Source organism: Pristis pectinata, chromosome 15 (assembly GCF_009764475.1).
Source record: "Pristis pectinata isolate sPriPec2 chromosome 15, sPriPec2.1.pri, whole genome shotgun sequence".
Lineage (NCBI taxonomy): Eukaryota > Metazoa > Chordata > Chondrichthyes > Rhinopristiformes > Pristidae > Pristis > Pristis pectinata.
In genome coordinates, this window is record NC_067419.1 from 17,457,783 (window position 1) to 17,583,059 (window position 125,277).

The 125,277-nt window shown below is 40.2% G+C and overlaps 1 protein-coding gene and 1 long non-coding RNA gene across 5 annotated transcripts; one reads left to right on the forward strand and one right to left on the reverse strand.

Annotated features, from left to right (window-relative positions):
• Positions 1-261: 261 nt before the first annotated feature.
• LOC127578242 (uncharacterized) lies at positions 262-29,535 on the forward strand. Of its 2 annotated transcripts, none has more exons than XR_007957498.1 (3): positions 262-385; positions 22,833-22,944; positions 28,206-29,535. It is a non-coding gene; the product is annotated as an uncharacterized LOC127578242 (long non-coding RNA). The 2 variants fall into 2 exon arrangements; XR_007957499.1 differs by having other exon boundaries at positions 288-385; positions 22,708-22,944.
• fbln1 (fibulin 1) lies at positions 3,478-109,834 on the reverse strand. Of its 3 annotated transcripts, none has more exons than XM_052030006.1 (17): positions 109,650-109,834; positions 95,563-95,671; positions 85,373-85,502; positions 82,313-82,508; positions 79,126-79,188; positions 74,765-74,866; positions 72,057-72,194; positions 70,419-70,556; positions 63,321-63,464; positions 60,021-60,149; positions 58,097-58,222; positions 54,730-54,849; positions 52,926-53,057; positions 40,181-40,304; positions 26,756-26,898; positions 24,221-24,300; positions 3,478-4,973 (listed from the first exon to the last, which is right to left on the reverse strand). In XM_052030006.1, exons 1-17 carry the CDS (start codon positions 109,708-109,710, stop codon positions 4,956-4,958), a joined length of 1,953 nt encoding a protein of 650 aa, XP_051885966.1. In that variant the 5' UTR covers positions 109,711-109,834; the 3' UTR covers positions 3,478-4,955. The 3 variants fall into 3 exon arrangements, with proteins under 3 accessions (XP_051885966.1, XP_051885964.1, XP_051885965.1); XM_052030004.1 differs by having other exon boundaries at positions 24,169-24,300; XM_052030005.1 differs by lacking the exons at positions 3,478-4,973; positions 24,221-24,300; positions 26,756-26,898 and adding an exon at positions 35,299-35,703.
• Positions 109,835-125,277: the final 15,443 nt, after the last annotated feature.

Consider the following 125,277-nt stretch of genomic DNA (forward strand, 5'->3'; position numbering starts at 1 on the left):
AGGACTGGATGGGGGTCAATTCTAATCAATGTTGTCATCTTGATTTTAATTGATAATAATCTGGTAAATGATAGTTTTAGTATTTATTTTTCATTGTTGGTAAGCTCTAATTTAATATTTTTGAGAGCAATTATCCTGCAGCTGTTGGTAGCCAAGACCAGTAGCTACAATATCAGTTCCATTCAGGCAGTAACTAGTTTGCACTGTCTGGCTCCAAGTGGAATTGCCGCACCCAGGAGAGAGCTCTGCACATGCATGCTTCCAGGTATGAAGAGGGCTCTGTTCCTGTCAATACACATCAACTATTCTGAGAGCAAGAGTTGGAGCTACACTTTTCACACTTTCAAGTGAACCCGACGGAAGATTAAAAGGCCCAAGAATTCAGGTAAGCTCCTTGAGCATTTTCAAAAATCACATTGTTCCGTTGTCACATTCGAGATTGCCTCAAACTTAACATGCTGCACTAAACTTTCCTCCAGGGGTTTCAACAGGGCAAGTAAAACACTGCACACATTTATACTCTGCAACACAAAATACGGTGGAGTGTGGAAAAAGCAGGGTGATAGTTGATTCTAGACTACATAAATCCAAGGGTGGAAGGTAGTCAAGAGGTGAGAATTGACAAAGGAATCCATGGGAAAAAATAACACAGAGAGATATGCAAAAAGAAATATATATAAGATGCCCAAAGATAAAGACAAGTCATAATAGAAATGCGATTACTGAACTATGAGGTAGTTGTGGCAGGGGTGGATGGGAATTCAAAGCATAATAATAAAAAAACAAAGAATGGAAATTAATTTAACATTCAGGGCTATAGAACAGTCAATTTAAACTCTTTTTGCATTGTGGTGACAGAATGGGAATTTCCTCAAAATGATGTCAATATTCTATGTTGGTGCCAGAAGCGTGGCGACACTTGCGGACTGCTCCCAGAACACCCTCTATGCAAAAAGAGACATTTCATAGTGTGCTTTGATATACATGTGACTAATAAAGATATCTTTTCTTATCTTACTGCCCCTCTTGATACTGGTGATGAAAGGTGCCTGTTGCTGGGTGTCCAAAGTGCTCTTCTGTTTCAGGCAATATACCTCTTTTAATACTTGCATTATTGGACCCTGATCTCTACTAGGCCTTGATCACCATTTCAGGTAAAAGAAAGGTCAAGTTGTGCAGCAACAGGCAACAATCAGTTTCATGGACAAGGGAACCAAGACATCCCTGATGAGCAGTGGTGCTTCTCTGAGGCTCTGCTGCCTCACGACTCCATCCTCGGTATCACATCACCACACTCCCACAAATCATCCAGTTGATGACTGCACTAGTCTGAGCATGGGGCCTTAATCTGATGCCTGTTTGATATCCTGTCGCTTGCGCAATATATTAAAATGAAGATAGGTACTCAAACACTTAGGTGCCAGTCAATCAGTCACCCAACCATCAAAATCAGCCTCCAATGTTCAGAATGGAATGTAATGTTCCTTTGTTTCAAAGAGGTGAAAGACAAGCCATGGAAACCATTACTTGATTAGAAATTGTTAATGCAAATCAATCCAACCAAACAACAAAAAGGTTGTTGCAGAACACTGGGTCGATGTAAAAGGGCTTTCTGGTTAATCAAGAGTGAGAAAAGGATTTACTTAAATGGAGAACTCTAGTTAACTCAAAATATTGGGAAAAACAGAGGATATGGAATCAGAGTTGGTGGGCATAATAGAAGGCTTCTCATGATTCAGTGAATCAAGTGAAGAAAGCAATGAAAGACATCGTTATTTTGAAATGAGCCCTTCCCCAAGCACCAATTTCTTAAGTCTTCTCTTACCGATTTACTTCAAAATGAAATACATCATGTTAAAAACATCTGGCTGACTGGGCAATTTTCTACTGGATCACAACCTACAGCAATGTAGAAATAAAAAGCAAGTGCTGGAAATACTCAGCAGATCAGGCAGCAGGCAGAAGAGAAACATAATTAATATTCAAGGCAATGGCTCTTCATTGGAGGTGGTGAAGTCAGAACTGCCATGCAAGATTTCTTGCTACCCTTTGCCCCTTTGACACCCTTTCTCCGCCATCCCTTCTGGCCATCCTTTCTACTTTCTGCACTTCACTCTCTTCACCTTCACTCCCCTCCTTCCCTCCCCCCCCCCCCAACTTCCCCCCCACCCCCAACCTGTTCTCATCCATCACAGAATGCTACCTTCAGCCAGGGTGTTATAGTAGAAAACATGTTGGTCTGCAGATCTTTCAAAACAGCTATGGATGCTCCTCTGGGGCAAATCAATAAATTTGCTTAAAGTCACTGCATTCAGCAGCCTCACTGGAAGTCCAATCCATTTCAGTTAGTGAAAGGAAATTATCATCAGCAAAATAAATACATTAAAACATTATGTGTAAAACAAATTAAATATAAAAGACAAAAGTTGGATTAACAGTTTAATTTTTTTGCACATAAGCATCAGGCTTTTTCTTTCAAAAGAACCGACAAGTCAATCTACACTGTCATTTTTTGACCTTTCCAAGCAACCTACAATATCATAACACAAGGATTCAGTCACACTAATTGCCACAGTTTCATTGCAAAATTTATACAAAGTCTTGCATTTCCTGTATTGCATGGACAATTTTTTGCAAATGTGAACATTCATCATCCATTAGGGTTGCATCCATGCCTGAAAATAGACAAACTTTTTTACATAGGAACTTTAGTTGGTCTATAACTGAATGTTACGTGGAATAACATCTAAAACCTCAGAAACCTTTGTTTTTCCTACTTAAATTGGAGTTAAACATATTGCAATGCTTACAATGTAATAATTGAGAAAGTGCATTCTATTGATATATAATACTAGATTAAAAGACATATGGAGAATTCATACTTAAACTGACTCACCTAACTGACAGGATTGAACAAGCATTGGAAAGATCAATCTTGTGCAACAGTGTTACAGTCATATAAACTAAACTGCATATCTTTTGCTCTTGTTCAGAGTTTGCACACAATGACATGCACATTAGTATAAATGTAGATGTAATTTCTTCTGTTTTTAACATAATTGCAAACAGCATGGGGTGGGATTTCATGTGTACTGGCCCCCGGAGATAGTAAAGCAAGAAGCTATTGCAAAAGATTAGGTACAAGTGAGTGATGTGTGTAATTACCTGCTTACTTCCACTAATTCCTTCTTGCTATTGCTCATTTTTGTTTTGGTGTTTGCTAACAAGACTGTTCATAATTTGGGTGTACTACTTTTTCCACCTGGTTATCCCTCTCTGTGTTCAAATGCATTTTGTCTCATTAAAATGGCTCCAACATCAGACTACAACACCTGACTAAAGAGGCATACACTTAAATTTCTTTGGAAACACAAGAGACTGCAGATGCTGGAATCAGGAGTAACAAACAAGTTAAGCAGCATCTGTGGAGGGAAAGGAATTATCGACAATTCCTTCCTCACACCACCCCCCCCCCCCCCCCCCCCCCCGCAGACGCTGCTTGACCCCTGAGTTCCTCCAGTAGATTGTTTGTTGCACATAAATTTCTTTTCACTTTTATGCTTCAAATTAAGCCGGAATTTTAGGACCAGCAAGAAGGAAGTTAACTTCTGTTCTGTTTTATTTGAATTCTTAAGCTGTTTTTAACATTTGTTTGTCCGTATACAGATGCCCAACTTACGAACATCTCTAATATGAACAAGCTCCCAAAATATGTTTGTTCCTATGAACGATAGAACTAGTTTCTTCTTTCTCTCCCCTTTCAGTAATTGTTCCTTCTTATCAGCCTTATGTGTTTTTTATACATTTCATTACATTACTGTGGAGGTATGGTTACCAAATCAAGTGATTTTTATGTATTTTCCAACTTATGGAGAAAAGCGATTTAAGGATGTCTGTAAAAACGGAACCCAGTCATTAATGCAGGATGGCCTGTATGTATTTTTCCATTTTTTTAAATGTATTTTAAGGGACTGGAATCAATCACAACTAAAAAACTGCAAATCTTCCATGATTACATGTTCATACTCAGGAAAGGTAATGTTTAGATGGCTAGAAATGTTAAATTTCATACTTGGAAATAAGACTATATGGTGAAATAAGACTATCTGATTGTTTACACGGATTTCTTCTGGATTTTGCTCACTTTTTATGTTCTGCTGTGTGCTAACAAGACTAGGAAATTTGGGTGTAAAATTAGTACACGATTCGGCATAATTTCAGGTATAACTTCCTCATAATGTCCCTGCAGGCATTTCCACCCTCATGTCCCTTCAAACTATTAGCACATTTGTTTTCAAAATATTCAGAGCATAAAGGGCCAATGAATATTGCTCACTGGTCTATTTAACCTAAAAATTAATTTGCTGAATTTTATTAGAACAACTTAAAACTGTTTTAGTGCAGTGCAAACTACTAAAAGAACACAGACAAATAAACATGTTGGTTGCAGACTAACAATCAAAGGCATTTCATGTTTGGGCGTCACATTGTTGTTTGGGTGCAGGAAAATAATATACCATTGCTCAGCTGTTCACCTGCTCCAGGTATCAAGGCTTTGCATTCTTATTGTTCTCTCCATGGCTCACTCCATAATGAACCCTAGCTGCTCTAAGTTTGTTGCTTGAAATATATATGATGCAGTAAGTGATTTTTTAAATCTTTTATTCTGAGAGGAAATGTGGATCTTTCATAAGCACGCAGCTTTGCTTTAAGCATCCTTCTCACACAGGTGTTGGTGTCTGGGGAGCAGAGGTGAAGTATAATATTTTTCCTGTAATATTCAGTGGTTAACCAATGTGGTTGCTGCAAATTAACTTTATGTGAACAAAGCTTCTAGAACCAATTTTCTGAGATATAAATGTAAACATAAACAATGTTGCGGTGAGATAGTTGCCCTGACATATAGTAGTCCATTTCCAGCTTTAAGGTGGAAGTGAAAGGTCCAACAATTGGCTTCACCATTCGAACGACACCTGGAGGGGAAAAGAGGGACAGATGAAACCAATGCAGTAACTCTACGTTGCTGGTTTGTCATTGCTACTGGCAACAGTATCAGAAATTCCCCTCAATACTTGTCCACCATCTACAAGACAGATTGTAGTCTTGTTTTATGGAATACTTATGATTCATCTGGATAACTACAGATAGAACAATATTTGAGAAGATTACCACTATCCTAGACGCACTCCTTGACTTAACGTAAATTCAGTTTCATCGCTGCCTCTGCATTTTACTGTACTGATAGAACAACATATCCACAGAACAACAAAATGTGTACAATTCCCGTGTCACTACTTGAGCATAATATCAACAAGGATATAACTTTCCTTAAGTTAACAGGCTGAACAATTTTCTCATTGGTAAAGTGCAAACAATTAATTCCAATTGTTAGTTGGCAGGCAAGATACATGAACAAATCTAATTGAAAGTGGTCTATCAGGAACAGCTTCCAATAAGAGGAGAATCTTTGATGACAATAGCTAGGTTACATATATTGCATATCCTTAGCTACTGTGAGAAGGCAACAGTACACTTTCTCCTTGGACTGTTGCAGTTGTTTTTTCATGATGAAGTTGGGTAAGGGTGATGAAGGAAATGCAAAATGTTGCCTAACCTGTTGAGGGTTTCTAGCACACTTTGTTTTTATTTCAGATTTCCAACAATTGTGGTGTTTTGATTCTCCATTTTTTATCAGACAGCATTATTTTTTTTAATCTACTTCCGTTTTTCCTATTTCTATTTCTATCACTTCCAGGCAGATCATGTGCAACAAATAAGTCATTACCAGCTTCTCTCAGCTGGCATCACTGTCATTTCTGTCATTCTGTTTCTTGGTCTCCACCCTCTCACAGGCAATTCCATGGTCCCATCCATCCTTTCCTCTTTTTTGCAATGTAATACTTACTTGAATTCAAAGTTTTCTCAATTCTCTAAGGCCACTATTGTGAAATTTTAATTGTTTCTCTCTTCACAGCTACTTGCTGACCTGCTGATTATTTTCAGCAGTTTGTGTTTTTATTTTAAGAAGTGGATTCGAGGCTAGGGACATGTTCGGCTCAGCTTTGTGGGCCGAAGGGCCTGAATTGTGCTGTAATTGTTCTATGTTCTATTCAATCTCACGCTCAGCCAAATAAATCAAATTAAATTATTGATTCAATGATTAAATCAAACAATTAATTCAATGATAACACCACTAACTACAAAAAGATTGCTTTACAACAGTAGGGATTTTTCAAGCTACCTGAATTCTATTTCGCTGATAATGCAGGATCATTCACCTTTTGATCTTCTGTTAGTTAGTAGCCATCATATCACAAAACAGCCTACCTTCTCCAATATATCTAATTTGGTGTTTCTAAAGTGGAGATGCAATATTTAATTTAAATGCTATTAACTAAATTCAGCTGTTAAATAAAGGGTTGTAGTTGACCTTGCAAAAGTCCTCCCTACTAGCAGCTGGGCACTGGCCTCCAAATTGGGAGAACTCTATGAACATTCCCATCCTCAATGATGGCAGAGACCAGCATATAACTGCAAGGAAATAGTTGAAGTTCATGCAGGCATATTCAGACACAGGTATCATGTGGATTTTCCACACAGCTTCCTGCTTGGATTCCCATTATGACAGCAATCTTCTCCAGCCATCTTGATTCAACTCATGTGATGTCAAAAGTGCACTAAGCACAGCAAAAACTATGGATCCCAATAACATCCAGGTGTACTGCTGAAGATTTGGACTCCAGAACAAACCACAGTTCAACCTTGCTGATGGAATCAGGGCTACAAGGCCATGGTTAAACAGAGTAGTACTTATATACTGTTGACATTTAATCGATGTTTAATGATGATAATATCATGAAATAACGTGTATGAAGAAAGATCACATGACAATGAAGGCTTCCTTGAGGTAATATGGAAACTCAGAAGCAAAAACCATTTCAGAGCATGTTCTGGAAACATTGGTGCAAATAAGGAGCAGGCCCATTGAAGAGCATCACAGAGCAGGTAGAGTGAGGAGACAAGGTGTCACCCCAAAGATCACAGAAAGATTAAGGGGCTGAAGATGAACAGAAATACAAATAATGCCATTGGTAATTTTTTTTCAGGGAAAGGTAGGAAGGAATTACATTAAAGGCATTCAAGTAGGCAGTAGTGTGCAAAAATCAGTACGACTTGATGATAATCTGTGAGTGCCCATCTGTGAAAGGTACCTGTGGACTATTGTGAACCAAATCACAGAAAAGAATAAGGGAAATGGATCCCAATAGGATTAACAAATTTATCTATTTAATAGCTGAAGCATGCAAAATCAGAAAGGTTCAGTCTTGCTCCGTGTAATCTATCATATTAGCACATCACAATCAAATTTAGCAAGAAAAAAAAACTACAGTTAATCTTGTTGTCCAGGTTTAGAGAGTGGAAGATTAGCTTAAAAAGGAATTATAACACAGTAAGTGGTGTTAGCTTCAGGAGAAATTGCTAGGAAATATCGCTAGAGACAATTCAAAAACAAAAGGAGAAAATATGCATGATTTTTTTAAAAAATCATCCTAATCTCTCATTAACATTGTCATGTCTGCCATTTCTGAATTAGAACCGGTCAATCTTCTATCATTGTATGTTTCTTGATCAACATAAGAAAGAAACACATGCAATTTAATTCTTGAAAATGAGAGAACAAGAATATCCAATAAATTTAGAGCCAATATTATTAAGTAGAATCGTGTATAATGTGGAAAAAATACAGGGAAGGCATGCTATTTTGCTGGGAATTTGAGGCTAAATTGAGTAGGAGAACTTCTGTGCAAATTCACCTTCATACAGTCTTGGCAGAATTACAAGACCTTGATTGGCCACAATAGGCAGTTTTAAACAACAAGACATTGAAACTGTAGATAAATTCCATAAACTTATCAGAATGTCAACTTGGATAGGATACTATAATAATATTATAAAAATGCCAAACCTAATTACAAGGGTTATTTCATATTTCTTTATGGCATAGAAGGAGACAGTTTGGCCCATCAGGTTAATGCTGGTTTTCGGAGCAATTCCAATCAATCCCATTCCCCCATCCATTTTCCTGTAGCCTATTGTCTCTCACATACTCATTAACATTCCTGTTTCTCCCACCAGCCTTCTCCTTTAGGAGCAATTTACAGTAGCCAATTAACTTAACAACTAGCACATCTTTGGGACGTAGGAGGAAACCAGATGGCTATTGGGAGAATGTGCAAACTCCACATAGAGGGCACTGGAGATCAGGATCAACCGGGGAAAGCTGAAGCTGTGAGACAGCTTCACAGCCGCAGAACCAGTGTGAGAAAGGAGATACTACATAAACTAACAGGCTACATAAACAGAAATGAAGTAAGAAATCTCAAGACAATTAATGACATAAAAACTGTAAACTATTTTATGAAGGAACAAAGGTTGGCAGAATGGGTAGATGATGACAAATGCAATTTAGTGTGATTATGTGTGAGGTAAAGCATTATGCAAGATACATGAAATAGGAGCATATATTAATAAAGTGAGGATTAAGTGTTCAGATGATAATTCTCTAAATGTGTAAGCATGTATTGTAACTAAGGCGATCAAAGTTATCCTTCCATACTACCAGACATGTTGCATATAAATTATGATTCCATGTTTTATCAGTGCTTCTTGTGAAGTTTGTCTTTATTTGTACAACAGTTTTTTCCCCTGGGCTGTCAGGCTCCTGAGTACCCTGGAAGCAATTTCAGACAAATGCCACGTCAAAAGCCCTGGTTTGCACAATGGCGAATAAGAACTTTGGCGGCTGCTGAACATGTTTATACATTTAGTGCAACACACTGAGTTCTGTATTTTCTTCGTCCAACTCGATTTTGCAATAACCCCACACTAATTTTGTATTCTGTATATACCGTTTTTTGCACTATTTGTACTTGCACAATTTTTTTTGTCTGTGTTTATTGTATGTCCTCTGTTCTATGTACGTCCTCTGTTGTGTGAGTCTGGGGGAAACGACATTTTGTTCCTCCATGTGTTTTTTTTGCATATGGGTGAATGACAATTAAGTATAACTTGAACTTGAAATATTTCCTAAATTATAACATCTCGCTTAGAAAAGGCATGAAAAGCAAAATGAAATGAAATTATAGAGAACACTAAATATTAATTCAGATATGATGGTAATGAATTCCTTTTTTTCCATTTACTGTAAGTGCTTTACTTTAAGTTAAAAGACAGCTCCAACTTTAAGTAACAATTAGAAATGGGGAAATCCATGGGAAAACATATTGTGGAAATAGCTGCAGTATTCATGCATTCCACAGCATGTGATAGGTTGTAGATTAAAGTCAATAACATATATTGAAAGAGTGGGTACTTCAAAGGGTGTACCCTCCAGTCTGAGACAGTATCCACTATTGTCCATTCACCTGGGCTGTAATTCTAAACTATTACAAAATTCATTTTTTTTTAAGGAGAGCAACTTAAGTACTTTTCTGCACTGTTCATTTAGGATGGCTACAAAATGATGATGGCCTCAAGGAAAAGATTACAGATGTTTCATTGTTAGTGTCTTTGGGGTTGAATTTTCATGATGCTTCTCCTAATGTCTGTAACAGATTCAATACAGTTCTCCGAGAAAATATATTGATAAAGGAAATAATGTGACTTTGTGTACGTGAATCTTCCAAGGACGCTTGGTGAGATTTCACATGAGATGCTTGTGGTAATTTTGAATTTTGGGGTATTGTAAAGTGGATTATATAGAACCAACCACTTTATTTGTCTCACTTTTCATTTCCACTGACATTTTCATGTTAGCGAATTTACACTTTTGAACAAAACCCAAACCTACACCCATTGTCAGAACGGCAGTTGGGACTATGAATCAGGAGCTTGCTAAAGGATGCAATACATTGAATAGCTGTCAATCGATGTTATTTTGAACTGGAGGGTGGTTAATAATTTGGCCAAAAAACTTTAATGTACGTAAATGGGTATGACGCATTCTTTAGATGATGGGCTCCCCACTGCAAATTTTAGGAGTGTCTAAGTCCAAGGCCTAGGGCACTATTAAAAAAGAATAGAAAATGTGCCATGTAGAAACAAAGTAAGAGGGGCCTGGCGCAGATTTAGGTCAGCAAGAATGATAAGAGGCAAGTGAAAGGGGTTCATCAGGAATGATCAGTTCCTAGAGAGGTAGACTGGATTCTTCATTAATGATCAGAACCAGGGAGTGAGTGGATGGAAGTTTTACCAATGACTGGAACCAGCGGTTGAGGGTGTATTTCACTGTGTGTTTCGATGTACATGTGACTAATAAAGATACCTTAAAGATCTCTTATCTGAGGGAATTTTCACCAATAATATGTTTGGGGTGGGGGGGAGGTGGATGTTCACCAATGATTTGTAATCTGTGGTTTCATAAACTGGGGCATAAAGTACAATACCAAGCTATATAAATCACAACCCATACATCTAATGGGTAAGCACAAAGAACTTCATGTCTGTTCTTCAGCTTGCAAAGATGGACTCAGCCCAATACATCACAGGCACACCCCTCCCCACCATTGGTAGTATCTACAGGAGGCACTGCCTCAAGAAGGCAACCTCCTTCATCAAAGGTCTCCACCATCCTGGCCATGCCATCTTCTCGCAGCTACCATTGGGCAAGAGGTACAGAAGCCTGAAGTCCCACACCACCAGGTTCAACTTCCTTTCAACTGTTCAGTTCTTGAACCAACTGGCACAACCCGAATCACCAGAGTTTAGCAATACTATGACCACTTTGATCACTTTGCACTAAAATTGACTTTTTTTTGTTCTATTTGTGTTCTTTCTTGTAAAAATTGTGTTTTATTTATGTTTAATTTATGTTCTCTTGTGGGTAATGCTTAAATGATGCTATGTGCCTGTGACACTGCTGCAAGTGGGTTTTTCATTGCACCTGGGCATACATGTACTTGTGCTTATGACAATAAGCTCCAATTGACTTTGATGTCGACACAATGGGGGTGGATATGGAAAAGATTCACCAAGCTGATATCCAAATGAAAGAATATTATTGTGATGAAAGTAGAGACAGTGGAGTTCTGATCACTAATAATGAAGTTTAAAATAAAATCTAATAGAAGCATTCAAGATTCTGAGATGCTTTCATAAGGCTACTCAAGAAAGACTCTTTCCATTGATCAATTCAGCTTGTAATCAGAGGACACAAGTATAAGATTATCATCAAAATGGTATAGAAAGAGGAAGAAATTTTATTTGTCCATGGGTTTGTCAAGATATCAAATCTAGTCAACAAAGAAATATTTTTCAAAGGAAATAGTAAAGATGTTTTAGAATTTTTTTTATAAAACAACTTTTTGTGGAATTATGTAACATCTGAAAGTACTGAGATCAAAAGCATTAGATGACTTGGCATATTAAGGAAAGCTGAATTTAAATCACAAAATGAAATGGCAGTGCCACCTACTGTTATAATGTGATACATACCACTGCACAAGAGCTGGGAACATTTTTCAAAAATCTCATTCCAACTATATGTATGTAGTTAGTCAATCAAAGCACATTTATTGATCGCCATTTCAAGTTACATTGAGTGTGTATATCAGCAGGGTATCCAAAAAGGAAACTCCAGTTATGCTGTGCTATTGATTATAAATTCATCCTCTCAGCTTTGCAATTGGAATAAAGTTCTTGACTCAGCTGATGCATATTGTGAATACAGAAGATGGTCCCATAGCTTTCATTTACAATCCAGACATTAGAATCTAAATACAATACACACCAAAATGAATTTTCCTTTCCAACTATCAATGTCCCTCCATGGAAATATGAGAGTTCTATCCTGTTGGAACTATGCCCACTTTGCAATGTGTCAAATAACTAAGTGGGAGCTAATTTGAAGAGTTTGTAGCGACTCACCGTCCGGTCAGGCAAACCGGCTCGGCAGTCGGGTCGCGCGGCGTCGGAGCGACGAGGCCCAAGATGGCGGCGGGCCTTGTCTTTCCCGAGCGACGGGGAGAACCCGCGTGCGGGAGAGATTTGATGACGTAGTACTTACGTCATTGCCAGTTACGTTGGGCGGGAACAGTCTCCCTTAAAAGGCCCGCGCAAGGCGGGAAAATAAACCAGTTCTTGTTTCACAACCCTTCAACTAGCGTCTTGTTTTATTTCGCGGTAGCAACTGCTACATTGGTGACCCCAACGGTCCAAACGGATTTTGGACCCGCGCAATGGACGACAACGCAGCAGCCAACGCAGTGGCCCTCAAGCTGCCCACCTTTTGGACACTTCGTCCCAGCATCTGGTTTGACCAGGCCAAAGTGCAATTCCACCTTCGGCAGATCACCTCCGACTCCACGAAGTACTACCATGTGGTTAGCTCTCTGGACCAAGAGACAGCCACCCAGGTCGGAGACTTCATCCAGTCGCCTCCGGAGGAAGATAAGTACCTGGCTTTCAAAGACCTTTTGATTCGGACCTTCGGCCTCTCCCGTCGTGAGCGCGCCGCCCGCCTGCTTCATCTGGACGGCCTGGGGGACAGATCCCCATCCACACTAATGAATGAGATGCTGGCATTGGCTGAGGGACACAAGCCATGCCTGATGTTCGAACAGGCCTTCCTCGAACAGCTCCCCGATGACATCCACCTGTTGTTAGCTGACGCCAACTTCAGCAACCCCCGTGAGGTAGCCACCCAGGCAGATGTCCTGTGGAAGGCCAAACGCGAGAGCGGTTCATCCATCGGCCAAATCACCAGGCCGCGAGCCCAACGCCCGCCTTGCCCAGTCCCAGCAACCGAGCAGCCACACCCCAGGAACACAGATGACGACACGGGTGACCAGCTGTGTTTCTACCATCAGAGGTGGGGTGCAGAGGCCCGTTGATGCCGCCCACCCTGCAAGTTTCAGGGAAATGCCAGGGCCAGCCGCCGCTGATGGCTACGGCGGCTGGCCGCCGACAGAGCCTCCTCTTCGTTCGGGACAAGAAATCTGGACAGCGTTTCCTCATTGATACTGGAGCGGAGGTCAGTATTTTGCCCCTGACCAGCCGCAACACTCGTAACAGGCCACCAGGTCCTGTACTCAATGCCGCCAACGGTACAACGATACGGTCTTTCGGTACCCGTACACTTCAATTACAATTCGGCGGCAGCCGTTTTACCTGGACCTTTACCCTTGCCACCGTCGCCTGACCACTCCTAGGAGCCGATTTCCTTCGGGCCCACAACCTGTTAGTCGACCTGTGAGGGAAGCGGTTAGTCCACTCTAGCACTTTCCAGACCTATCCCCTGGGAGAAATCAGCCTACCAGCCCCGCGCCTGGACTCCATTTTCCTTTCTGGCGACGATTTCACCAAGCTCCTAGCCGAATTCCCATTAATTTTGACACCTCCGTTTACAAATTCTAGGCCCAAACATGGGGTACGACACCACATCATTACTACAGCGCCACCCCTTCATGCCCGAGCACGACGATTACCTCCAGACAAGGTCTGCCTGGCAAAGGAAGAGTTCCATCACATGGAGGAGCTGGGGATTGTTCACAGGTCAGACAGCCCCTGGGCCTCACCCCTGCACATGGTCCCCAAAGCCACCAGAGGGTGGAGGCCCTGCGGCGACTACCACAGGCTGAATGACGCCACCACCCTGGACCACTATCCCATCCCTCACATCCAGGACTTCGCAGCGAACTTACACAGGGCCTGCATCTTTTCCAAAGTGGACCTCGTTAGGGGATACCACCAAATCCCGGTCCATCCAGATGACGTCCCCAAAACTGCGATTATCACCCCATTCGGCCTGTTCGAGTTCCTTCGAATGCCGTTCGGCCTTAAGAACGCCGCGCAGACCTTCCAACGGCTGATGGACGTGGTAGGCCGAGACCTGGACTTCGTGTTCATTTACTTAGATGACATACTGATCGCCAGCCGTAACCGCCAAGAACACCTTTCCCACCTCTGCCAGCTGTATTCCCGTCTCCACGATTTCAGCCTCACCATCAACCCGTCCAAGTGCCAATTCGGACTTGACTCTATCGATTTCCTCGGCCACAAAATCACCAGCGACGGGGCAACACCCCTGCCCGCCAAGGTGGATGCTATCCGCCATTTTGCCCGCCCCGACACGGTCAAAGGCCTACAGGAATTCCTTGGGATGGTCAACTTTTACCATCAGTTCATCCCTGCAGCAGCCCGTATCATGAGCCCTCTGTTCTCGCTGCTGGCTGGTAAGGGCAAGGACATCACCTGGAATGACGAGGCTGCGGCTGCCTTCGTTAAGGCCAAAGACGCCCTGGCAGACGCCATGATGCTTGTACACCCTAGGACAGACGTCCCAACCGCCCTCACAGTGGACGCGTCCAACACCGCGGTGGGTGGGGTACTGGAACAGCTAATCGAAGGCCGTTGGCAACCCTTGGCATTTTTTAGCAAACACCTTAGACCGCCCGAACTGAAATACAGCGCTTTTGATCGGGAACTTCTAGCACTGTATCTGGCGGTCCGGCATTTCCGATACTTTCTAGAAGGCAGGCCTTTCACCGCTTTCACCGATCATAAGCCTTTATCCTTTGCCTTCTTCAAAGTCTCCGATCCCCGGTCAGCTCGTCAGCAGAGACATTTATCCTACATTTCCGAATTCACAACAGATATCCAACATGTCTCTGGAAAGGATAATGTCGTTGCTGATGCACTTTCCAGACCGACCATCCACAACCTGTCCTTGGGTGTCGACTACACGGCCCTGGCTGACGCACAGCAAGCCGATGACGAGCTGCCCAGCTACAGAACCGCAGTCTCGGGCCTGCAGCTCCGAGATTTCTTGGTTGGTCCAGGTCAGCAGACCCTACTTTGCGACGTTGCGACTGGTCAGCCCCGCCCTATAGTCCCTGCAGCCTGGCGAAGATGTGTTTTCGACTCGGTACATGGATTGGCGCACCCGTCCATCAGATTAACTGTCCGACCGGTCGCCAGCAAGTTTGTCTGGCATGGCCTGCGCAAACAGGTCAGTGAGTGGGCCAGGACTTCTCTGCACTGCCAGACATCGAAAATCCAATGACACACCAAAGTCCCGCCACAGCAGTTCGAGCCTACCCGTAGGAGGTTCGATCACATACACGCCGACCTCGTGGGCCCTCTGCCGGTTTCAAGAGGAGCCCGGTACCTCCTTACCATCGTGGACCGGTTCACGAGGTGGCCAGAGGCAACCCCCCTGACTGACATCACGACTGATTCCTGCGCCCGGGCGCTGCTCACAACTTGGGTCTCACGTTTTGGTGTTCTGGCCCACATCACTTGAGACAGAGGCACCCAATTCACTTCCAGTCTCTGGGCTGCATTAGCGAACCTGCTAGGGATGCAGCTGCACACCACCACGGCCTACCATCCTCAATCAAACGGGTTGGTGGAACATTTTCACCGCCATCTGAAATCAGCCTTGATGGCCCGCCTGAAGGGTCCTAACTGGGTTGACGAGCTGCCTTGGGTCCTGCTCGGCATACGCACTGCCCCCAAAGAAGACCTCCGCGCTTCGTCAGCTGAGCTTGTGTACGGGGGCGCCCCTAGTTGTCCCAGGGGATTTCATACCTGCCCTTCGAGACCAAGGGGAACAACCCCCAGCAGTCCTACAAAGACTGCGCGAGAAGCTTGGCAACTTGGCCCCGATTCCCACCTCGCGACACAGTCAAGCCCCATCCTGCCAGCCCAAAGAACTACGAGACTGTAAGTTTGTTTTCATTCGCAGGGGCACACCTCGGGCACTGTTGCAACAACCATATGAGGGACCGTTCCGAGTCATAAGGAATAATGGATCCACCTTTATTTTGGACGTTGGGGGCAGGGAACAGGTTTTCATGACGGACCACCTCAAACTGGCCCATTTAGATCTGCAACAACCAGTCGAGGTTTCAACGCCGCGATGCAGAGGTTGACCCCCTAAGCGGCGGCTGGCACAGCCTGCAGACCTTGGGGACGGTATTGCTGGTTCTGGGGGGGGGTTGTGTAGCGACTAACCGTCCGGTCAGGCGAACCAGCTCGGCAGTCGGGTCGCATGGCGTCGGAGCGACGAGGCCCAAGATGGCGGTGGGCCTCGTCTTTCCCGAGCGAGGGGGAGAACCCGCGTGCGGGAAAGACTTCATGACGTGGTACTTACGTCATTGCCAGTTGCATTGGGCGGGAACAGTCTCCTTTAAAAGGCCCGCGCAAGGCGGGAAAATAAACCAGTTCTTGTTTGACAATCCTTCGACTAGCGTCTTGTTTTATTTCACGGTAGCAACCGCTACAAGTTCATAAAATTGAATCAGTAATCTTTCAGTCATTGGTTCACTACAGTCATAAGAAGTACTGCACAGGAACAGACCCCTTGGCCCACCAAGTCCAGGCCAACCTTTTTGCCCATCTACATTCATCCCTTTTGCATGCATTGGGCCCATATCCTTCCATGCTTTGCCTATTCAAGTACCTGTTTAATGTCTCTTAAAAGTAGTGATTGTATCTAATTCCACCACCTCCTTTGGCAGTGTTTTACAGATATCAAGCACACACTCTCTATAAAAGTAAAACTTTCCCCTCAGATTCTCGTTTAATCTCCTTCCTTGCACCTTGAATGTATACCCTCTTGTTTTCAATACCTTTACCTTGGGAAAAAGATTCTGATGATCCACCCTATGTATGCCTCCTATAATTTTATATGTCTCTTCAGGTCACCCCTCAGCCACCTTTGCTCCAGGAAAAACAAGCCCAGCCTATCCAATCTCTCCCCATAACTAAAGTGCTCCAATCCAGGTGACATCCTGGTGAATCCCCTCTGCATTCTATCCAAGGTGTGGAATTGCTACATACAATATTCAATTTCCATTGCACGCCACCTTCTATTGTACAGCGTTCCACTTAAAGCACATGCCACAATTTCAAAAACTCTTCTGTTTACAATACATACTTTCTTTAGGATAAGCACAATATTCTTTGCAATTTGGCGACAAATAATTTACTATACAGGTAACATGGAAGAAAAATATTGCAGATGCTGAAAACCTAAAATGGAAATAGGAAATACTGTAAATCACTTAAAGCACATGCCACAATTTCAAAAACTCTTCTGTTTACAATACATACTTTCTTTAGGATAAGCACAATATTCTTTGCAATTTGGCGACAAATAATTTACTATACAGGTAACATGGAAGAAAAATATTGCAGATGCTGAAAACCTAAAATGGAAATAGGAAATACTGTAAATAATCAACAACTGAAGCAGTGTTTGGAGAGAGTTACTGTAAATTGGCATGACCTCAAACACTAACTCTCTTCCTCTTTCCATGGATGATACCTGACTTACTTGCTGATATTTTCAGTATCTTCTGATTTTACAACACACATGATGTCCTACTTATAGGAAACACAATGTTCTGATTATGAAACAAAATATTATATTTAAAATGCCCACAATGTTCAATTTAAGGGACAAACAGACACTGATGCTGAAGAATTATCTCTGTGTTCTGTTTAAAATGTATATATCATAACAGTTGTACCACATGCTATTCAATAATCTTTTTATCGTGTGCATAATGTTTCTTTGGCACCATAAACGGTTTACTATTGACAACACATACAGGGATGTATTTCACATGATTACAACAGTCTCTGCTTTATTTACAGTAAACAAAATGTTCCAGTTAAGCTTATTGCAATGCACACAAGCTTCCATTTATAGCAATCCAGTGTTCTATCTACCACACGATACCCAATTTAAAGTGCACAATATGTTCTCTGTATAATACATGTGACAATCTAGTTACAGGAGATATAACATTCTTTATATAAGTAATCTTCTAGATGAAGCGAAACAAACAACACATGCACTATGTATTTTCAACTCACATAAAGTCCTTAGGAATGTAAAATTATTCTTTTTACTATACACATTAACTCAGCCCTGATATCATTCTAGCAAATTCCACTGCAACCTCACTTCCACTTCAAACCTTGACATTTTCCCAAAATGTGATGACCAAAAGTAAAAGAACTCTTCAGTTAAGAATTTGACAAGGTTTTATAAAGGTTTACCATTATCTCCTCGTTTTTGCACTCTGTCCCTCAGTCAATTTAAATATGCTTTTATAACGACCATCTGTTTGTCTTCACATCTTCAAAGATGTGGAAATTATAGCCGGATCATCTAAAAATAGCATGACAAACAAAGAACTAAATACTGAGAACTGTAGAAGCCTACTGCATAAAACCCTCCAATCATTAAAATTCCTGTCAACCTTTACTTTCTGCCACTGAGTTAAGTTTTAATCCAACTTGCCATTTTCCATTGTATCCCATATGTTTTTACTTTACTGAGCAATCTGCCATGTGGGGATTTTATCAAATGCCTTGCTGAAATCTACGTATACTACATCAAATGGCCTACCTCACCAACACTCCCAGCTAACTCCTCAGAAGTAAATTAAGTTGGACTCAACTATCCCTTAACTTTGAAAGAATTAATACATAGTTTACAACTAACATATATTCCTTTAAGGCAAATAAAACCAATAAGTTGTCCAGGAAAAGGTAGATAATGTTGCAAGCAAGCTAGTAAATTTGAGGCAAAATATCATAATTCAGCAAAGGAAGATCAAAGCACAGTTAAGGAAAGGGAAAGAAGAACATGAGAGTAGGTGAGCGGGAGACACAAAAACAAACTGGAAAACATTCTGGACCGCATTGAGAAAAAACTCCTTCACCTGGAGGGGAATGTATCTTTAGAATTCTCTGCACAAGAGGGTTGTGGCGATTCAGACACTAACAAAATAGATTGATAGATGTTTAAATATGAAGGGATATGAGGTTAGTGCAGGAAAGTGGCCCAGGAGATTAAAGGTCAGCCAAGATCTTATTGAATGGCAAAGCAGGTATGAAGAGTTGAATGGGTCTACTCCTGCTTCTTTCTATTTCAATCACAGATCCACACTGACAGTCCTTGATTAGCCTGGGCTTCACTAAGTGCAGATCTATGCCATTCCTCAGAATTTTTTTCATCAGACCACTCGTCTATCTCATTCTCCTTTTAAAAACAATTATCAGATCACCACCTTTCTAATCCTATGCTGCCATATCTGCAGCAAAGAGCTGTTTTCTCCCTCTCTACTTTTAAGATCCTGAGTTACATTTTATCCAGGCCTAATGATTTATCCATTTTTAGCTGTGGTAGATGGTAGACCCTTAATTTCTGTTTACCATTTCCAACACTTCATATTCCTAAACCTTAATGCCAATTCCTAATATCAATCTAACATTCAGGTTATTGTTTTAATCTCTAAAAGAACCTACTCTTTTCTTTCTAATCCTTTTTCCCTTCATATAGAACACCTTTGGGATTTTCTTGATTTTCCCAGCTAATAATTTTTCACGCATCTTCATTGCTTCCTTAATTTCCTTTGCATTTTCACTTCCTATTCCTTTTATACTCCTCCAAGCACTCAGCAATGCTGGACTTAGGTTATCTGTCACAAGCTCCCCTTTTTTGCTTTAACCTGCCATATATGTTCCTTGACATCCATCGTGGTCTAGCTTTTGCCTAACATTTGCCTATAAATTACCAAATTTCTGTTTCATCTCAGTATAATAGGACATTCCCTTTGGCAGAAACTTCTGCCTTGTGCACACAGCTCTGTGGCCTTAAGAAATCCATCTGCTCCCAAATAGTGGTGTTAAAACCTAGCTGTTGTTTCAATCTTGATGCCAGAGTGCATACTTAACTCACATAGATCTTATAAGCAAACCCTTCCTTCTTCAACAAGTGCTACATCCATAAGAATTTTATTAAGCTACAAGCACTGAGTGATGTGAGGGCGCCATACCAGAGAACCTGCACAATTCGTACACATTTCTCCTGCAAGTAGTAATTATCCAAAAGTTGCAGAGAGAGGGGAGAAATTCAGCCCATACTACAGCATTGAGGCTTTGAATCTTAGTGGAGGGGTTCTACGCCATTTTTCGATGAGGTTGGAGGGAAGGAAGATGTCCAGAGCAATAGTCAAACACACCTGGTAGGAGGTGGTTTTTGAGATGACCTCCAGGAATGGGACACTATTGCAACATGGAGGAACGTAGGCAGAAGTTACATGATCTCACTAGGTCTGGGAAGGTGAAAACGCTTATACTTGCTACTGAGATATGTAGCCTTCAGTTCACAATTCAGTGAAACTAGCAATGAATATCAGCAAAGACAGAAAATTGCAAATCAACACTGGAGCTCAGATGCTGGCAAGTTAAGATAAACTTGTACAGCAAATTGATTTGATAATATTTAGATTGCTGTACAGTTCTGGTTATCATATAATCAAATGGATTTTTAAAATTATGAAATGCTTTATCGGATAGATACAGAGAAAATTCTTCCACACATGATCAAGTCCAAAAGTAGGAGCCAAAAATGTAAGATTAATTATTAATAAATCAAAAAAGGTATTTGGGAGAAACTTCTTTATCCAAATAGCATAAAGCAAATAGACACATATGGTGAGATACAGTAAGCAAGAGATGGCTTCAGTGATTCCAAATGGCCTGTTTCTTTATTGTAAATTATTAAGACACACTGTTAAATGAAAGAGAAGGGAACCTGGTTGGTTAGTCCACGAGGCATTGTCCAAAAGTTAAAGCCTAGCCTTTCAAGAGAGAAGTTAGAGAACCCTGCCACACACGCAGGGTGTAGAAATTTGAAACCCTCAATAGCAAATGGCAATTGATGACAAGAATTGATGAGAAAACAATGATTTGTTTTAAAAATGGGAAATGGTTTCTTTTAACCAAGGATATTAAAGATTTGGGTCAAAATTGGAAATATGGAATGGGGAGACAGATCAGTCATGATCTATTGAATGGGACAACAGGCTAGAAGGATTTTTTAAAAATTCCTTTAATTCTTATATGCTTATAAGGTCTGTGTAAGCTGTCTGTAATGTGGGACAGCAATTCCAGGTGCAAATTATGCCTATGTTAATATTTTTATTGTAGCACTAATTTTGAATTTGAGAAAATCTTATGTCTAGCCCCACACTGTTGGGCAAGATACCCATGCTGAGTGGCATGGTAATGTGTGGGCGGCTCGGTAGTGTAGCGGTTAGCATAATGTTATTACAGTGCCAGCGACCTGGGTTCAGTTCCGGCCGCTGTCTGTAAGGAGTTTGTATGTCCTCCCCGTGTCTGCGTGGGTTTCCTCCGGGTGCTCCAGTTTCCTCCCACATTCCAAAGGTGTATGGGTTAGGAAGTTGTGGGCATGCTATGTTGGCGCCGAAAGAATGGTGACACTTGCGAGCTGCCCCCAGCATATTCTCAGTAATGCAAAAAGATGCATTTCACTGTGTGTTTCGATGTACATGTGACTAATAAATATCTATCTATCTACAGTATCTATCTTATTTCTAAAGTTTGAAAAACTTGGAGTGAAAGGTCCCAGTGACCTATGATTTTTGAAATCATAACATTTAGTGAAATAATTTACAGGTGAGTAGAATTCTAATCCTGTGTTGTGATTAAAGTGAATGTTCAACTTCTCCCACCCACAAGAAGGAACTGAAGGATTTTGTACTTCACAATAGGAACTTTTTATGCCCATTTTTAAGGAGGGCTAAAAGAATAAAAAGATTACATCCTGAAAAGCAGAAAACTTCCTGCACGATCAAAAGCAGAATGTATGGTTGGTCTTTGCTTATCAGAAGGTTGTTTGGATGGAGAATAGGAATCCAGCAGTATGATTGAATGGAACCTTGGTAAGTAGCAAGCCTAGGATTTGCAAACAAGCCTGAGGAACCAGTAACAATGCTGATTGTTGTAGCAATAAGTAACAAGGCCTGAGCAGCTGATAAGAATTTTTTAATGTTAGAACTAAAAACCATCCAAATATGGTAATATGTCACAGCAGACAAGCATCAGCTCACTCCGCAAGAATTCTTAGGAGAACCACTTAAGGCACTAGAATGACTTTTGTATATGACAGAAACTGTATTCTACCGAGAATAAGACTTGATCAATCCTACCATCTTCAGCTGAGCTCACTAAAAAAGATTATACAAGAAACTCTATTTTTGGTAAAAATGTTGCATTTGTATCTCAAGTAAAATTCTTTAAAGTTGTAAAAAAAAACTACAACATCTAACTTGGTTTTTCATATTATACGTAACATCCATCAAAGTCTCCCATCCTAATCCCTAGCGCACTGAACAGTGGACAATCTATCTCTTTGTAGCAAAAGAATGGGGTTTTTTAAAAAAAACTTAATAGCCTGGATTCTGCTAGTAAATGCCAGAAGTACAGCACTGAACGTCTGGCATTTACTCGCCTTAGTGCTGGTAAGTTTGAATTCCTTCACAAATGCCCAAGTCCTGATCTTTCTGGCTGGGCTCTGCTGACGAGTTCACAGCTGCATGCTGCTACTATACTGAAGCAGGGGCTTGCTGGTATTCCCCAGTTTGTAGCCAAGGTAATCTATTCCCAGATCCTGCGCCAGGTCAGACCATACATTGGAACGATGACTGTATGGTTACTAGAAGAAAGTTGAGAAGATTTTTTAAATTGTTTATGTTTTCTTTAATGTTTCTTAATTATTTGGAAGTGTTTTGAAGTACTTTTGGCTGGTTTTGTTAATTTTTTAAAAATCTTGTTAAAAATTTTACTGGATTAATTCATTTTTAATAATTTCTGGATGTCTTCTAGATTCAAAAATATTGATAAACCATGACAGCTTTGACAGACAGCAAATGTGAGAAAAGGACTGTCAAAGGCTTGCAGAGCATTTCATGGACTGCGCTTGTTCTGCCCTGTCTGTGTCATTGATCCAGGTCCCTGCTGCCACTCAGGGCCGTGTGGGAAATGTGAGCACCAACTATGGTCAGTAGCCCCAAATCAGGAAAATATGGGACAGTGAAGCACAAGTCAGCAGATGCATGGTTGGTAAGTAAAACATACAGAGCTGCCTCATTTGTTCACTCTGACTTCAGCAATGGAGCACCAGACAAGTGGCATTTGCACCATTTCTCAAGGGTTTCCACAGCTTTTCCCAAAGTACACTGGATGAGCAGGTGGAACTCAATGACATTTACAGTTTACACGTTCTTTGGTAATGCTTTCAATACCAGCTTTCAACTTACGGCTACAATGCATGTGTTCCTATTTATGATTTTGATATATTTATGGTATATACCCTAGTTTCTGTTCAGAATGCATTATTACACTCCATTCCTAGGAACACTGTCACTTGACTTACAATGTTCACCATCAACTTACTATGAAGAATCACTGTGGAACAATTACTGTGGAAATTCCAGACAATATTGTCCTATTTACAGATCTAACAGTCTTTTATTTAGAAAATATTCAAAGACATCCAATCAACATACAATGCACAAATATACTCAGTTTTGCAATTTGAAATAAATGATTGTTTCCAGCATAACTAATCTCTGATGTGTAACCAAAATGTGGAGGTTCTGTAGCTTAACATTTGATAAAATGTTGAGCAAACTAATAAGTGTTTCATCTGACAGCCAAACGCCACAGCTTCTAAACATCCCACCATGAATCAGAATGAAGTTACCACATGTCTGGCACTTTAATGCTGCATAAAGTACCTCATACTTTAATCCCAACTCCACTCTCTTTCACACATCATTCTGTGTCCAAACTCCATACACCTTATTTAACTCCAACCCCTCTCTGTCTCCACTGACTCCCCTCCTGATTTTTATTAGAGAGGTTCCTGCCTGAATCTTGAGCTCCTATGACACTTAAAGAAGAAGGCCAATTAAGGTGGCAGTGAGCAAGATTAGAGAGTAACTGGGGGTTCTCACTGACCAGTATGGGTTAAAGCTCACTCTGTTTGTGTAATGTATTTGATATTGGCTGTTTAATGATGATTGTGACTTCATGGCTATTACCTCATTGACCATAAGGCCACATGATTGACAGCTCTGAGCTACAGCAAGTATTTGTGGCGTTTGCAGAATGAATCTGGAGAGGCCCTAGGAATAAACAACAATGCTGTGAGGTATTCCTGCCCTCTGAGTCTGTTCTGTTTCTCTGAGTCATACTGAGAACCCAGAAACTACAGTTTGTTACAGTCCACAGGCTGATGACAATACAAACATAAACTTAAAAAAAAGGTAGGAACTAACTTACCAATTGTAATGGCAGTTTCATGTCGCTTGATAATGTCAAAAGAGTTACGTACGTTTCCTTCACTGATGCGGAATGTAATCTCTGACTGGATACTGGGATAAACTGGAGCTGCTGCTCGGAGAAATATGATCTCTGTGAAAAGGAAGTATCAGTGTCAATAACCCTCCTCCATGTTCCTGCAAATGTTAGGATTGATGAGACATAGTCACACTTTCTGCTTGTATCCTATTAAAATAAAAACCTGTATGGGTAATGAATAACTTCAGTGGCGGATTAGTTTATTTTAAATTGGGTATATTTAAAGCGGAGGGTGATAGGTTGTTGCTTAGTAAGGGCGTCAAAGGTTACAGAGAGAAGGCAGGAGGATGGTGTTGAGAGGGAAAAATAAATCAACCATGATCGAATGGCAGAGCAGACTCGACGGGCCGAATGGCCTAATTCTGCTCCTATGTCTTATGGTCTTATTGTGCTGGTCTTAGGGTCTTATTACCTAAAAATACAATGTTAGAGTATTGAGGCCGTACTGCAAAATCCTGAATTTCCTTTTTTTATTCCCCTGCCTTTCACTAATTTGCTAATTTTATCCTTCACCTGGAGCTACTGGCAGGTACACTGAAGAAAACTCTCAGCAAAACTTATCATTTTATTTTCTTTCTGTTCTGTGTAATAACTCCTTCATCCCACTTCATCCCACTAGGAGGAAACTGAACCAAAAATTATCGTGTGATGTAAGTTTATGGGTTTGGAAGCTCAAGTGATGCCCAATGCTCTGCCAAATACACAAATTTTTAACATTTTATTTATTTTAAATTAACATTTCCATTTTTATCTGCTTATACAGGTATGCAGGAAATCTTATTTAGAGTTTTGTTTTATTCTGGATAAATGCTTTCCATAGTGGAGTCCAGTGTAGAGTTGGCATGTCTGCAAGAAGGTTATGTCAGTCTTCAGGTTACAGCCAATGTAAACATACAAGCTGTTTGCTGCGTTGTAGTTTGTTATGTCCTTGCAGCAGATGGCAGAAGCTGGTATCTTCCCCTGCCCTGATCCAGACCCAGAAATGCTGGGAGACCACAATAGAAAGTGGATTTACCAAGGCCCACAGGAGTAGTTGGTCATATCAGGTTGGGTGTAGCTGTGAAATATCATCACTCTAGAAGGTCTCCTTTCATGCAGTATCATTAGAAGCATAACCTTCTGTAACTGGTGGACTTCTGTACAAATTAATGATCGCATTAATGCTCACATATCATTGTGAAACCATCTTCAGGCCTATGATACAGCTGCCACTGGGAGAGGCGCCTCCACTAACCCCGTGAGGTTTGTTACCTCATTCTGCAGATTTTAGATTGTGAGTGCAATTAGGAGGGCTCTGAGCTACCCTTGGGCAGCTCAGTCTGTTCCATGCCTCCATGTTTCTTCCAAAAATGTCACCTTGAAATTCTCCTGGTGGCATGAAAGGAAGGTGGGAGTTTGGGGGAGGGATGAAGAGCAAGAGGAGAAGAAAGATGAACAATGCAACAAGGATAATGCAAATCCCACTTCTAGCTGAAAACAAATGAATAAGAACTTTACAAGTTCTCAAGCAGTTATCTGAAAGTGTGTAAGCTTCTTAAAATTCCCAGCAGCATGCTGATCCACTGGATATTTACGTCTCTTCTGTCTACTGCTGAGGGTCAGGGTAGTAGCGAGACAAAAATTGCTACAGGTGAGACCACAGGTTGAGTGATATTACCTAAAAATACAACGTTAGAGTATTAAGGCTGTACTGCGAAATCCTGAATTTCCTTTTTTCATTCCCCTGCTTTTCACTCATTTGATAATTTTTTCCTTCACTTGGAGTTACTGGCAGGTACACTGAAGAAAACTCTCAGCAAAACTTATCATTTTATTTTCTTTCTGTTCCATGTAACAACTCCTTCTTTGCAGAGGGCAAAGATTTAAACTTCCTGTGCACTGAAAGCAGCAGTAGAAATCCGTGCAACAACACTCCCACGTTTCACTTTGTTTCTCCAATGTTCTATCTGTGTATCAGGACATACTTACCAATGCTGACAGGTGAGAGGGGAAATTCAAGAGTGATTCCCTCTGAAATTTTTTGTTCCAATCGAGAAAATATCTATCAATTGCTTGAGAAATAAAGGACTGCAGATGCTGGAATCTAGATGAAAAACAGGATGATGCTGGAGGAACTCAGTTCCTCCAGGATCATCATGTTTTTCATCTATCAATTGCTTGAATTACTTTGGAGACAAATGAGACTGCAGATGCTGGGATCTGGAGCAACAAACAATGTGCTGGAGGAACTTGGCAAATTGAGCAGCATCAGGACTGATGCAGGGTTTCGACCCAAAATACCGATAGTTCTTTTCACTCCACAGATGCTCCTCGACCTGCTGAATTCCTCTAGCAGATTGTTTGTGGCTTGAGTTACTATAGTAGTCTTGAGGTTTTCTTTCCCCTCTTATGTAATGAAGAAATAGTCTCTAGTTTATTTCCAGTAAATAGGTTAATTAACCCTGTATGCTTTAGCTGCCTTATTGGCAGAGCTTAACCTAGCCAAAAATAACTTAATTAAGATTCTCACCTATTGGTCCAGTGAACTCCCTGTAGGTTGGCAGAGAAATGACAGTATAGGAGACTGTGTTAACTGGGTCCAGTATGCAGGATGTATCACTTGGGCGGCAAGATTTTATGCATCGAACTGTCTCTGTCCTATCTAATCTTACCCTGTAAAATTAAAGAAACAATTAGTGGTGAAAAAAACTTAACCAGGATTCATATTAAATCGCTTTTGTAAAATTATTTCTGCAGAAGATACTTAATTGTAATTAATGTAAAGGAGGCTATGGTTGCATGTACTTATTCATGAATAAAATTAATTCTGTGTACAGAAATGTCAGAAGAAAAGTTCTGTGGAGAATAATGAAAAAACGTACACAGAGTAGAGCTGCTTTTTGGGATTAAAGGATTTGAAGAATGACTAAAGCACTTTCAAATCTGGACTGGCCCAGTTATGTCTCACGAAGAAAACCTGACCTGTTGCTGCATACTCAAACATGGAAACACTTTCCATCCCTAGTGCCAATGTTCGTCCCCCCAGAAAAATTTTTTTAAAAATAATGAGCTTAAATTCAGCCATGTTGATTGGGCAAAGACTGCAGGTCCTCAGTAAATAAGAAGACACTCATGAACACTACATTTTTAATCATATTGAAAGAGACAGCAAGAGTGTGGGGTTATAAACAGAAAGCTCCACATTAGTGCAATACACATGTCTGGTCTGAATTCAGGATTATGAAAAATGTTATTAGGCAGAATTGCACCTAACCTATCCCTATCAAATCCAGAAGTGCTCAGTTCCATACAAAACAGAAATAAATTTGGGTGGGGGAAATGGGCAGAGGCAGTCAATACAAACTGTATGTCCTATTAACTTGCACAAGCCACAGGAAGAGTTTCAATAACCTCAAAACAGTTGGCCAAGAGAAGGCTGTATTTCCAATGTAGATTCTATAGGAAAGATAGAGGAGTTACTCTTTCCTGCTATCTAAAATATCCAATCTATCTTATTAGCAGGATAAAAGAATACTTGTGCTATTCACAAAAAACCCTGAAATCAATAATGCATTATGTTAAGCAACAAACAATCTGCTGGAGGAAGTTAGCGGGTCAGACAGCATCTGGGGTGGGTTGGGGGTGGGGGGGAGGAATTGTCAACATTTCGGATCAAAACCATGAATCGGGATGGTCCTTTCCTCCCACAGATGTTGCTCAACCCACTGAGTTCCTCCAGCAGATAGTTTGTTGCTCCAGATTCCAACATCTGCAGTCTCTTGTGTCTCCATGCACTAGTTAACTTCATATATTCATCTAAACTCATTATCCTTGCATAAGTGGGTTGTGCTACAGTTGAAGGAAGGGTGTTTAAAGGAAAAAAAGCCTTGTTAGTACTGTTAAGATAACTAAATGAAGAGAAATGTAATTGTCACTGAGACTTCTCACCACCATTTCCTTCACTACATTTCCATTCGAAGAAAACAGGTGCATGTGACTGATAACAAAGAAACACAAATGGAGGAGGAAAAAAAAACCTCTCAAGTTTTTCTGCACATGAGAAGGAAAGGTTACAGTTCACTGGCAGGAAAGGCTGTGGAAAATGGCGGAAGAGGAGACAAAATTTTGAGAGGAGGCTGAAGAAGGCAGACCATAGGAGATCAGGGATGGTTTTGTTTTCATGTGGAACATAAAGGTTAACTATGTAATGAATTATTAATTTGTCTTGAATGGTAGTCCAAAATGGGCAAGAATTGTCAGCTATTTTTGTAATACACAAAATGTTTACTTTCATTAGAAAAGAATAAAGAGTGTAAGATATTCAGTATTTATCATTTTGCAGTTCTGTATAAGATAAATTTATACCCTACTGAGAAAATCACAAATTCCTTCAGAGACTCCTTGAAAAAAGTAATCAGTGCAGCAGCAGACACATAAAGCTGTCTAACTACAATTCAGTCTTCACTAATCCAGAAACATTCATATCGGGGGAGCTAGTTCACCAGAAGTGTTCTGTAGACTTGAAGCCTGTACTAGATCTAACTGGGGCACAGCTTCAATGTTAAGTGGCTCAACCTCCAAATTTGGTTCATTTCTAGCAGAAGTTACTTGATTTGCATGAACACTTTTTGAACAACAGATTTTGTCCCCAATTTCAAATACTTCTTGGTTCCACAAACCCCTATACGGTTCCTAAGTCCCAGTCGTGTGACCTTGATTCCCTAGGAACACAAACACACTCATTTTGCTTGAAGTTGTCTTCCTTCTGTTTAGTTTATGGTGATATTTTTGATTGAAGATACAAAACCACATTAATGACCTTAATGTCAAACTTGCATAGAGAATATAAATGTATGTAAAACAAAGGTAAACCAATGGATTCTATTTTCATTTTTAGAATACCATGGTTCATACTCATTGGTAATTTTAACAATGCAGTTCACGTAATCAATTGCAGAGGTTCACTCACAGAAAGCCAGACAGAGTGAGAAATAAAAAAAAGCACAGGGATAGATAATATAGGCTGCACTAATGACTGAGTATTCAAGAGTACATCACCAACAAAATTCAAGTAACGAACAACTGGAAAATCAGACTTATAATTTGTCATTAATGGATTTCAAATCAATCTTAGATTGCCAAGATAGCATCCAGGATGGATGGCCTATTTACTCCATTATAACGTGTTCAGGTGTAGGAATCAGTTATTCTAAAGGAATATACATCCAGTGACAATGTAGTTTATAAATTATGTGCTTCCAAGTCTAAGGGTCAGATTGTGCTCGGTCAGTATATCCGGACCAGGTATGCTTTCTACAATCCCCACACTCTCCTGTCAAAGCTGTCAGTGATTTTATCGGTTTATAAAGGTCCCGATATTCACCAACATTCACTTTTAAAAGTGAAATAAATTTAGAAATAAATATTAATCTTTTCAATAAGATAAATAAACACACAAAAACACTTAGAAATAACTTGAAACGTTAACAGAAAATTAAAAAGAACTCAGCCTTCTCTTTGCCTCCTAATCTGCAGCCCCAGAAGCCCAATTGAAAACAATGGCGTCTCTGATGCACATGCAAGATTTGACTTGGCACAATGGTGATCCCTAGGATTTTGGGCTCAAGTAGGATTTGCAGAGCCTGTGTGCAAATCTGGGACTTACTCCCTTTCAAATGGTTTGCTCCAGCAGTTCCTTTTGGAACTACCAGCCACAACCAGCAACATTTGGCCCAATGACTCCATAAGTATTCACCTGGTTGCAAACCTTTCCTGGCTTTCAGACTGGAGCTACTTCTCCATAAGAAGTTCAAAATAATCAGCATGGTATTGTGTAGGGAAACACTTGCACTTTAGACAAATTTCACAACCAACACAAAGGTGACTCACATTGCTGTTTTAATGTCAAAAACAGCATGGATTAATTTCTAGCCCACCTCCTGATTGCCTGCAAGAAAAAGATATGACTCAAACCTTGATTTTGATATCAATGTCTTGCTTCTTCCCTGCAATGTCTACCATTTTTGAAAGTTTTCCTTATCTCTTGGCAACTAAAAACCAGATGTAGTACAAAATGTGCAGTCCAACCATAGGTTTGAATAATGTGATAATGATTTTTTTCTGACTTGTATTCTAGCTTTGTCTTTGTAGATTGTCCAGTGAAGAATAGTAATCTAGACAGTCAGTCAACCGACACCTGCTCTTTCTTCCAGCTTCATTCCTGTTTTATGTTTCCTATTTGTGTGGTACTTTACAATCCTCTGCTAGGCTCTGCCAACTTGTATATCCTGTCTGACTCATTCTGTGATTTACTGCCTATCCTAGTTTAGGTACCATCTTATTTCACCAGTTTACATCAATTTTATTTTAATTAAGTTTAGTGTTAATTCAGTTTATGTTAACTTATGTTTGTCATGTTTGTACTGCTGCAAAAAGCTCGTTTTCATGCCATCTATATCCTGTGTATGTACGCCTATGACAATAAACTTGAACTTGATCTTTTCTGAAACCTAGTCACTGACATATTGGACATGGTGATGGTCCCAACCCAAACTCAGATACTTCATTGGTGTTCCTTCTCACATCCCCCATATCTCACACTGACCTTTGGTATCAGAGGCCTGCAAACTTAATTGTGAGGTAAACTATTGGCCACCATTTTAAAATTCTGATTCATGTCTTCAACGCTGCAAGCCTGCATCCCTCCAAGATCTCTGAAATGTTTACTCTGTCTAAAACAAGCCTCTTGTGCATCCCTAATTTCAATTACTTCACCGCTAACAGTCATGCTTACAGCTGCCAAGACCCCTTTGGAATTTAACCCCTAAACCTCTTGTCCTCACTACTAGTTCTTTTACTTTCTTAAACTTTACCTCTTTCTGCCACAATATATCCTCATGTGGCTTGGTTCTGTTTGATAACATTCCACTGAGGTGCCTTGGGATACTTCACTAAATATTAAAGGTACTATATAAATACGAACTATTGTTGCTGTATGTGGGAAGTCAGAACACAGGGCAAAGTAACTGTGGAACAGTGCAGAAATGAACAACATTGCATAATGGAAATGTGAGATTCCCAATGTACTGTGATGCAAAAATGCAAGTTCAAAAAAGCCTAGGTCCAGGAATAATGAAATACATTTTATTTAATAATCTGTGATATAAAAAGTAAATGATACAGTAAAATAAAGGTAAATAACTCCTCCGCTAAAATTTGTATTAATAGTGGCTACTGTTCTAAACGAAATTTGAATTGGAATAAGCCTGTGAAAGGAGCCTCCATGGGTCAGTCTTAAGATCAAGTGCAGCCATGAGCAGGAATGGATATGAAACCTAGTAGATTGGAGCCAAATGAATTGCAGAAATGTTAACATCTATGAGCCATAAATAGGAGGATACTAGATAATCATTATCAATAGACTGCTGAGCCAGCTACATTGACTAACTTTGTCCAGTTTTGTTTTATATTGACATCTTATCAGTAAAAAAAATCATTGTACAACTGTTATTATAAAATATTGGAAGGTAGCTTCCATGTATTGTGCCTGGTGCAATACAAAAACTGAGCATATTAAGAAAAAACAGTCGTTTTTCAAGCTAGTCTGGCTCAAACATTTCACAATTTTGTGTATTATTTAAAACTAATTATCAACCTAATCAGCGAAACTAATCTAGAAAAGCTTACTTATCACGATTAAAAAAGACAGTTTATGGATTGTTCTAAAATATCCCATCAATGCTTTCAACTCTTCAGAATTTCAGAAATTCAAGTATATGATTGGTGAGTCAGTTGGAATACTTATAAAAGATCAATTGACTAATTTGAAATCGAGTTAGAACAGTGCACCTTTGTAACAAATCACAGCTTTATGTCATTATCCAGAGTATTCTATTGCAGCAAAGGTTAGTTGGTAGCTGGTCATGCAGCTGCAGTGTCATAATAACTAGAGAGAAGATATACAGAAATGCAAAAACACATATTAGCAAAAAAGTACTTGTAAAATTTGATATATGGCAATTAAGTTTAGAATGCCAAAGAACACTTGGTAATCATTCCTGCAAACAAAACCCAAAAGGAATGAATCTGCAGTTCACTCATTTGTCCATGTCTAGAAATAGAAGAGCTGCAAAAAAACTTATGTAGCAGGAATAGAATTTATGTAATTTTCCCTGTGTTTCTAAGGCTTTTCCTTCCACTAGTGTTATGGCAGATGAGCAGGAGATTCCCTCCCTTGGGGTCCTCTAGATATCTTTAATTAGTATATGGATGCAAATTGTTACTCCAAACATATTGAATAGAACTCTCATTTTGCTATATAGAAGCACAGGTGAATACATTAGAAAAATAAAAGGAAAATAAACTTATTTATGATATCATAATAACTGGTGTGAAGAAATTATCTTTTCTCAAAGATCCAACATATGTGTTTCCTTCAAATGCAAAAGAAACTATTAAACAGAAGAATAAAAATGATTCTGATATTTACAGTTTGATTTGATGTAAAGAAAAACCTTGAAGACAATAGTTTACTTCATATAGCTTCAGGAGTTCATAATTCACACTGACGATAGTTCAGAGAAACAAAGGACTGCAGATGCTGGAATCTAAATGAAAAACACGATGATGCTGGAGGAACTCAGCAGGCCGGGCAGCATCCGTGGAGGAAAGCAGGTGGTCAATGTTTCGGGTCAGGACCCTTCTTCAGGACTGAAGATAGGAAAAGGGGGAAGCCCAATATATAGGAGGGAAAAGCAGAGCAGTGATAGGTGGACAAAAGAGGGGGGGTGGGGTGGACACAAGGTGGTGATAGGTAGATGCAGGTAAGGAATAGTGACAGGTGCGGGGGAGGAGGGGAGAGCAGATCCACCGGGGGATGGGTAAAAGGTAAGAAGAGAGAGGAAAAAAAGAGGCTGGGAAAGGAAGAAGCATGGTGGGGGGTGGGGGTGTGGGGATTACCTACAGTGGGAGAATTCAATGTTCATGCTGTTAGGCTGCAAGTTTCCAAGATGGAAAATGAGGCGCTGTTCCTCCAGTTTGTGCTTGGAATTCTCCTGGCAGTGGAGGAGGCTGAGGACTGACGTATTAGCGATGGAGTAGGAAGGGGAGTTGAAGTGACTGGCAACGGGGAGATGCAGGTCGCGGTTATGGACAGAGCGCGGGTGTTCTGCAAAATAGTCACCGAGTCTGCGTTTGGTCTCACCAATGTAGAGGAGGCCAGACTCAGAGCACCGAATGCAGCAGATGATATTAAGGGAGGTGCAGGTGAATCTCTGTCTCACCAGAAAGGACTGTTTGGGTCCCTGGATGCAGGTGGGGTAGGGGCAGGTGTTGCACCTATGGCAGGGGCAGTGGAAAGTTCCCAGGGTGGGAGCCGGATGGGTGGGGAGGAGTGAGCAAGGGAGTCACAGAGAGAGCAATCCCTGCGAAAGGCAGAAAGGGGTGGGGAGGGTAAGATATGCTTGGTGGTGGAGTCCCGTTGGAGAAGGCAGAAGAGGCGGTTAGGTACACAGGCTGGTGGGATGAAATGTGAGGACAAGGGGGACCATATCCCTGTTGGGTCTGGGAGGGGTAGGGTGAGAGCGGAGGTGTGGGAAATGGCAGAGGTGTGGGAAATGGCAGAGATGTGGGTACGAGCTCTCTCAACCACAGTCGGGGGGGGGGGGGGGGGAAGCCCCAGTTAGAAAAGTTGGACATCTCAGATGTCCTGGAGTGGAAAGCCTCATTGTGGGAGCTGATGTGGCAGAGGCGGAGAATTTGAGAAAAAGGGATAGCATCCTTGCAAGAGACAGGGAGGGAGGAGCTATAATCAAGGCAGCTGTGGGTGTCAGTGGATTTGTAAAAGATGTCAGTGGATAAGAAATCTCCTGAGATGGAGATGGAAAGATCGAGGAAGGAGAGAGGTGTCAGAGATAGTCCAAGTGAATTGCAGAGCAGGGTGAAAATTAGTGGCGAAATTTATGAGACTGTCGAGTTCCGCATGGGTACAAGGGCTGGCACCAATGCAGTCGTTGATATAGCAGAGAAAGAGTTGAGGAATGGGGCCAGAGTAGGCTTGGAACAGAGATGTTCAACGTAGCCAATGAAGAGGCAGGCATAGCTGGGGCCCATGCGAGTGCCCATAGCTACGCCCTTGGTCTGTACAAAGGGAGAGGAATCGAAAGTAAAGTTGTTAAGGGTGAGGACAAGTTCAGCCAGGCGGAGGAGAGTGTTAGTGGAAGGGGACTGGTTCTGTCTCTTCAAGAAAGAAGCGGAGGGTGGTGAGGCCGTCATGATGGGGAATGGAGGTATATAGGGACTGGACGTTCATGGTGAAGATGAGGTTGTGCGTGCCAAAGAACTTAAAGCTATGGAAGAGTTGGAGAGTGTGTGATGTGTCATGGACGTAGGTGGGAAGAAATTGGACCGGGGGGACAGGATAGTGTCCAGGTATGAGGATACGAGCTCCGTGGGGCAAGAGCATGCGGAGACAATAGGTCTGCCAGGACAGTCCTTCTTTTGGATTTGGGGGAGGAGATAGAAACGGGCAATCCTAGGTTGGGGTCTATCATTTTGGAAGCTGTGGGGCCACCCGAAGTGATGAGGTCAGAGATGGTGCTGGAGATAATGTCCTGGTGGTCCTCAGTGGGGTCATGGTTCAGGGGTAGGTAGGAGGAAGTGTCTGAGAGTTGGCGTCTGGCCTCTGCAAGGTAGAGGTCAGTATGCCAGACTACCACGGCACCACCTTTGCTGGTTTGACAACAATGTCAGGGTTAGTGCGATAGTTCAATTGGGTCACTAAATTGAATAATGTGTGTATCCTGCATTTAAAAAAAATTTACACCCTCCATTTGTTTGAAAAGAGATAGAAGTCATGCAGTGAGATTTATTATTAAGCCACTGAGTAGGCACAGTAAATGTAAGAATGTGGCTAGTTGGGCTGAGGATAATGTATAATAAAAGATACACTTTGTGATTTTGCAGTAGCAGTAAAGCGAAACTGCAAAATCTGTGAACCAGGCCACTTGGATGTGCATTGCAAACAGCAGAGAGTCCATATTTTTATTTTGGCAGTCAACATATTATTGGGTTAATTGGAGTAACAATATTAATCAATACTCTGACTAGTCACCAAATAAGAGTCATCAAACCTCAGCAGTAACAACAATGTAGATTTTTGCTACAAAAATATTGGTGACTCCGTGACGCAAGAGCTTCATCTCAACGGTGAGAAGAAAATCCCTGGGTTCTGTGATTTGCCGATGTACAAACACAATTCCATTGTGGTTATTCAGTTCCTGCGCATTAAAATAGTTGTCCTCGTTGCCATGGGTGATGGAAAGGAGAATGTTATCTCCAGGAACAGCATGAGAGGGCCCAAATCGGAAGACATTGGTGGGCACTTGGATGTTGGTGGGGAAAGTGAGGTAATAGTAGGTTATTCTTAAAGGCAGGCTTTGGCACTCCTTATTCTCATTGCAAGGCAAGCGCTCGCAGCGACTGGAAGAAAGTGAGAGAGGAAAGAGGGGTGTTAATGAACATAAGCAAAGCCAGCAAGTCAGTGCAGCAGAAAATAAAAGAATTACCTGCACAGTGAGGATGTATTTCTCCCACTCATCCATCGCAACCTCAACAGATGAGGTTCTCCCACTGATCCATCACAACTTTCAAAGAGCCACAGAAAGCCCCAAAAATATGACAGACAAGCAAGAGAATGTCCACAAAAATTCATCCCCTGTTTTCACTCAGATTCTTAGATTTTAATCATTGTGACCTTGATCTTTGGCAATCTAACTACTGGGGTGGTGGCAGGGGTGAATCTTCTCAAGATTTCTCCCACATCCCCACCTTAACAGTAGAGCAGCCTCACTTTCCCCACCACAAAACCTTGAAAAACAGTGTGAACTTTCCATCATTCATGGTGCAGATCCTCCAGCATGATTGAAGCAAATGAGGAGGAAAGCCCTTACAGAGGATCATCCGCTGCCCCATTCCCATTCATTCCATTTTAATCTTGGCTGGTTAACAGCATGATAACTTGATGACGGTGAACATTTAGTTAAGCCACTTTGCAAAGATAATACTGGTGAATTAATTGCTTGTCCGCCAGAACTTTGGCATAGAGAGCCACAAAAATCTCAGAAGAGTCATCGGTGAGAACCTAGTAAGGCACATAACCAAGCACATCTGCTCAGAAACTTGCCAATTACTAGAGTACAAGGGTAAGCTCAGCAAACTATTAATCATAGCACAGAGATAGAGGAAGGCAGTGGAAAGCAAGTTGCACTGTGCAAAAATATCACTGTTTTCAGAGGCACATGTCAGTCATGAAATCCTCCCTCCAAGCAAGGTGCTCTAAATGAAAATCGGAGTATTACCTTGCCTTCATTTTTACAGCTTCATAGATCCTGAGTCCAGCCATATAAGGACATACTTAACTGGAAAAGAAATAAGGGAACATAACTGCTCTCTGCTCCCTTTCCCTGAACTAATCAGTGATGGCTCCAGAATAGGTCGTGACACTGGTTATCCTAAGCTCTATCAGCTTTCTGTTTCTGTAGAAGGGTGCAAAGGATGTTTCTATTATACATTCAGTCCAAGGATTATCATCTTATTCCCACATTACCCATAAGCTTTAGACTAAAGAGTGGAAGAAAAATTATCATATATATAACAGGAAGAAAATAAATGTATTAAAATTATTTTGTGATCAGTCTGGTGCTCTTCTACAACTTGACAATGATAAGAATAATACTAATCATAATAATACTAACGAAGCTGGCAAGAAGAAAGGCCAATACTCTGGTAAATAGAAGATTAGAACCAGATATCAGCAGATAAAATACAGTGTCAAGAAAAATGTCTAAGTCTGTCCAGCTAAGCAAAACATTATGTATAAATGAAGCAGATAATGAAGCTGTTGAAGAGCGTGTAATCTAAGAGCTAACATGCAGCAAAGAGGAAACAGTCATAAGGTTTTGCAAATGACCCAAAAATACTGAAAAAGATGTTACCTCCCTTCTTCAAATATTGACTTAGACTTGGTCCCACACTGAGGGGAAACCTTTCTTAAACTGTTAGGCCCACAATACCCACAACACAACTGTTCACACTGATGATAATAAGGTGTCACGGTTGCCACGTAACAGAGACAGAATCTTGCACACAAAATTTCAGTGTCACACATTCATTTCCAATTAATCAACAGTTGGTCTGGCAGCTGCAAATTGAGCTTCTAAAGTAGAGCATTGTTGGGTCTGGTATCTCCCTTTTTTAAATAGACTGCTGCACCAAAGTGTAATAATTTTAAGTGAGATGAGTGCATGAACTGAAATGGAACACTTCTTATGCAATCAGATCCTGACAGATCTGCAAGTCCACTCCATGTAGGACATCCCTTAATCTACAGAATAAGAATTCCACCGGTTCTTACGCAGTTCTTGCAAATTTCTCCAACAGATCACTGCTTAGGCAAGGATCCACCTCATACGATTTGAGTTAAGAAAATAACTACACAACACTTTACCCGAGGAAGTCATTGCGTCGTTATTTTCTCAAACAATTTGGAACAATGCCATTAGAAACTGAGAAAAATTGCATTTATGCTATGAAGGTGCATGCTTAGCAAACACACCGATGGAATCCTCCTAGTATATGATGGAAACTTTCTAAATAGTCAGACTTTGTCGTCATTCAGAGGCTAACACAATGATGGCTCTTGGCCAAAATACTAACTTCAAGTATAAGTTTTTAATTTTGGCTGAGATCTTCTTGTATTAAAAAAGGAAATCAAATGTACAATAAAAACTTTGAGGGCTGGTTTTTAAAGCTGTTGTAGCAAAAGTAATTTTTAATGCTGGTGATTTGTTGTTAAGATGAGATAAATTTCTGGAGAGATTCATTCTGTCAAATGTAATACTATACCATAAATCAACATAATTATTCAAAGTTCGGTTGTGCATACTGTGATGTTGAGAGGGAAAGAGCAATGCAGTAAATCAGAAGTTTATCACTTCCTAAATCTGAACTCATCTTTCCCACTGTACCAGGTATGAAGGTCTCCAATCAGGTTATTTTCCTTCATCACTGTATGAAATTGGATCTAAACACAATCACGGGAACATTCAATCTAACTTTAATCATTGTGTATCATCCCTACTCTTCCTATCTGATACATATCCTGGGCCTTATTTGGAACCTCAGAAGAAACCACACATTTCTACAGGTAGGCTTTTTAAGGAAGGCTGAACCAATACGAGTTCTGAATTAGATGCTTAGAAATTGAGTTTCACCCTGTTCTGCTGCTTTAAACGTGTGCTGCAAATAGCAATATAAATATTTGAACAAAAAGGCTATAAGTAGTGAAAGGAGACAGAAGAAACTGTCTGAAAATCTGCTGGGTGCTGGAAATCTGGAGCAACATACAAAAAGCTGGAGGAACTCAGCGGGCCAGGCAGCATCTATGGAGGGAAATGGGCACTTGACGTTTCAGGTCGAGACCCTTCATCAGAACTAGTGTCTTGACCTGAAATGTCAACTGTCCATTTTCCTTCATAGATGCTGTTTAACATGCTGAGTTCCTCCAGCTTTTTGTGTTTTGCTCCAAATAGTGAAAGGAGTACCGCTCATGCATTTTCCATAATCCTGGCCTTTGTACACTGAGCCTTGTGGATGCTCTGCACAAGACAGTGGCATAATAGTGCAGAACCTTTTATTGACATCTCATTGCTAATCCTTCCTTCTACTTTTTTTGTTTGTGTAATCAACAACATTCATAGATCACAAAAAAATTCCAATTTATGCTTACAATACAGAAAAATTGCAGTAATTACCTGTGATGTCATCAGGGTGTGATTGACACTGAGAAACATCAGCCATACTAAGGTAAATTGTGCACGGAAGTGCCTGCACCCATTCCGTGATGGGCACAATTTTACCTGGAAATGATTGCTAACACAATCTGACCCAGATGATTATATTTTTATGCACAATTTTCACATGAAAGAATCATGCAAATGGATCCAATTTCTCGGCAAAATTGTTTCGCTTTGCCCGACCACCAACTTCCCAATTCTGGTGGGAGTTCAACATGTGCCCATATCAGATGTAAGTACCTATTTGTGTTATTTTAAATTAGGGAACCCTGCCAGAACATGTATCCACTTGAGTCGAAATCAAACCAGGATCAGCCCATGAAGTTTCAGGCTCATAATTAAGTGGATAAAAAGGAATTCAACAGTGCAGCGTGAATAATTGAGGGAAATGTGAAACCACTCCCTTACATGAAAAACACTTATTGGTGGACAGTGAAATTAACAATTTAAACTATAGGTTGAAGCACAACTTTAAAATAAGATATCAAATTCATGTTGTGTTCTTTCAACTGCATAAAAACATTCAGGAGCAACCGTAACGGGAGTAACTGTGATTAAAACCCTAATCTTTGCACAAAGCATAGCGATTTGAAGAAAGAGGAGACACAAAAGACTGCAGATGCTGGAATCTGGAGCAACAAACTATTTGCTGGAGGAACTTATCGGATTGAGAAGCACCCGTGGGGGGAGAAGGATCAATGTTTCGGGTGGAAACCCTGCATCAGGATTTTTTAAAAATTTGTCAACAATTCCTCTCCCCCATCAGATGCTGCTCAACCCACTGAATTCCTCCAACAGATTGTTTGTTGCTCGAGACTTGAAGAAATTTAACCTGATTATCATTTGATACATGATTTTCAGTGCATTATACTCTTACATCATCTAGTAAGGAAGAAGATTATAGTTTCTTTTAAACTGATCATTACTAGTTTCAACCATTATTACTTTGCCCATAGCTAGAACTAAGAAGAATGGTGGCCTGCCTGAAGGCTTGCTTAAAAAGCATAAGCCACCTATGAACTTAGGTGACAAAGTCTCTATCTGGATATCAATGTGAAGATTCTGTTGTTAATGGTTTGAAAATGTCAACAAAAAATACTTACGCATCTCCAGACTTTCGGTAGTTTTCTGGGCAGTCAAAGGTCAGGCAGCGGAAGCTCCCCTGGACATTGAAGCAAGTCTCAGTACCAGAGCAGTTATGCATCCCTGTGATGCATTCATCAATATCTGGGAAAGGAAACAGGCTTTAGGGAGCGTAATTTTACAAGCTGTGTGATTTTTGCAGTGTCTACACCCAACTGTGAAGCTAAGCTTCATTAGAACATGTGCAGTGTTGAGCCCTAATGTGCTAAGGAGCTCTCTGCTTTCTCAAAAATTCTTCTACATGTAGGATATCCACTGAACAAAAATTTTAAGTTAAAAGCTAATTTGTTGATGGTAAACACATAGAACTACATTTGTACATGTTTTTCTAATTCTAGTAAATGTAACCTAGATCAAAAATAACCTTTTATACACAGTTGCTTGTCACACATAATTGCCCATATCCATCCTGCAAGTTTTATCCATATTAATCTGTTCCTTGCAATGCAAAGGAACTGTAAGTGGAAGGAAGAAATCTGTTGTGTGCACTGCAGAAATCTTGAAATCTATTACCATTGCTGAGCTGCTTCATCCTTACAAACTACCTCCCATTTTCAATACTTCCTGTCCTTCCTTGTAGTATGTCTCCCAAATCCATGCCATCTTTCCTAGAACTCCATGTTTGACCCTGAATGATCAGTTTTTTTGGAGCATTGAAATGGCTCTGATCAAAATAATAAATGAAATCCTATGTAAAATTATGCTTTGATTCTTAAAAGTACCTTAAGGCATAACTTGACAAGAATGACAACACTTTAGCAAAATTGTTTTAATTGCTTGTGTGGCTGAGAACCAAGAGAAACCATTCAGTGAAGGTTGCAGTGATGAAATGAACTCTTTTATTTGAACTTCTAGCTTCCAGTTGGAGGTTAGCCACCTCATTTCAAACCCAATGACCTTAGAAGTTCTGTGTACGATAACCACAGATCTGCTATGATTCAAGAAAAGGTCCCAGGAGATCTTGGTAATATTTACTTTAAGATTTAAATAAATAGGCCAGTATTATAGCATTAATAGATTAAAAAATTACATGTTATTGCCATATTATTATTGGAGTGATTACAATGATAAATTCAACACCACATACCAATGTACCATATATCTGCCCGGTTACTCATTATACTGAGTTCTTGATTCAACCAGTCCTTATCTAATTGGATTACATTCTGGAACATTAACCTGTCTTTCCATTTACCTGGTCTATTTAACTTTAATTTTCTGCTTAAAATGCCAAAACCTAGAATCATATTCACAGTGTGTTTCTTGGTGTTTTAAATTGAAAATGTTTTTTTCTCTCCTGGAGTAAAATGCATTAAAAACCATTTCTGTGCTGTTTTGTATCAGTTCAGAAATTCAACCGTGCACTTCTTGATCAAAACCCTTGTATTGCAGCAATGGCCTATTCCCAGTCTCTTATTTCTGGAATTATTCTTCTTACTGCCCTTTATGCTCCGTGTCCACTACCCACAGTCTGTTCTCGGAGAATACTTTGCTGCATATTGCTATCTGCCACTCCACAACTACGGAAACCTGTGAAGCCCTCCTCATCCACAGTCAATTGATTCTCACTGCCACCTCTCTCTAAGCTTGGAATTAGCTATAGTTCTGAACCATAAAAAGACCACAACAGGAACACAACAAGATAAACATACTGGAGTCAAGGGGTGATAGGAGAAGAAAGAAGGAGGGATTAGGAGAAAGAGACAAATTAAAAATCAGTTTATAATGAGGAGAGATAAGGAAACCAGAAAAAAATAGTGTGGGAACTAGTACCAGGCTGCTCTGGAACAAGCTCCAGCATGTTGGCAGCAGTGGCTCTCTGCCAGGACAAGCTGATATATGAGCAATGCCACCTCAGTCCTTTTGTAGAGCATGGGAAATCAACAATTTCTGTCACCCTTTGTAAAGGGGATAATATTATAACCTTTACAAAATATTACCTGTCCAAATCCCTGGTTGGTTCTTGCCCCGTGGCACCCTTCTGAAGGTCAGTACATCTCAAACCACTTTCCTTGAACTCTAAGCTAAAATATATAACACCAGGGCAGCTAAACTTAGTGTACCACTGTGAATCTGTACATCCTTTAGTAGCACAGTATTGAACGTCAATATAAATAGATCTCGTGCTAGAGATTCAGTTCATTAGAAGCCTTATGTCAGATGTTGAAGTTTTAAAGAGTTCTTAAGAGTTTTTATTTAAATATCAAACTTAAGAAATTCTGAGAATTATGATTACAGTCACATAAATTCAAAATTCATACTAGTTTGAACAAATAAAGGAAACCAATCTGTTTACCATCAGATCAACCTTCCTGGTGTGATTCTTTCAACAGAAAACAATGGTCACTGAAGGTGAACAACATGTCAGTCAAGAAAGGATTTCAATTTTCCCCTTCTCTGTAAAGTCAAAGAGGTTTGATTTCTAACTTTTCTCATTTTTGATGAAAGGTCATTGACCTGAACTGAAAAATTATATCTGTTTCTCTCTGCAGAGATGCTGCCTGATCTAATGAGTATTTCCAGGATTTTCTGCTTTTTTTTTCAGATTTCCAACATCTGAAACATTTTGCTTTCCAACATAATTTCTGGGACTCCTCTGTTTATAAAGATTTGTTGCATATTCCTACTTGCCTGTGAACTATTAGCTTCTTAAATAAAAAACAAAAATTGCATGAAATACTCAGTATGTCAGGCAGCACCCGTGGGTTAAACATTACTGACTTTTCAGTGGAACCTTTAGTTTCCTGATCATCTTCTTAAGCAATTGTAATCAGTGTATTCAAGAAATTCATTGGATAATACAGGATAGATGTCACAGAAAAAGGACATTTGGCCCATTCAGACCATGCCCACTCAGACCTCATTTCTTTACCCATCTAAATGTATCAGCTTAGATAGATTTCTTTCTATTATTTCCTTTCCTTTCTCCCTCATGTGCATGTTCAGGCTCTCTGCACCAGATTTTGTGTTATTTGCAAATTTGGTGTTTTTGCGCTGAACAGTCAAGTCTATATCATTAATATATATTAAAAAAAACATCAGTGGTTCTAATACCAACACCTGGGAAAGACAACTATTCACTGTTGGTGTCAGTTTCCAGTCACTTAGCCAATTCTCTATCTATGCTCTTATTCCAATAGGACTCAGTCTTGATAAGATTATTATCTGGTACTTTATCAAAGCCTTTTCAGTCCATACAGTATATGCCACTTTGACTGCATTTCCCTCATTGGTGTTCTCTGTTATCTCATCAAAAAATGTATTGTTAGTTAAATACAACTAGCTGTGACAAATCCATTTTGGCTTTCTCTAATCAATCCATAGCTGTCCAAGTAACTGATAATTCTGTCCCTGGTTATCACTTCTGTAAATTCTGTTGCCAATTAAATGCAGCACATGATAAAACATAGCAGACAAAAACTTTGCCTAACAACTATCTTTCTTTATTAATTGCGATTGATTCAAACAATTCAAAGATTCACTATGTAGTTTCAAACAAGACTTATCAACTCTTTAGTTTCACAATCTTTTAGTTACACAACTCTTTAGTTTACTTTCACAACTTCCACACCACTACCTGTATTCAGATATTTTAGACCCTTGATGAACCTGCCCAGGGTTCGATCTTGGTGAATTCTTCTCTGAGTCCCTGAAACAGGGTCTTTTTCTTCAGTGGTTGGTCTCCAGAGTCACTGCTGATGGTTATCTTGTAAGGTACCTTTTTATACATTTCTTTGCATACCTTCCAAACATTGCTTGGTTCTTTATTGTCATTTACATAGCTGTAATTCCAATCCTTATTAATACGTTTCTTTAACTTCAAATTCTTGCTGGTGCCATCCCACAATTACTTCAACCACTGGCTTCTTAATGAACAGAGTGTTTGTTTGAGCTTTCATAATTTATCAAATTGTACTTTCCACAAGATGTCAATTCGCACATTTGCCTGTTCAGTCCTCTGGACAACTCATGGTGGGATGGTTTACAATGGGATAGTTCACAGCTATGTTCTCGATTGATACTGACCAGGTATCGATTACGTGACCTTCCTCATTGTATTTCTTTGTTCTGTTGCTCCCAATATCTCTTCCTAGACATCAGTGTGTCCTCCCAGAGCCTTAATAGATACTTGACATCTCTCTGGCTGCTACAGTTTCCCCATCACTGAGGTTAAACTAACTGGCCTGAATTTGCTGGGTTTATCTTTATATACTCTTTTGAACATTTGCAATTCTTCACTGCATCTCAGTATTCACAGGTATTTGGAAGATTATAGCCAATTTTCCATCCTTATCTCCCTCAGCAAGTTAAGATACATTCCATCTGGACAGGATGATTTATTTACTTTTAAACACATCTAACTTTTCTTGTACCTCTACTTTATCACTTTTTAACTCATTCAGTCTCAACCTTGACCAAGGAGTTGGCCTCGAGAAATAAGAGGCCCAGGGCCAGAAATATAGCTGGAGTTGGGGAGCAAGACCTTGTGGAACTGTGACCTAATGTGAAAATGACAATCATTGACTTTCTGAACATAAGAAGTAGAAGTGGAAGTAGGCTATCTACCCTTTTGAATCTGCTCTGCCATTCAGTAAGATCATAGCTGAACTTTTAACTCAGCACTCTTTCTTGTACTAGCCCCATATCCTTTGATTCCTTTAATATCCAAACATCTATTGATCTCTGTCTTCAATATACAAATGAGATAGAAGTAATTTTTCTATGATTCTCTTAACAAAAACAACCTCTAAAATGAAGCAATTTCTGCAACTGATGTTGATCCAATGGGAATTTGTTTAGAGCTTGGACTCCATATACAAAGAATGCCCTTATTTGTCAACAGACTTCTAAGTTTTTACAAAGTATGACAGGCATCACTATATCAGACATGCAGTTCTCCACCCTTTCACTAAAATATTTCCCCATGCTCCCGGACTTAAAGACTTCAAAAGGCTAAAGGCACTGATCCGGAAAACATGGGTCACTGATTGTAGGACACAGACCATGACATCAAGCTCACAGCTTATCGGGGTGAATCTAGGTTGTCATCTGCAGGATCTCATGGTGCTGAAGTGATGATACTTGTTCTGTGATGCCATTTCTTTCTGTCTCTAAACAGCTTTTGCAAAGGCCTTTATTGGGTTGGTCACAGGAATATGAAATCTTTATAATACATTTGCAAAATAGGTTTGTATTAGTACAGTAAATGAAATGCAAACCATTCAGCACATAGAACACCTTGAGATTCAAAGGTTTCAAATACATAGATAAATTGGAATTCATTTTTAAAATGCCATTTCCTGGGAATTGCCTGGACCAGCCAAGTTCCAGTTTGTTCCAGGTTAGTGATGATCCAGTTTATTAATATTATATAAAAATGGTGGCCATAAAACTCAATTCAACAGCACCTTGTTTTGATCACTGTGGATAAAAATTGGTTCCAATATGCCAGCTGATGGGCAAGGGCATGTTTCTGGTGTAAGATGTGGTGGTAACCATTTGGAAAGTCTACTAGCCTCTGTCAACATCATGATCGACTCACAAAAAGATACAACCCTGGAGCAACAAACAATCTGCTGAAAGAACTCAGTGGGTCGAGCAGCATTTGTGGGAGGAAAGGAATTGTCAACGTTTCAGGTCGAAACCCTAGCAGGAAGACCTGCTAAGTTCAGCTGATTGTTTGTTGCTCCAGATTCCATCATCTGCAGTCCCTGTTGTAACACCAGTGCTGCCAGATTGGAGCAACATGTTCCAGAGGACACCCACACTTAATCTGGCACAGCTGAACATATATTCATGAGCAGGAAGGACCCAATCACCAGCACTATGTAAAGGGATCATCAACTACATCCTGATCAGCTGTTGATTGACTTCTCCTGAGCATTGCTCTGATGATTCAATGGACTGGCGATTTCCAGAGTTCTTTAAAGTTGCTAAATTCTGTAGGGAGTAGCAGGCCAGGTGCTAAAGGATTTTTTTCCGTTAAGCTTCCTCACAAATGAATTACTCACAAACATAGTTGTATTTGCAGGAATTTGTGTTGGAATGCAATGTCACAGGAAGAATAAGAGACAGCATGCAGAACAGGACAAGCTGCTGGAAGATTAAGAAGGATGAGGAGAAGGGTTCTCATTAGGTGGTCATGTAGCCAATGCAGGCACCTATAGCAGTCATTGCAGGCTTTCATTGCCAGGATTGCAGGTTCCATCAAGGATTTCTTTCAATTTATTTTGTGCTGTGAAGGCCAAAATTTATTGCCATCCCTAATTTCTGACAAGAAGGTGGTCTTCTTGAACTGTAGCTACCATGCCGTGATGGTGAAGGGAATTAATATTAGTCTTATGCATAGGGTATTAATCAAGCAGGCTGCTTTGTCCTAGATGGTTTTGATCTTCTTGAGCTGCAGCTACGTCATCCAGTCAGTGGAGAGAACTTCTTCACTCTCCTGGCCAGTGCTTCTTAATGGTGGATAGGCTCTGGGAAATCATTCACTGCAGGACGCCCAGCCTCTGACCTGCTCTTGTAGCTGTGCTATTTTTATAAAGGTCCAGTTGTATTTCTAGGCAATGGTAATCCCTAGGATGTTGATGGTGGAAGTTTCAGTGATGTCAATGCCACTGAATGTCAAGAGTAGGCAGTCAGATTCTCTTTAGCTAGAGATGTTTGTTGCCTGACACTTTTCAAAGTCAAAGTCAAAGTCAAAGTCGAGTTTACTGTCATACGCACAAGTACGTGTGTACACAGGTGCAATGAAAAACTTACTTGCAGCAGCATCACAGGCACATAACATATAAGCAGCATTTACAAGAGAAACATAAATTAAACATAAGTTATACACAATTTTTACAAGAAAGAACACAATTAGAACAAAAAAAAACAAAGTTCAATTTAGTGCAAAATGATCAAAGTGGTCACAGTGTTGCTAAACTGTAGCAATTTTGGTTGTCCTGATTGATTCAAGAACCAAATGGTTAAAGGGAAGTAGCTGTTCTTGAACCTGGTGGTGTGGGACTTCAGGCTCCTGCACCCCCTGCCCAATGGTAGCTGCGAGGAGATGGCATGGCCCAGATACTGGGGATCTTTGATGATGGATGTTGCCTTTTTGAGGCAGCACCTCATATAGATTGGTATTGGTGTTGGTTTATTATTGTCACTTGTAACGAGGTACAGTGAAAAACTTGTCTTGCATACCGATCGTACAGATCAATTCATTACACAGTCCACATACATTGAGTTAGTACAGAGTGCATTGAGGTAGTACAGGTAAAAACAATAACAGAGTACATAGTAAAGTGTCACAGCTACAGAGAATGCATTGCAGGTAGACAATAAGGTGCAAGGTCATAACAAGGTAGATTATGAGGTCAAAGGTCCATCTCATCATATAAGAGAACCATTCAATAGACATCACAGTGGGATAGAAGCTGTCCTTGAGCCTGGTGGTATGTGTCTTCAGGCTCCTGTATGTTCTGCCTGATGGGAGAGGGGAGAAGAGAGATTGACCCGGGTGGGTGGGGTCTTTGATTACGCTGGCTGCTTAACCAAGGCAGTGAGAGGTATAGACAGAGTCCGTGGAGGGGAGACTGGTTTCCGTGATGCGCTGGGCTGCGTCCACAACTCTCTGCAGTTTCTTGTGGTACTGGGCAGAGCAGTTGCCGTACCAAGCCGTGATGCATCTAGATAGGATGCTCTCTATGGTGCACTGATAAAAATTGGTGCGTGTCAAAGGGGACGTGCCAAATTTCTCTAGCCTCCTGGGGAAGTAGAGGCACTGGTGAGCTTTCTTAGCTGTAGCGTCTACGTGGTTGGACCAGGACAGTCTATTGGTGATGTTCACTGCTAGGAACTTGAAGCTCTCAACCCTCTTGACTTCAGCACCGTTGATGTAGACAGGTGCATGTACACCGCCCCCTTTCCTGGTCAATGACCAGCTCTTTTGTTTTGCTCACACTGAGGTTGTTGTCATGACACCATGTCACTACGCTTTCTATCTCCTTCCTGTACTCAGACTCATGTTATTTGAGATACGGCCTACTACGGTGGTATCATCTGCAAACTTGTAGATGGAGTTAGAGCAGAATCTGGCCACGCAGTCTTGAGAATATAGGGAGTAGTGTAAAGGGCTGAGGACGCAGCCTTATGGGGCACCAGTGTTGAGAATAATTGTGCCGGTGGTGTTGCTGCCTATCCTCACTGATTGTGGTCGGAGGGATGTCCCCGTGGTGTATTCCGCTGAGTCTTTTTGCATGCAAGCATAAACTGCTTCATTTTGTGAGGAGTTATGAATAGATTTGAACATTGTCCAATCATCAAACATCTGCACTTCTAATCTTACGATGGAAAAAACACCATTAATAAAGGAACTGAAGATAATTGGGCCAAGGATACTGCTCTGAGGAACTCCTGGAGCTGGGATAACTGATGTCCAACATCCATGATCATTTTCCTTTGTATAAGATGTAATCCAACCACTGGAATATTCTTTTGATGCCCATTGACATCAGTTTCAGCAGGATCTTTCATTGCTGCAGTTGGTCAAATGCTGCTTGATGTCAAAGACGGTCACTTTCACCTCACCTGTGGAATTCAGTTCTTTAGGCCTTGTTTACATCAAGGCTGAGATGAGATCTGGAGCTCAGAGGTCATGATGAAACCAGACTGAGCAGGTTATCAGAGAGTGAGAGTCACTTGTTAGTGCTATTAACATTACCAGCCTTTCACATTGTCAATGTATGAGAATAATGTATTTTTAATGTATACATTTACAATGTATGTAAAATAATTGAACTATAATTTATTGGATGGGATTTGGCCTGCTTTTTTGAACAGCATATATCTGGGCTATTTTCCATAACGTCAAGAAATTGCCAGCATTGTAATTGTCCTGGAACAGACTGGTAGAAGCAAAGCTGGTTCTGGAATTCAGGTCTTCAGTTCTACAGATTCCATTGCCTTTACTGTATTTAGTTCTCTCAGCCATTCCTTGATGTCAGATGCATGCATTAAATTGAATTTGCTGAAGAATATCTCCTGTACTTAATTATTATGACACAGAAAGAGGCCTCTTATCTACCTCATACTCCCTACAATTTATTCTCTCTCTCACATGCCTATCAACTCCACTTATATTCTTTTTTGCAACATACCTACACTGAGGGATAATTTGCAATTAATCTTTCAGCACATGTTGGGATGTGGGAGGAAACCGAAGCACTGAATGGGAACCCACATGGTCATGGGGCAAACTCCACAAAGACAACAGCCGAGGTCAGGTTTGAACCTGGGTTTGTTGGAGCTGTAAGGCAGCTGCATTAACTGCTTTGCTACTGTGCTGCCTTGAGATGGCGGGCATCTCAGGAGGAATCCAAGATGGATCATCTCTTCAGCACTTCAGGTTGAACATGTGCAAAATCCACTGATGCAGCTTTTTCACTTCTCTTGCTTTTTTACTACTGCTTGCCCAGGTTCCAGTTCTTGGCTGTCTGAAAGAAGTGTAGGGCTATATTGAAGGATAGTGAGGCAACAGGATCATCAGAGAATATGGGATGAGGGGGATGTGGGATATAATTAGGTATGGGGATACCATCTTCTTATTGTTTCAGATCACAGATAGTCACGGGCTCTGTAATGTCTACCACAATTATGGTGAGTGCATTCTAAGAGTGTGCTACATCAGTGAAGGTGCCACATTTTGGATGATATATTAGCTCATTCCCCTTGCCCTCTCAAGAATGCCAGTAGAATTGAGAAATTCAGTCTGTCAACAAAATTTGAACTTGTTTACACTCGTGGTTGAGAACAAAACCACATAGAATATCATCATTAATAAATTGAATGGGAAACTCAGGAAAAATGTCTTTATCAAAATGGCAATAATGTGAAACTTGCTACCATACTGAGTAATTGAAGCTATTTACATATAAACACTTAAGGAGAAGATAAATAAACACATGAAAGAGAAAGGAATAGAAAATTATGCCAGTAGGATTAAGAGGGGTAGGAAGAGGAATGGAGTATAAACACCAGAATGATCAGTCTGTTGAATAACCAATTTTGTTCTGCATATTTTATGTAATTTAAAAAATAATTTTTTCTGGTATTGTGGACTATATTTATCCCTTAAACATTTCTAAATTTGATTAGTTAGTCATTTTCACTTGGTCGTAGCTGTGCACAAATTGACTGTCTCATTTCCTACATTACATCAGTAACTAAACTTCAGAAGTACTTCATTACCGATAATGTATTTATTTTAAAGGCCAGTGAGAGAAATCCTCATATCTTTCAAGAAACATCATCCTTTAGCTTTAAAGAAAAGCTTGAGTTTCTTTCCACCCTGACAGGTGAGAAGCCTTAGACCTTGGCATCCTGCTCTTTGGTGATAAACTGGTAGAGACAGAAGCGCCTTTAAGAGGTGACAGAATGCTCAGATCTCAGGCAGAAAAGAAAAAGAAGGATTTTGCTGAAAGAAGATTTCCAATCACTTCAAGTAATCGCATTGTTTTGTTTTTCTTAAACTGTTTCAAGAATTTCTTCTTGGAATTTGTTGTGTTTAAAAAAAGTGTCATATAAACTAAATGAAAAGAGTTGCAGCAGCAAAAGCAATAATGAAAGCACTTATCATGGAACCATTATTGGTATTTTCTCCTTTAGTGCTCGATAGCTATGATTCACACGAGTGAACAATGAAAATAGTTATTAGTGAATAAAAATTGTCCAACATGCCATATCAAGCAATATTTTGACAGCTGTAAGCCATCTCAGCAATATATTACAGCAACATTGAGCTAATTTTCTTCAACTCATTGCCCCTTATGCATCAATTCCTGAGCCACTAAGGAAAGCATTTAAAAGGCTTACACCTGTTTTTGTACGATGCAGATTTCTAGTAAGCTGCAGGGTAGACTAAGGATAAGACTAAGGTAGACTCCCATTTAAATAACATGAGGTGTATTTCTGCTGCTTCCTTTGCCCCCTGCTACCGGCTTGATAATGTGAAATTAACAGCTATTGTAATACATGGCACTGAGTAACACAAGCAAATAGCCATAAATAATCTTGTCAGATTTACAGTCATTTCTGGTTTGTTTATCTTCATGCTTTTTTTTCTCTTGGCACCATGTGAATTCTTAGGCCAAATGATTCAATTTTATTAAATCTACAGTTCCTTTGATGCCATCAGTAGATCTTCTGAGAATGAATCATTATCATAGCTGCTGGAGGCACCAAGAGGTGCCTGGAAGTTCAAAATGCTTGAGGAGTGCTCTGTGCCTGCGTGCTGGTAGCTGGGCATGCACATCTGCAGACAGAGGTGATCAGACCTTGCTCAGGTGGACAGTTCATGCATGGTGGGATTTCAGCCCCCCCCCCCCAAATAAGTGTAACATCTGGCATAAACTCACAGAGGATTACCTGTTATGTCCCTGGCCTTTCAGTAATGTTCCAAGACATAGTATTCCATGGTCTAATTGACAAGAATGATTACTAGACAGCAAAACCTGACTGACCACACCGACCAGGATACCACAACCCACACTTGTTAGATAGTATTCTAACACAGTGAATCACTTTAGGGTTTGTTTGATTGTTATTCTTCACTGTACTAGATTCACACTCAGAAGCTGAAGATATAAATTTAATTCTGCTAACTCTGACTAAAGATCAATGTCCCAGAATGTTAACTTTGATTCTCTCCCCATAGATAGATGTTGCCTGAATTGCTAAGTATTTCCAATATTTCTGGGTTCAATTTAAGATAGAAGTTTACTCCATTATTGTCTGGAAATTGGATTTCACCTGGTCTTGGTGCACTAAATGCATGCTAGGCTTTGCCCTAATGCAAATCGTACGAATTCTAAAAGAAAATCACAAATTTGGAATATCCTCACTTTGAGAAATCGTTACATGATTTTCTACCTTTAAGGACAATTAAGATGCGAGTCACATGTTCACAGATATCAACAGCTTATTCACACCCTGCCTGTTGGGAGGTCATTCACCACTGTTGAGAGAGTCATCAGGGCCACAGCGCTGCCTATGTGCAGATGAGGGAAAGCAACCTGAGGGGTTGGGAAAGGTAATGGCACATGGGCCTTCAGATGGAGACTCCCTGAGACACGTCTTAGGCTAGTGACAACCAGGGGGCTACACATCAAGGCATCTGTGAATTGAAGGTATCAGTGAACAGTTGCTTCAATTTGTGCTTGAGGTTACCAATTTTTTAATGCAGTAAAATAACGTGGGGTGGTTGGGGTGGGGGTGCAGGTGTATGATTATAGAATCTAGAACAATGTCATTGAGTGGACCACACTTGGAATTTCACAGGATTCTCTCCTTTAAGCACAATATATTCTTCGTTAAAATGTGAGTTAATGATGAAGGTTATAAGTTGCAAGCTTTGTATCCAATTTCTGTTGGTAAGTAAAAAATTAATGGGCACCGTGCATGTTGATGACATTATCACATGCAAGACATATGATGGAGATATGACATCAGTGTTCAAGAGTATCGTGACAATTAGTTCCCAGACTTCTTGATCAGTAGGACTTCAACAGGAAACCAGCATAAATAATTCAAAATGTGCAATATCTCTTTAATTGCAGTGAAATATCTGTAGATAGATCTATTTGATGTAGTAAAGTATATGCTAAAATAATTACAAGTCAATTCATTAGTTTAAAATCCCCTGCAGAAATATTTTCTTACCTTGGCAGTTACGTCCATTGGATGCAAGAGCATAACCAACAACTGGGCAAGCACACTGGAAACTTCCAGGAACATTGACACATCGATATGAGCAAATGTTGCCTCCGGCGGGTAATGCACATTCATCAATGTCTATAACCAGATGCAGAGAAATGCATAGTTAGAATATGACAGCTGTCAAAAGAGGTTACATATGATGCAACATGGAGAGCTATCCCTCAATCAACATCACAAAAATAATCTGGTCATGCTTGCATTGTTTTTAGAAGCTTCCTATGCACAATTTGGCTACCATATCTCATACAACTACACCCCAGACCTGTCTTTTGCTATTCTGTAATTCCTTTACCACCCTCCGTTCCTCTCATTGTCATCCTTCCTGGCATCTCTCTTGCCTTCTGCCCTATCACAAACGTTTCTTTATGGTTTCCCCTCCCCCACCTTCTGCATTTTTTGTTTCTAACTTCTTCCAGTTCTGATGAAAGCCACTGACGTAAAACATTAACTCTTCACAGACACTATCTGACCTGCTGGGTATTTCCAACACTTTGTTAGATTATAAATTTTCAACATCTGCAGCATTTTCCCTTTGTTTCCATAAATTCATGACTTCTAATCAATGGGACTTAGTTTTTTCTTTATAAGAAACACAGATTTTCAGTGAGTTCCATGAATCCAGCGAATATTGACATGATGAACACAGTTCATGCTACTTAAGGAGCATCGTCTTCACTAAAAGACTTATTGTGAAATTTTCCTTTTGCTTAAGAAAAGAGAAGACCCCTAATAAAAGTATGTCTAGCTGACCAAGTGAGCAGGGAATGGTCTGTGGTGGGGCAGATACACAAAGTTGATGACCTATACTAAGTTAGAAGTAAAGTTCAAAACAGGTTGGTATGTTTTCCCCATTTTAAGTGGTTGCTTTCTGTCCTCATCTGAGTGTGGAGGTAAAGTGACTTGCTTTCACTTCATGCACTAGCTGATTAAGGAAATAATGGCTTATCAGAACACGGGTAACATTTATGCAACTATTATTCAGCTCCTGGTAACTAATTAAAAGGCTTGATAACATATTGGTGGACAGGGTCACCCAAGGAGTGAAGATGGAATATACCATGTTCCATGTGCATATTGGTGCTGAATCATCTCAGATGGAAACTGTAAGAACAAATACAATGATGATGATTGAGTGGCACACTAGTTTGGTGCATTGTCCTTAAACTGGTACCTGGTCTAGAATTGACTCATTGGATAAAAACCTACTATTTCCTTCCTATGAAGGCCTTTGTTTAAAATGGTCAAGAATCAGATCAGCACCTACAGCACGAATTAACAATCACAATGACTGATGCAATAACTGGAAAAATTCACACTAGTGGACATGTTAAAGTCTTTCAAAATTGAATTCGTAGTTGCCTGAAAAAGTAAAAGTTTCATTATTATAACGCCTTTTACCATGACGTATTTAAATCTTCAAAATTATTTTGTGAGAATAATTGGCGAGGACAAGAGATTTTTAAAACTTTTTCTGATGTTTCTACTCATCAGCAGGAAGGTTGGTTGTAATATTGTCTCAAGCCCTCCAGCAGTGGTAAACAATAAACTGCAGGCCAGTGGCTGAGCTCAATAGTTAATTACCCTTCCTATCTTATTAGAATGTGTATCATTACCTCTCAGTGTTTACTAATTATGGCGCTGCTGTGGTCAAGAAACTTACCAAGTGAGGAACCACAGCTGTATGAATGTGTGTGTGTGTGTGTGTGTGTGAGTAAGCTTCATTGTGTAATGTAACCACCTGCCTTACCTTCACAGTTTACTCCATCCGCATCACTGAGCTGGTAACCACGGCGGCAGTAACACTGGTATGAGCCAAAGACATTAGCACATTCTTGACTGCAGGGATTGGTCTCACACTCATTCACATCTACAAGTGTAAAGCATTTGGATAAAGTTAGAGACAGCCACTAATTTTATTTTTGTATCTTGAAAGAAATGGAAGCTTAGTTAAACATAAAAAAATGTTTCAATACCATTGGTCTGTTTTCTGTGGTACAGAAATTTTTTGTGGTGTGCAATATAAAGGAAATAATGAAAAATCTGACTGCAAAATGGATGATGTTCCAATATGCACAATGATATAAGCCATGTGCAACGCATGTTTTGACATCACTTGCACAAAGTTCATTTCCGGATGCACAAACCATGAACAGCTGGGACCAATATAATAGTGTACAGAGCACGGATCCTCCTAAAATTAGGTCTCCTTTAAGATTCTTATCTCGTCCTTGCATCCAACCCACCAAACCACTCATCCCTTACTGTGAATATCTTTCAGTTCTCCACCATGAGGCCTCAGCTCCAACCTTGTCCCCAGCAGATCACATTCTCAGTGCTTCAATTAAAATCCTGAAGTTATGCCCCAGCACCCCAGACTGAGGGTCAGCCTATTCCAACACCATCTTAAAGCTTTCATTAACTATCCCTCCATAACAATCATCCATAACTTATTTGAGTTCTTTAATTAGCTCCACATTGGCATTTCTAACAAAAGAAAGGTAAATTGGTAAACTGGTTTATTATTGTCACGTGTGCTGAGGTGCAGTGAAAAACTTGTCTTGCATACCGTTCATACAGATCAATTCATTACACAGTGCATTGAGATAGTACAAGGTAAAACAATAACAGAGTGCAGAATAAAGTGTTACTGTTACAGAGAAAGTGCAGTGCAGGCAGGCAATAAGGTGCAAGATCATAACAAGGTAGATTGTAAGGTCAAAAGTCCATCTTATCGTACTAGGGAACCATTCAATAGTCTTATAATAGTGGGATAGAAGCTGTCCTTGAGCCTGGTGCAACATGCTTTCAGGCTTTTGTATCCTCTGCCAAATGAGAGGGGGGAGAAAAGAGAATTTCAAGGGTGGGTGGGGTCTTTGATTATGCAAACTGCTTTACCGAAGGCAGCACGAAATGTAGACAGAGTCCATGGAGGGGAGGGTGGTTTCTGTGATGTGCTGAGCTGTGTCCACAACTGCAGTTTCTTGGGGTCACGGGCAGAGCAGTTGCCATACCAAGCCATGATGCATCCAGATAGGATGCTTTCTATGGTGTATCAATAAAAATTGGTGAGGGTCAAAGGGGACATGCCAAATTTCTTTAGCCTCCTGAGGAAGTAGAGGCACTGGTGAGTTTTCTTGGCCACGGCGTCTACGTGGTTGGACCAGGACAAGCTACTGGCAATGTTCACTCCCGGGAACTTGAAGCTCTCAACTCTCTTGACCTCAGCACCATTGATGTAAACAGAAGCACATGCACTGCTCCCCTTCCTTAAGTCAATGACCAGCTCTTTTGTTTTGCTGACATTGAGGGAAAGGTTGTTGTCATGACACCAGGTTACTAGGCTGTCTATCTCCTTCCTGTACTCTGACTCAAAGTTATTTGAGATACAGCCCATTATAGTGGTATCATCTGCAAACGTAGATGGAGTTAGAGCAATGGCTGTGGGTTTAGGTGCATTGGAGGCTGTCGGGGTGAGTGGTGACATTCCAATCCCCTTCTGGTTAAAACGGACGTAGAATATGTTAAGCTCATCAGGAAGGGATAGGCTGTTGTCGGCAATGCTGCCTGGCTTCGTTTTGTAGCCTATTATAGCATGTAAGCCTTGCCACAACTGACGGCTGGTTTGGGACTCGATTTTGGACTGGCATTGTCTCTTGGCATCCCCGATAGTTTTACAGACATTGTTTCTCAATTTCTTGTCAAGGTCAGGGTCACCTAATTTGAACACCACGATCCTCGACTTCAGTAGGGAATGGATCTCCTGTTCATCCATGGTTTCTGGTTTGGGAACACCCGTGTTGTCCTCTTTGGTGCACAGTCCTCAACACACTTGCTGATAAAGTCTGTGACGGTGTAACTTATTCATCTAGGCTGGCTGCTGAGTCTTTGAACATGGACTAGTCTACCGACTCAAAGCAGTCACGTAGAAGCTCATCTATTTCCTCAGATCAGCACTGCACTACTTTCTGTACTGGATCCTCTTTTTTCAGCTTCTGTTTTTTATGCAGGGAGAAGGAACACAGCCGGTCGTCTGATTTATCAAAGTGTGGGCGGGGTGGTGGCTTGGTAGGCATCTTTGATGGTTGTGTAGCAATGGTCAAGGGTTTTTAGACCCCTGGTGGGACAGGAGACATGCTGGTCACATTTTGGTTACACACTCTTGAAGTTGGTGTGGTTGAAGTCAACGGCAAAGATGAATAGGGTATTCAAGTATTCCCGTTTCAAGGCTGTTGACCATGGAGTATAATTCATTGAGTGAAGGCTTCACATCCACCTGGGGTGGGATGTAGCCTGCCAGCAGGATAGCTGAAGTGAACACCGTTGGCAGGTAGTATGGGTGACACTTCACTGTTAGATGTTCCAAGCTGGGTGAGCAGGAACTCATCAGGACCATCACGTCGGAACACCACGGTGTTGATTAGGAAGCAGACCCCTCCATTTCTAACTTTTCCCAAGGATGTCGTGCAATCCATCTGGTGAATTGAGGAGCCCTCAGGTCTTTGTTTGCAAGTAAACAAAGGCAAGGCAAACAATCTTGCACCTAATGTAACATAGTGAGTCCTGTGCATAATAGAATTTGGTTGTGGGAGTTCATAGACAAAACGTGCTTTGCTACTTTAATACAGCTCATTTCTAGGTTTGTTTCTCCATGTATGGTCTCAATGGCCTTTTTGACAAAATTATCACGGGTAGGAATACAATAACTTCTGCTTATACAAAGGGAAGTAACAGGTTGGTCTGGTTAAGGAGTTGTTATTTACTGTTCTGGATGTTCCTGTGGTTGCTGAGTGGTATTTGAGATTGAAGGTGATTACTAAGCTGAAAAATAAGATACCTATGATTAACCGCAGTTTATTTGATAAAGGACGTGTTATTTGAGATTGTCAGTTATGCTGGTGTATTAGAAGGGTAGTATTTAGGATCACACACTGTTCATATTGGAAAGGCATGTAATCATCTTTTGGAAGCAGCTAGTTATTTATCAAATAATTGAAAATCAAAACACTGCAGATGCTGGAAATCTGAAATAAAAACAGAGCACTGTAAATATTTAGCATCAGACAGTATCTGTGGAGTTGTTGTTTAGGGTCAATGACAATAATTTATTAAACTACCTTCACAGTTTCTCCCATCAGGTGAGAGTTTAAAGCCTTTGCTGCAGCTGCAATAGTAGGAACCTGGAGTGTTCTCACAATTGTGTGCACAGAGGCGTCCTGGGTAACGACGGCATTCATTTTCATCTAGGACCGAAGCAGAAACAAAAACTTGTGTAGAAAGTATAAACTAAATTTGTGAAATTGCAATATTTTTGTAATACATGTAGGCAAGTCACAAGACAACTATAGTTAAAGTAATAATAGACAAGCAAGCACAGTGGAGGACTCTAGTGCCGGGTGACATTGAAGCTTCTGGATGGCGAGCTGCCATCTCACAACCCACTCATGCACTGCAGCAAAAAGACAGTGGACAGTGAGAGAAGAGGCACTTTCAGGAGGAAGCCATTTTCTGAGTAAAGCCTTTTAGGGAATGAGAGTGCAGAAAATGTTGCTTTTTAAACCTTCTTTTGTCAATTTAAAACAGCAATCATGGGATAGCAAAACAAAGACTGGATTGCAACTGCACTGACAAATGTGAGCTGCATGAGCTTCAAGATGAAAAACGTTTTTGGCAAATCTTCCCAGTGATTTGTTTATGAATATATATGACGCATAGACTTCAGTCACATTCTCTAGCTGTTCTCTTACCTCAAAGAAAAGTTGGCTAAACAGAAACAGAAAATGCTTTTTAATGTATTGTATCACATAATACACATTAAATACAAGAGTGGCAGTGATCCCTGCAAACAATTCCAGACTTGTTCTTTCTATTTCACTCCTCTTTACCCAAGTCCTTTACAAGAAATCTTCAGCTGAGCTAAGATTATCATTCATAAAGTCCACATAATTTACTAGCACACAGTTTATGCATTGATGCTATAGCCATGATAGAGCATGTCATCCTTCCTTCTTGCAAACTTATACAGCAATCTACTAGTACTTCCTCATACCTCACTAGAGTTTGAATTAAAAATAAAATTGAGTGAAGAAAAGCTTTAAAAAGATAATGCTTAATTTAAAAAAAAGCTTTTGCCAAACATTTTCGATTTGAGGATCAAGATGAACTGGAAGACAGTGTCCTTCTAGTCCTCTGCCACTGTGTGTTAGCACTATTAGCATAAAGCCAGGAAGTTGTGGGTTCAATTCGCACTGCAAGGAGGCACAAAAACATTCCAAGTGGAATTCTAGTGCAGCTTCAAACAAATGCTGTATTATTAGAAGCGTAATCATTCAGAAGGACAATTAAGCTGAGGATACGTCTACTTTCTCAGAAGGATGCAAAGATCCCAGGGCACTGTCTAAAGAAGATACGTAGTTCTCCCAGTTCTAGTGAATATTTATCCCCCAGCTGACATCAGCAAAACAAAGTAATCTCCACAATGTCATATGCCTTTTCCTTTGATCCAATGCCATCTTTTTCTCTTGATAGTCAAAGCTGGACTATTTTTCCTGTTGTTTTTTTTTCCTTAAAGGGATATACATCATTTGTAATCTATGCCTTCTAAATGTTACAATTGCTAGTTTATTGCCATATCATTTAATGTCATTTTCCAATCTACCATAGCCAAATCATGCTCATACCTTTGTATGATGATGTGATGCACTAATGATAAGATAGTTTTTTATTTATTTTAAAGCATAATGTTATATGCCAGTTTTGCTCAAATATTTTATCATGTATAAGGTGATCACTAAAGAAAATGAGTGGATGTGTTTCCCAAAATGTTTTGCCCCTTCAGATGCCACTATTCACTCTTCTGCCCCATCTTGCCCTTTGGTCAGGTCGCCAGACCAAAAAACATTGAAACTTATCCAAGGACTCAGTCTTAATTTGTGATTTCAACACCAATTCTGAATAAGAGTCCAACCACTAGGCAGATAGTGGGTCATTTTCTGTGTCTTTGAATTATAGCCCTCACTGGCCATGCAATAGCCCACTTACCAATGCATTTTCTGGAAATGCTGTTGAAATTGTACCCTTTCTTGCAATTGCAGTGAAAGCTACCAGGAGAATTTATGCAAGAATGCCCTTCACCACAAGGGTTCTGAGGACTTGCACATTCATCAATGTCTGCAAAGTAAACAAAAAAAACCAGAAAAGTATGGCAAAGTCATTGCTATTTTAAAACATGGTACGGCATGATCTGACTGGATGGCATGCAAACAAAAGCTTTTTCATTGTATCTTGGTACATGTGACAATAATGTTGGCGCCAGAAGAGTGGCAACACTTGCGGGCTGCCCCCAGCACATTCTTAGTAATGCAAAAATGAAGAATTTCACTGTGTGTTTCGATGTACATGTGACTAATAAATATATATCTTATCTTAATAAACCAATATCAATACCTTCTGACATGCTTCACATTGTAGCAATCTTCTTCACACTCTGGCTTTTACTTGCTGGGGCAATGCACGAAAAATTCAGCCACTAGGTCCACAAGTTTCTAACCATTCAATTTCTTTATGGATTATAAATCAAAACATGAATATGACACATCAAACCTTATATTAGGAATAATAAAGATGAATATTTGCCCTCACATGACCAATACAAGATCTAAAAAAAACTTAATAAAATTCTTATTCGTGTCCCAATCACACAACCAATTTTTTTTAAAAGACATGCAACTTCCTAGTTACCAAGGAATTCTAATTTACATAGTAGGAGAGGGCAGACAAATTGCACAAAAGCAGTGAATGCGGTCCTCGGTGTTTGTAGCTCTGGCAAACACCAGCTGGAAGTAACCCATATCAGGGCTTCCACAGGGATTCAAGTTTGCCAATAAAAATTCATGTTGTGCATAATATGTGCACAACAAAACAGGTAGATGTTTATTTGCAAGACAGAATACTTAAGCTTTATTCATATTGTGTTTAAGCTCCTTCTGTAGACTGAGGTTCCAGTCATTGTTACATTGCTGGCACATCACATAATTCTCCTGTCCAACTGGATCACAGGCTGCACAAACATAGATCTGTGGACACTTATACTGCAGGTTACAACAAGCATCGAAAATGGGTCAGATCTTCTGTTGACTGACATATTATGCCTTGTGAAGTTATTGTCATCATCATCATCATTGCAGTCAGACAAAAAGAAAATTGTGATTAATGAAGCAAAGTCAAAGTGGAATGATGTTGTTATAATTTTGGAAGCCATAGGAGATATTGTGCATGCGTACATCACCAAAAGTTGGCAAACTTGAATCCCTGTGGAAGCCCTGATATGGGTTACTTTCAGCTGGTGTTTGCCAGAGCTACAAACACCGAGGACCACATTCACTGCTTTTGTGCAATTTGTCTGCTCTCTCCTACTGTGTAAATTAGAATTCCTTGGTAACTAGGAAATTGAATGTCTTTTAAATAAAAATTGGTTGTGTGATTGGGACACAAATAAGAACTTTATTAAGTTTTTTTTAGATCTTTTATTGGTCATGTGAGGGCAAATATTCCTCTCTATTATTCCTAACGTAAGGTTTGGTGTGTCATATTCATCTTTAATAAGGTAAGATAAGATATTTATTTATTAGTCACATGTACATCGAAACACACAGTGAAATGCATCTTTTTGCGTTACTGAGAATGTGCTGGGGGCAGCCTGCAAGTGTCGCCACTCTTCCAGCACCAATACAGCATGCCCACAGTTCCTAACCTGTACATCTTTAGAATGTGGGAGGAAACCAGAGCACCCGGAGGAAACCCACGCAGACACACGGGGAGAACGTACAAAATCCTTACAGGCAGCGGCTGGAATTGAACCCGGGTCACTAGCGCTGTAATAGCGTTACGCTAACCGCTACACTACCGTTCACCAGTCATATGCATTTGAGTCACACTGTTTCTTCCAGGGTGACTGGAGGCATAATCTTCCTCCAGGACGAGAGTTCCCTGTTGACTGGTGAGGGGGAGCACAGGGGCTCTCCGAGTGTGTGACAAGTGACACTCCTTTGCACTCCATTGCTTATCTTTACCTTTAAAATATTTGAAGATAAGAAACTACTTCCACTGACCCATGAGGAGGTGTGTTCGCAAATATCTACTTTTTAAAAAAATGAAAATGCTAAAAATCACTCAGATGCATTTAAAGATAATTAAATATGTTTAAAATAACTAATTTAAAACAAATGTCTGAGTGTCTATGAGAAGAGGCATAAGTTTAAGGTTAGAGGTAGGAGGTTTAGGGGGAACTGAGAGGATGTTTTGTCACACAGAGAGTGGTTGGAGTCTGGAATGCTCTGCCTGAAGAGGTGATGGAAGCAGCTATTCCCACGACATTTAAGAAGCGTCTAGTACTTGAATTGCAAAGGCATAGAAGGCTACGGACCTATTGTGGGTAAATGGGATTAGTGCAGATAGGTACAATGGGCAGCATGCATGCCTGTCTCTGTGCTGTACAATTTTATGATCCTAAATAAAAAGGTCTACCTGCTGGTCTTCTGGCAGTCATGTCTTTTCATTCATTACAATGGAGCTGCTGAATTTGCACCAGATTAAGCTGCCACACCTTCAGTGGGCTAATTGCCCAACCTAAGAGCTGGGAAATTTTAGGAAGTCTGTATAGCATTGACTAGAGCTGATCTGCTGAGCAGATCTACTGGTTTTTAACCAGAAGATTTGCTACAATATCTCTGTAATATAAAAAGTTCCATGGCATTTTACACATAGAAATACACATGGAGTTGAATTGTTTGAACTGTTTAATCACATAGAGAAATAGTAAGTGAAGAGTTGATGGAATTTATTGTAGCAGAGATGGCTTTTCAGGAGGACCACAGATGATGAACCAATCAAGAGCTGGAGAGAGTTAAGCCTAGAATTTCAGGCAATGGGTCCAAAGTTACTAAAGGTTTTTTTTAAACATTTGTGGGATGAAGTTACGGGGTACATATAACAGGCTGGAGTCAGATGACCAAGTGCTGACTGCTTGTGAAAAAGTTTTTGGCAACACGAGTTTTAAACTTCCCTTCTATTAGCTTCAACATGTTTCCTCCTGCCTCTTTCTTGGTATAGCTTGAAGAAGTTTTCTGAACCTAACTTTTTGTCAATGGTCTTACATACTTCTAAAATTTTACTTCACAGTTGTTTCCTTTTGAGGGTGAAAACTGACGTTTCTCTAAGCTCACCTCACTCCTCAGACTTCTTGACAATAGGGATCAGCCTCAAACACAAAAGTGCATGAACAAGACATTGGTTCTATCAGCTTCATCAGTGAACACTGAAGTTAGGAATTGTGCATCTCACCTACACAATTTAATCCATCCATGGACAGTTGATAGCCTCGGCCACAGTTTACAACATTGAGCTGACAGCTATATGAACCAATGTTATTGATGCAGGTGTAGCCAGGCTGACAGGATGAGGCAGCATTATTACACTCATTGATGTCTGGAAAGAAAAATGAAACAATTTAATGACAGCACAGTCAGCATTATTGCACATTTACTGCAATTCATTACAGTAAGAAGAAGAGAGCAGAATATAGTTTTGATAATGTACTACTCAGATACATATCTTTGACAGCTTGTTGAGATTTCCACTCCAGACTTTAAACAAACTTTATGTAAAAAATTTAGCCTTCAAACTAAAATGATGCAAATTCTGAACAAAAAGAAAATATGCCAAACAAGTAACTTCTATATATACATGGATATGGTCCACATTTAATATTTTTAAAAAATAATTATAAGTAAAACTAATATCACTCAAGTCCCTTACCGTCTGAAATTAGAAAGACATGTTGATCTGGATTTCCTTGATCACGGCCATCATCTGCAATTCACATTTCCCATTCTCCCAAACATGCATTCAGCAGACCCAGAATGGTCTCAGAGCTGATATATAAGACCATTAGCATTGGGAGAGCCTCCAAGGACATGACTGAGATATATGAGTGAGCCAGAACAAGGCCCACCCATCAACCTCCTCAACCCCACCTTTACTATCTGACAAAGTTTTCCAATTTTTGAGGTATTCAGAAACAGTTTAAAACCATAAAACATGAAATAAAATAATTATCACAAAGATCTACATTAGCTAAAACACATAATTAAAACTATTACACAAAATACAAAAAGAATGAAACTTACCTATTCTTTCTCGGAGCCCACAAGTCCTATTCAGGTGAATGGGCTCATGAAAGAACAGCGCTGGAGCAGATTTCCAAGTGAGGAATCTGAGCAAGCTGCTGATCTGTTACAAATCTCCATGTTGAACTCAACAGCAGAATGCAGCCAGGAAAACACCAATGGATCTCAGCCAATAAGTGAGAATTGCACGTCCAAGTGTGCAATTCCCAAAACCTATTGACATGTATACTGACAAATGCTAGCAGGTGTGCAACTGGTGAGAAAACCAAGCAAAATCCTAGGCCAATTATCTCTGAACAACTCTGACAGCAGCAACATGCCAGCAGGCTGTGAGACTGTGGCTGAGATTCTCAAACAGCAGAATTCACATCTTCTGCATGTTCTTGGTATTGGGCAACATTCTCAATTAAATCTATCTTTTTTTTGACACCTTGAAAACTTGTCTAAATTTCATTTACTTCTTCCACGTTATGCAGTGACCAAAAGCTTTTTTGATGCTGATCATTCCAAACAATATTAGATGGAATACTTTGGGTAATTTTTAAATTTTATTTTGGTAACCTGGTATTGCATCGTAACACTTAAAACTAAATTGTTCTATTCCAAATGAATCACGTCTATGCAATGTCTAATCTTTTCTTGTGAAAGGTGTGTAGATTATGTTACAAGATTATTCTGGTGTGCAGATAGTTCTATTTTCAGTGCCCATTGTCAACATTAAATTCTCAGATGAAAAATGCTCCCTTGATTCATTTTGCTTCTTACACCAGTTACCCACTGGCCTGAATGAATGCCAGTTTGACGTTAAATTAAGGGGTATTTTGAAAGTTGTTGATCACTAGAAATGGAATGGAGATTGCCCAAGCTCATTTCACCCAGGGTGCCCAGTGTAGATTTTCCATACTAAGAATGGTTTCCAAATCCTAAAACCTTGATGATAATTTCCTCCACTGGTGATTTCCCACCTTCAGCCAGGGCATCTCATAAACAGTATCTCTGTTCAATACATAAACCTTTTGGTCTGTCAGAAGCCTTGTTGTAGTTAACGGCTGATGAGGCTTCAGTTTATGGGTCCAAAGTTTGCTGGGAACATGTCACTGAGTTCATGAGTATGCTGACAATAATGTATAAATCACCAGCAATTTGTGGTCAGGAAGTTTTACAGTATGATTGGAATTACTACATATTGCTGGATGCCATTAATCTCACTGTCAAGCTCCTCATGACTTTCAAAAAATTGCCACACAGAAATATTTGTGGTGTTAATTCATGACTAGTCCTTAACGATGTTAGAACCCTTTCATGGTGAAACCTATGTTTCCGTATATGGCTCAATCTAACAGACCCAGAAAAAGTATCAGTGGAACTGCAGTGATTTAATAGTTCTTGTTCACTTCTCTATTTAGTCTTTTTCTCCCTATTAATTTAATTGTTCTTTCTTTATCCCTTGCCATATCCAATTTGATCCTGTTTACCTCTTTGTTGTTCTTCATTCCTTTCTCTATCTTTAAGACTCTTGGGGTTCAGCAAACTGTTTGTTGCTCTTATCATTCACTTAGGTCCCGGATGCCTTTTATCAGCTTACACACTTCCAGCACACAAACTGAAGGATGAGAGGGAAAAAAACTAACAGAAGGCTGCCTCTTACCAACTAGTTCTAGGCCACAGTTTCATCTAAATTTGTAAAACACTTGCTTCCACTGATGGTATCTGTGGATCCAACTGTTCCACAAGAAACAGCACATTGGGATTTGGAATCAATATGGTGTAATGTGTCTGAAATCAAAAGCTGCAACAAAGTGCTGACATTTATTGCTGAGGAGCAGGGAATCAACCAATTTTATTTCTTGTGATCAAATGAAAGAGTAGAGCCTTCTCTCCAGTTCACTACCTGAACTGGTTAATGCAGGTTTAATAATCTTGGCTGCAGGATAGCGAGAAGATTCATTAACTGCAACGTAGATTGTTGCAGGGAAAAAGCTCTGCAGAAACATAACCCCATCATTTCCCACAACTCTTCAGGCAATTCTGACAACTGCAGTGCCTGATACTTATTGTCAGGAAGGTACCCAACTGATTTTTAACAAATTTCTCTTTTACCGATATGTGTGTCATCTGTTTGCCTACTGGCATTGAATTAATGACTTAGTTCATCACTGGTTCAGATGTTGTCTGATGGATTAGCAGCGAGTCCTTTTCAGCATGCTGCACACTTCCCTTCTGTTGTTGATTCAGCAGTGGTACTGAATTGTTCGATAACTAGTCAACTTCTAAGGCTTGTTGCTGCATTTTGTTAGCATCTTTTACTTAATAAGCAGTTGCCCTCTGCCAAAATCATTTGTTCCTATCACAGGGAGCAGGCTACATGACAGCTTTAGCCAACAGCTGACCTAAAGCAGTGTATAATGTGCGGCATGGATACATTAATCATCTGCGTCGCATGAATGTAGATGTGTGCAGCTGGTTAATTAGTGCCGCCTTGCCCAGAGGCACTCGGAGTACTGTCCTGTAGCGTCACCTTCTGTTTGAAAACGGCATTACATGAGGTGGATTTGTTTACTGCACACGTTGCCATGGAAGAAAAAGAAAGCTGTTCATTTTTATGCGGATAATAGCCCATATAGTTGTAATATGCCATATCTAGCCTCTAGCATCCTTTCATCTAAGCAGGTCCCTTGGAAAGTAAAGGGATCGGGTGCGGAAGTGGGGAGAAGGGGAGAGGTGGTGGGCTCCACTGTTATTGTTACAGTCTAGTGGACTGAATGTTTTGTGCAAGATCCTAAAAGATAAACTGCACACAGCCTGTATGACTGTGAAATAAGAAATGTTCAGATTTTATAAGCAAACCTTTCAGAGTTTCTTGGGTTCCTCAGTATCCATTACCTTAGGCAGGGAAGAAACTGATATTTTTCTCTCTGAGGGAATTTTAAACCGTGTGAATGGAGTTAAATTTGCAAAAAGTGATAGTGCACCAAACCTGAGTCCAACCCAAAACTTAAGGCTTTAACCTGAGAACCTAAAGCTGTGCTCAGGAAGACCCTTGGGAGTTTTAAATTTGCCACTAACTAGTTTAATTGCTCAAAGAACAATAATGTTGCCTTGGGGATTTTAACTCTGGGTGTGTAGTTTTCCCAAATTTCATGGAACTTGCCAGTGAAACTTAGGTGAGGTGACAGCAGCATTGGACGGGGGTTTGGCAATAAATCGGGTAACCTCTCAGACATTTTCTTGGATGATTAGGTGGAAAGCTTAAAAGTGTTGTGCTGATATTTGCTTTAGAAAAAAATTGGAAAAAGTTTTTATGGGGTTGTTATCAACCTATCTCAAAATGCAGTGCATTTTCAACAGCTTGGACATGTCCAGATGACCAGTGAATTTAGCAAATTTTCATGGCCACATCACAATAGGTGCTGCTCATGGAGGATAACAAGGAATACAGAGGACAACAGTAGATAACCGTAAGTGCCAGAGAACAGCAGAAGGTTGCACTGCAACTGGCTGCAATTGAACAGGTAGAGGCAGAGCCTCCTGTACATTCGAACATCATTGTCCAACGAGGTTCAGAGTGTCATTGCAGGTAAAGATGATCTTTCAGTGGCTGTCCTGAAATTATGCACCTCAACACCCTTCCAAGGCTCTGCCAGATACACATGAAGGATCTCACAAGTAGCTGTACTTAAATGTATCAGACAGGTGACAAATGTAGGCAATCACATCAAATTCTCCACCAATGACACAAAACAGAATGAGCATGCTGTTGGGTTTGTTGCTCTGGCTAGATTCGCATGGGTGGAGGGTTTCACAAACTTTATGCTTCTCATTGTTCCCAGATCACACAGGAGTGTTTATTATTTGTCCATTTGTGGATTTCCAGTCCATTAATGCCCAGGTGTCTGAAACCATAACAACAACTTTGTGCAAGAGCGCAAAAATTTCTGGTTAACTGCCACTTTTACAGGGCCATGCACAAGTTGGGGCAACAATCATCTAAAGAATATAATTAATGTGTAGACATTGTCTATAATATGAAGGATGATGAATAATCCTCTCCAAAAGCAATAAAATTAAATTTTCTCCATACACCATATATTTGTCTCCAGCAATCTCCTCCGATTTATACAGATTTTCATGCAGACTTAGGAACTTGTTCTTTGCTGATGCTCATATTCCACATGAAATGTCTTTGACAGTGCCACTGGCATTCTGAAAATGTCTCAGTGGCTTGACCTATTTGAAGGTACCTTTCAATATGCATCTGCATGGTTTCTTTTCTAAGACAGTAGTGTGGTGCTCCCCACAGTACTGTGCAGGACCAAAGGTTGGAGACACAAAACAGATAAAACAGCCTCTTTGGAAGTGGAGAAACAACAGGAGGAGGAACAGGAAGTCGATGATGATGCAGGCAGTGTCAGACGATGCTCATAATCCCTTCATTACTATGTAGTTCAATTAATCTCCAGTGGTTCACTCATTAGACCTAATAACATTTTTTTTCCTCACAGTTCCACCCCAACAACCCCCACCCTATCTCCATTTAGGCAACCAGTTTGGCACATAACCAGTCATGCTAGGTCCATCAACACCCACCACCCCCGACCTTGATGTTCGATATCAGTACGTGATCTCATCTTTCCAATGTTAAATGGTCATTTGGCAGACATTGAGATAAAATATTCAAATTAACAAAGTAGTGTTAACAAAAATAAACTGTGTGAATGACCAAGTATGAGGCCTTGTTACAACTATTGCTAGGTACTCCTCACCTTCCTGAAGTACTGCATTGGAAGAACCTTTGTAGATTCACCAGACACCAGAAAGAGAGGCAGGCAGCTCCGATCCCTGCTCTGGGGGCTGAGTTGCCTTAGACAGCATTGTCCAAGTTTTTTCATCCACACCTCTCCCAACCCCTTACAAACTAGTCCTGATGTACCTGTGTAGACCCAGCCACCAAGACACTAGACAGCATGTGGAGTACTGACTGAGCTGGTGAGAAGGGAAACTGCCTTGATCAGATCTCACTTCTATGTCCAAGTCACCATTATTCCTCTCATGACCTTTTGCGCTCTCTTCTTGTGCACTTTCCTACAAGTTGTTGGGGAGCTGAATGGCCAGGGGTGGGTTATCTGCCATCTCACTGAAGGGGGCATTCGTTGGTGAGAGACCTCAGTGAAGGCCTGCTTGCACACATATGAATGCCACATTTAATGCTGCAGTTTTATCCTTAATTTCTGGTGAAATTAAAGTAATTGTTACCTTAACAACTTGGTCTGTACTCTCTTGCAGATATTTCCCCTATTTTCTTCACTCAACCTGTCAGCAACTTAAAACACTCTTGTCTTCTCACCTTTCCAGTTTTGATGAAGGCTTCTTAACCAAAATGTTGACCCTGTTTTTCTCTTCACTGAGCTGGTTGACTTGCTGAGTGCCTCCAGCATTCTGGTTATGTTCTGGATTTCCAGCATCTGCAGTTATTAACTCTACCTGAGTTATACATGAGTATAAAAGTCTGACACTGTCTACTGTACGGTCAATGCATGAGTTAATGCATTCACAGCTGACTTCCTCTGAGTGATAGCAAACTGGATCTATAAGAGGAAATACAACTAAGCTGATATCCCCACATGAAGCCTTTCCTGCTAGGAGCACATTTCAAACATTTGAAGAGTAAACTCCACAATCATCAAGCCATTTAAATGAAAAAAGAACAAGGAAAGCTTGCATGAATTCCCAGCATGCTTTACAGGTAGGCAACACACTTCACTATTATGAAATTCCTCTTGTAATATTCATTAAGAATTTGAATAACTACTTATGGGGTTATGTGAACAGAAGTCTACTTAGCCCCTCAAACCTGTTCTTCCATTTAATGAAATCATAGCTGCTCTGTGAATGAACTGCTTTTTCTCCACAACTTTTTAAAAACTTTAGTTAACATAAAAACAATCAAACTCCTATTTAAAATTAACAATAGACCTAGCATCATATAAATTTGCAGAAAAGTTCTAAACTTCTACCAACCCTTGTGGTAGAAGGTTTTCATAACTTCATTATTGAAAGCCCTTGCACTAATTTTTAGATAATTTCTAGATTCCCCAGCAGTCATTAATTTCATTAAAGGAAATTGATTAGGAGGCTGCACATTATTTATACAGTTATCAATTTCACATTGTTCACACTTAAGGGAAAAGAATTTGCCGATAACATAATCCAGAAAATACAATAATGCAGCAAGAAATCTGCTGTTGCTTCCTACCAATGCAGTTGCCCAGAGCATCCTGCAGAAATCCAGGTCCACATTGCATTTTTGGCAAGCAGCGGAACGATCCTTTTGTGTTCTGGCAGATGAAATTGAACCCGCAATTGTGTATTCCGATTTCACACTCATCGATATCTATCAGATTCCAAATAAAGATTAAATTATTCAGCTGCTGGGGTAAAACAACCTAAGAAATCAGATTTTATTAAACAGAAGCTGAAGGAATAAATTGTGCAATTTGCTTAATGATGGACAGTCAAGGGCAGAAGTAACATTTAATGTAACAGTTCCAACAACCTCAAAATTAAAATGACCAAAGTTGCCATCAAGTTGTGTTGCTCTGATGAAATGTAGATCTAGTTATTGTCCCAACTAACCAGTCAAGCAGTTTCTGATATATGTGGGAGTAAATTGGATGGTCCCAGATACAAATATAGGGATTGTGATAATCCATGTGCTTTACCTCTGATGCAAATAGCACCCTATCTTCAACTGCCGATCACTCCTGTGATCATGGCATTCAGCTAGTGTTAACTTCACTGTCATTAACAGGAGGAATGGCTAGAAACAATTAAATCCATGCTGCACCTGGTGAAGGAGACTTGCATTGTAGCTGGAGTAGGTGCTGGTACGAATTGTGGAACTCATTCTAGCCCAGGAGAATTTCAATATGCCACAACACAAGGAAAAGCAAGCTCATGGTTGTCTGACACCACATGTGGCTGGAGTGGAGTAAGGCCTGTTTCGGCAGACGGTCAGGAGGACTCCGAGCATATAAAACAAAGGCAGTGGAAGGAAACAGTATAGGGGTCAAAGGGAAAATTCAAGACCTGAGTGCCAGGATGGAGTGTTGCATGTTCAATGAATTCACAAGTATGGTCGAGGTCAGTGAATACATCTTGAAACCCACAACCAACATACATGTGCTTTACTGGAAATTCACACAATTAGCACTGTTGCAAGTCACCATCACATATCTCAACTTGCATACATCATCAGCTAATCACTCATGACATGCACTTCACCTAAACATATTCAATAACACTCAGTAACACCCTATCGCCCAGGAAAAGGCGATCTATAAACCATAGGCTGCCATGATGCAGCTATATCATTCCAGATGGGAATACTATCAATTCAAGTCCTCCTTTTCACACTCCACCTCCCCCGTCCCACAATCTCTCCCAATGTAGAAGAGCTAGATTACGTAAGCAGACACCTCTTACTTTTTCCTCCTCTCACCACCACATCATTTTACCTTTCTCCTGGCAGACAGACAAGAACTGCAATTAGGCCAGGCACTGGTAGAAGAACAAGAGAGAATGCAGGTAAAAATGCATCATCACTTGATTTTATACTTACTTTTTATAGTTGTAGAGGGAGGCAGGTGAGAAAGGTGCTGCCTAGGGCCATGCGCAATCTTGTGTGAAGCTCCTCAGCAATGACATTGTGTCATGCAGACCTGAGGCCCAAAGGTCTGTGTGCAGGCCATTCCTGTACAAGTTTGCCTTTAATGCGCAGCTCGTTTAAGGAGTCGGCCGAGTTACAGATTGCATGATGAGGGAATAGAGAAGTTCAGGGAGAGACGGGAAGGATCACTGGAGTGGAGTATATACTTTTCTAATTATGACGTACCTTTGCATTGGTTGTCTTCAGTCAGTTCATATCCTGTTCCACAGCTTATCTCACGCAGGCATTGATAAGACCCAATAGTATTGATGCAGCGCTGTCCTGTTTGGCACTGATGAATCAGCAACAAACACTCATTGACATCTGTAATCAATAATAAGTAAGTAGTCAGATTTTAGTCTCTGCTGTAATCTTTGTATTAACATATTCTGAGATTGTGTTGACAGAGGCCAGCAGTTGCCCCTTTACCTTGCCTACATAGCTATCCTTTACAATTTTGAGTTTTGATGGTGCATGGTTTCTGGGGAGGATTACACACAAACTTGTTCTAACCTATCTTTCATGCAAGCACAAACTTTCTAATTGGATAACAAAAGAAGGCAAATTACTAAGTATGCTAAATTGTAGAGCTCTCCTGCACCCCAACAGATATCGGTGTGCAAATACAGACATCAAATCTTCCTTCTATAACCCTTTTTCTATAATCTGTTAAACTATTGGGGGAGGTTCAATATTTCTAGAAGGGAATTAAGTTCTCACTCCAGTTACGTGCATACATACAAATGAACATTTAACTGAATGATTTAAGTAAAAAACTTGAACAAACAGGGATTAAATGCTCAATATGTTCCAAGAGGTTGTAGATTCATTTTTGAAGTGCAGACACTATTTTTATGTGAATAAGAGTTGCCTAGTAAAGTCCTACAATCATAGCTGGATCTCACTGTAGTTGCCTGGATGGGCACATTGGTGCCTACCTCAACTGGAATTGAAAGGTACTGTCTAAATGGGGCAGAATTCCAGCAGACCTATGATTTGACTCATCTCCTGCACTGACTCAAGCACAAATATTGCTGGCAACAACTACAGTACCAGAGATTTTGGGATACATTTTATTTGGTGAATTCAGCAAGAACATTAGCTAGGGTACCAGAGTACTTTTGAAAAGCGGCATCTTTCGTAATTAACTATGCATCTGATGTCAACTTTACCAAAGCTGCAATCCTAAAATGAAGTGCTAATTTCAATATCTTTGTGGGGTTTAAATCTGCAGAATTTTGACAGAATTACAAACATCACTGGCTATGGCAAAAAGCTAATTAATGCAAATTACTGCTTCTTATTACTGGAGTTTGAATTATACAAAAAGTTAAGAAATTTGCAATTACCTCCCTTTGTTTTTTGGTCTGCATTGTACATTTAATGTGCTGTAAGCCTCCAGAATGTTATCATGGAATGTTTACCTCATGTCGAGGAATATTCAAGAATTTGCATCACATATTACATTGTCACAATGCTCACTGAAAGGAATATTTGCTCAGAATTTGCAGTCAACTGTGAAGAAACATTGTTCATTGTGTACTTTAAAAAAAACTCATACAGAAATCAACAAAATTTTAACACCTTTTTATTCTCTTTTATTTCCTTATTGGGATTTGCATGAGCAGTAAATCCCAAGAAAGAAATACAGCAAACTTGAAAGTTACGAGCACAAGTTTTAATTAGGCATAGTGCTAAATAAAGATTGGAAGATTCATGCTAAGTTAAGGTAGGTACAGATATATCATAAGTATTTTTAGAAAACTCTGCTTTAATATCTCTTATATTTGAAATATTTAAAGGAATTAAAATATGTGTAAAAATATTAGGTGGTTGAGCACTGGATCCCTGGTAGGAACTCTGGGATTTCCAAATTAAACTGCTTGCCCAGAAATGCCAAAGTTGCTGTCTGATTCATGGAGTCATGATGGAGAAATTATACTCATCATTCACTCAGAAATATGGTATTGTAACTCTTGTTCAGTAATTGTGATTGTAAAGGTAAAGTAATTATGGATGAAGGTTTGACTTTGCATTTTTTGCTCAGGACGAGCAAATTCAAATCATACCTTTAAAGGAACAAGCAGATGTATAAACCAAGGGGAGGCAGATTTTCTGATTCCTTCAGCAAACCTTCAGGAAAGTGAATGGGGTGGTCTGCTTCCCATCCCTGCCCCTTCCACTACCAGGGATCTCAGCCACCTGTTCTTTGACTGTCCCACAACATATAAAAGCAGCAAGGCAGTTTGTAAACCAGCCATATCCCCAGCTTCCCAACTTATCATTGCTAACCCACAGCTAAGATCTTTCCCATGGTAGCAGTGCTCCAACAATGTGCCATCCAAGGAATAAGCAAGAAGATATAGTGCTCTCTGTAACCTGTTCATGTACATATTGGAGGTCAGTGTAGTAATTACACTTTCTTACCTACCTAGCTGATGTCACTCAAGTAGCAATAATGGGATTAGTATGGGATGCATAAATCAAGCCTTTGCCTACCTCCTGCAGTGATACTGTCACAGAGATTAGTTCCTCATCCAAAATATTGTGTGAACAATTGTAAAACTTGGATTTGGATTGGGCAGAAAGAGACAGATAGTGAACTTTTTTTCAAGTGTCTTGAGCTCATTTATAACTATAAGAAATATGCCATCCAAGCAAATAGAAATATGAAACCAAATAGAAACTAAGACATAATAAATGGCCGCTTTTTTTTTTACGATTACTATCTGAAAACCAGTGACAAGTGTAATATATTATGACTTTTTACACATCCTGATATTTTTATCTTTTAGCCTTTAATTTCTTGAGTACTAGTTGCCGTCTTTCCGATGAGAACACTTTGTTGATTTATTAGGGAAAGATTGCAATTAGCAGAAGTCCAAAGACAATACCATCACATGTGCGTTGGTCATCATTCAGCTTGTAGCCAACGTAGCAGGAACAGCTAACCCTTGTCCCTGTGTCAGTGCAACGCTGCTGACAGGGCCCTCCTCCTATGAGAAAGATAATAAAAGCAGAAAAGTTGCTAATAATGCAACAAACTTTCTTCATATCACACTTGCCTTTGAGTCTATACATATGGCAGTGTAATCAGACTCCTGCTTCCCCTAAACTTTTGTGTCATTCAGTAACTTGACAGATGATTTCCGATTTAATCTAAAAATACTGGCTCAGAAATACAACCTCGAGCTGCATAATTTAATATTGTAATATGTAGCACTATTTTTGCTTAGGTCTCATATACATTTTATTAAAATATTTTAAGTGACATTTTTTCTTGATCCATGATACAAATCATAACTCATCAAATATGATATTTTTCAGCATTACCTTCTTGAATTTAATTGCTCCATCAAATGAACACAACCCAGAAAAGTGTGAAGTGATACACTTCGGGAGATCGAATTTGAAGGCAGAATACAAGGTTAATGGCGGGACTCTTAGCAGGGTGGAGGAACAGAGGGATATTGGGGTCCACATCCATGGACCCCTCAAGGTTGCCGCACAGATCAATAGGGTTGTTAAGAAGGCGTATGGTGTGTTGGCCTTCATTAGTCAGGGTATTGAGTTCAAGAGCCACCAGGTAATGTTGCAGTTCTATAGAACTCTGGTTAGAGCACACTTGGAGTATTGTGTTCAGTTCTGGTCACCTCATTATAGGAAGGATGTGGAAGCTTTAGAGATGGTGCAGAGGAGATTTACCAGGATGCTGCCTGGAGTGGAGAGCATGTCTTATGAGGATAGGTTGAGTGAGCTAGGGCTTTTCTCTTTGGAGAGAAGGAGGATGAGAGGTGACTTGATGGAGGTGTACAAGATGATAAGAGGCATAGATTGAATGGACAGTCAGAGACTTTTTCCCAGGACGACAATGGCTAATGCGAGGGGGCATAATTTTAAGGTGACTGGAGGAAGATATAAGGGGTATATCAGGGGTAAGTTTTTTACACAGAGAGTGGTGGGTGCGTGGAACGCACTGCCGGCAGAGGTTGCGGGAGCAGATACATTAGGGACATTTAAGAGACTCTTAGATAGACACATGAATGATAGAGAAATGGAGGGCTATGTGGGAGGGAAGCGTTAGATAGATCTCAGAGCATGATAAAATGTCAGCACAACACTGTGTGCTGAAGGGCCTGCACTGTTCTATGTTCTATGTTCCCTGGTGTCTACCTCATATATAAATTGGCTTGTAAAACCTATATTTACCAACACTGTAATTATATCGCTGTAATAGATACTAATTGTATTAAATTCCCTAAATTACCAGACATAAGAGGAAGAATGATTCTTGAGGGAACAAGGAAAGCCTCATGCCTCTTACCTACGCTTCATGCGTAACAAGTCTGCAACCCTTGTCGAAAGGTATGGCTCAGACAGTCATATTGCAAGCCTGATCTCTATAAAGATCCCCAAAGCACAAGGCAGGGGTTAATTTGCCTTTGCAGATTTTGTTCCACTAACAATATGTTGACAGGGTTGCAGGATGATGTGCAGGATTGTAAATAGAAATAAGTACTCCGATAATCATATTGATCAAACAAAGACAAGAAAAGCTGTTACTAGCAAATGGGAAAGATTGAAGGCTAGAAATGAGAAGGACGACCTCTCAAAAAACAAACTCTTTCTTGTACCCTATCCACAATGTTGTGCTTGGAAATCTTCTAAAATATGGAAACAGAATTCAAGTCTTTGAAGGGTTCACGCTTTAAGATGAGTTGAAATGGAACTGGGAAAAATAAATACTAATATAAAAACACAACTAAGCTTTCTGAGGCAGTTTCAACAATGCATGATATAGAATTAGCAAAAGGTATTGAGGTCAAGAATATTAATTGTTGATAAAGGAAAAAGATGGAGCTAAAGATAGGTAGTTGGCTGCTGATTAAATTTGTAAGAAATAAAAAAGTCTAGTAAACGCATCATAAAGAAATTGATGCAAAAGAGCATTGCAGTTGCCAAAATTGCCACTAGATGTCAGTAAATACCATTGAAAAGTGTTAAGTAAGAGAAACACAGAAATTAAGGTGGATTTACAAAGATCACAACATGTAACATGTAGTTTCTAGAAGTATTTGAGATTTCTCACTTATCAAGGAGCTTTACTTCAGATAGATTCACAAAAGCTCTTTCATTCGCATATAGGACAGAGAGGGGAGAACTTGAGGAGGTTGAGGCTCTTTTCTAATGCTAAAACCATAAATCAGGGTATATTCCCAGGAGATCTAAATTCAATTCACTGTTTGGACCAGGACATCTGAATGTACATCTGGTTCATATTCTAAGTTTTTACACCTCTGTCATTTTCTTGCCCTATTAAGAGGCGTCTAATCTTCACTCACAGTAATAGGCCAGAACACAATGCTCTAAAGCTATTCCCTTCAAAAGCTATTAACTTAAAACATGCTTTCCACTATTAATTGGCTCTTAAGTACAAAAATTGATGTTTTGTAAGTAGGTGTGTCTGTCATTCTCTGGTGTTATTCTAATAATAGTATTGAGATGAATGGCCATTGTTTTTGGTGGTGAAATTTAGCCAGGCCTAAAGACATTTCCTCATTTAAGGTAAAGAAGTATGGGTAATTATATCATATAATTATGGATCTTTACAATTCAAGAGATTCTGTGAACAAGTGGACAAGACTTTGTCAAAGGAATTGAGGACACCGTTCAACTCAGCGATAGATCTCCACAAAGTTTTCTGGTTTTTAATCTGGCATTTGATTTAGTATGCTGCCTTCCATAGTGCATCTGTGAAGTCTGAGATTGGAACAAGTGACCCTTTAACTACTAAGAATGCAGAATTCTCAATGAGTAAAGCAGTTATAATCAAGTAATGTGAAGTAGGACACACAGATGAGGTGCAGAAAATAATAAAGACTGTGAAAGGCTGTTCAGATTAGAAGGGTGGTAAAGCAAACAAATCTTTTAAATTCTCTAATACTAATTAACTTCAGTAGGATTAAAACTCCACTCCTGCATGATTAACATTTAAGATTAATTTTTAGCTTGTTCAAGAATAATTATCAATAATTAGCAAGTTAAAAAAATTTGAATATTTTCAAATATGTCAGCCCTAAGCTTTTATGGCAACTTTAATGGAAATCCAGTGAGTAAATATCCCAGTGTCAAAATGTTGCATGATTTTCCATGCCGACTCTATTGGCAAGGACTACCACAACACAGCTCATAGTGAAGCAGGGTGTGGTTGATAACAACATCCAGTATCCTGCATTTAAGTACACACATGCAGATGCTAAACTTTGTTGTTAAATAATTCCCATAATTATGGTTATTATTTTTATAGTCATCATTATTAGTACATAACTCGATATCTATGTCCTCTTTGCTGGAACAATTAACTAATTTCTTGCTCTGCTTTCTCTTCATAGCTGTGCACCTTTCATTTCAAATATTTATTCAGTTTTTCTTTAGAAGATACATTAATCTCTTCTGCAATCATTCCCTCTGGCAATGCATTCCATCATCCAAGTATCTTTTGTATAAAGAAACCTATCATTACTTCTCTTTGGTCTTAATGATAATTTTATAAAATTTTCAATGAAAAGGAAGATTGGGTAGAATGTATAATGAATTCCCATCTGCCAACTCCTGACTAAAAGTGAATTTTACCCTCACTGAATAATAATAATTTCCTCATTCTGACTTTCCCTTTTTAAGTATAATGTTAACCCTGATGATATCAACATGTTCTTTCCTGTGTTCCCCTTGACCTATATTCATTCCTGTTAATAGACCAGACATAATAATTAAATATGCAGAGCTTTATATGGATGGCAGTGGTGGGATGTAGGGAGGTGGAAACTGAAAATCTTGGATCTATACATCAGGGAGCCCATTCTCTTTCTAAGGTGCTGACTAACTTGCTGTCTACTTCCAGATCTCCCAAAATTTCAGATTTTTTTTCTCCTCAGTTTCATCTCTTCCAGCAATCTCTTGTAAGTCATAAAACAAGGGGGCATGGAGGAGCAAGAGTAAATGCACAGAGTTTTTAACAGATTATTGCATCCATATAAGGAAAAGGTTCTATTCTGTTCCCCTTTAAGTCATCCATTTCATAGAATATAATTAAACTGGTGATTCCTGGTTTTACATATCCAAAATATATCATTCAAAACTGTATTGTTTCCCTACATGATGCCTAATAGTATTGAGGGTCTGTGAAAGAAAGGAGAAATGTGCATTTTATGTCTTTCTCAGTGAATGTAATTTGATTAAAAGGCAATTTCCATACCTCTGCATCGATCATTCAGGAATGGATCCTCCAGTTCTACTGGTGACTTTCTGGTTTCATGACCTGGAAAAGAAAGTCAGATGTAAATGAATGTCTTTTGCTAGAGGCTTTTCCACATCTCAAAGACAATCAGATTATAGGGAGATTTGCAATTAATTTGGCATTTCTCCATCTTGTAATGTTGATGGCATAAGATTCTGAAAAATAAATTGTCAAGACACTTGCAGCTATAAAAATATTGGGGCAGATATTCCACTGTTACACCAGAGCTTATATTATGTTCCTCTGTCTGAGTCTCACTGTTCAGAGCTGTCACAGAAGATGGTAGAGGTATCTTCCCCCTGCTGCCTGAGCTGCCTGGTACCATTGTGCTTATGGAGTCCAATGAATAACACAAAATGTCACTGACCCCAGCTCTTTCTCCTTCGGATCGATCCAGTTCTTCCCACACTCACCCCAGTCCCCATCACCCTGTTTCTTTCCCCTCCTCCACCCACTCCATCTGCCTGTCACCCACACACCCCTCCCACTGGTTCCCCTCCCACACTGTTCCCATCTGCCCTCCCCACCTCCCTCACTTGATTCCATGCTCCACCTTCCTCTCCTGTCAGATTCCTTCATCTTCAACCCTTTGTTGCTTCCACTTATCACCTCCCAGCTTCTGACATTTTTCCACTCCCTCCTCCTCCATCTGCCTATCACCCTTCCTCACTTGAATCCACTTATCACTTGCCAGCTCTTGCTGCACCCCTTCCTTCCACCTTTTTATATTGGCTATCTCCCCTCTACCTATCAGTCCAGATGAAGGGTCTAGCCCCAAACATGGACTGTCCATTTCCCTCCATTGATGCTGCCTGATCTGCTGATTTCCTCCAGCATCTTGTGTGATGCTCCAGATTCCAGTATCTTGTATCTCACCTCCAGTAATTCATTGTTCAAAACAATTGGTAGGTTACAAAATATGCTTTGAGTTTTGAACCTGATCTTGACAAAAAAGTGAGGCTAACAGTCTAAATGTGTTATTCCTGGATTAGGCTCTGCACGCCACAATGAGGATTATTTGATGTAGTTGACCGAAAAGCCTTGCTGGATTTTTTGGTACTACTCAAGGGTACCACAGATCCTGTATGAAATTAGTTGTGGTTTTCAGATACCCAATGACAGAAAATCTCTGCTCAAAAGCCTGATGGGTGCATTTTATTTTCTGCTGACTGCAAAATCCAAGTTAAAATATTGGTCCTTATATGTTCTTAAACTGGGGTAAGATTTTGATTTCTGATATATCCTACACTGCTTGTACATTTGACTGATGTGTGTGCTTTAGGTGGGTCGTCTGCTTTTCCAGTTTCATAAAAAGCCACTTCCATAGAATGCTCTGTGTCATTATACATCTCAGAGCTCCTTATATCAAAAGGAAAAACCCACTGGTGACAATTTTAGAACTCTAATATGCACAGATTTAATTCACTCATCATTACTTAAAGAGGACGAATAGACAACAAGACTCCTTTTTCAGCCGATGCCCTGTCTGGGAATTTCTGTCTGGAGACTGTTAAATTCAGCCCTTGGCCATTGTCACATAATTGTGCTACCAGATGGCAAAGGTGGAGTGTGATCCTTCCCTGCCCTCTCAGAGAAGATCTAATTTTGATAGAAGGGGAATGAACGAATTGTAAAGAAAAAGCAAAGTTTCCCCTCACCAAAAGATAAGCACATCATTCTTTTGCATAGCAAATGGTACCATTGAGTCTGACTGTGAGGACAGTCATTTATTATCAGTAGAATGAAGATTTACAACAGGCTTGATGATTGTATCTCTTGTTAATGAGATATCATTCCATGGTATGTAGACAGATACAGTGGAGCCCATAATTAGCATTTCACTCTTTTTGAATCACAAGCCTACTAGCTGAGAATTTTAAAAAAAGCAGTCCGCCTATTAGAATGAGTGGAACTGATAAAAAAAAGTGCCCACAATTTTTTTTAGTTGGGGAAGGAGTGCTTTTAATTTATTGATTAATTTGTAAATTCATCATTGCTTGATGAATATACCAATTAATCAATAAACTAAAAGAAATGTACTTGGACTTAGTTGTGGTGCTTAACATCAAATGTTTCATGGAAGATGCTTGTTTCTCACCAATAAATTGATGTTACAGAGAAATGCAGCAGTGCATTAACCATACTTGTATTAGGCTAATGAAATAAACTAATTTGGGGCTAACTTAATGGAAGAATATTTTCATTGCTATCAAGAGAACTTTCAACTCTTCTTTTAAAAGTGCCCTTGGATCTTTGTGGCCATCTAATAGCAGAAATGGGCAAACTAGAACCTGATTTAACACTTCTCAAAGTACAACACAAAAAGGCAGCCCAGAATCCATTCATTTCCTAAGGTGTGCTCTAGAAATTTCAGCATTCTATCTCAAGCAATAATGTAACAAGTAGAGAAGACACTCAAAATTAAGCAGCAACTTCATGCAGACACATGCCGTCACACAAGAACACACAAGAGTGCACAAGAAGATAGGATCAAGAGTAGACCAGCAGGTCCCTCAAGCCCACCCTGCCATTCAATATAATCATGGCTGATCTATGCTGGCCTCAACCCCTCTTCAGTGCTAATTCCCCATAACCCTCAATTCCTCAATCTTTCAAATATTTATCTATCTGCACCTTAAATATAAGTAATGATCTGATCTCCACAATCCTTGGGGGCAGAGAATTCCAGAGATTTACTACCCTCTGAGGGAAGAAATTTCTATGCACTTCAGTTTTAAATGACCAGCCTCTTACTTTGCAATTATGTCCCCTTGTTCATAACTCTCCCACAAGTGACAACATCTCAACATCTACACTGTCAGACCCTTTTAGGATGTTTGAATAAGCTCACCCCTCATTTTTCTAAACTCCAAGGAATACAAACCCAAACTGTCTAGCCTTTCTTGATAGGACAACCCTCTCATCCAAGGAATTAGTCTGGTGAAAGCCTCCAATACAACTATATCCTTTTATTAGGTAAGGAGACCAAAACTGTGCACAGTACTCCAGGTACAGCCTCGCCAACACTTTGAACAACTGTAACAAAATCTCCGTTCAAGACAGAGAAATCCTACATTCGGCTAACTTGAAGTTTGTTTGAAAACATCATGGTCCCTAGATACACTGGTTTCCTCTCTCAATTTACCTGGACTCTGGTTGTGCGTATCTGGGCTGAAATCTGCTGTGTGGTTGCTATTGACTGGAGTGTTGATGGCTTCTTCATCTCCTACACAGCATGCTCTGTAAACTTGTCCACACTGGTATCCCAGAGCTTCATTTGCTTCACAACCATGTCCATTGCTTTTGGCTCCTCTGCCAAGAAGGCAGCATTGACAGCACTTCTGTAAAAGCACAAATGAGAAGAAGGACCAATATATATGTACATTCTCTCTCTTTAATGAAGGCAAGGAAGGGATACAGTATGATCAGGCATAAAATTAAAATCCAACCCATCTATAGTCAATTTGAGCCAGGCACAAGTTAAAGACAATTTTGTTTTTGATATCCTACCTGAACCTGCCGCAAATAGTTAGACTTCATCATTGCCCTGAGCTGGACTTGGCACCAAACTCATTCATTGCCTTGGATCAGGATCATGCCAGTTTGATTCATCATCCCAAACTGGGGTCTGAACTAGGTCCATTACTCTGGGTTAAGTTCTGAACAGGGTTCATTGCATCAAGCTGAGTTCAGCACCGAACGCCTGATTGATCAGGAACATCTTTTATTTCTGCAACAGGACTTTTTGGTTTGTTGCTTAGTAGACGGGGTGAGGAAGGGCTCCTACTCTGCTCGAGGACTTCAGCAGCTTTCTGTGGGCTTTGCAATGAGCATTGCCCTCTGGGCTCTGCCCTCCCCCCCCCCCCCCCCTTTACCTATCTGCCTCCAAAGTAGCCTGTGTTGACTATAAGATCATTTTAAATCAAGCAGTGCAAGATATTTGGCACATCCCCTTTGACACTCACCAACTTTTATCGATGTACCATAGGAAGCATCCTATTTGGATGCATCACGGCTTGGTATGGCAACTGCTCTGCAAGGGACCGCAAGAAACTGCAGAGAGTTGTGGACACAGCCCAGCACATCATGGAAACCAGCCTCCCCTCCATGGACTCTGTGAAACAGCCAGCAGAATCAAAGACCCCACCTACCTGGATCATTCTCTCTTCTGCCCTCTCCCATCAGGCAGAAGATACAGGAGCCTGAGGGCACATACCACCAGGCTGACGGACAGCTTCTATTCACTGTTATAAGACTATTGAACGGTTCCCTTACACAATGAGATGGACTCTTGACCTCACAATCTGCCTTGATATGACCTTGCATCTTATTGCCTACCTGCAATGCACTTCCCTGTAGCTGTGAGAGTTGACTCTGTGTTCTGTTATTGTTTTTACCCTGTACTACCTCAATGCACTGTGTAATGAATTGATCTGTATGATCGGTATGCAAGGCAAGTTTATCACTGTACCTCGGTACAAGTGACAATAATAAACCAATACCAATACCGATAACAGGACCTGTGCCAAAGTCTGCAGCTCCTGAAATGCAGCCACTTGATATTGCCCCCTGAGGTGAAGTCAGCTGCTAGGATATCCCCAGGTGCTATGCACAGGTGTTGCATGCCAACCCACAATGTTTTTGTAATCAGGACAATATTATGGTCACTCCATAAACTGAGGAGGAGCTTCCATCAGTGTTTGAAGTGGTCTTCAAAAGATTTCACAAACATTATCTCAAAGTAAAGTAGAGCAAGCATACCTTCTTACAGAAGGAAGTTGTTTACACAGCCTGGAGACAGATCAGGAAGGGCTAAATTCAGTGAAAAGGCCATGGTCATAATCATATTGAGAAAATTAATGAAGATTACATTTCACTTCTGGCTATGAATTTTTACCATCTCTAGCCAGAACACTAATGGCTCTTTACTGGGGTGAGGGCCAACAACAAGCATATGAAAAGTGAGTTTTAGCAGTGAATTGTGCTTAGTCCATTTTGAAACAAAGAGGGCAATAAAATTTTCCATTTAATGGCATCACACTTATAATGGATGCAGGGCACAAACTACCTATAGCATAATCAACTAGCACCCTGAGAACAAGAGAGAAATTTTATGCCCAAATTGAGAAGAAGGCATTCACATCCTCTTTGGGATGTGACTCAACCCCACAAATTCCTGTTGGGGTGGCGTTCCATGTTTGTGACAATTGATTAGCCTCTGCTGGCTATTTTTGAGCCATAGTCAGCATTTCCATGATGGTATCATCAAGGTTAAAACAATGGACTGTGCTACTCTTCTGATATGAGTATGATATTGGATTTTATATGAAAGGTCAGAATAACGTGGCTGATGATCTCCAGGGATCTCTCCTGAAAAAGCAAAGACAAATCCAGAGCACAAGATTTTATAATTGAACCAGCTGATGACGATTTATCTATTATCTGAAGAGATTAGGAAGCCACCCAAAAATATACTGGTCTCTAGCTACTAAATCTTGGTGATACAAGTATCAGCAACAAGCAAGGGCCTTTTCATTGAAGGGCATGAATTATTCACAATCAGGGCTGTATTAAGTAGAGCCACCAGATGATAATTCCATTCACGCATATTAGGACATGGTACACATGCAGTGATTACTCAAGCTACACCTACTAGTTCATGATCAATGCTAAGGTGTGTGTAAGCCAGAACACTCCACATTTTCAGAGTAACTCGGTGTAATGAGCTCACACATGTTGCTCCATAAAAAGTGTATGTTATCAGCAGTCAAGTTAGCATCTGCAGGAAAACTTAACAGTGGTAATTAGTAAATACCATTAAAAATGTGTGGTAAATAGGATGGTCTTATTATATTCTACTCACTGAGTGCCTGATTTCACCTTTTGCCAAAACAACCCACAAAATCTTTTAACATATGGACCATATCTTCGAATTGCTTCCTCACATCATTGATGATGAAACAGCCCAATGCTGAAATCCTCTTTGGGAAGCAGCCCAGCAAGTATCAGCAGCTCACTGGTTTCATGTAAGTGAAACCCAAGGCCCAGTATTGTGCATGGATTATTAGTCTAAGCAGATAAGTGTGAACTGTTTTCTTTGTCAGTGATTTTATACAAAGAATAAAGCTCGACATCCTTTGTGAAACATTGTGTAGTAGAAATCTCATTGTATGTCAAGGCATTTTGAAGGAAAAATATGCATTACCTTACCAGTGTTGCATTGGCCTATGACAGTGTTAAATGCCATGCATATTTGGTTTTCTCTGGCCACGTTTATACCATTTTCACAATGGATTTCCTCCAGTTTTACTCGACAACATTGTTCCCGTGCTATTCTGCAATACGGAATTTGAGAAATTTCAATCTCCTTACAAAACAGGAAACAGAGGTAAAAGTCAGCCAAGTTTCGGAAGTATTTTGTGGCTTCATTAATGAGGCATGTTAAGGATTGATCAATACCACATGTTACACTATATAAGGGAAAGATTGCTGAAACCAAAATGAAAGTTAACCATAATTGTATTGTACTAAATGAGAGCTTTCAGAAAGAAAATAATGAGAAGATAAGAAATAGAACTATCAGATGAAAGAAAGAAAAACTGAATACTAACAATTTGTGGGAAAAAACATGGAACTAAATGATTGCGTTCTAATCCTTCATCTGGCTTCACAAAGTCATGTTCTGCTTCCAGTCTACTGGGTATTAGTTGTCCCATGTCCAACCTTGTGCCACCGACAGTATGCAGATAGTTCTGGGAAGCCGATGAAGAAAACCCAGGGTGACAAACCCTCCAATATTCTCTGCACATGTTTTGTGTGCATAATGGGATTATTAATAACAAGTACTGGTTTACTTACTCTCTCCCAATAAACACACACAATCTCTGGCCAACAATTTTCCAACAATAGAACCCAAGGACCAATCCTCCATATTGTAAGAGATGATAAGCACAACTCACTGAGGATTATCATTGTCAGGAAAAGGGAAAAGTAATGATTTTTTAAAATTACTAGCTTCAGATTATTGTTTTAAAGTTCTTTTAATTAACAGTATTTTTTACTTTTTTTGCATTATTAGTTTAAATAGAGACATTTAGAAGCAATTAAGTTATTTTCGCAACTAACAAAGCTCCTCTATCAGTTTTGCCTGCCGGGAAGATCTGTAGAGACCCTCCAAGGAAAGTTCCCTTTTATTGTGTCACCTGTGGCCTCGTCATAGTTTTCCATGCAGCTGGAGTTGAAGGCGCAGTGAATTGTTTGGATAGGCCTTTCAGTCTAGGCCAGGTAAGTGTAGGTGTGTTGGGTCCATAGGCAGCAGCCCTGGTTCAGCAAGGTCCAGCCCAATATATGCTCTCCATTCATTAGATTTGGATATTTAAAGATTGTGTAAAATAAATGTTAGAAAAGCAGCATGTGATGCTCCATCTTTCTTGATTTGTTTGACTCAATGTAAAGCATTGTAAAAAGTCAAAACCTACCCTCGTGCCCTTTGAAGTATCCATTTTATCTGCATGCTGTAGTATGCATACAAATGCAAGGCATTATCAACCATTCACACTGAACTCTTTCATATTTCCTAGTCAGCCTCATTTTCCAGTCATCTAAGTTAGAAGGTGAGTAAATTGTTTAGCAGCTGTAAAACCTTTGAAATCACCTTTCATTCTGAAGTTCAGTGAGTATAGGACAATCTTCTTGTAGTTCAATCTCATCATTCCAGAAATCAACGTAGTAATCTACATTTTGTTATCCCCAATTATATGGAGACCTAAATGTTCACAGCACTCCAGTTGTAATTCCACTAGGACCTTTTTCAATTGCAGCAAGACTTTTCCTCCAGGCATCTTAACTGCTTGCTGAATCTGCCTGTTAATGTCTTGAATTTCATGGAAGCTGCAAATGTAGCACCACAATTCAAGAAAGGAATAAAATGGAACTACATCCTGGTTGGCCTATCATTGAGTAAATACAAGAATCTGTTCTTAAGCAAGTAGTAACAGGAAATAGAGTCAACTTCATTTCATGAAAGGGAAATCTGTGTTTCACAAATTTGTTAGACTGTAGGCTGAGGGGTGACCTAAAAGAGCTGTATAAAATTATGAAGGGCATAAATATAATAGATAGTCAGGTTCTTTTTCCTAAGGCAAGGAAGTCAAGAATTGTGGGCACAGGTTTAAGGGGAGAGGGGAGAAACTTAAAGGAGATCAAATAGTTAAGTGTTTCACAAAGAGGGTGGTGGTTATATGGAATGAAAATGCCAGAGGAGGTGGTGGAGGCAAATATAATTACAACATTTAAAGGCATATGGACAGGTATTTGGATAGGAAAGGCATAGAAGGACACGTGCCTAATGCAGACAATGGGATTAGCATAGATAGGCATCGTGGTTGGCATGGACAAGGTGGGCCGAATGTGCCTGTTCCTGTGCTGTATGAGTCTATGATTCTTTAATTCAATGGGGGGATCATTGGATGTAGTACATTTGGATTTCCAAAAGGCATTTAATAAACTGTCTCATTTGATGTTACCCCACAAAAAAAGAGCCCAGTGTCTTATGCATAATATTTACTTTATTCATTTTTCAGGATATGGGGATTGCTGGCAATGCCATCATTATTGCCATCCTTAATTTCATTTGAAAAGTTGACGGTAAGCCAGCTTCTTGAACTATTGCAGTCCTTCCAATATATAGGTCCAATGATGATAAAGGAATGCAGATATATTTCCCAGTCAGGATGGTGTGTAACTTGGAAGGAACCTACAAGTGGTAATGTTCCCAAACACTTGTTGTTCTTGACTTGCTTGGAGCTAGAGATTTTGAGTCTGGGAGGTGGCATTGGAGTGGTCTAGTGAGTAACTGAAGTGTCTTTTGTAGATGACACATATTGCAGCCACACTGTGCCAGTGATGGAAGGAGTAAATATTTAGGTTGGAAGTTTGCCCAACCTCTCATTATAGCTAAAAATCTGTAATCCTGGTGACATCCTGATGAACCTCTTCTGCACCCTCTCCAAAACCGCCATATCCTTCCTGTAATGCAGCAACCAGAACTGCACACAATACTCCAAATGAGGCCTAACCAACAGCAACATGACTTCCAGACATTTATACTCAACACCCAAACCAATGAAGGGAAGTATGCTGTATGCCTTTTTTACCATCCTATCTACCTACGTTGCTACTTTCAGGGAGCTATGGACTTGCAACCCGAAATCCTTGTGTACTTCAATGCTCTTAAATGTCCTGCCATTTACTGTATACTTTCCCTTTACATTTGACCTCCCAAAGAGCAACACCCCACACATGTCCGGATTAAACTCCATCTGCCATTTCTCTGCCCACATTTCCAACTGGTCTGTATCCTACTGAATCCTTTGACAAGTTTTCTCACTATCCACAACTCCAATTTTTATATCGTCTGCAAATTTACTTATCAGCTTATCTACATTTTTGTCCAAATCATTTAATATATAGCATAAACAGAGGTCCCTGCACTGATCCTTGTGGAACACCACTGGTCACAGACCTCCAGTCAGAGTCCTCCACCACTACCCTGTGTCTTCTAATTGGCCAATCTACCAAGTCTCCATAGATCCCATATGCCTTAATCTTCTGGATCAGGCTACCTTTTGAAAACTTGACTAAAGTCCATGTATACTACATCCACTGTCCTACACTCATCAGAAAATTCAATCAGATTTGTAAGACATGACCTGTCCTGCAGAAAGCCACGCTAACTATTCCTAATAAGTCTATGCCTTTCCCGATGCGAGTAGATCCTATCCCTAAGAATCTTCTCCAATAATTTCCCTACCACTGATGTAAGGCTCACCAGTTTATCTCTGGTTTGTCTCTAATTTTCTGGTTTGTCTCTAATGCTCTTAGATAAAGATAAGATATCTTTATTAGTCACGTGTACATCGAAACACACAGTGAAATGCATCTTTTTTGGTTAGAGTGTTCTGGGGGCAGCCCGCAAGTGTCGCCACGCTTCCGGCGCCAACATAGCATGCCCACAATTTCCTAACCCGTACATCTTTGGAATGTGGGAGGAAACTGGAGCACCTGGAGGAAACCCACGCAGACACGGGAAGAACATACAAACTCCTTACAGACAGTGGCTGGAACTGAACCCAGGTCGCTGGCACTGTAAAGCGTTACGCTAACCGCTATACTACCGTGCCTGCCCAAGGCTTCTTAAATAGAGGAACAACATTGGTTATTCTCCAATCCTCTGGGACCTCGCCTGTGGATAAAGATGATACAAAGATCCCTTTCAAGGCCCCAGCAATCTTCTCTCTTGCCTGTCTCAATAACCTGGGATAGATCCCATCAGGCAAGTGAAGAGTATTCCATCAAGCTTCTGACTTGCATCTTTACATGGATAGAGGATTGGTAAATTGACAGAAAGCCGAAATAAAAATGAATTATTTTTAGTTTGGATAATGAGTGAGGGGGTCCAGGATGTTGGAAACCACTCAGAAGCAAAAGATTACCATAGCTGCAGCATGCTGTGGGAGGCGAATAAAAAGCACAATTCACCCACTCAGAGATATCGTGCTATCCTAGTACAAGAAATACAGAAAGTTAGTATCCAGGACAGCAAGTGATTAGGAAAGCAAATGGAATGTTGATCTTTACTGCAAGGGGGATGGAGTACAAAAATAGGACAGTTATATTACAGCAAACAATCTGCTGGAGGATTTCAGCAAGCCGAACAGCATCTGTGGGGGGGAAAGGAATTCTCTAAGAAGTTTTATTACAACTTTAGTGGGACCACATCTGGATTACTGGCTTAGATTTAGTCTGCTTGTTTAAGGTAGATAATACTTGTGTTTAAGGCATCTGTAAGGTTCACTAGGTTGATTCCAGGTATAGAGGTTACAGCTTATGAAGAAAGGTTAAGTAGATAGTGCCTGTACTTTCTGGAATTTAGATGAATGAGGGTTGTGAATAAGGGAGTGTGACAGCTTAGGTGTTATGAGGAATGTTTTCCCTGATGGAGAAACATAGATCTGGAGGCAGATTTTCATGATCAGAAGTCACCCATGTAAGGCTGAGATGAGGAGCAATTTCTTTCCTCAAAACATTGAGAATCTTTGGAATTTGCTACCCTAGAGAGCTGAGGAGGCTGTTATTAAATAAAGTCAAGGTTGAAAAAGATACTGTAGGTCTTAGAGAAATGAAGAGCTTTCTGGTCCAGGCAATAAAATAGAGTCTGAGGCCTGGGTTGGCCATGATTCTCTTGAATACCTGCGTAGGCTTGAGGGGTCATATGGCTGACTTCTGCTCCTATTTTTCTTATGACCTCAATATCTGTGTATTCCAAAATTTTGTGCTGCATTATAGAGACTGTGTAATAACTCCATTCTCCCATGTATGTCCCCACAACCCATTCTCTCTCACACATCATTAACTGCACTCTTTTACTACTCACCTAAGTAATTTACAGTTTCCAATTAACAAACACGTCTTTGGGATGTGGGAGGAAACTGGAGCATCCAATGGAAACTCCCGCGGTCACAGGGAGAATGTGCAAACTCTATACAGACAGCACCTGACGTCAGGATTGAACCCAGGTTGCTGGAGCCTGTGAGGCAGCAATACTATCTGTTGCACTATTGTGTCTCCCTTTTTCTTTATCTCTTTATTCCTTGTGAGCCAAATGGATAAAAAACATGAAGGTGGAACAGCAGAAAATACAGTGTTAATGTGCTGAAACAGCAGATGCAGTGAAGTGACAAATTATGGCACCACAGAACTTTGCGAAACATCAAATATAATAACTTGTCACTCACTCATAAGGTCAGAGAAGGGACAGAGGTCAAGCAAAAAATCACTCTGATCCAAGCCTTTCACATACATAAAAATGAACTATGCATTGCACATTGTGTTCAGGATGTAGGAAAAATGGGATCTAAAACAACACACATTTCAAATGCAATAATAGATATAACTTGGTCAGAGAAGCTTTACACTGTCACCACATTCTATAACCTGTCTTAACATGCAAAACTATGAGAAAGTCTAAAATTTACCACCCTCCCATGGCCCTCCCACTCCTTGCATGGCCAAACCCTCAAAGGTATTTAAAGAATAATTTACCAATTGGATTTTATGATGGAGCCAGTCAAAAGGTCAGTCCCCAAATGCATCACTCCAGGATGCCACTAAAGCTCAAGGGTTAAGGATAACTATTTCCTGAAAACAGTTTAACACATGCTTTCAACCTCAAATTGTTTCAATGCTACAGCACATACAAGACACATTTCCTGTTTTTGCTGGTCTTTGTGTCTGCACCCGTGTGCAACCCTTGAGGCATTTCCTGTATTCCTCAATGTTATCTTTCATCCTCTAACCCCCACCTCCATCACCATCATTCACCCTGACAGGAAGACGCAGATTATGGGCTTTTCAAACCATCACCAATGCCAAAAATATTGAGCTCCAGCATTCTTAAAATTAAATCACTGTCACACTGGGATTGGATTTAATGAACTTGCATTTGATTTCAACCAAAGCATCCAGTTTTCAAATCAGTGAACGGGGAGTTCAGAACAAACTAGAAAACTATCAATATTGTGTATGAATGTAATGGTAGAAAGATGGCTTTGCCATAATCTTTGCAGGACTTTTGAGAGCAAGTATCCGAATCTGTTATTTTTATTGACTACAATATAGAAGAACAAAAACTAATTATTGTAGAACAAAAAATGATGTTTAAAAAATTTCTTAGGATTTGTTTGTGAAATGGTTTTAATATATTAATTATAACACCTATCTCAACATTGTTCATTGGGATTAGACGTAACGTACCTACAAATAGGGTTTACTTTCTAGTCATCTAGGCTGTATTGTTTGTCCTCAGAAGATTAAGGAACAATAGAATAGCTGGCGTTTGACTTGGTAAATGCAGAAATATTTCCATTTATGGGGTGGTCTAAAAGTGGGGGCTTTAAATAGGGGATAAGCAATAAATGTAATGTTTTATTCAAAATAAACCTTTTAATACAAGATTAAAAAGTAGAATGTTAGCACATGAATTAAAATATGAGGGAGGTAAAGTAGAAGCATGAGTAGAAAAGACTAGGTAAAGTAGAGAAAAACCTGCATATATACAAAGCCTTTCACAACTTTTGGTCCCAAAACACTTTACATTAAATACTTCTGAAGTGTAATTTAGAGAGCAAGGCAACCAATTTTATACAGAGCCCGGAAATTCTTCTGTTTTGTAACAGCACTGACTTTGGGTGTAAAACCAGTGTTATGAGTGTGGGGAAGAATTATTCTCTGCCATGTGTTACATTCATTACAATTGTGAATCTGAGCCATTTGCATTATTACCCATGGAAGTGTTGCATTGGTTGCAAAGTCAAATGAGAAGCATAAACTCCTATCAAGGCAGGAGCCTTGAAGGTGCTAATACCCGTTTGCTACTTCAAGAATGGGGCCTTTTTGGGCAAATTTTCCCTCAGGTGGGTGTTGGGACCAGGAAACCTTATGATCTGAGATGAGCATCCAAGACAGGGATTGTTGTGGGACAATCCTTAAAGATTCCAGGCTTTGATTCATAGATATACACACCATCAGCAGCTCATTTAGGGAGGGGCCCTTTACGTTAAGAGCCATGCAGTCTTCATTCAAGAGTCATGCAGTTCTCTAACAATATATTTGTACTGAATGACATCACTTTTGCATGTTCCATATGCACAAAGGATTGTACTGTAATTTACCTGTTCAACTTCAACACATTGCTGATTGCATTTTACAATTGGTTTTAGGATAAAATCTATCATGAACATATAAAAATGTCAGGCTACATGATGGGACTTTTAACTTGGTGATCTTCCTGCCATAACTTAAAAGTTTCTGGGATAATTTAAGTACATTTGAGAGTAAATGGGGTACTTGTTTCACGTCGTATCCTTAAGACAGCATTTCTGATCATAATGAGCACTGCACTGGAGGACTAGGGTCAGCTTTAGTGCACATGCTGGCTCTGGACTTGAGTGAGAGAGAGAGAGAGAGAAAGAGAGGGAGAGAGATCTTTAAGCCACATCCTTCTAACTTTGTGGTCATGTGGAATGTTAGCGAGAACACAGATCAGTTAGGTTGAGAGACCTGCTCCTGTGTGCTACGCTATGTAAATTTTAATATTTATATTTAACCAGCCATCTCAAATAGTATGAAGACAAAAAACCTCTTGATCTTTCATTTCCAATTGCCAATGCAGCACTGACTGCTTTGACTTCTCCAGTCCCTTCGCCCCCTCTAAATGTGCAGAACTCCACTCACCTCAGTCTAACCCTGACCTCGGCATCAAATCCACAGACAAGGGGGTTGCCGTTGTAATGTGGCACACTGACCTCTCCCTTGCAGAGGCCTGATGCCAGCTTTCTGACACCTCCTAATAGCTCCCGCTAGACTAGGCCCCCACCAGGCCACCATCTCCTGGACCGTTACACATCTCATAGTGCCCCAACCTCATACTGCCCATTTCCATCTCTTACCGAAGATCCATAAACTGGACTGCCCTGGTGAGCCCATTGTTTTTGCCTTCTCTTGCCCCATTGAACTCATTTCTTCATACCTGATCACCATCCTCTCTCCCCTTGTCCAGTCTCTTCCCACTCTGGGAATACACCTCTACACACCTTCATCTACCATTATGGTCCTTCATTTCTTTCTTGAACAAGGACCCAACCAGTTCCCCTCCATCAACACTCTTCATCCTCTTGGCAGGGCTCGTTCTTACCTTTAACAACATCTCTTTTGATTCCTCCCACTCTCTCCAGATCAAAGAGGTAGCCATGGGCCCTCTTTGACCTGGAGAAAGTGGGAGGAATCAAAAGAGCTTAGCTAAGCCTGTCTTTTTGTTGGCTACATGGAACAGTCCTTGTTCCGAGCATGTTCTGGCACCCTGCCCCCCCAATTCCCACTCCACTGCATCGATGACTGCATTGGTGCAGCCTCCTGCACCTGAACTCATCCATTTGCAGAGCAGAACTCATCCATTTCATCACCTTCACACAAACTTCCATCCAGCTCTCAAATTCACCTGGACCATCTCTTCCCTTGCTGGATCTCTCTGTGTCCATCTCAAGAGACAGACTTGCCACTGACATCTACGAACCCACCAACTTCCACAGTGACCTCAACTACACCTCCTATCACCCTGCCTGCTGTAAGGATGCCATCCCTTCTTTGCAATTTCTCTGCCTCCACTGCAACTATTCTTAAGATGAGCCATTTTGCTCCAGAGATTCTGAAATATCCTCCTCTTTCTGAAAGCTTGGCTTCCGCCTCTGCCACAGTTGATGGAGCCCTCACACATATTTCCTCTGCTTCCTGTACTTGTCTGACCCTCTCTCTTCCCAGGCAGAATAGCAAGATAGTTCCCTTGGTCCTCACCTTTCGCCCCACCAGCCTTCACATCCAACACATCATCATTAGCCATTTCCACCAGCTCCAACGCTGTCTTAAACCAGTCATGTCTTCCCCTCTCCTTACTCCCCTTTTTTGATTCCTGCAGGGACCACTCTCTCCATGACTCCCTGATCTGCTTCTCCCTCTCCACCCACCCCTCCCTGTCCCCTGACAATTTCCCCTGTAATCGTAGGAGGTGTAACACCTGTCCCTTCACATTCCCCCTCACGGCCATCCAAGAAGTTAAAGCAGCTCTTCCACGTGAGGTAGAAATTAACCTGCCTCTTTCCCAACTTGGGCTACTGCATTAGGTGCTCACGATGTGGCCTCCTCTACATCAGTGAAACCAAGAATAGAACAGGTGACTGTTTTGTGGAGCACCTGCACTCTGTCCACAATGGACATCTTGACCTTCTGGTTGACTGTCATTTTAACTCTCCCTCTCACTTCTACACCAACCTTCACCTTCTCCATTGCTATGGACAGGCCAAAGCCAAATTGGAAGAACAACATCTCATATTTGCTTGGGTAGCTTATGACCCAATGGTATTGACATTAGGTTTTCCAGTTTCAGGTAATCCACACCCCTGGTGCTTTCCTCCCATACACAATCACCTGTCCACTGAGTTTTCTTCTCCCTTTTGCTCATCTCTCCCATCCCTCACCCACTTGGTTCCACCTGCCCATCACCCCTTCCCCATTTAGCTCCACCTATCACCTACCAGCTCTGTCCCATCCCCCCCCCACCTGATTCCATCCATCCATCATTTCCTCCCCATCTGATTCCACCCATTACTTACCAGTATCTACCCTATCCCCTTCCCTTACCTGGTTCTATCTACCCATCATCCCCTCCCTATCTGGTTACACCTATCACCTACCAGCCTCTGTTCTTCCAGCATTCTGCTTTTTGCTAGTTTCAAATAATAAATCATTTGTCTCAAGACAGGTTTTAGAACGTTTGAAAAATACCTGCAAAGTGGATCGTCCGGTGTGTAGGGTAGAGAAGCACACTCCTTTTGCTTAGCGGCCCATTCTAATCCATTGACACAGCAGTCATCGAATGGACTCTGCACTGTGACTGCAAGGAAAGGAAAATTAATACATGAACAGAATGCTTTCTCTCCTGGAAAGTGCAGGAATGATTACTTTTCCTTGGCCAGATGAGTGCAAGAAATTTTTGATGAATAGTTCTACATTTTTCCTTTCGAGTCTATATTTCAACTGTGATTCATCTGTGCCAAGGAGAGCACAAAATGTAAACAATAACGTCCATCACCATCTTGCTCATCTTGAGAATGTGCACAAATCCCATGCGATCAAAAGTGAGAAGCAACAGAAACTTTATCATGCATTGTTGATCCATCATCCATGATGATTCTCTCATCATCTGCTTTCACTGATGTATAATAAGTACATGATACTTATTATAGGTACTCATTATACATCAGTACTTGTATTTATACTTTATTGGTTGTACATCACTGACTGTCCTACATTTATCAAATACCCCTATATAAGTGCAGTATTTTCTGTAACTTCTCCAATGCTGTAAAATGGATGATACAGGCCCATTGTACAAAGAAAATCAGTAGGGTTTATCCAAGTTAATGAGGGTGGCCAATCTGATCTCATTTGTTTAACATTGAATGTATGTTTGCACATCTTCAGTCTCTTTCATCCTAGAAGAAGCATGCTGATCCATTCTAGTTTACACCTATTATTGTAAAACAGTGATATTTTGGCTTTGTAACTCAGCACCATCTGGAAAACCAAATGGGTGGGAAATCAAAAGAGTGGATGTGTTGAAGCTGTTAGAAAATATTAGGATAAGTCCCCGGGGCCTGATGGAATATTCCCCAGGCTGCTCCACGAGGCGAGGCAGGAGATTGCTGAACCGTTGGCTAGGATCCTTGAGTCCATGTTGTCCACGGGAATGGTACCGGAGGATTGGAGGGTGGCAAGTATTGTCCCCTTATTCAAAAAAGGTAGTAGGGATAGTCCAGGGAATTATAGACCAGTGAGCCTTACGTCTGTGGTGGGCAAGCTGTTGGAAAGGATTCTTAGAGATAGGATCTATGGGTATTTAGAGAATCATGGTCTGATCAGGGACAGCCAGCATGGCTTTGTGAAGGGCAGATCATGTCTCACAAGCCTGATAGGGTTCTTTGAGGAGGTGACCAGGCAGATTGATGAGGGTAGTGCAGTAGATATGGTCTACATGGATTTTAGTAAGGCATTTGACAAGGTTCCACATGGTAGGCTTCTTCAGAAGGCCAGGGGGCATGGGATCAGGGAAGCTTGGCTGTGTGGATTCAGAATTGGCTTGCCTGTAGAAAGCAGAGGGTTGTGGTGGAGGGAGTGCATTCAGATTGGAGGGCTGTGACTAGCGGTGTCCCACAAGGATCTGTTCTGGGACTTCTACTTTTTGTGATTTTTATTAATGACTTGGATGAGGGGGTAGAAGGGTGGGTTGGCAAGTTTGCAGATGACACAAAGGTTGGTGGTGTTGTGGATAGTGTGGAGGATTATCGAAGATTGCAGAGGGACATTGATAGGATGCAGAGCTGGGCTGAGAAGTGGCAGATGGAGTTCAATCTGGAGAAGTGTGAGGTGGTACACTTTGGAAGGACAAACTCCACGGCGAGTACAAAGTTAATGGCAGGATTCTGGGTAGTGTGGAAGAGCAGAGGGATCTGGGGGTTCATATCCACAGAACACTGAAAGTTGCCTCACAGGTGGATAGAGTCATTAAGAAAGCGTACAGGACACTAGCATTCATAAGTCATGGGATCGAGTTTAAGAGCTGCGAGGTAATGATGCAGCTCTACAAAACTCTGGTTAGACCACACTTAGAGTACTGTGTCCAGTTCTGGTCACCTCATTATAGGAAGGATGTGGAAGCATTGGAGAGGGTGCAGAGGAGACTTACTAGGATGCTGCCTGGTTTAGAAAGTATGCATTATGAGGAGAGACTAAGGGAGCTAGGGCTTTACTCTTTGGAGAGAAGGAGGATGAGAGGAGACATGATAGAGGTGTACAAAATATTAAGAGGAATGGACAGAGTAGACAGCCAGCGCCTCTTTCCCAGGGCACCAATGCTCAATACAAGAGGGCATGGCTTTAAAGTAATGGGTGGGAAGTTCACGGGAGATATCAGAGGAAGGTTTTTTACCCAGAGAGTGGTTGGGGCATGGCTTTAAAGTAATGGGTGGGAAGTTCACGGGAGATATCAGAGGAAGGTTTTTTACCCAGAGAGTGGTTGGGGCATGGAATGCACTGCCTGGGGTGATGGTGGAGGCTGGTACATTGGTCAAATTCAAGAGGTTGCTAGATAAGGAGAGGGATATGTGGGATGAAGTGGTCAGATATTCATAGGCGAGGTTTAAAGGTTGGCACAACATTGTGGGCCGAAGGGCCTGTATTGCGCCGTACTGTTTTATGATTCTATGAAACTTACTGGTCTGCAGAGAAGGGTGACTGTACATCCTCATTTTCTGGGGACAGTTCTTGAAAGAAGAACTTGTTGAAGAATGAAACCCAAGCCAGAATGGTTCACATTTTCAGCAGCTTGAAATGATTTGAAATACTGATTTGGAAAGAACTTTCAAAAAGCTGACAGAATTCCAAACTTTGAGTGGATCTACCGATCAAATTCTATGACCAAATGGCTCTTCTCGAGCACACAGTAGCTTGTCTGGTAGCTGTTCCAAGGGGTGCACAGTACCTTAGCCAGTGACCAACCACAGTAAACAAGGACTTCAATGTGTGAATCTGCAGAGATTGGGAAACTTCTACTTTGTTTGGCTTAGTTCTGCACGGAGTGCTACTGTGCCATTAGGGAGCCCTGCAACAGTTGATTTTTTGAAGGACAACAGAGATAAAGACTATTCCCACCCACTCACCCACACGCCCTCCCCCATATTCACTTCTCCTTAAAGTGCTTTTCCATTTGCACAGACTACAGCATTTCACACAAGTGCACTTTATACATAGACCTATCAATGAGTGCCAAAACTGGTTTCGACCATTGAAGTCACGTTTGAGCTGAACTGTTTTTTAAAGTCAAAGTCAAAGTTGAGTTTATTGTCATATGCATAAGTACATGTGTGCACAGGTGCAATGAAAAACTTACTTGCAGCAGTATCACCGGCATATAGCATCATATAAGCAGCATTCTGCTTTAATTAAACATAAATAATACACACTTTTAACAAGAAAGAACACAATTAGCACAAAAAAACAAAGTCCATTTTAGTGCAAAGTGATCAAAGTGGTCATGGTGTTGCTGAACTGTAGTGATTCAAGTTGTGCTGATTTAACCTCGCAGACATTTGTGCACGTTTTCCAGCAAGCAGTACCAGGTGATCTTGTAAAACTCTATGAATCACTCCCCTTCTCTAAAGCTCAGAAACCGATTCATTTACTCGCTTAGTTGCTAATAACTAAACAGTAATTAGAGAGGATTGGACCATGTAATATAGTATTTAATCTTCAAAGATATAAAAACAAATCAGTGAACTAAATTACTAACAGCTTTGGCAAATGAATACCCGTTCCTTGATCTTTAAATGTTCAAGGCTAAAAGAACTGTATGAACAGGTTGAGCATGCATCATCTAAACCTGAGACATGATGACAAGATGCATTGCAAAACATTCTGCATGCCAGACTTGTGTGAAAATGCCAGAAAATGAAAACTAGGTTGTCAAGACATTCCTATCTTTTTGATATTTTAATACTCCATTGCCAAATCCAAAACATTGCTTAAACTGCATATAAAGAATATTTTGTAATAAATTATCTCCAGCAGACAAGAAATCTAAATAGCTGACAGATAAATGCACTCAATCTCAGACATACTCAACAATTCAACACACAGACTGCAAAGTTCAAACAGTTTGCAGGTATTACTGGCAGTTTCACTTTTAACAAATTAACTTTTAATAAATCATTGATTACAGCTGAAAATTTGGAGTTTGGAGCAGATTTTGCTCCCTAGAATGATACTTCAATAGCCAACTGAATACTTTTGCCAGACATGGTGTTTTGTAGAACTCATGATAAATGCTGTTTTGTGATTAGGAGGAGCAGAAGTGATGTGCCTCTACTCCAGTGGAAGAAGGATGGCCATGAAGTGAAGATTGAAGGACTTTTAGTGCAAGGAGTAAGCTATCTCCAAGTGAAGCATTGTGCTATGACGATATCCCTTGCATCTTGGGCTACCATGCATCAATTCCTCCAACTGTTTCAGTGGATTGTGAGTCCTGCAGGTCTTTGTGAAGTGTGGTTGTATAGAAGTGATATAAGCTACATTATTATCACTCATCTGGCTGCCAAATATTTCAGTGAGTCATCAGATCCATCAAAGTATCTGATACTCAATTTAAACATCTCAATGTGCTGATCAATGACAAACCTTGTGGCACTGTGGCTGCTATTGTATAGTTCTGCTTTGGAGTGGTGGAGTTGCAAGAAGACACCATCAGTCATATTAGAATTGGGTTTTCTTTGCCCCAAGCAACTAACTTCAAACACTGATGCCAGTTCAAAATATAGGAGAGATGTTAGATATGCATAGGTTGAAAACATTATGGTAACTCCCAGAGTGTGGGCCCACTGGTGCATGAATCTCCATTTACTGTACACAGACTTCATATTAATATGTTGAAAGCCTTTGTGTTTAAAAAAGGCTAGTCAGAGGCTGCACTGATGACTTTGTGTGTTCCCTTCCAACATTCCAAAGGGATTGTTCCCTCCTGGACACCGTGGTTCACTTCTCCATCTCCAAAGATACCTGTTTCCTTTCTTTGGTACCTTTCCACTTAACTGCTAACTGAAATGATATTTCTGCATTTTTATTTTGCTGTCATGAGTTGGAAAGGAGATGAATGTTTATAGGTACTCACTTTTGGATCAGACTCACTAACCCTCTCAAGAGGCCCTAATACACACAACAACATTTTCTAATCACTTCCAACAACATGACAGAAGAACTTTCTCTGCTCCTTCTTAAATCTGGGTTAATAATATTTGAAATCAAGGAGGACTAGGTAAACAAGGGATCTGCAGATCTTATAATTAAATACAACTACTGAATTCGGTGAGCATGGAGGTGATGGGGGAACTGGACTTTGCAAATTACAATATAGGTGATTGAGTTCTGTGTGAGTTTGCGTTTATGATGGATTCCTAGGATGTGGATTGGAATAGACAAATATTTATTCGTCACTACACTGAGGACTAATGTATAACATGGCTTGGTGCATTTCTTGCTCAAAATATGAATATTTCAAGAACATACAGCAGTTTATCTATTTTAACTAAAGTGTCTAGAGTCAAGTAGTATTTTTAGGTGTAGAGTTCCTGCCAGTTCAGCAAGTGGCTGGAGTCACTATTAACATATTAGGTTGGAATATGAAAACTATTTAACGTAAATATTCTGTTACAATACAGTAATCAAAAATAAACCGATTGTATATGAGATAAAAGATTGATAAAAATTAAGAAAATAAAATGTTGGTATTTAACTTACTTTCTGCCCTTAGATAAAAGCAACAAAAATTTAAAAAAAGGAAAATGGTTGATAAATGTTACTCCTGCAACTGATTTTCATTAACTTAATACTCATTTACCAGCACTGAAATGCATGTGCTAAAGATTAGAATTAGATGTTAAGGTACAAGGGCATGGAAATAACCAACAGGCAGAAAAGTTGCAAGTTAATTTTATATACAAAATAAATATTCCTTTGTTATCTGGACCCAGATGATCCAAACTTGCACTTTGATGGTGACACAACATCTTCAGATCTTTGCTATGACAATGGGCTTCTCAATGGCCAAGCACTGGTAACCTGCAGCTCCATACAAAGATATTTAGAGAACATTTTCCTGACCTTTCCCTATAATCCTTGATCCCTTGCAGATTAGAAATCTATTCTTCTCAGCCTTAAATATACCCAAGGAGTCTGATCCCACAGCTCTATGGGAAGGAATGTCAAAGATTCATAACCCTCTTACGGAGGAAATTCTTCCTCACCTGAATCTCAAATGGCTGCCCCCTTATTCTGAGACTATGCCCTCTGGTTCTCGACTCCCCCATGAGAGGAAATAGCCTCTCGGCACTTACATGCGTGCTAAGAATATCATATACTTCAATAAGATCACCTCTCATTCTTCTAAGTCACAATGAGTAAAGTTCCAACTTGTTTGATGTTCCCTTATTTAACAGTCCATTCCCAGGGTCACCCTTGTGGACCAGAGAACCACCTCCAATGAAATAATATCTTTCCTTAAACAGGAGGACCAAAAACAGGTACTAGATGTGGTTTCACTAGGGCCTTGCACTGTTGCAGTAAGACTTCCCTACTTTTATGCTCAAACTCCTTGAAATAAGGGATAACATTCCATTAGCATTCCCTATTACCCATTACACTTGTGTGCTAGCTTTCTGTGTTTCATACACCTAAATATCTTTGTAGTGTGCCTTTCTGTATTTTTTCCCCACTTAAGTAATATTTTGTTCTTCTGTTCTTCCTTCCAAAATGAATGGCTTCACTTTTTGCCTACTCACCTAACCAATCAACATCTCTATGTAAACTGTTCCCTCATGACTTGTCTCCCTGTCTTTCTTTTTGGATAGTCCATTCACTTCCTTCCTCTAAGTCATTGTTATATAGATAAACATATGTGGTCCCAGAACTGGTTCCTATGGACTGACAACTTGAAAATAACCTTATCCTTACCTTCTGCTTCTTGCCTGTTAGCCAAATATCTATCCATGTCAATATGCTACCTCCAACACCATGGGCTCTTGAATGTAATTTAACCTTTTGTGAGGCATGTTGTCCAATGCCTTCAAGAAGTCCAAATACAACACATCTACTGATTCTCCTCCATAAGCTCTAGTTGAGAATTCCTCAAAAACTCAAATGACTATGTCAGACAAGATTTCCATTTCATGAATCCATGCTGACTCTAAGTATTAGATTACAATTTTCCAAATGTGTTGCTATTACTTTCTTCATAATTGATTTTAATATTTTTCCAACAGTAGATGTTAAGACTAATCAGCCATAATTACTGCTTTTCCAATCCGCTGGCCTACACCCAAGGGTTTTAAAGGAGGTGGCTGCAGAGACAGTGGACCCATTGGTTGAAATTTTTCAAAACTCACTAAATTCTAGAGGCACCAGAAGTTTGGAAAACAGCCAGTGTAACTCCCTTATTTAAAAAGGGAGGAAGACAAAAGGCAGGGAACTCCGGGCCAGTTAAACACTTATTGTTGGCAAGATGCTAGAGTCAATAACCAAAGAGGAAATAACGAATCATTTAGGTAGACTGAATTTAATCAAACCAAGTCAACATGGTTTTATGAAAGATAAATCATGTTTGACAAATTTGCTTGAATTATTTGAGAATGTGACAGGGAGAGTTAATAGAAGGGAAATGTAGATGTAGTGTATTTAGGTTTCTAAGAGGCATTTGACAAGGTGCCACATAAGAGGCTAATGCATAAATTAAGAGCCCAAGGTACTGGAAGAATTAAGTTAGCATGGATTGAAAATGGGCTGTCACACAGAGCGTTGGAATAAATGGGTCCTTTTCAGGTTGGAAGGATGTAACTAATATAGTCACCCAGGGATCGGGTCTTGGTCCTCAATTCTTTACCATTTACATTAATGACCTGGAGGAGGAAACAAAACGTAAGGTTTCCAAGTTTACCAATGATACTAAAATAGGTGGAAGGGCATGTTGTGATGAGGAGATTGTGAACCTGCAAGGAAATATAGATTGACAGAGAGACTAGGCGGAAACCTGACAAATGGAGTTTAATGTAGGGTGGAGCGAGGTCATGCATTTTGATAGGAAAAATCAAAAGATGAAGTATTAGCTAAATGGAGAAAGAGTACAAATGAATGAAGTTAAGATGGATCTAAATGTTTTTTGCGTGAATCACAAAAAGTTAGCAGATAGGTCCAACAAGCGGTAGTGTAGCAGTTAGCATAACACTATTACAGCGCCAGCGACCCAGGTTCAATTCCAGCCATTATCTGTAAGGAATTTGTACGTTCTCCCTGTGTCTGCGTGGGTTTCCTCTGGGTGCTCTGATTTCCTCCCACATTCCAAAGATGTAGGGGTTAGGAAGTTATGGGCATGCTATGTTGGTGCCGGAAGCGTGGCGACACTTACGGGCTGCCCCCAGAACACTCTATGCAAAAGGTGTATTTCACTGTGTGTTTCGATGTACATGTGACTAATAAAGATATCTTAACTTATCTTAAATAAGAAGGCAGTTTAAGAATAGTGAGGTTTGTTATAGTTGTACAGGGTGTCAATGAGGCCACACCTGGAATGCCGTGTTCAGTTTTGTCCCTCTTACGTAAAACAAGTAAAAACTTGAAATCAATGATAGCTTCAACAGAAGGCATTTGCCAACTGGACCATGCCACTGAATACCAGGGTGCAAAGGCCAGAAAATTAGGGTTTACACTTCCCACCCCGCTGTGCATGCTTGTAGGGACTGAAAGCACAAATCTAGTGTAGGGAATCAGATTGGCACAATTCAGCATACTGGCTGTCAACCAGAGATTTACAACAGAGACATCTACTGCCAAATTAAACAACCCCTGCATTCTCATCAAGCAGGATTTTAGCTATATTGTAGTTGGTTTATATCTCAACCCATCAAAATAGCTAAAATTTCTGCCTTGGGTTAACTTTGGAATTTGAAATTCAATCTGTAAAAAAATCACTGAAAACTCTAGTCTTTCCAGATGTAACCATAAAATTGTTAAAAAGAACCATAAGCTTAATGAGATGCTCAGCTGCAATAAATTGCTACATGCAATTTGTTTGAGGTCTTGTTTCAGTTCATTTGGTTATAGTCAGATAATACAGCATAACTGACAACAGGAGGAGGTTCTCCTCTTGCCGGAGAAGCCAGTAAATTTCACTCAGTATGAAGTATGAACTAGAGGGTGCATTGTACAGTCATCTGAACCTGGCTTTAATTATCATCAGACAAGATTTCTGTTTTGTGACAACTGTTGTATGTTTGACATGTAATCCATTACTTCTGTAAGAATTATACAGCAGATTTCAGTGTGCTTATTTGGTAACATAGTTTACATTTTGTTTTAGTACTTCTGTAGCTGAAACCATGGTACAGTTCAATGCCTATACATCACCAGGAAGGCCTTTTTGCAGCTCATCATTGGGTTTTTATAATAACATCAAATTGTTTAAGCAGAGAATTGTTTTGCCCATTCCTGAAGGTTTCTTGTTTAACAGGTTCACTGATAAACTTCCAGTTTTTCTCAAAGCTAGACATTAAATTGCTGGCCATTCCAGCAAATCCCTGATTATAATACTGGAGAGACTCATGTGGAAAGGCTGTCCATTAGATTCTGGTAATCTTGCAAACTACAATGGGCCTTATGGGTTCACAGTCTTTGTCCATCTCTAACATAAACACAAAGTCACGAGTGTGGTACAAATAGTGATTTTTAGACACCTCCCTGCATGCTAGACTCATCCACTCCACCACCCCCTACCCAGAAAAGTCTGACAGAACATGCGGGCAAATACCCTGGATCAGAGGAGACATACCATCCTGCCAAATAACAATAGTAATGCTCAATTGGAGATCGTGGTGTGGACCCATGAAGGCATCTAAGGTTGAGTGTTAATGTTTTGTTCTCTTCTTGTAAACGTTTTAGGGCTCCGCTATTTTTATAAAGTCTAATTTACAGACCCTGGGACTACTTCTCCCACCAGGCCTCAAAACTTAATCTATACTGTCCAAGCATATCAAACAGGTGGTTCCTAAAGATGAGATCTGAGTTAAAAGTGCACCAGCAGACATTAGGTTAATGGAGTGACCTTCCCAAATCTTACTAGCATTAGCAAATCAACAATGGAGGTTACCATCAAGTGCAACGTGACATTTATCAAAATGACTGACCCACTATGTTTAACTGCATTGCAGATAAGTATGATGTATTTTTAGGGTACTTATGTATTCTGTACAAGCTTTTTTGTCATGTTACTTTTTTAAATTTTATGTAAAGGCAATTCTGTTGTTATTTAAAGCATTTTACCCCATGTGATAGGCATTCACCTACTTTAAGGGAACTTGATGATGGGACAACATTTCAATAAGTGGTCAGGCTAAAGTTAGAATGGGATCCACTGAGTCTCTATTTCATCTGCATTTAAGGTCTTATTAAAATGACATGGGGACAAAAGGCAAAATGTCATAGAGAAACAATTAAGACATAAACAGGAGAGGCTTTTCCTTTCTACTAAGCCATATGACATCATAGTGAATATGTCAGTCTTTTTAGCTGCCTTTTGATCCAGAGAACTTAATATGGTTGGCTAAGGGAAGTCTATTGATCAATTTTGACCTAGCAGCCTCGGAGTTCCAAGATCAGAAAATGTCCCTTGATTTCATTTCATCTGGCCAAATTCTAATTTTAAATTACAAACAAAAATATTGAGCTTTCCCAAAAGCTGAAATTAAAAGAAATGCAAGAAATAATCAACAGGCCAGGCAGATTAAATGGAGAGAGAGATTAAATTAACATTTCAGATTGACAACCTTTTACCATCATCGTTTTTCTATTGGATTAACCCATCTGAGGAAATAAGTTTTTTGCTTCTACCCTACTGAATCACTCTATTATTTGAAGCACCTTAAATAGACCACTCGCCCAACTTCCTACATCCAATATAATGAAAACCAAATTGAAACAATCAGCCCTCAAAATATAATCCTTTAATCAACAGTATCTTTCTGGTGAATCTGCACGTTGCCTTCGTTTTAGGGAAATGTGGGAAGAATAAAATGTGGTCAATTCAGATGAGTGTAAATGGATGCCTAATCGTCAAGACAGACTTGTGGGCTGAAGAACTTACTTCCATTCTGTATGACTATGGGTTTATGACTCTATGACTCACACTGGCTGTCAGTATACTTGTAGTTTGATTACTTTCCTAATGACATGAAAATTTATGCAGATTTGGCAAGGCTTAGAAGTTACCAAGTCATGGATATTCATGAGATGTTAAACAGCTGTTAACCCGCCTGTGGTACAACCTTCCCAATATTTGATTCCAGTTCGGTAGGAACTAAATGCCAGGAGTTCAGTACAACAGTGGCTGATATACCCGTTACCCTGAAATGTTTCTGATCTGTACACTATTGTCTTTAAACCAATACTTACTAAGCACAATCATTCTTTTCTGGTATTCCTCACTAAAAAGTAGGGCACACCAGCCTCTTTTGAATATACTCCAAACAATTACATTTTCTTCAGTATCCAAAACATTGACCAGGAACCATGGATTTACTTAAATGAAAGATCTTCTGAACTGAATTATAATTATATCTAATTAGACCCCTCAATCATACATTTAGAGACTTCATTTCATGATTCAATTAGTCTTTCTTTCCCTGTAAGCTCTCACTATTTCCTTGATTTTGAATTACTTTAGAAGCATGATCATATCTGAGATATTGACTCTCCCCATAAGTAGCCACAAACCTTCAGTCTGCAAACTAAATGGCCTCTCTTTATGATGTAGTTCTATGCTCTAAGTGTTTTAAGTATTATTAAATAGTCAATATCACTTGCTGTTTATCAAGCAATGTAAATTTCCAGTGAACCAGCAGGCAGTATCTTCAGTAGTCTGAATACAATCCAGGATTTAAATATAGAAAGACAATCAAGAATCCCTTAATGAACAATGAATAACACTAATGAATAGCAAATTAACAGCATATTCATATTAATTGCAACACAAAAGAAGGCAATTTAGCCCATTGAATCCATGCTGGCTCCAAGTAGAGCAATTCTATCAGTCAAATTCCACTCCTCTTACTCCCCAATAAGCCTGCAATTTATCCTCTTACATATCCACTAACTTCTCCTGTTTTTGATTTTTTTGCTACTTACATACACTAGAGGGCAATTTTATGTAGCCAAGTAACCTACCAACATATCTTTGGGATGTGGGAGGAAACTGGAGCCTCATATAAAACCACAAAGCTACAGGGAGAATATGCAAAAATGCAAACTCTACAGAGCCAGTGATTGAGGTTAGAATTGAGCTCATGGCTTGGAGGCATCAGACTGCATCACTGAATGTTCTGCCACCATACCATCCTTAAAGATTATGTATGGCCTTGAAAGGCAACAAAGACTTACTGAACTCAGCATTCTGCCAGAATAGCTCAACACTCAAGTGTATCGGAATCCTTCCTGCACAGTTCAAGATAGTATGAATTGCCAGCCCAAAAACTGTGCATATTGTTTGAAGGCTGAGACTAGAGGCATAAACGTTTTGAGGTATTAGACAAATTAGCAGGAGAAAGCTTTTTTTGTTAGCTTCTTGTAAGATGAGTTACAAATTTCCCAGTAAGCAATTTACAGGAGACAGAAGAGACTGCAGATGCTGGAATTTGGAGCAAAAGAAGAAGCTGCTGGAAGAACTCAGCGTGTCAGGCAGCATCTGGGAAATGGACAGTTGATAGTTGACGTTTCAGGTCGAGACCCTGCATCTGGACAATCTTAAAGACCGGCTATGTTGAACAGTTTTTCCTCAAAATTTAAGATTTGAAGCTCATAATTTGAAGACTGGGAAAAGTAGGATCTTAGTTTTCCTCTGGCACCTGACACTAACACAACGAGTGCATGAAAACACCTGACAGCAACAATTTACTGTGTGCTTAATGAACACTACAAACATTTGCTATGTTGCTTTATGTCATAAAACCTGGGAGATTCATTGTGCTGCCACACCAGCCGAGACCTTTCAGATTATCCTGATCAAAAGAAACTGCATCAGAACAAATTGTTAATGTGGAGTCAGAAGAGAAATTACCAAATTAAGTGTGTAAATTGATTAAGTAAAACATTATTGAGGAGATAAACAGATACAAGATACCAAAACCCTGATCATGGAATGGGGAGCAGTTATGCACACCTAACACAATTAATAAGCCATCATGAATATCCACTTCAATTTTTTGAAAATGGTACATACAATGGCAGATGCATATGAATCCAGATCTTGGTCACTTCCACAAAAGCTGAACAAGTTCAAGAACTTAGTTAACCTCTGCATTGTGAGCTTCAAGGAAGCACTGCTTTTTCTTAAAAAAGACAAGCTCAGAGTTGCCTTGTATAGTTGCAATTTTGCTACCTTTGTAGGTTTGCTGCTTGACATGCTTGTTACGGCTTCAGGGGGCAAACAGATTCGCATACAGAGAGCTGCATAGATGATATGGCTTTGATTGGGGGCAAACAGATTTTACAAGTTATACAATTAGAATAGACGTTAATCTGCCATTTAACATTATGATTTTTAAATGGGTTACAAAATCATCATGCCAGTAGGCTGAACCGTTGGAAAGTCTGCCTGGCAAAACAATTATTTTGTACAGCATACCAGCAAATTCACCAATTGCAAATCAAAGATTTAAAATTCTACAAAGCATGATTTTTACATGATTTTACATCTTCTTCAAGATATTCTCAAAGCTTGAAAAATAAGCAGATTATTTTATAGACAAATATGTCTTTGGTTAAATTAGATCACAACCTGGGCACATTGACGTTCTGACTGAGAATTAAAAGTTATGAAAAATAACAACCAGAGAAGCATCAAACTAATTTCTGTTATAAATACAAGTTAAACTGACTGACGTATAAAATTGCATGGAGAAGTCCTTACGTGGGGCCTCCAAAAACTCAGATTTATTCTGAAATCCAGACAAAGCTTAAGGAATAGCCATAAATCACAATTAGAATCATTTTGAAGTTTATCAGCTGCATCGACTGCTTAGTAAAAACATGCAGTATGATTTAAAACAATTGCAGGTAAAGTGCTGAAACACTCATTAATATACTTTCCACAATAGACTTTGATTATCTGTGTCCTTTTCAAATAGGTAACAAAGAAAGCTCCGTTTCCGACTGCTAACAGCCAGCCAGCATGGTTACAGACGGCAGAGCCATGGAAGTACTTGTTGCAATGAATTTTCTCTTACCTTGTAGTCTGAATACCAACAGACTGAGCAATACTTTCGAGATCCTAGCTGGGAGATCCATCAAGCTGTAAACTAGAAAAGAAAACTTTCTGTTAAAGTTTTTAAAAGAACAAAGATGCTGAATTCTGCTCTTTCTTTAAAATAAAATGCCTTATCCCTCCTTAGTTTTCTTGTTCCTTCTTTGCTCTTTCTGCTGCAGCCTTGACTGAAGCTGCCTTTGACCACAACTCTTTTATAAAAAAACCCAAAGGATTTACTTTGAAGGTCTGGCCCTTTCCAAAAGAGATTCCTTAGCAATTAGCCTGTAAGATTTCTGGCCAAACACCCGGAGGGGAGCTCAGCCAGGGAGGTGGGGGTTGCAGGGCTTCACTGCAGCAGTGCTCCTGCTGCTCTTAATTCACCAGCAAGTTTATCAGCTTCCTTCTTTCAACCATTAGAGTAATGAAAGCTTCATTGGAATACAACATTCTGACAACCATTCAGGAATAACTACAATAAAGACATTTTCCTCTAATTTTGTCAGAATAAAGGCATTGGATTCTTGGTTTTCTGTTAGTAAGCATCAAATATGAAATTCTCTGTCATGTACCAGTGCAATGAATCAAGACTTGAACAGCTTTTCTTGACTATTGCTGCAGACTCTATCTATACATCAGTTGGCAAAATCTAACTTCGATATAAACCCCTCCAAATAAATCACTGTTAATAAGCAGCAGGATGTCAAGAGAGTTAAAAGCTAATAAAGAAACATGCATATGCCGTCTTGAAGAGGTGGGAAATTTTGTAAATAAATTTAGATGGGGTTCTCATAGGACAATTCTGAGCCTGATTTAAAGTTAACAATTTTCCAGAGTCCAAGTAAGCTGGAGAGAAATGAAATCCAAAGCTGATAACTCCAGAAAGTTGTAAATTCAAAGAGTCATAGAATCATAAAGCCATAGAGTCATAGAGTCATAGAGTCAAGAAAATTTCAGATCCAATTTGTCAAGTTGCCCTCGGTTCTTGCATTTTGGATCAGTTTCCCATGTGAGAACTTGTCAAAATCCATATATTCTGCATCAACTGAACTATCTTCATTGATACAATTAGTCAGCTCCTCAACAAATTCAGTCAAATTATTCACACAGGATATCTACTTCACAAAGACATGTTGACTATCTTTGTTTAATCCTTGGTTCTCCAAGTGTAGATTAATCCTGCCCCTCAGAATTTTTTCCAACAAGTTCTCTACCATTGATGTTAGATTCACCAGCCTTCAACCACTTGGCTTATCCTGCCACTCTACTCAATGACAGATATTACATTCACTGTCCTCCAGTCACCTGGCACCTCTTTTGAGAATTTCTACTGAAGCCTCAGTAATCTCCTCCCTAGCCTCCCATAGCAGCTGGGATAACAACAGGCACTAAGGAATTTTCCAGCTTTAAGTCACTTAGACAGATAATACGTTCTTCTTTTCTAATTCCTCTTCCTTTTCACTGTGAGCCTAGAGTACCAGTTCCTAAAAGAGACCTTCTGCTTCTCTTCCACTGATTAGAGTGTCTCTTTACCCCACCCCACAATCACTGACCTCACCACAGCCTCCAATCCCAATTTCCGGTGCTCATCCTAATTGTTACTAACCTTTCGCTATCCCTTCACAATCACAAAGGAAGTGAAGGACAGATTCAAGCTAATTTTCATGGTCAGACTATAAATTTGAACAGCAGCTGAAATGAACAGAATGACACATTTTCAACTTCCTGTCAATGAATTGTTTCAAATGTATTTTAATTTCCACATGAGAGTGGCATTCTCACACCACTTTTCTCTTTCATGATGTTGGCAAGACCACCACTGCATTCTCAAATGATCAGGATTCCAGTTTGTTAGGATTCCAAACTTTAAAAGCATCTCTCCTAGAAGCTGCTTTCTTCTTCTTAGACAGTCCCTTGGGGTTGAGGTTGACTCAGTTTTGTGGGTTCTCAGGAAGTTAATGAGGCCAACATTGGAACCACAGGCTCTTCCACAAATGGGGCAGGCAGTAACTGACCACATGGCTAGGTAGTTTGTAAAATGATCCACTCTATCTGCCACTTACACAGGCCTTTGTGTGCTTCTGATGCACTGATTCATGGCCTCAAGGTTCTCAATATCATCCTGAATATTTCTTCTCCACTTTGACCAGAGGTTTGCAGAAGTTAGTGGGGATGTTGCAATTCTTCAAGCAGACTTGGCTTATCCTGAAATTTTTTTCTCTATCAACCTGGTAATCTGTTCCCGTGACAGAGCTCAGAATAGAGTATTTGGTTCAGGATGCTTGTGCCAGGCATGTGAAGGGTGTAGCCTGCCCAATGTAGCCAATAGAATGTAACTAGTCCCTAAGTACTGGGGATGTTGGCCTTGGAGAGGACATTAACATTGATTTGCTTGCTTTTCCAGTGAATTTGGAGGATTTTGCAGAGATATTGTTGATAGTATGATTCCAATCGATTTTTCTTTTTTTTTATCCTACTCATTAGGTCTAGTTTACCTGGCAGGCCCTACCACCACAGGTCCCAACAACTCATTACACAGACAGAGAAGCTTTAATGTGCTGATAACTATGGCTATTAAACCACTTCAACTCATCCTATCACAGACATTCTTTTTGTTCTATACATCCTTCCTCCACTTTCCTCCAACAGAAAACTAACTTGCATTTCTCTCTCCCCCCCAATTTTAACAAAGTTCTGTACTGTATCCGAAACATTGACTGTTTCTTTTTCCAGAAATGTTGCCTGGCTTGCTGAGTATTCCAGCGTTTTCTGGTTTTGTTTCAGACTTGCAGTATCTGCAATTACCTTAGATTTTGGTAGTTTTCTAATGCCTGCTGTAGGCTGTCCAGGTCTCAGAAGGAATTATTGCTTCCTGGCAGACTATGCATTTTGTGCTAAGTCTGAGGTGTTGGTCTTCAAATACCCTTTTCCTTATTAAACCAAAGACTTTTCTGGTGCATTGCAGTTGATAGTGGATTTCATTATTGATGTCTCCTCTTGATGGGAATTAGTCCATGTTTTCTATAGCCTCATCATCAACATTTACTTAAAAGGCAAAGTGATGCAGCAAGGGCAGATTGGTAGAGGATGTTTGCCTTGCAGATGTCATGTATAAAGCTCATCTTTTTGTATACTTAGAGTTCAGCCTATGAGAAAGTGCAAATGTCATCTGCATACTGCAACTTGACTGCTGAAGCTTTGGTGACCTGGAGTGTGGTCATTGTGAGCTTCCCATTCGTTCTGAAGATTAGCTCTAGCCCCATGGGATGTTTGTTGGAGGTGATGAGTTGCAACATTGTGGCAGGGAAGATTGAGAAGAATTGTGCAAAAGGAGAGAACATGCTTCCCCCCAGTTCCCCACCTCCCACTTCACAGTCACAGATTTTCGTTTCCATGTGAATGTGATTGAAAGTGGACATATGTCCTCCAGGCTGAAGGTGTGGGGAGGAATCACAGATCAGAGATGAAAAGGAGCTGCTGGGAATTGCCAGAAGTAATTTTCCTCTGAAACTGGGAACACTGAAGGAAAAAAAATCCATGTCCTCACTTTATTTCTCATGATTGGTGCCCAGACCCTTAGAAATGTGGCTCACAATTGCAGCATTGGAACAGACACAACATTTACATAGTTCAATGCCTAACTCTAACACACAGATCCACACAAACACCTATCCCACTATAGCAGCAATTTCTTCAGCTGCCCTATTACATTTCTCACTGTTTTAGCCCACTGAACATCACACAAAACTCAAAACACACATCACCAACACAGTTACAATTGAACTATGATAATCATATTATTACAATATTTTGTTATCAACTTTCACCCTTGTCTCAAACCATATTACAACACCACCACCTCCAAGCCCAAACTTGAGAAACTACACTTTAAGGGTTGATTAGGGCTGTGAATTGCTCATGGAGGGACACCATGGAGGTCAGAGGGGCAGGGAAGTTGAAATGAAAACAGAAAATGCTGGAAACACTCAGCAAGTCTATCTGGAAAGAGAAAAAGAGTTAGAAAAGGAAGTAAGCAAGTTAGTTTTCAGTAGTAGATAAGGTGGGGAAGAGATGAGTACAACAAAGGGAACATCTCTGATAGAGTGAGACCAAGTGAGTTAATGTGGCAGTTAGAATCAGAATATGCTTTTTTGTTTTGTGTTATGCTTCTGTGTTATGTTGTTAATACCAAGGCTGTGAGACAAACTCAGCAGCTATTCTGTACTAATAGAAGAGAAAAACTGAGGTAAAGTGATGACTGGCAGAAATGGCTAGTTCTGCTACAGACAGAGTGAATTACCTAAAGCTGGAGGATTTGATACTGAGTCCAGAAGACTGCAATGTGGCCAGATGGAAAATGGGGTGTTGTCCCTCAAGCTGGTATTGGGCCTTATTGTACAGATGCAGGAGGTCACAGAGAGATAAGTCTGTGTAGGAGTGGGATGTGAAGTTAAAGTGGCAAGCAATTAGAAGCTCAGGGTCATTCCTGAGAGCTGAATGCAGGTGCTTGGCAAGGCGATTACTCAATAAAGTATTCGGTCTTCCTAGTGGAGAGATTGGGTGTGTACCAGCTCCTCCTAGGGAGAAGTCACATGTCAGTTCTTGTCCAAAGCACTTGATAAGGAAAAGACTAGCATTTATGAGAAAACTTCGCAGGATGCGTGGAAATGTTGGGTGCAATATTTGGCCTGCATGGCAACTTGTGTGTGAGATCAAGGGGCATGTGGTGTCCATCTCCCACAGAGAACTTTTTGAGAGGCTAGGAGCACATCTTTTCCAGACTGGAAATGGTGTGCACCCAAGTGACATTCACAATACAGTTTTCTACTTCCACTGAGGCACAAAAGCCATCCAAAGGTTCTCAAGCCACTCCAATCGGAGCTCTGCTCATTGACACTTGGGGCAGAAAGCTTTTTTCAGGAGCAAAGACCATATGGAATAGATTAGTACCAGTTGAAAGGAATAGAGATGTCAATCACTAGTGCACAGTGTTGCCATCAGGGAACAGACTGTTGACATGCAGGAGATGATTGGCTATGTTGGTAATGATGCAAAGGAAATGATCACACCTATGCAATCTGTCAAGCCTGTCACACCAAATAGAAAGCCCATTGAAGCCCAGGTCTTAGGAGAGTGATAGAGGCAATCATTTCTAATGTTGGAATGCTGTTCAACTGGTTGATGTTAGGAAAAAATCTACAAGGATGGATCCTGATTCTGTGTGGTTCCATTACACATAAATGCCTTCTAATTGCGCTACATTCAAACTTTTAATAACCTTACAAATTTCTTCTTTGTTTTCTTCACTTCAGTGAGTTCAGACCCAAAGTATAAAATTTATCTTGTATTTCAATACTCTCAAGCTATATTTCCTATATCCCTTCTTTTCCCCTCCAGTGTTACAATGACTTGCAGATACAGAGGGCCAAAACTGACTATATTCTATAAGTTAGGGTATATAAAATTACTGGGATCATAATTTTATAATGATTTTTCTGTGCTTTGAAAGAAAATGGTCAAGTTTGCTTTGGTAAATGCTGACTAACAGTGAGTATGAACCCAAAGAAAGCAATCAGTAATCACTCTTAAATCTTTCTTCTCCTGTTTGCATTTAACCATTCCATATTACATGTGAGGCATTTATTTATAGCTACATGAATAACTTTATACTTCCTTACAATGAAGGGCATTTGCCCAAATTTACTCAATTCCCCAATCTATTTAAATGCAATTACAACTTATTTCCACTCCCTATGTTCCAACTCATCAGATAATGTTATTAGACTGTTGAGTAACAGGAATAAATATTTGGAGAATTGTAAAATGGGCTGCCTTTTCACTACCACAAATTTTACACCATAGCCCAAGATCAAAATTACCCCAGAGAATTTTAGGAGAAATGATCTAGAATCCACACAATTTTTTTGTGGAGTTACAATACTATAAACAATGATTCTTTCCAACTATTACACAGTTTAGGTTTAGTAGCTTTAAAAGTGTTGTAATTTTTGGCAACAGTGAAATGCAGAATTTATAAGTTCTTATTTGGAGTCAAAATATTTGAAATACTTTGAAAGAAAGTGAGTTTTTTATGATTTATTTCAAATACATGTTGCATTATGATAACATTTGCAGAATTGCTTCAACAGATTATATGTGTGCCTTGACACTGCAGATTTCAGCTTGTTTGTATCTCATGGCAGATTCTATGATGACAGGACTACAGAAATAAAAAAATAGATAAAATTCACAATAGGTTTATCAGCACCTGAAAACAAAAACATTTCATTTATAGATTAAAGTATTTTGGATAATAAAATTAAATCTGTGCAGCCACCAATACCTTGTAATTGGATAATAACTTTGCTTCTGGTTCTTGTGCCTTCAGTAGATGAGAGGTCGATAAATAAAAGGAGTGGGTTACTATTGCAGGCTGAATTTGTTGTTCAGCCATGAGATGGACTCGGCTATTACTGCAGAGGGCGCCACTGACTTTAGAGATGTCAGCAAATGGCATCTCTTTGATTGGACTTGATCTTTCAGTTTTCTATTCAGTTTTCCTTTAATTACTGCTTTTATTTGAAAGTACAAAGCAACTTGAATTTATGGATTTATGTCTACAGACAAGAACCCCTTCCCTCTGTGATTGAACTCAGCCTTAATAAATTCCTAAAGATTCTCCTATGTCTCCCCAATGTTATTACTGTAATGCACTGACATTTGCAGGAGCTTGCATTGTTCAAAGTAGCTGCCATGTTTCCTACATTATGAGAGTGACTACACTGTAAAAGTACTTAATTGACTGTAAGCTACTAGATCAATGCAAGTCTTTTATTCTTCTTTTGGGGAGAATTGTCATGTATGATGTCATCTGATAAAAACCATGAGTCTGACCCCTGATTTGGGTAGTTAAGAGTGTTGATGTAATTACTGTCAGAGTTTCAAAACTGAGGAGCAGAGCAAAAGACAGCTAAACTTTCTGTTTGAATGTTAAGTGCGGGCAAAATCTTCCTGCAAAATCTTCCTTTTTGGTAATCCCTTGAGTTGTGGATGATCTCTCCTGCAGATTTGCAGATGGTCTTGTGATGATTTAGGAGTCCGATCCTAGAACCAGAAGCCCACCCACCCAAAACACAAACTTTTCCTTACAGATCAGCTGCCTGCTGGCAGTGGGTTCTTTCTCTTTCCCTTTTCAATTCTGAGGGCAAATGGTTCTCCTCAAATTAGTGCACTACCTGGTGAAGAAATATGCTGCCACTGAGTCTAATTGATGGCTTGGTCCTCCCAGTTTGTGATGTCTACAGCTGTTTTCTTGAAAACCTTTTTCAGTGTTGCTTCTGTCCACAATGGATGAATTGGGAGGAGCTGTTTGGGGGGGTGAGAATCCGGCATCCACATCCAGCTGGATTGGTGCATGATGATGATGACTGCCTCAATGCTGGTGAACACTTACTTCAGCGAGGATACTAGCATTAGTTTGGCAACCTTTCCACCTGATGCAAGTATCTACCAGAAGCATTGTTAGTGTTACATCTCATATTCCTGAGATGTTATCACTCAAGTTTTGCATCCATAGAGAGGCATAAGGATGACAATTGGGTCTTGGTGCTGTGGGCTGAAGGGCCTGTTCCTGTGCTGTTCTATGTTCTATCTCACCTCTTTATACTAGGTATCTTCCCTCTACATGCTCAGTCCTGATGTGGGGTCCCACCCAAAATGTTGACCATCCCTTTGCCTCCACTGATGCTGCTTGACCCGCTGAGTTCATTCAGCAGTTTGCTTTTTGCTCCATGCAATTTCAGCATATCCCAAAGCATTCACAAAGCTTAAATACTTTTGAAACTCAGTCACTATTATAGAGAAACCTGTTGCTAATTTTAAACAGCAATAAGTCACAAGCAGCAAAATAACAAATGCCCAGATAATCTGTTCTAGTGGAATTGGTTGAGGGATGAATTTTGGCCAGGATACTGATAATAATTTCATCAAATGGTACCATAAGATCTTTTACAATCACATTTCAGAGAAGATGTGGAATTGGCTCAATATCTCAATTGTAACATGGCACTATGGCCATGCAATGTTTCCTCAGTACTGGACTCAATAACAAGCTATATTAAGTACTTGAGTCTTTTTTGGTGGGTCTTTAACTTATCAGTTCCATATTAACTTTACCTAGCACAGAATGCTTCACAGCATACTCAAGCACTGTTGACAGTTCATTGAATCAACAAAGATTAACAACAAAGATTTAATACTGTTCAACAAGCCTAAACATTCCTGGAATCTCTCAAAGTAACAAATGATGTTGACTGGTCAGCATAATGTGTATATCAGTAGTTCTTTTCAAGGAGATGTCAGCTCCATTCTTTTCAGTGTTAAGCATGTAAAAAGTCATACAGAGTAACAGCAAATCGAATCTTAATCAAGTTCTAAATAGACATAATATTTGTGCTGTTTCTCTGCATATTTTGAGTTATTTAGATTAATTTAATTGGATCACTTGTGTTACAGCAAAAGTAAATAAATGAGTTATAAAAGGTTGTCAACCTGTTTAATTTGTATATCTCAACTTGGGCAGCATGGTAGTGTAGCAGTTAGCGTAACACTATTATAGTACCAGTGACCTGGGTTCAATTCCGGCCACTGTCTGTAAGGAGTTTGTACATTCTCCCCGTGTCTGCGTGGGTTTCCTCTGGGTGCTCTGGTTTCCTCCCACATTCCAAAAAAAGATGTATGGGTTATGAAGTTGTGGGTATGCTACGTTGGCGCCAGAAGTGTGGCGACACTTGCGGCTGCCCGCAGAACATACTACGCAAAAGATGTATTTCACTGTGTGTTTCGATGTATATGTGACTAACAAAGAAATCATATCTTATCAACTGAATTCATGATGAAAATGTAAAAACTATTGTGATTGAATTATCAAAGTAAAATAGGAGGGAATAGGATGCTACATTTGCCAACACACCGAAAGGCAAAATCACACAGTTGCTAGGGGACTCGTTTCAAGGGTCAAGCCTTCCAGAAAACATATTCTGGGAAATTTGGTGCACTAAGTCAATCTGCCAGAGACCTTGGATTCAGTGATGGTAAGTTCAACTCTAACTTCTGACAAAAACAAATGTGACAAAACTTGTATCCAAATTCACACATCTGCCATGAAAGCCCAGACAGCTGCCATCACAGTGTGGGATCTCCAGCACTCTTTTCCTACATGGTGACTTAAAGTATGCTCAGACCTAATCCCTGAGAAACATACCTGCTGTCCTCTGAGAAGGGCAAATGCCTCCTCCTATCTACCTCTGCCCTTGCTTTGTCATAAAGCATCTTCAGTGGACTGATTCCAGGATGGTGCTGGCTATAGTTGACAATTGGGCCTTCAATCTCACATCTCGTATTTTCATTTGAAATAGGCCATTTGAATCACTGAGTTTATGCCAGCTATCAATCAATCCGATTCCCCAACTTATTTTCCTGTAACCTATTTTCACTTACATGCCCAACTCCTCCCTGATTCTTCTACGAAAGTTACATTAGTGTAATTTACAGTAACCAATTAATCTACCAGCAGCACATCATTAGGATTCAAGGACCACAATTACTTGAGCTCACTGGGTATCCTGAAAGAAAGATCAGCAGCCTTCTTTCTACCTCCCAAGCTGTAGTCCTTCAGGATAACCTAATAGCCAGCATGTGATAATGCTGACTGGGAAAAAGTAGCAGGGAAGATCAATGAATCATGCAGCGAGGGTCAATGAATCCTGAATATTTCAGGAAAAAAAGTGCAGACAATCTGGGTCACAGCAAATCTTGGTCACTCACTGTACCAGTGCCTGCTTCTCCCTGTGCAACAAAGTCTGATTTTTAGTATTTTTATCCTTTTATTCAAATCCCAGTAAGGACCTTACTATACACATTCCCCTCACTATACCTATCAACATTTCCATAGTCTCCATAAGCCATCTTCGAATTCTTTGTTCCTTTTTGGGTATTCTCAATTTCCATTACCATTGCTCCCACACTGGCAAATTCACATACAGGTGTATGGGTCTTGAGTTTTGGAATTCCCTTGCTTTGTTAAAATGTTAAAATGTCTCCTTCATTACAAATGATTACCACATTTCAAAACATTTCACTTTCACAGTGAAAGATAGAATACAGGCAACCCCAGCATGGGGGAGGGCATCACTGAGTTCCTAGAAAACAGGCGGTATTACAATTTTTCTTAATGTGAAGCTGTGTCATCTGCATTTGTGTCAAAAAATGCGGGTTAAAAAAAGTGTCAGTTTGTTTACTTTTCTCCTCCCACATAAATTCCAAGAGAGCAAATCTTATTCTGTATCTCAAATTCTTGGGTAGTACTTTGTGATTTCTCTGAGGGTGAATTTCTATAACCTGAATAGACTTGAGTGTCTGTTTAAATATTAGAGTTGAAGTTCACTCATCCTAGTCATCATTACGCCTGCTCATACCAAGTAGTCAGAAACTATAAGGTGTAGTTCTTGAGTTAAATACGCACTGACTGACTGCACTTACTTCCAGTTTTCTCTGTGCTACTGACTAGCTCTCCTTAATCCATGCCTGAGCATCAGAAACCAAAAATTATACACATGCTGTTCCTAAAAGGCACAATTTTGTTTGGAATGTCACACAATGTTTATAATAATTATATTTATATTGAACAGCTCTAGAATATATTGTAGAATAACTCCAATTGAATTGAACAGAGTACCCAATGCAAAAGGGCAAAACTCAGAGAAAGTGGGTATGAATGACTGATGCATTGGGAAGTAATAGGCTGTTATGTTAGCAAACAGCTGAAAGCAATTAAAGGGGGTGGGAGAAATGCAAGTGTAATCTTACAGCAGAGACAATACAAAAAGGTGTTCTGGACAGACCATGAAATACTGCTTTGTCTATCAGTGCAAAACAAGTGCACTTATCATTTTTAGGTTATGCTTACCTCCAAACACACGCTTCCATTGACTTCACTGTCTGATGTTGAATATTACATGTGGCTGAGTACTACTGGTATCCTACATATATTTAGAGCTTATAACCAAAGACTAACTTCTCCTGCTGTATGCAGGTTTTACATTCTTAAATTAAAGCTGTAATGCACCAATGACTTCTCTGATTACTTGCTAAAGCTCTTAATGCAAAAATTTCAATGTGTAAAGTGCATTTTTGTGTAGCAGCAAGACAACAGAATGCACAAAATTACATATGTTATTTTTGGTGATACAATGAAGCTCACAAGACATACAGAAACAAATGGTGGTTAATCACATAAAAGGCACACAGTTACATTCTTGTCTGAAGGAGAAAGTGCGAGAAAATTGAGGTTTTTATAGCAATTTGAAGGGGGAGGGTGAACAGCCAGAGGTTGTGGTACATATTGGTACCAATGACATAGGTAGGAAAAGAGATGAGGTCCTGAAGAGGGAATATAGGGAGCTAGGTAGGAAGCTGAAAAGCAGGACCTCAAGGGGAGTAATCTCTGGATTGTTGCCTGTGCCACGCGCCAGTGAGGGTAAGAATAGGATGATTTGGCAGATGAGTGCGTGGCTGAGGAATTGGTCCGGGGGCAGGATTTCAGATTTGTTGATCATTGGGATCTCTTCTGGGAAAGGTATGACCTGTACAAATGGGACGGGTTACACCTGAACTGGAGGGAGACCAATATTCTTATGGGCAGGTTTGCTAGAACTTTTGGGGAGGCTTTAAACTAGTTTGGCAGGGGGATGGGAACCAGAGTGATAGGTCAGGGGTTGGTGCATTTAGTGTACAAGTAGGTGCAGAGTGTAGAAAGACTGTGAGGAAGGATAGGCATTTGAAAGGGCAAAATTGCAGTCAGTTGGATGGGCTGAAGTGTGTCTACTTTAATGCGAGAAGTATCAGAAACAAGGGTGATGAACTTAGAGCATGGGTAAGTATGTGGAACTATGACATGGTGGCCACTGCAGAGACTTGGCTTTCGTAAGGGCAGGAATGGCTGCTGGATATTCCGGGGTTTACGTGTTTCAAAAGGGACAGGGACGGAGGTAGAAGAGGTGGGGAAGTGGCTTTGCTGATCAGGGACAGTGTCACAGCTGTAGAAAGGGAGGATGTCCTGGAGGAATCGTCTACTGAGTCAGGGTGGGTGGAAGTCAGAAACAGGAAGGGAGTGATTACTCTATTGGGAGTATTCTACAGAACCCCCAATAGCAGCAGAGATGCTTAGGAGCAGATTGGGAGGCAGATTTTGGAGAAGTACAAAAATAACAGGGTTGTTGTCATGGGTGATTTCAACTTCCCTAATATTGATTGGCACCTCCTTAGTGTAAAGGGATAGATGGGGCAGAGTTTGTCAGGTGTGTCCAGGAAGGATTCCTGACACAGTATGTGGACAGACCGACTAGAGGAGAGGCCATTCTGGACCTGGGACTAGGCAATGAGCCTGATCAGGTTTCAGATCTCTCAGTGGGAGAGAATTTTGGAGATAGTGACCATAACTCCTTGACCTTTACCATAGCCTTGGAGAGGGATAGGAGCAGATGATATGGGAAAGTATTTAACTGGGAGAGGGGGAATTATGATGCTATTAGGCAGGAACTTGGGAGTGTAAATTGGGAACAGATGTTCTTGGGGAAGTGCACAGTGGAAATGTGAAGGTTGTTTAGGGAGTACTTGCATGGGGTTCTGGATAGGTTTGTCCCAGTGAGGCAGGGTAAGGATGGTAGAGTGAAGGAACCGTGGTTAACAAGAGATGTAGAATATCTTGTCAAGAGGAAGAAAGAAGCTTACCTGAGGTTTAGAAAGCATGGATCAGACAGGGCTCTGGAGAATTACACGGTAGCCAGGATGGAGCTTAAGAATGGACTTAGGAGAGCTAGAAGGGGGCATGAGAAGTCCTTGGTGAGTAGGATCAAGGAAAATCCCAAGGTGTTCTACACGTATGTGAAGAATAGGAGGATGACTAGAGTGAGGGTAGGATCGATCAGGGATAAAAGAGGAAACGTGCCTGGAGTCGGAAGAGATAGGGGAGGTCCTTAATGAATACTTTGCTTTAGTATTCACCAGAGAGAGAGACCTTGACATTTGTGAGGATGGTGTACGACAAGCTGAAATGCTAGGGCACGTCGACGTGAGGAAAGAGGATGTGCTGGAACTTCTTAAAAATATTAGCATAGATAAGTCACCGGGCCAGATGGGATATATCCAAGGATATTACGAGAAGCAAGAGAAGAGATTGCTGGGCCTTTGGCGATGACCTTTGCATCCTCACTGACCACAGGAGTATTGCCAGATGATTGGAGGGTGGCAAATGTTGTTCCTTTGTTTAAGAGAGGGAGTAGGGATAACCCTGGGAATTACAGACCAGTGAGTCTTAATTCAGTAGTGGGCAAATTACTGGAGAAGATTCTTAGAAACAGGATTTATGGACATTTGGAGAAGCATAGGCTGATTAGGGACAGTCAGCATGGCTTTGTGAGGGGCAGGTCGTGCCTCACGAGCCTGAATGAATTCTTTGAAGATGTGACAAAGCACATTGATGAAGGTAGATCAGTGGATGTGGTGTACATGGATTTTAGTAAGGCGTTTGATAGATTCCTCATGAAAGGCTCATTCAGAAAGTCAGGAGGCATGGGATCTAGGGAAACTTGGCTGCGTGGATTCAGAATTGGCTTGCTCATAGAAGACAAGAGGGTGGTGGTAGATGGAGCATATTCTGCCTGGAGGTCGGTGACCAGTGGTGTTCCACAGGGATCTGTTCAGGAACCCCCGCCCTTTGTGATTTTTATAAATGACTTGGATGAGAATGTAGAAGGGTGGGTTAGTAGGTTTGCTGATGATATAAAGGTTGGTGGTGTTGTGGATAGTGTGGAAGGTTACTGTAGATTACAACATGATATTGATAGAATGCAGACCTGGGTTGAGAAGTGGCAGATGGAGTTCAACCTGGAAAAGTGTGAAGTGATACACTTCGGGAGATCGAATTTGAAGGCAAAATACAAGGTTAGTGACAGGATTCTTAGCAGTGTGTAAGAACAGATGCATCTTGGGGTCCATGTCCATAGATCCCTCAAGGTTGCCACGCAGGTCGATAGGGTTGTTAAAAAGGTGTATGGTGTGTTGGCCTTCATTAGTCGGGGTGTTGAGTTCAAGAGCCCTGAGATAATGTTGCAGCTCTATAGAACTCTGGTTAGACCACACTTGGAGTATTGTGTTCAGATCTGGTTGCCTCATTACAGGAAGGATGTGGAAACTTTAGAGACGGTGCAGAGGAGATTTACCAGGACGCTGCCTGGAGTGGAGAGCATGTCTTTTGAGGATAGGTTGAGTGAGCTAGGGCTTTTCTCTTTGGAGAGAAGGAGGATGAGAGGTGACTTAATAGAGGTGTACAAGATGGTATGAGGCATAGATCGAGTGGACAGTCAGAGACTTTTTCCCAGCGCGAAAATGGCTAACAAGAGGGGGCATAATTTTAAGGTGATTGGAGGAAGATATAAAGGGGATGTCGGGGATGTTTTTTGTTACACAGAGAGTGGTGGGTGCGTGGAATGCACTGCCAGCAGAGGTTGTGGGGGCAGATACATTAAGGACATTTAAGAGACTCTTAGTTAGACACAAGAATGATAGAGAAATGGAGGGCTATATGGGAAGGAAGGGTTAAATGGATCTTAGAGCGGGATAAAGTGTCAGCACAATATTGTGGGCAGAAGGGCCTGTATTGTGCTGTTATGTTCTATGTTCTAAAATATTAAATTGTCTGAATGCATGACACTGAAAGCCAATGGAGAGTATAGTCTTTCATATTTGATCTGAGATTGGAAATCACTATAGGAACCACAGATCCTTTACTGGAATTAGATAAGATAAGAAAATAACTGCACTAATGGGTTGCAGATAAAATTTAAGAATTAAGGAGAGATTATGAATTTAGAAACAGAGGCTTGTGACTATATCTGGTGAGAGGAGAAAGAAAGGGATATGTTTATGTTGCAACAGAAGCAGGCATTTAAAAAATTACTGGTGAGATAAATGAAGGATTGCTTCATGTGTCAGGGACACTTATCAGCTCTGACAAGAATCAGCAAAGTTTCTCTTCGAGTTTATACAAACAGCATTATTCCTTTGTAATGGAATATGTGTGAATTGTTGCCAATGTGTTTAACAAGGGAATTAAAGGGAAATTCTGAAAACTTTTAACAGAAGAATGAATAATTGAGTATTTCACATATGGCCATTCTCTTATTAGAAAATGCAGATATGTTGCTTACATCTGCCTTGCTGCTGAGTTATGTAGCTTTTACACTTCTAAAATTTTCCACACAGCACTACAACAGAAGAATTACAGTATATGCCAGAATGGAAAGTATGCAGACTCACCACATGACAAGAGGTTTTTTACTCCTTCGTATATTGTAAAGTTCCTCAGTTTATTGTTACTCTGCTAGGCAGCGGACATTTTAGGAAGGAATTATTTTTAACTACCAAAAAACTGAAATAAACAAAAATGATTCTTCCAGTTAGATCCTTGATTTTTTTTGTAAATATTTCAGAGTACACAAACAATGCTGGAAACTAGTTAATTTTGATTCTAATCTATTGACTGTAGATTTTGT

What these genes read in the sequence shown, in the direction of transcription:
- fbln1 (XM_052030004.1), bottom strand. Translation starts at nt 109,710, where the DNA reads ATGGATCTCCCAGCTAGGATCTCGAAAGTATTGCTCAGTCTGTTGGTA. An exon ending in GGATGGATTAAATTGTGTAG is followed by an intron (nt 60,150 to 63,320) that starts GTGAGATGCACA and finishes TTTACTTTGCAG; the next exon opens with ACATTGATGAATGTGCAAGT. An exon ending in TGATGGGAGAAACTGTGAAG is followed by an intron (nt 54,850 to 58,096) that starts GTAGTTTAATAA and finishes TTACACTTGTAG; the next exon opens with ATGTGAATGAGTGTGAGACC.